Below are 144,179 nucleotides of genomic sequence, written 5' to 3'. Positions count from 1 at the left end.
CAAAGGAATCGCACTCTCAAAACTTCATCCCAAGCCATCTTGGGTTCCCCTTGAAAGGGCACTCTCAAAGTCATTTCAAAGAGCACTCAAAAGAATAAAACAGGAAAGTATCTTCAAAGGACAGAATGCCTTTGTCACCCACAAAGTTGTTCTTCCTGACAAAGCGAACAGCGCTCTCACAACAATAGTCACATTGACCCCACTCCAATCCTGGGAGGCGGGTATGGTTTTGCTGATGGTGAAACTGAAGACAAAGAGGTTAACTGGCTTGCCAGCACTCCCGGTTTACAAGAGGTTAAAGGCCTTTTGTAAACTGGGAACAGGTAATCAGGCAAAGTCATCTTGGCACAAACAAAGCCCTCCAGAGAAGGGGAGGGTAGACCTTGGGGGCTGTTGGCTAGCCACTCTTTCCCCAAAAGTGAAAATATCAGATCAGATTGGTTTAAAGAACTCAGCATAAAGACAGAGTGCAGCCCTTGAGGGCTCTTGAGCCAAATGAGTCATAGAGTCGACAAGAGAAAACTAAGAGTACCGCCTGGGCAATTCCGGACTGTCCTCAAACTCCAGGTTTTAGGAGCCCCATGTACGGCAGGAAATACCATAGACCAAAACTCCACATCAGGCTCCTCTGGCCTCTCTGCCTCTAGTCCACCAAGCACACATCACAGAACAGTCTCCTGTAAGCAAATACTCCTCCTTCATCTCCGTAGAGACCTGCCCTGCTGCCTGCTGCCTGGGGAGCCCTCCAAAGGCTGGAATGTACCCTAAGACCCTCCCCCGGAGCTCTCTGGTCTGCAGAGTAAGTCCAGCAACGCTATGCCTTCCTCCTCCCTTCACCCAAATTCTCTCATCTCTCAGCACCCATGTGGGCACTGTCTCCTCCAAAACTTCCTGATCCTTCCTGCCCAAACTCCACTCCCCCAATTCTAAACACACTCGTTCAATGGCTAAATACTTACCGAGGTCCTCTGTATGCCAGGCACGGTGGTGGGAGGGGCGTGCAGGGACCCCTTATTTATAACCTTCCTGTATACACGGATTTCTGATGTGTATTTGTGGACCAAAGGCCTGCACGTGAATAATAGCATTCCTCTTCTCTGAAAGCCCAGGGTGCTGGAGGCGGGGTCGGGGAGTGGGGGCAACAAGAACCGAAGCAGAAATGGAGTCACAGCTCAGCACTGCCTCATGGTGGACGTGTCCACGGGGAGCGTAAAGCATTCCCTGAGATGTGTGCCTGGACCGTGCCAGCTACAGCCCTCATGGCTGGCTGGCTTCCCCTGGCCTGCTCGTTAGCTCCTGCCTGATTCCTGATAGACTATCAAAAGCAAACGAAAATCACCAGGATTTGACCATTCCGTCAGCTAAACACTGTAATAGAATTCAACCATTAGCTGACCTTGTTATTTGATGGCCCCCAGGCACGCCCCTTCTTCTGGAAGGATGCCATCCGGGAACTCATATCCTCTGGGAAGTATCTTGATTACCAGCATTTGGTCTCAAATCTAAGCTTGCCTTTCTGCAGTCCCTCCTATGTCCTTTAGCACACACCTTCTCAGTTAATTTGCACAACAATGGTCTGCTGGACTATTACTATCTTTAATGGTACAGCCCAGGAAACCAGCCCCAGAGAGTGAGGGACCAGCCCCACGCAGCTGGGTGCCCAGGGTTCAGGCTCACGAGGCAGTCTTTCCCGGCAAAGCCTGGAAGAAGCTGAGCAGGTCTACTTCTTCCGTGTGTGAAGTCGCTGCTTTATTTCAGACTCCTTTTATGTGCCAATAGCTGTAGGATTCAACAGGGGATGCCTTAAAAAACACCTATCCTCTGGCTGGAGGAAGGTCAGATCACGAAGAGCCTCCACGGGCAGCGGGGAAGCAAGAGGACAGATATTTCACGTCCCATCTACTTTTTTTGTCCCTTAGAGAGAGGGATTGGAAGACCCCTGAGTGATGTCCACAGGGGTTTACGGAGCATCCCCCGTGCTTGGTGCAGCACCCATAAAACAGCCTTGGAGTACATTTCTGCTTGGAGTCGGGGGGCAGTGGAGAGTGGGTTGGGGAGGGGAGGAAAAAGATAAACTGGCTTTACCTCTGTCCTATTACTTATTACCTTATTATTTGGCCAAACTAAGTCATCAGCCATGTGCTCATCCCGATACGCATGCACACCACATCTGCCCTCACAAGTGTCCCATATTGTCCCATATCTGTGCCTCTGAATGCACCATTTTGTTTGGAATGCCCTTGACTGCACTTCTCCCATCTAAATCCTTCTCACCCTGCCTGGCCAATCCAAATGCCTGAGCCGGCTTGCTCCAGGAATCTCTCCTGACCTTCCACGGCTAGATGCTGTCTTCCCTCCCTTTATAAAACCCCACAGGATTATTTCTGTCTCCTGTTGGTATTTATGTTCAATCTCGTCTTTGTGCAAAGATACACACACATGCGCACGCACACACACTGGTCTACATATTCTGGGATGTCAGACACTGTATTTCCTGCTTATTAAAAAGAAAATCCCTTCAGCACTTGACAGAGTTGTCGCACGTGGTAACTGTCCAGTTAACGCTGGCTGAATTTCCCTTGTCGGTAAGAGACGAAGAAGGCACTTGAGTAGTGGAGTAAGGTGCAGAGACTCAGTGCTCCACATAGTGCGCGTGGGGATGGCCGAACTTGCCTCACCCACGTTCACGCCTCCTTCCCGGGGCAGTCTGTATCCCACGTCTCAACAGCAGACCCTGCCCGTGGTGGAGACGCCAGACTTCTCTGAAGGGCCAGCCCAGCTCTAGCGCTCTCCACAGCCTTCACTGGGCCTGCATCTCAATTCAGTCTCTCCCTCTGCCCGGTCTTGATTTCATCCCCTCCTTTCCACCGGCATGAATCCCATGAGGTCTCCTAATTAATGTCCTGCAAGAGGAACATGGGACCAAGAGCCAGCCATTGGAACATTCTGAACAAGAGGATAGGACAGCCCATTGCTTTATGCAGTTTGGGCCGCCATGCTTCCACCCTCCTGTCCCACAAACCCCACACCGCCGCCCAGGTCTGCCTTCCCTCCCTCTCCCAGCAGCGTCTCTCTGGGCACAATACTGCTCACAGGGGCGAGTTCTGCATCTAGTCATGGGGCAGGCGGTAGTTATCTCGATGGTGTGGAGCAAAATGGGCCAAAAGGCTCTCTGCCCATGAACGCCTCCCACAGGCCCGCCTGGGGCTGAGACTCCCTCCAGTATAATCAGCTCTCTGGGAGGTGGGAAGACATGCTCTCCAGAGCATGCAGGGGTGGGTAGGGTACACCCACACAGCAAAATGAGAGACACGTTGCAAAGGGGCCTTGGAGGAGATGTGACCCGTGGAAAGGGCATTTTGTGGGGTACCCAGCTGGAGGAGGGCCAAGAATTTAAACTTGTCTCCCTGCTACCATTCAGAGTTTGGGGAGCACTTTTAATTACAGGAGCGTAACAAGCCATGAATGCCCATGGCTGATCATGACTGGATCCATCTTAACATCCTGAGAGGTGGGCATGAATTGATTCACTCGGAGCCAAGCCTTCCCCGTCTTCAGATTTCCCACCCACTGCCAATCGCTTCGGCCAGTCTTGTGGCTTCCAGCTTCCACTGAGGACCTCCTGTGGGCTTACAGGTCCCAAGGTACCTGGCTTGGCCTTGACCTGAGTCACACCAATCCTCAGCACATGTGCCCATTCCCAGGCCAGCATGTGTTCGTGACACACAAGCATCAGGGACCCACTCAGGGACTTCTGCTTCCCTGGAAAAGAAGGGGTTACTATATAGGATGTTTGAATTGTCACTCCAGATCCAAGATTTTACAGCCAGACAGACTTGGATCTGACCCCACTCTCCTTCTCTAAAAGGATTAATCGCAAAGATTGGGAACATGGACGGATATTGTAGAAGCTCACTCTGGGTTGGGGTCCAGTTGCCCAGCCGTGGTTGGTCACAGTATCATAAATGGTGCTGCCACCATTTATGTGAGGCCCAAGGTTTTGTGAAAATCCTGGCTCATGCTTCATGTTCTAAGTAACTGTTCATATATATAATTAGTTCAAAGTCAGAGTTTAAAGTGATCTTCTCTGTACTTTGGGAAGGCAAGAGGATGCCTCATTTACCCCAGGTCACCCAGTTTGGTACAATGATCATTCTTTCCTACAGATCTTGGCTTTGTATTTCCTTAATTGACTCTGGCAGTTGGCATGCAACTTTCAAAAAACCTACTAAAGGGGCTGGCCCCGTGGCCTAGTGGTTAAGTTTGGTGTGCTCTGCTTTGGCAGATCAGGGTTGGGGGTTCAGATCTAGGATGCGGACCTACACCACTTCTCAGCCATGCTGTGGCAGCGACACACATATAAAGTGGAGGAAGACTGCACAGATGTTAGCTCAGGGCCAATCTTCCTCAGCAAAAAAACAACCACCAAAACAAAAAATTTACTGGAATGTCAGCCTTAAAGGAAAAAAAGAGATTATTTGATGAATTTGATCTAAGTGCCAAGCAAAGCACAAATGGTCCCCAAGGACCTGTTAGGACACAGGAGGCTCACGATTGATTGCTTGAGAGTGAGCAAACAATACAGCATAGTATTTACCGGCTAAGCCAGTGGAGTCTAAGAGACACAGCAAGCCTGCGTCCTGCAAACAACCAAAGCCTGGAACTGGTTAAAACGAACGAGTAAATAAAAGCAAAAACCACTGAATTTGTAAGATAAGAATGGTGGTAAGCCAAGAACAGGGATCCCGCCCTTCAGAAACTCAGACCTCAACAAGAACGGGAGGGCACCCCACCTGCACCCGGTGCACAGTTGTGTCGCAGGAAAGAAAAACATTAACCAGAATATGCGGCTGTCAGCGCCCGACTTCAGGTGCCATCTGCATCCATTCCTGGCACTATTAATCTGCAATTAACAAGGCCTTATGTTTTATCCCCTGCAACTCGCTGTCTTGGAGTCTGAGGGAGGGGGCGAGCGGAAGGGAACACACAGGCGGGTGGTGAGCCTTCTTGAAAACAAATAATTCTGCTTTTCGATACTGAATCACTGGGATATAAGCTGCTCTCTCACACGAATCAAAGGTCATTTGTTGAAGCAAAATGGAATGTTTCCATTACATCATCGCGTGAAGCAACTCCTCCAACATGTGGTAGCACATTACAGACACGAGCGTTGTGCGGTGAGGCAGCCTGGCAATCTTCATTTGTATTAGACACAGTCCATTTTGAAAGTCCAATGTGGTGGACAAACTCCTAAACTCTTGAAATGGGCAGAGGAGGGCAACACTGCTGAAAGCCTGTGGGCACCGGAACAGAGCAAAGAGCAAGAGTTCCAGGTTTGGGCATCCCTGGCTTCTGATCCTGGGTCTGCCACTCGCAGCTGTGTGAACTTTGGCAAGTTACTTAACCTCTCTGTGCATCAATTTCCTTATTTATGAATTTAAAAAAGAAAAAAGCTCAGCAGCCAGCCTGGTGGTGTAGCAGTTAAGTTTGCACACACTACTTCGGTGGCCTAGGGTTCACCAGTTCAGATCCCAGGCACAGACCTACCTACCACTCATCAAGCCATGCTATGGCAGGGTCCCATATACAAAATAGAGGAAGACTGACACAGATGTTAGCTCTGAGTCAATCTTCCTCAAGCAAACAGAGGAGGATTGGCAACAGAAGTTAGGTCAGGGCCGATCTTCCTCACGAAAAAATAAAAAGTTCATTATAAGGATTAAATGAGATAACTGTGAAGTTCTGGCACAATAGATGTACTATAAATGTGGGTTACTACACATCAGACACTTTGATAGATCCTTATTTGGTTGTCTTGAAGTTTATTTATAGGTAAAAAAATATTTCAGCCAGTCATTAAGGGGCCACTTTTGGGCAAGGGGAAAAATGTCATTCATGCCCATTTTACTGAAAAAGAGGTAAAAGTCCAAGTGTCTTTCCCACACTGCTACACACTACCCATGGAAAAGTGTGGTTGATCCAAAATGGAGTGAATTTCCTTGGCCAACTCTCTGGGATAAATTTTTTGAGTGAAAAAGGCAGAGGAATTCCCGTGCTCCAAGTACGTTGATCAGAAGGGCTTATGGTCTGACTCGTTCTTGTTCTCAAAGGGAAATATACAACTTCAGGGTAACAAAAACACGTGGTGAATCCAGCTGATGAGCAGGCTACATGTGGCAAATAGATTGAAAGAAATTTATCTTTTCTCATTTGATATTTGGTAATACACGTAGGTAGCAACAGACGTCCGCTGGAGTTGATTGAATCCTGATATAAAGCAAAATAGTTAACAGTAAGCTGGAAAATCATAGCCTCTTCTAAAACAGCAAGTAGAGGTAGTTAATAAAACCAAAACAAGTAACAATACCAACAGTAAGGCATAGGTACTAATCGCAAATTCCCTCACTGGCTTGAACGCAAGTCAGCAGATAGGCAGGAACTCTGAGGGTTTAAATTAAAAGTCTCCATGACACTCAGGAAAATACGCCTTCCTCCAAAGCCGGGAGAGATATGCAGGTGCTTCTGCATCATTCGAAAATTCTGCCACTTACAGAAAGAGCATTTCATGGTCGTTGGAGGCTGGGACACAATTCCCTTCAGCTCCCACTCCCGGCCAAGCCTGAGGGACATGACTCATCCGGAGTGAACAAGGCAATTTTCTGTGGGGAAACGTGTCCCCACCCCAGATGTTCGCCAAATTCTGCTTAATTAAGTAAAGTTCTGTGAGCCTGAACACGTACTAGCAAATGCTTTCGGTTCTCCTTTAAGAACTGTGGGAAAAATATTGATGGACCAGAGGGAGAGACTGCACACGTGCACACCGGCTTGCCCGAAGGCAACCGATAGATTTCAGAGATTAGCCCAAAGATAATTAACTTTATGCAAGGATTCTACACTTGATAAAAAGGTTAATTGAATTCAAGCTGTATTTGTTGGTCATCTACCATGTAGGAGAAGACTCTTAAGATGTTTGGGACTGGCAGGTGGAAAGGTAAGGAGTTGTCATGAAAGGAAGTGGACAAAAACGTCAGTGAGAACATTTCTTCCCTGATAAACTTTCAGTTTTCTGTGAGAATCTGCCATGGCAACCATTACACACGCTGGAATAAATATGAGCTAAAGAAAGGTGGGAGAAACTTTCTATAGACACTGTCGGAACACGGACTGATTCTCACTGGAAAAAGATTGGAGGGGCTTCCCAGAGACCAATTTATAAATAACGCTTCTACTAACACTTTTATGAATGCAAGTTTTTCAGGCACAACTTAACTGTTTAAAATAAAGTATAGGAGGCAGCCCCGGTGGCCAAGTGGTTAAGTTCGGCACACTCCACTTCGGCAGCCCAGGTTTGGTTCCTGGGGATGGACCTATGCCTCTCGTCAGCCATGCTGTGGTGGTGACCCACAAACAAAATAGAGGAAGACTGGCAGGGATGTTAGCTCAGGGCGAATCTTCCTCAAGCAAAAAAAAATTATAATAATAAAATAAAGTATAAGCTTACCAGGTGTTACAGATTGAATAGTATCCCCCTAAAAAAGATATGTGGGAGTCCTAACCCCCAGGAGCTTAGAATGTAACCTTATTTGGAAATAAGGTCTTTATAGAGGTGATCAAGCTAAAGCAAGATTATTAGGATGGGTCCTTGTTTTCTCATCTGCAGGGCAGGTGCTCAGTGCTGTGGACACAAACTGCACTATGTTTCAAAAACCATATTTTTCCATTTCTCCCCATCTGCCTTCCCAACAGCCAGCGCCTAGCAGCCACTGAGCCAAGCCAGGGGCCTTTTGTTGAATAAAAGCCCTATTTCTAGCCAGTCCTTCCTTTTTTGGGCTGGTCTTGCTGCCCATTTGGAAAGACCACTCTCCACCAGCCACCAGTCCAGATCCAGACCCTCATTATACCAACAAGTGGGGGCAAACTCCCTGAGCCGGCCTTCCCTCCACACTTGAAGCCACCATGAACCTCTCTGGACTTATTGGCTGGAACCGAAACTTTAACATTTAATGACAACCCGGCTGAACTCTTACTGAACGTGTCATGTGGATCTAGCCTACCTCAACCACGTCACAATCGTGCTCTTTGTGGTCACGGACAGTGCTGTATATGTCCTGGAACTCCAAAGCGCCCAGCCCCGTGCTAAGCAAAGGTTAACCTTATTCATCAAACTGAGGGCCAGTGGGCATTTCTCTTCAGTAGTGGAAGGAACTCAGACTTCAGTGTCAGACTGAGCAGGATTTGAATTCTCAGTCTAATGTCATGACCCTGAGCAAGTTACTCAACCTTTCTGAGCCTCAGTTTCCTTACCCATAAGATGAGCATAACAGTGTCCCACCCCTCACACCCATGAGGGAATTAGATGAGCTAGAGCATGTGAAACCAGTCCACAGTCACTGCTCAATGAATGTCTAATGTATATTTTTTTAATCTGTCTCTAATTCTGTTCATTATTCTCATTCCATCTCTCTTTCCTGCTAGCCGATAGTCATCTTCTGAACACAGCAATATTTAGAACACTACTGGGTGGTATTATGGAGGAATATTCTATTTAAAAAAAAAGGAATCACAGTTTGAATGTGACTGTGTTCCTTTTCGTGGCTCCCTCCCCCTTGGAGTTACTCAGTTGAACGATGGTACTGCTGTCAGAAACAAAAGATTTGTGTGTCACCCAGCACGATTACAGCATCTTTCTCCATTATGCCTCAAAATTATTGAGGGAGAGTTGGCTCAACTCACATTTGATATTCAGTGATGACTGGGTTCATTTCTATCTTCTTATAGCCTTTCAATCCAGTGGAGTAAATAATAAGTCAGTAATACCCAGAGGACCAATTAAACACTATTTATCCAAGTCAGTGGCAGGGTGGGGGATGATGGTGGGCAGAACAGAAGGCGGAAGAGAAGAAATAGGCACTCTGGTCCCAGCCCTTAAGAAGCCAAGGCCAAATTAATATCTGAATCATCACTTTCCTTCCAGATCAATCAGTTTCCTCAGTTACAAATAGCAGGGCTCCAGTCTCTCTAAGAAAACCAGTGAAAGGTCTACATTCTCATGGGCTTCTCCTGATTGACCCACGATTCCCTGGATGTAGCCCTTAGACCTGAGTTTCAGTTGCAGGGTAGCTGAGCTCTGCTTACAGAAGCTGCAGCATATGAAAGTGGTCTCATTGCCTTGTTCCTCTCTATCTCTAACATCCTGAGAACTGTGACCCAGTGCGTAAGGGCTGGAGGGTGCTGCCCTTCATTTTCAGATCATTATGTCAATATAATCACTTGCTGCCAAATAATTGCAAGCTGGAGTATATTAAATATCCCCTTAAAGAGGCTACATTCATGAGAGTTCCATGAATTTGGCATAAATGGAACCAAATTGTGTTATTTTTCAACAAAGTTTTTGGCCAAATCATTATTTCAGAATATAAGCAAACTTTGAATTAAGTCTGAAAGACATAAATGAAAAGTCTGAGATCAGACAATTGAACAGATAGTGAGCATCTACTATGAGCTAGATTCTAGCAAATCAAAAATATGAATTTGACATAATTGCAAGATTGTTGTAAAGAGTGAGCGGAGTAATAGATGTTCAGGCGCCTAGAATATGGCCACGTGTCAGGCGGTCCTCTTCTCCTTTCCCTGTCCTTCTCCTGGGAAGCGACATGGATACAACTTATCATTCCTTCCTTGTTGGCTGTTCTCTCAAGCTGTGAACTTGGTGCTATGGGGAGACATTAGAGGAAGTGACAGCACTGGGGACAAGAGACTTCAAATAGCTAGCGGAACATAACGGGCTTCAAATAAGGAAAATTTAAAGCTGGGGACACAAACTAAGACAACTGGAACTCCACTTTACTCTCATTTTCACATCTCCCTTGGGGCATGGATGCCTCTGCTCATCTCTGAGCGCCACCAACAGCTCCCACTGATTTTCAAAGCCTGAGTGAGGCTGGGGGCTGGCTGGGGATGAAGAACTCTCCACTTTATCTCAGGGCTCTGTCGAGAATCACAACATTCTAAACATACAGAGCAACCCACTACCCGACCCAGGAGTCTTCAGGAGCAATTCGAACAAATGCCTGATTCAGGAAAGCCAGTCCATAGCACACATACCATGGGCCAGCCCAAGGAAAGGACTCGTGCTGGCCACAGCGTCATTGTGGTTGCCACAACACCCTCCCACCTCCCCCTCTGCACCCCCAGCCTTCGCCCCTATGTCCCGGGAATGTCAATGGAAGAGAAAACAATTGTTCAGGGAAGATTGAAAACACCTCTCTTCCTGCCAGAGCATTTGCATTTCTGGAAGAGATTCTTATTTCTTTTTAAGGCTCAGAGTGAGAAGCTTTTAGAAAAGCTAAAAATATCTGTTAAAGAAGAAGAAAAAAAACTATCCAGCTTTCCCTTCTTTCTGTGCAAAAAGCTCCGCAGCACCCAGAGGTGCAGAGTCAGCTTTTAGACTCTCATCTCTGCACACGGGACGGGGAAGTGTCCCGGGGGCCTGGGTCTTTTAGAAACAAAGGTACAGAGATAAAGATAAAGGATAAAAGAAACTCAAGAGCACACTATGGAATCTGAGCAGTTGAAAGCCAAAAATGGCCTGTAGAGTTAACTTAATATAAACGCTTCATTTTACAAGTAGAAAAACTAAAATGCCAACAGATGAAATGGCTTGCCTGGAGCCACAGAGCCGAGATACAGCAGCCAAGAGGAGAACTGGCCACTGCTCCTCCTCACCCGGGAACCCCTTGGCTGTCCAGGCTGTGCCTTGGACCTCTGTCCACCGTCACACCACTTGTACCTACAACCCCGAAAATGGCTCCTGGGGATCTGGTCCCGCTACTGCCCCGATGTGGGGACACCTCACTCAAGTTCCCTCTAGCGGCCACGGTGAGCTGCTATGACTCTGCGGTCTGGGGGCCCAGCTCCCAGAACTCACGAAACACCAACAGCCTCAAAGGGATTTTTCACCAAGGACCACAATATCAGTAGGAAGGTCAATAACTCACCAAAGACCAGAAGAATTTAATTCTCAGTGGCCTGAGGAGCTCGAAGGGCCACACCTTGCCTTCAAGAGATGGGAAACAGAGGCCAAGAAGGGGCCATGATTTGTCCAGCTTCACCCCAGGTCAGAGCAGGGTAGAGAACTCTGCCTTCGCATCACGGCCATCCTGCCACACCACGCTGCCTCTGTTGAGCTTGTCCTGTGATTTTTCCACTTACTCTCTTAATCAGCACCACTGACTGAGTTCCTACTATGCACCAGGCACCATTCCTGGCATGGAGGATACACACAGAGCAAGACAGATGAGACTCCTACTCTGGGAATGTTACGTCCCGTTGATCCCACATGGCCCATATCTTCCCATGAGATGCACAAATATAAGGAGATGGCCACACCTGGGCTTACACACAAACTCTTACCTTCAGGAGTGAGAGCACAGCCAATGGCTCCCCATGGCCCTTGAGATGAAGCATAGACTCCTCACTGTGGCCCACGGGCTCCATACCCTTGCCTCCGCCAACCTTCCACATGTTTCTTGCTGTCCCCAGAAGCTGTGCTCCAGCCACACAGATCCACACAGATGGACTTGTAATTTCCTACACGAGCCACCTGCTTACAAGACTCTGCCACTGCGTAGCCTACCACCCCACCTGGACACTCTTTCTTGTCCCTTCCCACTTCCACTCTGCAGCCTTTCTTCCCAGCGTAATGCACGGACTGTGGGGCATTCTTACACGTGCCAGACCCTCTGTGAGGTGCTCTGCAGAAGCTGTGTCACCTCGCCCACAGCCACCTAGGAGTGACTCCAGTGGCTCTCAACCTCGCTGCCCCACTGGAGTCACCTAGGGGAGCTTCAAAATGTAACACCCCATGGGTTCCACCCCACCCGAGATCCTGATGGCCCTGTTCTCAGATACTGGGGTGTCGGGAGTTGTAAACGGTCCCCAGGTGACCTAATCAGCAGCCAAGAGTGAGAACGGCTTAGTAAGGTAATATTCTCTCCATTTTACAGATAAAAAACTAGAGGCTCGAAGAAGGGACCCAATGTGCCAATGCTAATTCAGTGATTCATATTTATGTTAAAAAAAAAAAAAGCAAAAGCAGTTCATACTGGAGTGGAATTTCATTCTTGTATGTCTGCCGGCAGCCCACATCTCCAGTGTGGGGTGGCCAGGGTTAGCAAATAAAAACACAGGACACCCAGTCACATTTGAACTCCAGATACACAACAAATAATTTTTCAGTATGAGTATGTCTCAGATATTGCATGGGACATACCTATACTGAAAAATTGTTCGTGGTTTATCTGAAACTGGAATACAACTGAGTGTCCTCTATTTCACCTGGCCACCCTTCTCGAGTGAATCATCGTGCCGGACACTGAAGACTACAATACTTGTATTATGAGGGGCAAATTCCTAGAAAGGGTCTTCACGCTGTTATGTTAAATTTGACTCGTGCTGAATTCACCTTCAAGAGTCACTTCTTTACCAGGACTCACAAACGAACATCCACAGCGCAAAAGATAAAGTAAAGACAGAGGAGCCTTCTAGACCTCCATAGAAGGACTTTTCTTACGCCCCAACAATGAGGCTATCAGCCAAGGCTGATACTGCACTCGAGGCTTTTCACTGCATTTTAGCGTGTATTATCTCCGAGTTCTCATAACCACCATGTGAGAGAAACAGGCTTAGTTACAGGCAGACAAGATAAGCGCTGACAGTGGCAATTACTGAAGGTCACCTGATATGGTCAGGATTGGAAGGCACATAGTTCAGCTTCTAGGTTGACTTTTAGGGGCCCACAGTGCTGCTAGGGGTGGAAGTTGACTCTCAGGTTTCAATCTCTCACTCTAAAGTCTGAAATTTTAAAAATGTCAGTTAGTGTGGCTAGCTGAATAATGAAAATAATCCTGCTTTATAAATCACACCCTCAGGAAAGGCAAGTCGTCAGAAAGCCAAGATCCCGCTCCTCGTTCAGCCAGTCGCACTCGGAGTGGTGAGGACGGAGGTTGGCCTTGGAGCGCCCGGCCGGGATCCCATGGATGTGCTGTGGACTGAAGGTCTGTGTCCCCCAGAAGTCCTGCTGAAGCCTAACCCCAAGGTGATGGCGTTAGGAGGCGGGGCCTTTGGGAGGTGATTAGGTTGTGAGGATGGAGCCGTCATGAATGGGATCAGTATCATTATAAAGAGACCACAGAGAGCAATCTTGCTCTTTCTGCCACCTGAGGACACAGTGAGAAGATGGCCATTTATGAGGCAGGAAGCAGGCCCTCACCAGACACCAAATCTGCTGGCACTTTGATCTTGGACTTCCAGCTTCCGGAACTATGAGAAATAAATATTGTTTAAGCCACTCAGTCTACGGTATTTTGTTTAGCAGCCTGAGCATAAAGACAAACGTCCCCTTGTCCACCCTTCTGCACGAGGCCTCACTCTTTGATTGTTGTCCTTGGAGCCGCTTTCTTCTTGCCCTGTCCTCAGAAACCTGACACGCTGCCCGCCTATCTCCGAGCATAACAGCTCCGTACACATGCATCAAACCATGGTTGAAAGTCCCTCCACCTCACGATCTTTGGAGCATCCCTGTGCAGCATCCGCAAGTTGCCACACCGCCAGCACCAAGCAGAATAAGCAAGAACAACAGAGACGTAAGTAAATTCCCTTCCTGCTCTCCAACCTCCCCATAAGCACTATATCCTTTAAGGTGAGAAAATCTCTTCCATCTGGTTGGAAGGATCATCTCCAGACTTCAGTGACCGTCCCCTCCAACTCGTGAGCCAGCCCCTCCCCCTTCTTGTCCCATGAGGAAAGGTCAGAAGAGACTGACCCTTTGGTTGGTGCTCCCGTTTGAGGGAACAGTATCAGAAACAGCCTCTCAGAGGCCACATCGTAGCACACGATGCCCCTCTGGCCACCGGGTGTATCACACAGGAGCAGCTGGTCGTCACTCCCATTACACCCTCTGACCCCCACTGGTTAGCAGAGTCTTCTTCCCCGCCCACCAAAATGCAGCCCTCAGGTTACACATTTTGAACTGGAACCTCAAGTCTAGGAAGAAAGGAAAGGATAGGCAGGGAAAAAGTAATTGTGTGTATCAAGAATCCATGTATCCATCACTCTGTGTCAGAGCTTATCCTATACAAGTCCTTCATGGCAGACCTGGTCCACGGCCTGTGCACGTGCACACACACAGGGACACACACACAGGGACGCACACACCCAGGCAGGTTCATCTCTGTATCGTTGGCTCTCACTGGCTTCCTAAGAAGCTTACCAAGGCATGTCGTGACTTCAACAATGACCTGCTAATGGTTTTACATTTCTCCCAAGTATTATAAGCCATCCTTGTCACTCTTATCTCCTAATGAAATCAATAAATTCAGGAGACAGCAAAGGGATAGAGCAAAAGCAATGCCAGAGCCAAGGGCACGCAGGATTGTCTGCTAAGCCGTAAATAATCATCTTGAAACGGTAATCAAACCTTGACTTTTGCTTAGAGGAATGAAGTTGCAGATCTCCTGGCAAAAGAAAATTTCTTCCCACTTTACGTAAGAAAGAATAATGCACCCTATATAGTTGTAGTTTTCTTAACACTGAAAACTCTGTCACTGAAAACTGTATTCCTGTGCCTTGCAGGAGCCTGTGACAGCAGCTCAGAGCATTTTATCTTTGTGGCCCTCTCTCACGTGTGTTTATAGCAATAAACACCCCAGGTGCGCGGTTGTTTTACTTGCCCCACAGTTTTGCCTTGATCTTTAAAAGGTTTGTTACGTACTTGGCTTCTGTGTTAATCTTTTCCCTCTACGTTGCAAAAACCACCCTAAATATCAAGTTACTCATTTCTTCCTAATCCTCCGTTGTTCCAAGACAAATCTGACCAGTCACCACTAGCTACCACCTTCTGCTTAAATTACTTCAGCCGCTTCTTATTGCTCTTATGGGAAAAAAAAGTCCTTTCAGATGGTCCCTCCCTACTTCTCCCAGCCCACTGCCTTCCCGCCAACTCCCCTATCTGTCTGGGCTTCAGCCCCGCTGGCCCACTTTCGGCTCCTGCAGCATGCTGCATTGCCTTCTGGCACAGAGCCCTGCATGTGCACTGGCCCCCCCTGGAGCGCCCTCTCCCCGCTGCACTCCTGGTGCCTCTCCTCATCCCTCAGACTCCCATAAGCTGCCACTCTCCCCGGGATCCTTCCTTCCTCGGTCTCCCCCATGGGGTCACTCTTCTTTTTTACCTTTCATAGCCTTCTGCACCCTTCCCTTCATATCTCTTACTGCAGCTATCAGTTTACATTGATTTCGGTGCTCATTCATTAATATCCATCTTCTTCAGGAGAGAGTAAGTTCCAAGGAGCAAAGGCCAGATATGCTTCAGTTCCAGCACAGGAACCAGCAGGTAGTAAACATTCCATAAATACGTCATGAATGAAAAACACAGGGGCCCAGACGAGTGGAAGGGCACGCAGGGTCGGCTGTTATTCTCTCAGCTATCATCCTGCTCCGTCAAAGCACGGACAGCACTCCTGGCGTGGGATCAGTGTGATTCAGCTGCAATCATCCCAAAGGGCCTCTCTGTTCCGAGGTTCAGCTCCGCCAGTGTCTGACTGCCCCAGACAAAAGGGCAGGTCAGTCGAATCAGTCTTGGTCAGAGAAAGAGGGTCACCTAGTCCAAACCCATCCCCGGTGAGCCCAAGAAGCTTCTCCCAAAACAGGGAGAGACGAGCTGAGCAGGATGCCCAAAATTAATCAACTGATTCCTATCATTTAGCTACATAAGAAACACAACACAACACACATACACGTATGCCTTGATTCCTCACAGACAGTGACCCATGAGCTAAACAATAAATGTGACCACGCAGACACACTTGGAATGCGAGGATGCAGAAAAGGAAGAGGAACAAGAACAAATATTTCCCCCTGCAGGCTGGGCTTCTAGAGAGGAGCGTGAGGAGAGATGGGATGCAGAAGGTGACTAGACCATAATGAGGGGACTTAGTCTGGAGGCAAGAGGCTCAGGACATGGGAAGGCTGGCCACCCGGGCCACCACCAGCCTGTGATTCTACGCTTTGTTGGACTTAAGGATTGTACATTCCACTCTCAACTCTGAATGATGCCTAATCACTGTAGGCAATCCCTGGCAAACACTTTAAATTCAACTTCCCCATCGTGACCCTCACTCCAGCCTTCTACTCATACCTCTCCTCATTCTGCCCAGACACCCACGTGTTCCAGGCAGCTCTTCTCAGACTTTCATGAGCACGTGAATCATCTGAGGCTATTCCAGGAATTTGTTTGCACGAAGACTCAGGTTCAGTAGATCTGAGATTCTGCACTTCTAACAAGCTCCCAGATGGTACCTTGCTCTGGCCCAGGGACCACTCTTCTAGTAGCGAGGTTCTAGGATGCAATAGGGTAGTATCTCCATAGCTCTTAACCTACTGACTCAAAATAAGCTGATAACTAGTTGGTACCCAATTACTTTGTTGGGCTGTCTATAGCATGTAAACCACATGCCTTCTGAAGTCATCCTGCCCTTGAAGACTTACATAAAGTGTCTTTCACTTCCTTCTTCCCTCTCTAAGGAAGCTTTCAATCCCTGGTGGCCTACATTCTCGCAGGCAGCTTGTGATGGTTCACTTTATGCGTCAATGTGACTTGCCAAGGGAGCCCTGAGCAGACATTATTCTAGGTGTGTCTGTGAGGGTATTTCCTGACAACATCAGCATTTGAGTCAGTGGATTCAGTAAAGTAGGTCATCTACACCCTGCAGGTGGCCATGTCCAATCCTTTGAGGGCCTGAATAGACCCAAAGGCAGAGGCAGGTGGCATTCAACCCTGCTTTCCTGCCTCACTGCTGGACTCGGACATCTTACCTTCTCCTGCCCTCCGCCTGCCATTCGCAGCATGGGCTCCCCGGTCCTCAGGCCTTCAGACTCAGACGGAATTACACCACCAGGTTTTTGGGTCTTCAGTTTGCAGACGGCAGATCACGGGGACTTCTCAGCCTCTGTAACCGCATGAGCCAATTCCTCATAATAAATCTCTCTCTCTCTCTTTATATATATATATCTCCACCCTATTGGTTCCGTTTTCTGGAGAACCCTAATACACAGCTCTTATCCACCCCTCGCACCTCCAACCTCCCAGGGTTTCTCTTTCCTCTGCCTCTGAACAAACCCACGAACACCACTATGCCAGGTATTTGTACGTATGCCTTTATCCCAAGCAAGAATTTTGCTTAAAAAGAAATCAGCATGTACTCGTAAGAGAATTTCCACTGTGCATTACAATTCAGGTTTAGATTCAAACCTTTTTCTTCCTCTGCTCAACACATGGGTTGTACTGAGAAACACAGACCCACTTATCCTACTAATTTCTGATAAATGACCTGGGAGGAGTCTGTCAGCTCTGCCTCTGTTTCCTCACCTGTAACTGTGGATGGTGACACCTTCCTCACAGGTAGTCGTGACATTTCAAGGCACATTTGGCAGGTCATGACTTTTCTTCCTCATGGTAGGGCCCAGCTTTCCCTGAAATCAACTCATGATCATGTCAACGTTAACCCCTTGTGTGGAAAGATAGAGCAGCAATCCTGATGAATTTAGGGAGAAAAGTACACTGTATTCCAGGCCGTTCGTTAATTTGGATTATCCATGCCACCCCCTCTGTCAGCCTCAAGGATAACTGAAAGTTGAGTGGACCATTACATGAACACCAACTTTAAGCTTTCACTGTCATTGAACCTGAATTACATTATTCTTTAGTGCCAAGGAGTAAATTCCTTAATGACTAATGAGGCAATACATCCAGGTGTCACCTTTTATACCAATAAAACCAGCCCAGGGAGGAGTCACATTAGCCACCCTTTAGAGAAAGAAGGCATCCTATTTTTATTCTGAAAGTCCTGGACCAAAAATCGGAAAGCATCTGAAAAGAAATGCACCATTTGGTTTGCCTCCAAACTCACTTGTAAAGATACACACCCTTCTGTTTCCACGTCTCCCTCTTCAGATTTGTGACGCACACAAACAGCGAGAAGACAAATGTCCCCATTAAAACACATTGACACTATGATGACATTCATCATAATAAAAACAATTGGGAGAAGGCTCACAAGGTAGCAGGTCTTCTGCAGGTCCTGGGTAACCCTCCATCACAGCAGGCTTCTGGGAATATCGATCCAACCATTGGGAAGTAAAAAGCCAGGAGGAAGTGTGGTGAGAAGCCTGGTCTACGTGCATCTGAACAGAGATGGGGACGCCTCTGCCAAGTGGTTCTGGACTCTGTGCCTCATCGTGATTCTCAACGGGAAAGTGAGTTTCTTTTAAATTTTTTCCCTTTGAACAAATAAAACCAGAACATAGGAATTAATAAAATTGAGCCCCTTGATAAGAATCCCAGTTGCCAAATCAGAGCAGGACATTGTCAGAATGACAGGATTCAGGTGCAGGAAGGGTTGGGGCCCCAGGGAAGGAGCTCAAAGGTAGAATGCTGCCATGTGTGCCCGGCAAAGGCACTTTAGAAGAAGAAGAAGAAGAAAAGTAACAGGGGAAAAGGAGAAAGATAATCCTAGGGTCTGGAAACTCATTGTGTCAATTCATAGGATCTGAATGCAACCAGAAGAGCAAGAACAGTCTGACCAGGATCTCAATCTCAGGACCCTTTTAGCAAAATGAAGGAAATCACGTGGCTCAGCCCGCTGCCTGCTCAGGAGCAGAGATTCTGCAGCAGCAGGAGGGCTGCAGAGAGAGGCCAGCCAGCAGGAATGTGGATGGGAAGGAAGCTTTCTGTCGACCTGATTCTTGGACATCAAGCTTCTTGCTTCTCCTCCCACTGACCAGGTCCAAGGTGAAGGCAGCATCTTACATTTGGGGAGAGTTTCAGAGGACTTTTCCGCACGTGCCCAATCTCATCGAATCTCAGCAACATGCCACATGTTGGGCTGGACGGTGGTTGTGGTCACTCTCACTTTCCAGCCAACAGTGCTGAGGGTCTGAGGCTACGCTAGGTTACACACAGTTAGGAGTTACGGCAAAGAGAAGTCTCCAATCTGGGTCTTCTAAATGCATGACTGCAGACCTCCTGGCCCAGTGCCACAGTGACATCTCCAACAAGTGACACACAGCAATGGGTCCCTTCATACTATTACCGCATGGTCAGGAGTGCTTGTAAAATTTCCACAAAGCAAAACAAATGGCAAGAGCACCCTTAGAGTTCTCACATTCTCTGCGACAGAAGTTGGAACTAATTGAACAATTCTTTAAACAGAGGAAAGACCTTCGCCACTTTACTCAACTTTTTGGAGATAAAATACAAAATCAACATAGATTACCCTAAACATTATGCTAATGTTAAACAGAAATAATCAGTGACTTCCTTTCTTATCTTTCTAAACAATGGATAATGATAATTTTGTGCTTTGCACTCACAAAAATACTTGGTCAACAGCTTCTCAAGCACTCTTAAAGGAAAACAAAACTTGGAACTATGTTTCAAAAATCCAAGTTAAATTAAGATATTTAGAGTTATTAATAAATTTATTTCTACTATGATCCATTAGGGTTTATCCTAGGTATACAACAATTGTTCAATATCAGAAAATTTATCAGTGTGATTCACCACATTAACAGATTTAAGGAAAAAAAGTCACAAGATTAGCTCAACGGATGCAGAAACATTATTAAATAAAATTCAAAACTCCTTTAAGATTAAGAAAAAACCTTCATAGCAATATACAAAACTTTCCTTAACTACATAAATGGTATTTAGCCATACTTTCACCAAATGTTAATATCATAGTAAATAGTGCAAACTGAGCCTTATTCCCGTTAATATCAGTAAGAAGGCAAGAGTCCCCACAGTTGCCGCTACTATTAATATGAGAGGGATGGACAGGGCTGACCCTACAGCCAAATTATCAGGGATCCAGCTGCTCTGCTTCTTACCAGTTGTGCCATCTTGGGCAAGTTTGTATTTTCTCTACTTCAATTGCCTACTGACAAAGACTCCCTCCTTAACCAAACTTTAGTCAGGCTTCTCTGAGCCCTCTTCTCAACTCATCCTTGTCCTTGGCCCTGTCTTGGGCCTGCCTGGTCCAGTTGTAGCAAGAATCCTGATAAATCAGTTTAGGGAAAATCCTCCCATCCTCGAGATCTGATCAAGTTCTCCAGCCCCCACCTTTGACGTCTAGGTCCTTGACCGGCCTCCAGCAAGAATCCTATTAAGTCTGTTTAGAAAGACTCCCTGGAGTACTTTTCCATCTACCAACCCCCAGCCTGCTCCTCAGCTGTAAGCCCCCGCTTGTCCTTGTTATGTTCAGAGTTGAGCCTGATCTCTTTCCCTTATGGCAATAGTCTTGACACCTATTGCAATGGTCCTGAAGAAAGTTTTCCTTACCATTTTAACAAGTGTAAGAATAAGTTTTTCTCTAACACGACCAGTAAAATAGGAATGATAATATTACTTACCTTACTTGTTGTCATGAGAGTGGAAACAGTTAATACATGCAAAGTGCTCAGAAGAGTATCTAGCACTTACAAAACACTCTATGATTATTATTAGTGTACAGATATATATTTTTAAAAGAAATAGAATAAGTGGAAAGCAACAGACAAGATGCTACAAAAAATTCTAGAAAACCACAATAAATTATTAGATATGAGGTTGCTGGAATACAAAACCAATTGTAAAAATCAATGCCAGCAATAACCAATACAATTTTTAAAAAGTTGAAAAAAAGTACCGCCTTCTTCAGTAACAACAAGATAAAAGGTGTCTAAAAATAATCTAATAAAAGATGTATACAACATGTATGAGGAACGTCATAGAGCATTATTCAAAGACGTGAAGGCCAAAATAAGTAGAGAAATGTGGCATATTTATGTGTTAAAAGACCTAACAATATATGTCAATTCTCTCAAACCAATCTATAAATTCAGTACATTGCAATCCAAATTCTCATATTGCTTTTCTCAGAACCTGACAAACCAACAAATAGCAGTATGTGCCCCCCAGAGATCAAGATCCCCTTAAAGCTATAATACGTAAATTACTTGTCACTGACATAGGTGCAGTCTAATAAACCAATCACGCAGAATAGAGAGTCCTGAAATAGACTCACACATAAAATAAAATAATAAAAATTTATATATGAGAGCTAATAATCATGGGCCAGGTTATGTGTGAAGGAATAAAACAGCAGTATTGCTCAGTTAATCCTCAAAAGGTATTCACTAATATTATCTCTGTTTTGCAGATAAGGGGAGCTAAGGTGGAGATGCAGAGAGATTATCTAACTTGATGAAGATGACACACCTCTTAAGAAATGGAGCTGGGTTTAGAAACCCACGCAGTACACTTCTGTAACCTCTGCTGTACCATCTCTTTTAGAAACGCGGTATTCTATGAGGTGGTCTTAAATTCAGTAGGTAAAGGCTAGAATATTCATTAAATGGTGATGGAACAATTAGCTAACCATATCAAGCACACACACACACACACACACACACACGCACACATGCACACACGCACACTCCAGAAGGATTGACATCAATTTAAAAGTGAAAATTTTAGAAAAACATCTAAAGAATGTTTTCAGAACATTGGGAAGAGATTTCTTAAGCAAGTTATAAAACACTAACATTTTAGAAAAAGATTGATAAACGTAGCTACTCTAAAAATTTACAATTTCTTATACATGTGCAAAAAGATTTACGCACATAGCTGTTCACTGTTGTAGCATTTCATTGGCAAAATTTTGCCAGTAAATGCCTAACAATAGGAAAATTATTAACTATAGTCTGTGATATTCATGTAATGATACGCATACCTATTCAGTGATTAAAATGAATTAACTAAATATGTGTATATTAACATAGACACAGTTCAAATATAATGCTAAGAATATCAAGTGACAGAAACATAGAATGTAAAACACTTCTGTAAAGTATTATGAGTACATATATATGGTGCAGTAGAAAAGCACTTTAAGCACACACATTTTCAGGATGGTGGTTTCCTCTGGGAAGTGGGATGAGGAAGGATAACGGGATTAAAGAGGTGTAGATAGAAGACTTCACAATCTTGCGATGTTTTATTTCTTAAACAAAGATTATATGAAGAAAATGTTAACACTATTACTCCTGGGTGCTGAATACCTGAGTGTTGACTTTATTGTTCTCTGTACTTTTTGGATTGCTTTAAATACTTTATATTAATAACATTGTCTCTAAAATTCACTCTTGGGTGCAGGGTAGAGTAGAGATGGGATGTGGGTAGGCAAAGAGACTAGAGGAGGCTCTTTGATGACCCCAGGCTGGAGGTAGTGGAGATTTGGAACAGAGTGGTGACAGCGGAAATGTTTTGCTAATAGATTAGATGTGGAAGTTGGGTAAAATAACGAGGAAGAACACAGAATGATTCCTAGGTTTTTGATCTGGGTAACTGATCAATGTTGGAGGCAATGATGGAGCCATTAACTGAAAGAAATTGGGAAGAACAGGCTTGGGGCACAAATCAAGAGTGTTTTGTGGCTATTTTCAGTTTGAGATCATTATTAAATATCCAAGTGAGTTGTTGTATAGACCATGTAGGCAGATTGGATGCAGATACAAGCTTGGAGCTCAGAGGTGAGGTCAAGACCACAGACATGATGAGCTGAAGTCATCAGCTTAAGTATCACATGTGGGACCTCAGTGAGAGTTTCTTCTTAGAGAGCATGGACGGAGATGAGAAGCAGGCCAAGGACTGAGTTTGAGGAGCTTCAAAATTAAGAGGTGAATCTGAGGAGGGAGAGTGTGGTGGGCTGAACAATGGCCCCTCAAAAATGTCCACATCCTAGTCCCCAGAAGTGGTGAATACGTTATCTTACCAGGTAAAAGGGACTTAGCAGATGTGATTAAGTTAAGATTGTTGAGGTAGAGAGATTATCCTGGATTATCCAGGAGTCTTTATAAGGGAGGCGAAAGAGTTAGAGACAGAAAGAGATGTAAGAACAGAAGCAGAGGTCAAAGAGGAGAAAAGAAGCTACGCTGCTAGCATTGAAGGTGGAGGAAGGGGCAGGCAACCTGTGGACTCTGGAAAAGGCCAGGAAAGGAATTCTCCCCTGGAACCTCCAGAAGGAAGGCAGTTCTGCGAACAACTTGATCTTTTTCCAGAGATATTTGTCTTGGACTTCGAACCTGCAGAACTGTAAGATAATAAACCCATGTTGACTTAAGCCACTAAGTTTGTGGTAACTTTTCACAGCAGCAGTAGGAAACTAACACAGGGAGTTGCTAAAGGTGTCCGAAAAACAGCAGCTGAGATCCCAAGAGGGCAGCAGACATGAGGTTATTTGTGTTCCACAAGTCAAATGGTGAGAGTATTTCCAAAAGGAAGGAGTGGAGCTCTGCGTGAAGCATCGCTGAGAGATACTGTCCACGGGGAGAAAGATCTGACTGCTGGATTTGCTAAAATGAAGGTTGTTGGTGACAAAGTCGCTTCCTAGAGAGTAGGCTTCAACCCCACTTGGAGTGGAGTCGGTTAAAGAGCGGGCCAGAGGTGAGGCCGTGCAGGGGGTATAGACAACACCTCAGTGAGGTTCCTGTAAGGAGCCAGAGAGGGACATGGGCCAAACACAGCTTGAGCATCGACTTTAGCTGAGTTTGAATGCAATGGAAACACACCAATAGAAACAGAAGAACTGATCTTGTAGAAGGAAAGCCCTGGACTGCTGGTAGGGGGGAACTCCAGGGCGCTCTCCAAGATGGGAGCCTGGAGAGGAGCCGCTGGAGGGAGGCGGGGAGTGTGGGCAGCACACATATAGGGCGACGTGGGTGAGAAGACAAAGACTTTGAGCACTTCTACCAGCTCAGGAACTTGGGAATTTGGGTGATCAGTTGAGACGGCATGGCGCAGAAGGGAAGGGGAGGGGTCTGGAGGCTGGAGGTAACAAAGAAGCTGTGAAATTGTCATTGGGCAGAGGAAAAACGTGACTAGCACCTAACAGCGCAAGAGAAAGCAGTCATCCAGTTTCTATTGCCCTCCCTCCCTTCCAGTCCCATCCTTCAGCTGGGTGTTTCTTAAGTACAGAATCCCCTTCAAAATGCAAGCAGCGGGGGCTGGCCCTGTGGCGTAGTGGTTAAGTTTTGCGTGTTCCACTTCGGCAGCCCAGGGCTGGGGGCTTCAGATCCTGGGCGCAAACTTATTCACCGCTCATCAAGCCATGCTGAGACAGCATCCCACATACAATATAGAGGAAGATTGGCAGAGATGTTAGCTCAGCAACAGTCTTCCTCACCAACAACAACAACAAAAAAATGGAAGCAGCAATAGGCCAATAAAAGAAAAGATAGGTTTATTTTCCCTAGCAAAAAACTTAAAAATTGTCCTGTCTTACCTTGTGTTTTGGTGAAAAAGAATCTTAAAGGCAAACCGTGTTTCTAGACTTTTGATAGTAGAAAGGACAGTCCCAAACAATTAACAAGCACAACAAACTCAAGATTCTTTGGGGTCAATCTTGAAACATTAAAACTTAGTTTTCAGCTTTTTTAAATTCAACATGAAGCTTTATCACAAGCTACACAAAATCTGTTATCATTTCTTAGCCTTTGGGTATTTTATTTAATTTAAATGTTGAACTATGACTCAATTTTCCTAAGTCTATATCGCTACCATATGTTTCTGGAGAAGGCTGTGTTCACTGCCTCCCTCATTTGATGAACTATTTTATAACCAGGAAAATGTGATTAGTTTATTTATATTTAATCAAAACACACTACGAAAACTTGATAACTTACTCCTGAGAGCTTTGCATCATTGGTGGCAGATTAGAAAAAGTGTTCAGCCACTTCATCTGATTTACCATCATAAATATTCAAATCTTACATATTTGTTCCACAAAACAGTTGTTTAAGTGGCTTTAATTTATTTTTGATTTTATTGTCTCAACTGTATAATGCAAACCAATTGTTGAAATTGGTAACATGCATCCATCCAATAAATATTGAAGAGTCTCTCTCACTCTTTCTCTCTCTCTCCCTCCTACATGAAGTGAATTACAATGAACCTGATGGAAGTGCGGAATCCTATCGTCCATCCTGCCGATTTCAAAGGGGATATTTGCATCACATCAGCTAAGCAAGTACTCTGCATATGCAGGATGAATGGAGGCTGAAATTTCACCATTTTCAAATATTTCTTTCTTTAAAAAATTACCTCTAGGAGTTCTGCTTCCAGTAACATGGCAGGCCAAGTGTTCAAACTAAACACTGAAAACAGCTAAAAATCACGGATTAATTTTTTTTTTAATTCCTAAAAACATCTTTATAACATAATACAGAATTACCAGGCCAACCTCGAAGGGAAAGCTGGAAACAAGAGAAGAAACAGTAGCAATGAAATGACTTCTGCCTTGAGAGCAAATCTGGTGAGCTTTCATCTTCCCGGCCTCGATGAAGAAGCCCAGGTCCCTTACAAAGTGGAGAGTCCGGCAGGAGACCCTCCTTCCGTAGAGCCGGGATCCCAAGGACAGCCCCACCGTAAGGGGTTGGGGAGCAAACGCCACACTCACACCCGCAGGAGACCCCTCAGTGCTGGGAAGCCTGGGCTGGGAGCAGGGGAAGGCTTCAAGAATTCGTAACGAAAAATAAGCTTTCTACCCAAATTAATTCAAGTTAACATTAACTAAAACAAAATTCATAGCTTGAAGACTTTTGGACTTTCCAGGCAAATGTCACCAATAAAACCAGAGTAGCTCGACATCAGGAAAAAAAGTAAATTTTAAAGCAGAAACAACAATAGGGATAAAGAGAGTTACAACATAAAAATAAAAGAAAATGCACTGGGGAACATTTTTCTCTAATTTTATGTTTTGTTTTGTTTTCGTTTGGAAGGGGCTATTGTTACTGTTGCTCATGATTTTTCCCCAAACCTTATATATTCCATGACGCCCTTCTGATATCCTAAAGGCCTGGGCTCTGGAACTCAAAAGCCAGTTTGCGTTCCCTGAAACAAAGTGGGAGACGCAGAACTGCACCGAGAAGGCCGCCTGGGGAGTGTCCTCAGAAGACACGTCTTTAAGGAGCGGAGGAAGGGAGAATCAGGCACAGGGAGGAGATGACTCAACAGGGCTGTGTCTGAGACTTCGGCCTGCCCCTGCTGCGAGCTCTGGAGCTGAGAATGGCCCCTCAGGTGTGTCCCAAGCTAAGGCAGGTGAGGGGGCCAGGCCTTTGTACCCCGTATCAGCCAGTCACTGAACAGGGGCCGTCCTCTGGGAGGTGAGGGAGGCTTGAGTGAGGCGGTTCCTTATGGCTGAGGGCAATTCCCAGATGTGCTGGCCTGAATGGAGATCTGCCTAGAGCTCCACCATGTCACCGCAGTCCATGCTTGCTTCAGATTCACACCTAAGTGTGCCCATCAGGGAACAGCTCCTCCAGGATTTGGGTTGGACTGGTTACCTGGGAAACTTAGAAGAGAAGGTTTCGAGAATAACCAACAGCCCTCACCACTGCAGTTGGTGTCAAGGCTGCAAGTGACATTCCTCAACCCCTCCTCTGCCACCAATTCAAGAGTCCCCACACCGTCAACTTGCAGCTTTGCTGGTCTAGGCAGCTTGCCTGGTGGGGCGACCAAGTCATTATCTCTGAAGAGTCTGAAGCCCTGGTTGTCACTCCCTTCTCAGGCTACGACTTCTGTACTTGTCCATCTGCAGTAAAACCGAGCATAGGAGCATCAAGAGACATCTCGGTTCATCCTCCGAGCACCAGACCCAGTCTTCCCTGGCCTCATTGTGCATCTACAGCCCTACTCTCCTTGAAACTGGGGTCAACCATAACTGCTAGGATGAAACTCCTTTTCTTGTCTGCTGGTCACTTGTCATGAGACACTCTTAAGTGACCAGGTGGTGAGTGTAGATTACAGTTTAATGGGTGTAAATGACACTGTCCTCTGGTGGAAGCATTCTCCCCCTGGAAGCCCCAGGACCTAATATGGCAGGGAGAGAAGCCACAGATTCCCTGAGTGGGTCACTGGGAGTGATGGTAAGGAAGGCCACTCCTGCTACTCTCCTTTGGTTCCCAGACCCAGGTTTTCTATCTACTAGGGACACCGCCTCATCCACATGGCATGTATTCTTGTCCAGGATGATAATGCCCCTCTCTCATAGAGTATTATCTCTAATCCGCAACCTCAGTTAAATTTATAAGAGGCTTTTCCACCTCTCTGTCAGGCTGGCAGCTTCTGGGTGATGTCATGTGTGATGGAAACAGTGGATCCCATGGTCATGTCCCTACTTCAACACCCCCATTGTGATAAAGTGGGTGCCTTGACCTGAAGCGATGTTATATGGAATCCTACATTGGTGCATCATAGTGCTGGCTTAGGCCCTGCAGGCAGGAAAGACATCTATGCCAAGACTAATGATTCCAGTCAAGATTCATCTCTGTCCCATCCATGGTAGACAAGGTCCGGGTAGTCAGCTTTCTACCAAATGGCTGTTTGGTCCCCTTGAGAGACTCTTAATGCGGCTCGGTGTTGCTAGTCTCTGTTGCTGGCAGATTAGACATCTGACAGCAACAGTAATTAGATAGCCCGGGTGAATGGAAGCCTATACTGATGGACTCATGTGTAGCCTTTCCTCTCTGCCACTATGGCATCCATTGTACCTGTGCTAAGGTAGCTGATGACTGGTTGACTAATGTCAACTGGCTGAGTCATTCTGTCCATTTGGTTGTCTACTCCCTCTTCCATGGTGAATATACTTTTCCAGACATCACCATGTGATACACAGATCTTCACACTCTGTGCTCACTCCTATAAGTCCATCCAAGGGACTCTTCCCCAGACTTCCTTGCCTCCCATAGGCCAATCTTTCCCTTTCCAGAACATTCACCCCGTCCATGTGCTTTGCCATAAATGTCACGTGGCACATATTCTTATCTCAGGCCATTTCTCTTTCCCTACAAAGTGGATGACCAGATGGCCTACCCAGATATATGTCCTGTGGAGGATTTCCCCTCACTGCTATCTTTCAAAGCCATCCCTGAGTGGTGTTGCGTGTAGTCTCCTATTGACATGCACCAACGAGTCAAGTCTTCCTGGCTCCATAGAGGACTATCAGTGTGAACTGCGGGAGAAATACGAGGCCTACAGTGGTGTATGATAGTGGGCACAGCCGATTGTTCCTGCAACTTCCTCATTCTCTCTGGCCCTGCTCACGCCCAGTCCTGGATATCCCACTTCCTCTTATAATAAGTCCATCCAATCTTGTAAGGCAGTGAGTCTCACAGAACTCAGCCTGGCCATGTGGTTCCTTGACTTCCCATTGTGACATGTTCCACCTCTGCCAGGATTGAGAAGCTTGCCAGGAGCTGCTTTTCAAATGACTCATACTTCTCTGCTGCTGATGACATAGCCTTTGTCCAGAATGCCAGTAGTTACCTTGTGACTCTCTCAGGCTTGCCATAAGCTCTGCATGGTGTCTTTCCCCATCATACATCTCTCTAGCACCAGAGATATCTGCCATACTATACCATATCTACCAGTGAGTACCATAGGGTCAGCCAGGTTGTACAGCACAAACAACAGGGTCACTTGCACCACCGCCTGACCTTCTGCAGAGTGCTTTCCTGTCTGGGTCCTACTCAAAGATGACACCCTTCCATATCACCTAGAAAATGAAGTGAAGCAGTATTCACAAGGGCAGAACATGCTGCCTCCGAAATCCAAAGAGGCCTGCTAAGCATTGTGCTTCTTTTTAGTGGTATAATGCATAAGATGCAATCATTGCTTACTTTGGAGGGGCGATCCCAGTAAGCCCCAAGTCCTTGGATCCCTACAAATGTCACTGATGTGGCAGGCCTCTGGGTATTCATGGGGTTTATCTCCCAACCTTTGTTGTGCATGTGTCTTACCAAGGCCTCTAGCCTACTTACCACGTCTTGCTCAGCTGGACACATCAATGTAGTAGATAAACGTGATATTCTGTGGAATGTCCAGATAGTTAGGCGATTTCAGACTAACGATGGCAAAGAGTGAACGAGTTAACATGGACCTGGAGCAGAACCATAAGAGTATCCTTTGTTTGTTCTATGTGAATATGAAAGCTACTGATCCTCCTTTTCTCAGAGATCGAAAAGAACACGTTCCCCAAATCAATGGCTTCCTTCCACAGGCCAGAGACTGGGTTGATCTTCTTTAACAAAAAATACCACATCTGGCAGAGCAGCTGCGAGGGGAACCACTACTTGACTCACTTGGTGGAAGTTCCCTGTCTTCTTTCATGGTTCACATGGTTTGTGTAGTGGCCAGAAGGTGAAGTAAGCAGGGCTATGACAAGGACCACAACTCCGTCATTCTCTGTCTTTGAGGGTGGCGCTCACCTCTGGCCTTCCTGCCCCCAAAATGATATGTGATCATGTTTATAACCTACTATCTAATGGGGGGGAGGGTCTTCCCCACTACAACATTTCTTTATTTGAGGCAAAGGAACCAATAGGGAGTTTCTGCCAAAGACCAAATACATCCCTTCCCCATTGTACTCGAGGACCCAAGTGACAGCCAGTGGATCCAGGGGCTGTGAGCTGGACATGAGCCAGGATTCCTTTCGTTACCTGCCTCCTTGGTCTCTACTCTAACAAGGGGGCCATGGTGTCACTCTGTCTCCCCAAGTCTCAATGTCAGTTCAAAATCTCCGGAAAGCTTAGGTATTCCTCTTCCCCCGATGTGCATTTGCCTATAATGTTGTAGGGTCCTCCCTGGGAGGAACTCTGCTTCTCCTTCAGTCCATGGGTTCTGGATGTGAGAATTAGCTCAATTGGGCAAGAGATCCTGACTATTGCTTGGGGTGGTTTTGCTCATCCTCCTGATCTTCCATACTTGATTTCTTTTAATTACATAAATTAAACATTACCCTCATTGGCTGCCAATCTTTCTTATTTCTAGGAGCAACGTGTCTATTGACCATCTCCATAGCTTTCTGCAGGACAGGATACCCCCTGGGTGCTCCACTGACCTTGCCCCTGTTTGTGATCATTGCCTCCACCTTGCTTCTGAAGGTGAACACGCTACCTGGCCTCCATCATCTCAGGACCCTATCATCCTATTGCCCCCAAGAACCCGTCTGTGGTTTCATCACCTATCATCAGCTCTGACCTACAGAGCATGGCCATTCCTGAGCTTCTCAGTGATTCTGGGGCCACTCTCACCAGTTTACATCTTGGTCAGGATCCCTGGGGAGACGATGTTAACCCTTTGTAAATGGGAGGTTCTCTGGGCCGTCTCAGGAACATATCCGCTGTAGCATGCCCATTCTCTGAGCCGTTTGGTCCTTTCCTCCACCATCTGCCTGAGTGTGGGTCCTTGCTTCCTCCCGGGTCTCAAGCACCATCCTAGCAGACTGTCAACGTTGTCTCCCCAGGGATCTTGACCAAGATGTGAAATCCTGTACCAATGTAGAGTGCCCCCCATCACTAAATTCTCCCTTACTCAACTTTATATTCTATATTCTTTGTCCCGATCCCATGAGTACTCTCCTGGGTCCCTCTGGGACACAGTAGGCAGATCCTATAGCTCCTCCACCGTGTACCTCTTTTGCCTTTGTCAGCCTGGCTCAGCCCCAGTTGGGCTATGCTGAAATTTGGCCTTGTCATTCACCTGGGTGCCAGGGAGGAAGATGGGGCTGGATCCTGAGGGGTCAAGCCTTGTTCTATAAGACACTTGCCTCATTTGAGGCCTCTGTAGAATCTTCAAGAAAGGGGAATAGAAAATCTTCTACAAGGGGTGAGGAGTTGGCCACTTCTGCAAGCTCAGAGGATTCAGGGGAATGGAAGGGGCAAGTCCAAGCCTCAACTGTCCAGGTCCCCCACTCCAAGTATTGGGGTCCCACCTCTTCCCTTTTAGGACCCTGACCTTGGAGGGCTGAGAGCTTAACCTTCTCTAAACCACTGTCACTCTTAGCATTAAGACTGGCCCTCCAGCTGACTTGCCTTCCAGCTACAGAACATTGGGATTTTCTTGAATGCTGTCAAGGAGGTACTCCAACTTTCACAGTTTGCCTTAAACTGGCGATGAGTCACTGCAAGCCTGTTGCTCTCTCTTGTCAACAAATCAATAGCACTCAGCCACAGCCGCCCAATCCCACGGAGCTTCCGGTTACCACTTCCCTAATGCCTCTCAAGCGTCATCCATGCTCCACTTACCACCAGTGACAGGGTCCTTGTCAGCCAGCCATGTGCTCCATCTCCAATTTTCCATTGAGAGCCCACTTCTCCCAAGCACTTCCTGTGTCAACTGCTTTAAAGGTTCCCTGGAAACAGAATCTGAGATGGAAAATTTCAAGCAGAAGATTTATTGGGTGGGGTTCTTGGGAGGTTCCCCTGTAAAGAAGTGAGAAAGATAGGATTTTTCAGTAGGAGACGCTGACTCACAATGAGGTTGCAACTGAGGCCACCTGCAGCCAGTCCTGACAGTGCTCTGGAGCTGAAATGCCCCATCCATCAGAGCTGGCCCAAACTGGGCTGAGGGAGCCAAGCCTTTGTATTCCTGCCTCAGCCCATCACTGAGCTCGGTCACCCTGCACGGGCACGTAGCCTTGAGCAAGGCAGTTCCTGGCAGCAGCAGGTGATATCCAGGGAGTGGCTCAACCATGAGCCATCATTCCCAGCAAGGGAGTGTGGTGGATCAGCCCTGAAGTGGGATCTGGGCAGAGCACCCCGGTATCCACGTCAGCCAAAACAGGACTGCTTTTTGTTCTCTTCTTTCTGCTCTCATATGACACCTCCTACCTAAGATAATGCAGAGAAAGGTCCTGTTTGAACAGGAGACACAGAAAGGCAAAGGGAGCAAAGACATCCAGGATGAAAGAGGAAAACTTCAATTAACATTTCAAACCATTACCCTACCGCACCAACTCCACAGTTCGCTAAGACTCCCACTGCCTTTTCTGCACTCCCCAGATACGGTTCCTCCTTTTGTGACACACTCTTTCCCACCACACTGAACTGTCTCAATGGCTGTAATTGTCCTACACATCCCAGCACCTTCAGTGCCTTGCTTGGTAGCACCAAGTGTTGAATGAATAAGTGAAATCATCAAGCGAGTCACTCATGTTCCTCTGGCCAGTTATGCGGTTCTGTGCCAAATGGAAGGGACTGGAGATGTTTGTTGTTGTTGCGTGTTGTCAAGTCAGCTCCAGCTCCCAGTGACCCGAGAATGAGCGAGGTCCGCAGTGTCCTGTCCTCAACAGCCCTACGTGGCTCCCACAGACCATGCCCACGGCTTCCTTTACGGAGTCACTCCATCTCATATTTGGGTCCTCTTTTCCTCCTGCCTTCTACTTTTCCCAGCATTATTGTCATTTCCAGAGAATCCTGCCTTCTCATGATGTGCCCACAGGAGGACAGCCTCTGTTTTATCATTTTTGCCTACAGCGATAGTACAGGCTTACTTTGCTCTGGGACCCACCTGCTCGTCTTCCCGGCAGGCCAGGGTATCTGCAGAGCTCTCCTCCAGGGCCATATTTCAAATGAACCCATTTTTATCCCATCAGCCTTCTTCACTGAAAGGATTTCCACATGTTCCCAAAGCCCACGGCTCTTTCCACAGACATTCAAGGAAAAAGTTCAGATACCAGGCAGTGCAACTAATTTGAAGAAAAGACCTGAAGAGGCCATGCTATTTTCTAAAACAAGAAAAGGAAAAATATAATAAGCCTGTTGTAGTGATGCAAGTGCAGACAGCTGAAGATGGAAACACAGCCAAGTGTGCTCAGTGCAGTCGGTCAGCAGGGACCCCCGGTCACAAGCTGTCAGCAACAATCGTTCCCAGAAAGGGAGGGCAGGTAGATCTGCCCTGGGCAGGGTGATCAGCTGGGCAGAACCCTGGCTTGGAACCAAAAGGTTTGCCGTGGAGACCCAGAGTGAAGAATCAGGAACTAGCCTTGTCGGAGCCAGTCACTCCCCGCTCTGAGGCTCTGTTCCACATCTGCAAAGCGGGATCATAAAAGTGACATGCAATGTCTCACAGGGTCCTCACACAGGTCGAGGGAGAGCTGTGTATAAGTTGTAAGGCAAAGGCTACAGCTGCCACCCACACAAGGACAGTAGTTAACCTCCACTCTCCCCGTGCAAAGAGTTTCCCTGGGGTGCTTCTGTCTGGATGAGCTCCCCATGGGAGAAAGCTGGGGACAGGGACCTGAGCACTCGTCACACACTGGTTCAGTTCTGGCCCTGTTGGTTCCTGGTGGGAGAGCTTCTGCTTAAACTCCTTATCGCTCAGCTTCCCCATTGCTGAAAGGGGTTAGGAACACCAAACTCACGATTTTGTTATAAGGACTAAAACGTATAATGTGTACAGAGCATTGATGTTCATCTGTTATTACAGAATAACAGAAATTATGAAGTTGTTTTAAGATTCTGAGATCCTTCCAAAGAACGCTAGTTGTTAATCTACAGGTCCTTCTCTTTTTTGTTTTGTTTTTTCCCCCAATGTTTAAATCAGTCATTTGCCATAAGCTAAAAGGTCACACTCTTTATCATTAGCTACCAGAAAGGCTTGACTTTTGCTGGTATTTTGATTTTGCTTTAAAGGAAGAAAATCTAAAAACTGTAGATGGCGGTAACGTTGGGCTGAAATCAGCTGTCTCCCCTGCTTTGCGTGCACCCTCCCCGACCAGCCAGGCCCTGGGCTACGAGTGGAGGCTTCTCCAGAACAGCCTTGGGAACTGTGTGCCTGACCGAGGAGCCCCAAGGTCAGGGCTAAGGGGCAAGAACGCTGATACCCGCACAACCCTGACAACGAAGGCCACGTCGTGAGATTCATCCTTTCAAGAGACCCAGCCTCTCTGTAAGGCTGGGCACCTCCCGCCACCACTCGCCCTGTGTCCCACTGTCACCACCAGAGCAGGGCCAGGTCCACCCCTTGACCTTCCCACGCAGTGAGCAGACCCTAGGGCTTGCTCCAGGACAGCCCAAACCCTGGGCACATTCGCCGCTGAGCCAACATGGGTCAGACCCACCCAAAGGGCAGCCACATGTGACCCATGGAGAAACCAGTTCAAACCCCACTCCTTACGGCGAGTGACAGGAAACCAAGAAGACGCCCAGGCAGTTCTGAGGTTAACAGGGAGGGTCCTACTGTGCCCAGATCTCTGGTTTCTGTTCCTCTCAGTGTTTGGTCCCCTCCCACCCATTAGTCAGGAATCAAAGTGAATGCAAGATGCAGACGCGAGGTCAGGGCTGGGTCATGTTCACCTCCACTTCTCCAGGGCCTGGCACACAGGACACACCGCCTCTGTGAAGTCACCTCCCCTTTCCACCAAACCACTCTTGATTCCTCTCAGAGAGGGGCCCTCTAGCCCAAAGGGCAGGTGGGCCTACGGGTAAGACAGGGACTGCATCCAAGGAGTAATGAAGGCCGCTCACACCCCGTCAACCAAAAGCATTTGGGTGACAGAGTACAAACCAAGATATTGACCACAGTTTTACTTGTGTTCTTAACAGTCCAAAGAAGGAAAGAAAAACATCTCTGTGCTGAGCCCTGAGCCCCCGTGCCTTGAAGGAGGAGGCGCTCGGATGAAAGTAGGCGAGGAGTCAGTGAACTTGGCATGACAAAATCTGACTTGAACGACTATGAACCCAAAAGGAAAAGAAGAAAAAGGATCTTAAATTGTTATTTTATTTAGAAATAAAATGCAAATTATTACAAAGAATAATAGTCCATTGCTACAAAGTGATTCATAGATTGCTGTAAAAGCCCTCTGGTCCAAGGGCTTAACGCCCTACCGACAGGGGATGCCAGAGGAGCAGGCAGTAAATAGGAGGGAATCTAGAAGCTGTAAGTCAGACCCTGTCCTGCCTGGGATGGACCCACCCACCGGGGGCACCGCAGGCCCCAGGAATCCAGGCTGAGTGTTGATTGGCTCACGTTTCTGCCCAGTGGAAATAAAAGCCCTTGACACATCCTGCTCCCTGAGACAGGAAAGTCAGAGAAGTCTGGGTGTGCTCTAGGGGAAAGCAGAACAGACAGACAGACGGAGAAGGGCCGTGGGAGTCTGGTAGAGCATGCTCTTCACAAACTCTCGCTTTGGAATTCCAGCCCGGCCACTCACTAATTACATATTTGGGCGAGTTTTTAACCTCCCAGACTTGTTTCCTGATCTGTAAAATGACAGTGATAACGAGACTACCTACCTCATAATATTGTTTAAAGATTAAATAGGACAATTCTTGTGGAGTGCTTAGCACACTGCCCTCCATGCTGCCATTGTTATTGTTGTTATTGAGTCAATTTTGCAGGGTTTTTGAGAATTGCAGTACCGAGAGGATGATTAACGTGTATGCCCCGGGTGCTCACTCTGTGATGCCACCTAACGCAGGCCGATGTCACTAGACATCACCACACAAGGGCAAGACCCCGAGCTTGGGGCTTTCATCTCTGCCTGCGCTGAGCCGGTCACTTCTCTGTGGCTCTCAGTGTCATTCACTGGCAAAATACAGGTTTCACACTCCATGTTCTCTGAGCTATCTTCCGGTCTAACAATTTTTGAGCCTGTGCTTCCCTTAAACACAGCGTCTGATGGAGCAGAGATGGCTGTGTGTGTGGCTAGTCTCTCCTGAGGTCCACTACACCTCTCCCAATCCACCTGGTCACGTCCTCCCCATGCGGAAGGCTCCCTCAGGGAGTGTCTTTGTCCCTGGCTGTGATGATAGCTCATTAGTGAATGCCCAGTGTGTCTGAGTTTCACCAGGCTTGCATCCCCTAGCAGAAAGCAAGGTAGAGTTGGCTCTCTCGTTTCTAACGCACCCATCCAGACTGAAGAAGATGTTCCCTAAACAGACACAGTCTTAAAAAACCTCCAGGAAGCCAAGTGTTAAACAAAAGTGGAACTTGAGACATTTTCTCTTGATTCCCTATTATGGGCATTTGCTGTTTGCTTTGCAATTGCACTAGCTTGTGCACACCCACACACATGTGTACTACAAGGGCACACACACACACAGTGGAGCGCTGCCCCAAGTGTGAGGATCCCTAATGGCTAAAAGAACTGCACTGAGTATTCGCGGGGGTGGGGGGTTTAACAGTGTGAACGGGATTTCCTAGACAGGCCTGTGGGATAAGATACCTGCCAGCGGCCAGAGTAAATGATCAAAAAAGGCAAATGAGGAAAACAGTCCATTCAAAATCCATCTAATGTCCTAACTGCCTACGCACAGAGATCACCACGCCTCCTGGAACCAAGGAAGGCGCTTAGACGTACAGATTAAAGGAAATCAAATTTCCGCTCCCAGACTCCTGTGCTGTTTTGTCACTATCTTGTTGCATTTGGTCTGGGAAAAATAATTACGTCTCTCTAGGCCTCAGTTTCCCCATCTGTGAAGTGAGAGTTTCTATTAAGTGGCATCTCAGATGCTGTCTAGTTTCCAAAACATGGCAACTCTCTCTACGACAGGTTTTCACCCCTTGGGGCCATGGGTCACTATATGTATCTGACGAGCATGTGGACCTTCTCTCTAGAAACATATGCAAAGGCTCATAAACACAGAGAGTTTATGCACAGAGTGTGAGCGAGGATCAAGAGAACCCTTTCTGCCTGGCGTGAGGGATGGGCTTAAAACTCTCAGCTCCAGGAAGAGATCTCTCCAGAATAGTTTCTCTGAAAGAGAAGCAAAAAATACAGCAGCTGGGGAAGTTTGGAAATCTGAAGTTCTAGTTTAGAAATAAACACAGCTATCTCATTCTGAGCTTTAAAAACTTGAGTCATAATTCTGTATAATACCTCAAAAAAATAAAAGATGGAAGATATTAAAGCAAGATTCATTCTCGTGATAGGCATATAAGCTATCTCTGAGGCCAACTGGACATGTGGAGTCAGATGCTGACAGATCAGGTATTATGCAGATGTCCATGGCTGGGGCTAATGAGTTGAGTGTTTTCCCCAGATGTTCCACCGGTGTCCAGAGCAAGAGGGAAGCTGGCTACAGACCAAATCAAGTTTTTATCTCCCTGTAAGATAGTGCCAGGCACTCAGGTTTCATCAGTCCCATATTGGAGACATCAAGGCGCCACATCATGGTTGGGTAACCCTACATTCAATCCATTTTACTGAAGACAGAACAAATGAACTAGAATCAGAGAACTCAATGACTCATGTCAGAGGTACAAATTGAAAGTCAACACTTGTCCTGTGTATAATCCAGCTGAGGAAGAGCTTACAACACAGAATGCTCCTTGTTGACTGTTGCTGCTACTTCCTGAAAGGAAAGCTCACAGAGAGTGTGTGTGAGTGTGTATGTGAGTGTGTGTGCATGCTCACAGCTTTAAACAACACTGCCCATTCCAGGAAAATGGAAAAGAAGAAGAAAACAGAGCCCAAAACTTCTGTTTGGTTTAGAAATAAAATACAAGAACAGCTGTTAAAATTATAGTTGAAATAGTGATTTTATAAGAATTCTTTATTTCCAAGTGCATTTTCAGGGCTGGCATTGTGAGGAGCTCTCTGCCACCTCTTCCCCCCTCTGTCAGCATGGTGTGTAGGTCCTGGTCCAAGTACTTTTTGCAAAGAAACCCTTCGGAGTGTGTAGCCCCTTGTACCTCTCTACTTAGCAATGATGTCATTCGGCCTTGAATGTGAGTTTAAAGGAGCTTTTGTCCCCACTAGCCTATAATGTATCTAAGGACCTAGGCTCTGCATCCTTTAGTGGTGTCATCCTACTGACACCCGGTACAATGCTTGTCACGTAGATGACCATACTGTTTGAACAACTGAATTCAAAGTTACTGTGCTGAGGCCCATGGATGAAATGTGGTGACAAGCACTCTGGCTGAGGGCAAGGCCCCGGGCTCCAGGCTGTCACTCACACACGGTTGCTTTGACTCAGGAGCTTCTTTGAACTTCTCCTGACCTCAATTTCCTTATCTACGAGATCAGGACTTTGAACCAAGTGTGAGATCCAGGTTTGGCTTTTATGCTTCTATGTGAGCTTGTTCCCAAGAACCCAGCACCAGAAGGAGCTCCCCCTAAATCTGCCCATCCCAGACTCTGCTTTTAATCCACTGGGATGGAAAGAAATGGACAATTCTTCAGGAGTGTGGTGGGTACCGGCTCTGCGTGCCGGCAGTGGGCTTCGCTATTTCTGAACGGCTTCTGATTTACATGGAGCTGAAACACACTCGGAGACCCACAGCACTTTAAAGCCGCTTGAAATCTTCTCTCTGAGGATTGCATGTCAAAGCTGCAGTAAAGGGCCACTCTTCTTCAGGAAGAACAGGCGATTATGGAGGTCCACCGGGTAGTGAAGGACGTCTGCAACCAGCAGCGTTCTGAGCGTGTCCCAGTAATTGGACCATGGACTCCAGGGATGAGGGTGGAGATTGCGGGCTGACTTTCCGGAGCCCCCTTGAAAGCTGCCGACAAAGGAAAGAAAGGTAGGAAGAAGGGGAGAGAGTCAGGTGGCCAGACACAGGAGCTCTGTTCTTGCCCAAGTGTCACCGCAGAAGCCAGAGCAAGAAGCTTTGGGGGAAAACTAGTGCTGGGAGAGGCAACGTCCGTCCTGAAAAGATGGCTCACCATGGACCTTGGGGAGTAAACTGCAGCAAACCCGGGGGCACCCTGCTGTCTGGTTCTCCTGCCTCAGGGCGACTTCTTGGCCTCCCTCCTCCTAGGAGGTCTTCCCTGATCCCTCCTGCGCCCTCACATGTCCTACCCTTCCCTTCCCCCAGGTCCAGCTCTCCTCAATGCTGTTCATGTCACCATTGCTGCACTCACTTCTTTGCAAAGTGATTCTCTGCATATATCTCCCCCCACCTCACCCCCGTTGGGATGAGGTTCTTTGAGGCAGGGTGTGTGTCCACTTGGTCTCTGCACTTTCAGACTCAGTACAGTGCCTAGCGCATGGTCAGCACGCAGTAAAAGTTGAATGAAAGACTAATTGAACGAATGAATGAACAAACCTGAAAAGGAATGCATTCATTCAATAAGCTTTACTGAGAGCCAAGTCTGTTGCTGGACCAAAGGGACAGTGGGACACCCAGAGTGGAGGGGGAGGGGAACAGGGACATTCCAGCCTGCGCCCCCATTGAAAGGCTGGCCAGCCCTCTAGGCACTCACTGGAGTATTCTACCATCATTAGTTCTGTGCCTATCTTGTCCCCCTGGCTAAACCAGTGAGCGTGCAAGTGAGCACAGCAAGTGCTCATGTGAGGGCCTCTGGCCCCGGGAGATGCTTTGAAATGTTTAGCACGGAAATGATACGCTTCCCCAGGGAAAGGGCCAGAAGCTGATGGAGACTGGTTGGGATCCATGTGAGACCAGGCCACTTAGGTGGCCAAAGAGCTGTATTCCTGAGTGCCCAATGTACAGAAGGGACAGAATGAAGGTTGAGAGGCAGAAAAAGCAAGCAGAGGAACAGAGGAAAACAGCAGCAGTAACCCGGAATAAGAGAGACTGTGTCACAGCCGCAGGCCAGGGCCAGGGACGTCCGTGCCTGATTCACTTTGTCTATTCTCAGCCTCCTGGGACGAGCTACCGGTCTGAAGTCCGTCTTGTGACAATACGATGGGGCTGGGTCTGCAGTTGGCTTGTCAGAATCTTGACAACCCTTCACAGCACCCTGACATACAGCATCCACGTGGTCTTGTGTATCAAGCGTGGCACAGCCATGCCTGGGGCAGGTAAATTTGGAAACTAGGCTGCTTGGGTTCAAATCCTGACTGTCACATACCGACTATAAGACCTTGGGCAAATTACCTACCCTCTCTGTACCTCAGTTTCCTCATTTGAAAATGGGAATAATAATAATACCTACCTAACAGAGTTGTGGGAATTAAATGAGGTAATGTATGCAAATCACTGAGAATGATCTGGCACATAGTCAGCGCTATGCATGTTGTTGTGATTATTATTATGGTGAGGATGATTCGTATAGTAAGAGAGGACATATAACAAGGAGGACATATGCAAAATCTAATTTTATACTGTATTAAATGATGAGAGAGAACACAGACCGAGTTAACATGGCTATGTTAAAAGAGCATTTATTTCTACTCATCCTAAAACCAAGTGGCAGAGGGTGTGGGTCGGGGGCATCTGCATTCTCTGGATGGAAATTTATAGCGAAACGGGTGGCGATTGTTTTATATTATTAGACTGCTTACTTGCCAAGGGGCTGATAAGTTAAGAGTTGAGACAGGCTGCCCAGAGTAGGATGTTTTCTAAGGAGCATAGGGCCTCACTCCCAGGTCCACCCATAAAGGCCTTGGGTGGGACCTTGTCAAGTCACTTCACATCTCTGGGCCTTAGGTTCCTCGTGCAAACGAGAGGGGACTAAGACACTAGTAATGGCATTGAGAAGGCCAGGAAGAGCAGGTCCCAGCTCTGTGGAGCCTGTGATGAGTTATGTCTTCAGACCTCCCAGCAGCTCTGACAGGTGGGCAAGCTGACCGAATGACTTCATCCTACAGATCGGGGGCAAAGCCTCAGAAATGATCTGCCCAGGCTCCCAGGCGAGGCTGTGGAGCTAGCCCATGGGCTGAGGTGTCCTGACTGCTGTGATCTAGAAAAATTGCCAAAGCAAGCCTGGGGTGCGGGAGCCCGAGAGAAGGGGGCACAGAGGACTGAGGGAGGAGTGGGGGGGCTCTTTCCAACCCCCTCATATCGATGTTCTGAGCACTTGCCTTCAAATGGTTCACGAGGTGACAAGCAAGGCACACAGGGCTGGAAGGATCTTTGATGTACAAAGTCCTATTTGGCGGGGAGCGTGTGTGGGGGGAGGAAGTGGCACTCTGGTGGCTTCGTGCAACTATTTTCCGAGACTAACAGGATGCTGTTTTCTTCAAACAAATCTGATGTCCTTGTGCCCTATCACCCTTGACTCAGATCGGTTACAAAGACAACTTCCCCCAAGGTGATCGGGCGCTGGACTGTCCTTTCAAATCGTCCTTCAGAATGCCTTTGATGTGCGGTCCTAGCTCCCTGGGTACATTTTCCTTGGCTCAGTTGACTTTCAAGTAGTTTTCAAAGTAGTTTCTTTCAAAAGCAGCCTTTTTCAAGTAGTTTCTCGGGAGACATCTCAGCATCAAGCTGTACACACGTTTATGTAAAATGTCACTTTAGTCACTGGGCTGCTTCTGAGGCCAAAAGCAGTTCAGAGTTATCGTGATCTTAGTGTTCTTCCCATTAGCGAGGAAGGTCTCGTCCCAAAGGCCAAGTGGACACAAGTGTGGAAGAAAGGCCACTTTTACTCACTCGTTTATGTGTTCATTCATTTCACAAGTGCAGAATGAGCCCCAACTTTGTGCTAAGGTCTGTTCCACAGAAGACTCAAGATGCTTGCAGAATGGAAGGAAAAGCAGATACAAGTAACAGTTATAAGAGATGAGTGCTATAAGGAATGTGTGCAGAGCATGCCAGGAGGCTCCAGAGGAGAGAGAGGCTGGAGAAGGCTTCCGGGTGGAGCCTGGAAGGATAAATAGTGTCATTTTATGTTCTTTATCTCAGAGGTGTACAGAAAAGAAAAAACTTGACTTGTAATGCTTGCCAACTTCCTTGGTGTAATTGCTCCCACTGTATAATAACAAATTTCAAGCTACCGGTGTGACATCACTGAGTGCAGAGTTGGGAAGACATACACAGTAGCACACCATGTGTCCACCATACAGACGCAGTGGCCGTAAATACCCACAAGAGAATAGACGGTAGTAAAATAATAAGTGATAAACTCAAGTATTTATTATCTTTGTTTTTACTACAATTTAATTGTAGATTTTTATAATTTAATTTTTAATAACGGCTATGTTTAATAACCAGCTCCCAGATTTCCTGAAAATTTAATGATAAGCTCTCCTGTACACCACTGGGTTATCTCTTCCTTTACCTCTACAACCCTGGTCAAGCTGCCATCATATCTCTGCAAGGAATTACGCCGTCCTTCTCACCAGTCCCCCTGCCTCAACAGTGGTGGCCACTCCTCCCACTTCGCCCACCCGTTCTCCACAATGTAGCCATGGTAATCTTTCTAAAATGCAGTATGATCACGTCATCACTCTGATTAAACTCTTTGATGATTGTCTGTGGTTTTCAGTTCCCACCATGATACAGACCCACTGCCTCGCCACCTGGTCCTTGCCATCCCCACCTCCTGCATTCTATGCTCTCGGCACGCCTCAGGGCTCCTCCTGCCCCCACTGCCTGCAACACCCCCTCTCGTTCTTTACACTTGGTTAGCTCCTGCCATCCAGATCTCTGCTTGGATATGACTTTTTGGGAGACTTTCCCTGACCTGCCAGACCCGAGAGGGTCCCCCCTGTCGTGCTCCCACAGGGTCCTGGTCTTAAGCCATGGAAGTACCTCTCAGCTGGGTTTAATGACCTGGTTTTACAGCAGAGCTGAGGAGGGGTCCTGGTACAGACTACCCGGCCCTGACTCCTAGCTCTGCCACTTACAAGCTGCGTGTGCTTAGAGAAGCCACTTCAGCTTCTGAGCCTCTTTCTTTCCCTGTGAAGTAGGGCAGTACCAGCCTCTGCCTTGTAGGGTTACTGTGGGCCTCAAATGATTTAATGCGCGCTGAGTGCTGACTACAGCACCTAGCCCACAGTAAGTGCTACTAAGCGGCAACTAATACTGGCCTTGTGGCCTCTATTTGCCCCTTTTTCTGGTCCCCACAGGAACTGGGGCTGTTGTTGGAGATGTGAGTGTAGCACAGTGTTGGGACTTCCCAGGTGCTCAGTGACTCTGTTGAAATGAACAATCCAAAGAATGCATCAACAAGAGGAGGAAAAGCCAGGCATTCACTGCAGAGAGCACGTCAGGTGGGGAGGTGTGGGGCGGAGCATGCTCCCAGTGGGTGGGAACAGGAGCATCCGTGTTGGACGACAGCTAAAGTGGCAGCCACAGGAAGGCTCCCGGGAGGGCCGCTGCCAGGATCTGGCTTTGACACTCTTTCTGAGGCACCAGCTCTGTTCCACCAGCCTATATTGGTCTTCTTGTGTTTCTGTAACGAAATACCACAAACGGGCCAGCTTAAACGACAGACATTTGTTTTCTCACAGTTCTGGAGACTGGAAGTCTGAGACCGCGGTGTGGCGGGATCGATTTCTGGTGAGGGCTCTTTTCCTGGCTTGTAAACAGCCACCTTCTCACTGTCCTCACGTGACCTTTCCCAGGTGTGTGCACAGACAGCTCTGCTGTCTCCTCCTCTTCTTACAAAGACACTAATCCTTTTGGATCATGGCCCCAGCCTATGACCTCGTTTAACCTTAGTTACTTCCTTAGAGGCCCCATCACCAAACGCAGTTACACTGGGGTTAGGGCTTCAACATACGCATTTGGAGGGCCAGTGAGGGGACACACAAACATTCAGTTCATGGCACGTCCTTCCCCAGCCCAGACACGCCCCCTCCCTGTTCACACACAGGAGAACAACCCTGTCTGCCCTAGCCTCCTCTGTTCTCCATCTGTGGAGTGGTGAAGCGGGAAAAGCATTTCATCATCTCTCCAGGTAGGCCAGCTGCTCCCAGCACCTCTGCTGGAGTGTGTGTCTCCAGTGTGTCTGCAGCCGAGAAGCCGTTCTTTCGACTAGAGACCTTATTAGTTGCTAATTGCTGAGAGAAGTAGGAGCTGGGCCTTTCAGCAAAAATCCCCCTTCAAGGGCCTGCTTCTGAACTCGCTTCTGCGTATTCAGAATTTTCCAGCCAGTTCCATTCTTTTAAGTAATTATTTACAAATTCGATTCCCAGGGATTTCATCATCAGAGTGCTAGCATTACGCATGTAAATAACAACTAATTATTTTTTCAATAAAAGGCAAACCATTCTTCAAATAACCAATGTCATTAGGAAACTTAGAGACCTGTCACCCATTCTACCCACAACTGAGGGCGTTTCTCAGCACTTTGTCTCTGGTTGGAGCTGGGGAGGTACACCGTGAAGGGAACAGAAAGCCATGATGGATGCTCTCTCGTCTTAGGCTATCATTAAACAAACTCTTTTCAAACCATTTTCTCAATTCAAAATACTTGGCACTCAGTAAAAATAGGAAGCATTTATTTGTGGTTTCATCAGAGGTATAATAACCGCTTGTTCTAAAGCATCCACTTTTTCAGGAGTCAGTTAGGTCTCATGACATAGCCCTCAGGCTACTGTCGAATAGCCAGTCCCCCACCCTCCCCATAACAGAACTTCAATGTTATTTGTGTCCAGCAGAAAAGACAATGTTTGCCAGCCCCTCTGCAGCTAGGGGTGGCCCTCTGAGCTCTGCCCAAGGATGTGCAAGATGAAATGCGTGTAAGTGGGGCAAGAGCAGGCTTCCAGGACAGCTGCTTAATAAAAGCAGAAGGGAAGGGAGGGCTGCTCTTTTCTCCTCTTCCTCTTTTCTGCTCTCTGAAATATGGATGTGATATCTCAAACGCTGACAAATTTCTTGACCATGAAGTAATGATGAGAATTAAGCAAACCATGCGGTGGGGAGGTGGAGCAGGAAGACAGGAGGAGCCTGAGTCCCTGACGACTGTGGAGCAGCCACCCTAGGCCTCGGTTGCCTGCACCAGACTTCTTTAGTACGAGAGAGAGCTAGCCTTTATCTCGTCTGAGCCACTGCTCCTTCATTTGGCTGTGATTGGCTGTTCTGTGATATGCAGCCAAACCTAACCCCAACCAATGCCATGCTTCCCACAGTCTATACGGCCAGAGAGGCCCAGACAGCTGAAACACAGAGCTTCTTTACAGACAGCACGCTTGTTACTCTTTTCTCGATCCATTCAGGAATTATTTGCTGAGGTTCTGTTCACCAACCCCCCCACCAAAGGCAACTCTGTCCCCTAAGGTTCCCAATGCAATCTAGGATGTCAAATCAGTCCTGACTTTATTAAAATATTAGGCAACAGGTCCCAAGGAGAACGACTCTTCCATGCCTGATCTTTGTCACTGTCAAAACATAAGAACTGGATACTGTTTGATCTTTCCCTCTTTTTGAAGGCCTTAGGATAGAAATTTGGAAGAGATGTGACAGAGAAGGAAGTGTGTGTGTGTGTGTGTGCAGCGGGGTGTGTGTGTGTGAAGATGTGTGTGTGCACAGAAGCTCTCATACATGTGAGGATGTTGGGGGAGAGGAAGAGAGAGACGGAAACAGAAATAAAGTGTGACACTGCAGAAAAATGCAACTGAATTAACATTTCCTATCAAAAGCACCATGATTCTCAGTAACATTTATATTCAAGCACTAACTCATCTGCACTTAAGGGTTGTTAAAACTCTAACCACCCTAGCAAAAAATTTAGTATAACAGCTCAAATCCATATAATTTTATTATTTTCAATAAAAATGAAATGTTAAGTATATAACTAAAAGTGATTGAGTTTTTATGTTTATGTAAGACTCTTCACATAATTAGACTCACCCATCTATAAACTTCATTTTCAATACAGCCCCAAGTTTTGGTGTAAATAGAGTCATCACCATAATCTCAAGACACATCTATCCAATTCTGGGAAACACCCAAATAACTATGAATCTCCCAGAAAAAAAAGAAGTCATTTTTATATTCTTTTGATGATATTTATTACTAAGCTCACACATCTCAAACAAAAACCATATAAAAATTGCAATATATAGCATGAATAAGACCCACTAACATGTGAAGGTAGCTCAGAGTTAGTAATCAACTAGATCACGTCCTTTACACTGAAATCCCACGGTATATTTCAAGGGTGTGCTAATGGCCTCTGCCTGCGAGAGTGTGAAGCTCATGTTCTTTTTTCCAAAAACCAAAATGACAATAATTAAACTAGGCAGCTGCTGCCCCCAGTAATATGACAACCTCTCCCGCTCCCTGGAATTTGCTGGAATCACCCTGCTTGAGCTCATCTCATTTGAATTAGCTGTTCCCTCACTGTGCCCCCAGCAATCTGGGTGAGTTTCCCATCTATTAGCTGAATTATTCAGATGTTTTCCCACAATGGCACTAGCAGTGCTCATAGAACTAGTTTCTAAATCAACAGCGAATTACATTATTGACAGTCTGAGCAGATTAATTAAGAAATCTGTCAGGAATGACGCTAGGAGAGCTGGCTCCTTTTCAAGTCAGATCCCCAGTCTTCGAGACAGAATCGTACCTGAGGAGATTTCAGAAGCGGAAGGACGAGCTGTGACACCGAATCTGGGGATGGAGAGAGTCCCTCTGAGCTGAAAGGTAGAGCCGGGGTGGGCTGGGGACAGAAAGCCATGTGCCACGCACACACACAGACACACACACACAGAGAGTTGCTGGCTGGCTTACATCAACCAATGTGCAGGGCTGCAAAAAATATTCTGTACGGAGTAAAGTACTTTTTCAACATATATGTATTGCTTTTACTCCCATGCACAGATTCCAGTGACAGGAAACATCATTAACTTGTCAGAAGAGTCTACTTCATCTTTTGGGCTTTTGAATGCCTATGTTACAGCGTTCAGGGTCTCAAGCTCCCAGAAAATAAGCAGCCTAGGAAACCCCCTTTGGTGCCTCACTATGAGAAAGCAACTTGTCTATCTATCTATTTTTTCTTCCTTTATAATAAAAGTCTTGTTGATTTCTCCAGGTAGTCTTACAACTAAATCTCAGCATAAATGCAAAGAAATAAATTAAGTAAGTAAAAGATTTGAATATCATAGTATTGTGCTGTTTGATTCCATTGATTTAATTCAAGGAAGTTTGAGAGCCCACTACATCAGCCAGTAATACTTTCGCAAATTGGCACTGGATAACACATTGGATCTAAAGTCTTAAGTCCTGGATTCAAGTCTGATCTCAGTTCCTTAAGTAACTGGGTGGCCCTGAGCCTGTCATTTCTCCCCCAAAGCTCAGTGTTTTCCCCTGTAGCGATCCCTGCCTCGAGTCTGCAGTGAGGACCAAGTGGGGAAAGGTGTTTGAAGGAGGCAATGGCGGACATTCCAAGCATGCCTACTATATAACACAAAACTGCAATATCTCATCTCATTTCAAGTGCAAAACAATCTTCCAAAAAGCATTATCTCTGGTTTAAGAATAGGAACACTGAGGCTTACAGAGGTGAAGTAAATATTCCAAAAGCACAGAGTTCTAAGAGTGGAGGCTGGGCCCTTACCCTCAGCCCAGTCGCTGGGCTCCCGTGCTGAGGTCGGGGTGCCCCGGGGCAAAGGGGTTGGAGCTGAGTCCCTGTAGGTGAGTTGGAGTTCTCAGGGAGGGCAGGAGAGGGTGTGGTGTGGGCGATGGGTTGGGAAGGAGGGTGTTCCAGGAGCCTATCTAGGGAGGAAAGTGCAGGAACCAGGGGGAGACATGCAGGTGTGTGGTGTGTCTGGGGACCAGTGAGTACTCGTGAACCCATTCCAAGCCAAGGAGCTAGGCAGAGGGTGCAGGAGTGATTGTGATAATAATACTAACCATGAGGACAACAATCACAATAATGAACACTATTGAGGATGACCGGGTTGGGTACTGTTCTAGGTGCTTTCTATGTATTAGTTAATCTAGTACTCATATCATCTCATGATAGACAAAGAAACTAAGGCAAAGAGGGGCTGAGTGACCTGAGATTGGTTGTGAAGTGGACTTTGAGAGTCTGAGGAATAAGTAGGGAATGTTCACCCTTTTTGGAACTCTCCATGAAGCCCTCCCCACGCAGAGTGTAGCCACAGAACAGCCTGAGATGACCATCAGCGGGACAGTCAGTGCATTCGCAGTAGGCTTCGCGTCACCTGAGGCTCACCAACAGAAGCTGGAAGACCATTTTCCTGGGATATTGCAAAGGCAATTCCTACATTTTGTCTCTTTTACCTCCAGATTCTGTGATTCCATGAGGCTCAGGACTGGGGTCAGTTTTATGACCTGATATTCTGCAATGTCCTCATTGGTCACATCCAACCATCTGACAGAACCCAGGACAAAGAAGAGTGGAGTTTTTTCACATGTACACATGTATACACTGAAAAGAGTTATGTGTTATTTCTGCATGATTGGATTGCAGAAATGAGTGGTTATTATTTTTTCCTTATATTCTTCTATATTTTCAAATTTTCTACAATGACAACTTGTTATTTTGATAATCAGAAAAAAATAATCATTTCAAACAGAAATGATATGTAACTCCAAATGGCTAACAGAAAGCTGTGGCTGGACTGGCCCCGTGAACGAGTGGTTAAGTTCACACACTCCGCTTTGGTGGCCCAGGATTTTGCCAGTTCAGATCCTGGGCATGGACATGGCACCACTCATCAAGCCATGCTGAGGTGGCGTCCCACATAGCACAACCAGAGGCACTCACAACTAGGATGCACGACTATGTACTGGGGGGCTTTGGGGAGAAGAAGAAGGAAAAAAAATATTGGCAACAGATGTTAGCCCATGGCCAATCTTTAAAAAAAAAAGAAAAGGAAAGGAAAGGAAAAGAAAGCTGTGGCTTCTGGAGACAGAAAAGCCGTGACGCATAATGGAAAAAGCACAGAATTAACAAGTCACAGTCTTGCCACATCCTGACTGTCATACTTGGGGCAAGTCATTTAACCTCTCCAGACCTCATTTCATCATTGACAAAATGGAGTTACAATATTACTCAGTAATTTCACTGGATTTCTGAAAGAGTCAAACTGATGATGTATGTTAAGGTGCCTTGTATAAAGTAGAGGCATCCATGTTGCCGTTACTCTTGTTGATGGTGTAGTATTCATATTCGTGTTAGTATTATTGATGTAGACGTAACCTGGACACTCAAGAACAAAACATATTTACAATTTTTCTTTATATGAAAATGTTAACACAGATGGTATCCATTTTTTAGGACTGTTATATAGGAAATGAAAATAAACTGGGCCCCTTCTATGTGTTTGAGTTTTATTGGCATTCATTAGCCTATCCAACTGCCTTAAAACCAATCAGTTACACTAAAAGCTTACCCAGGGGTATGGAGAGAAAGAAAATAGTCTCCCCAGATCATTCTTCCCAGTTTTAAGATGAAAAACTACAGATCCTTCAGGCCAGACGGGAGAGTCCTTCTGCAGGAATACACTGGCTGTTGAGAACTACCATCCCCACGGCAGCTGTCCTTGGTCCTGACATTTTCTTTGATCTGTCCAACAAAAACTACTCACCCTTCGCAAGTGTAACCCTTTTTCAGAAAACCACAAAACAGTCATTTCAAGTAATTATGATCTTATTATATTAAATATTATTTATACATAGACCTGAAGTATAAATTACTTTATAACCCTACACTCCAAATTAAAATAAAACATATTGTGAAGACTCTTTTTAATTTATGACCCAAAAAAGTGTAGTTAGGAGTAGAGTCTTCCCATTTCATAAACGATTTCATAAATGAAAATAAGAGATTTGTCATTAAGCGGTATTGATGATACCCACAGTGTTCATATGTTTTTCAATTTCATTAACCTTTCAAATTAGGTATTCATAACGTGTTAATGACAGCATAACACATCATTACATTATTCAATGTAATTTCAAGGACATTATGTATAGTTGATCATGTTAGAATCTCTTGTCTTTACAGCTGTTAGAAAACATTATACTTTCCAAGATCATTAGGGATGTGTGAATACCAAACAGCTAAATCTATGACTCCAATAATAGTCCCTGCTTGACCTTGAATTTTGATCAGGGTATGACTAGGCAGTTTCTACTAGTGAAGGGTTAAGCTCCCTTGAGTGTTTTATACATGAACTGGAGAAACACAAAGCTGACGGAGAGCTTGAGAATTTGTTTAATTAAATTCCTTGCTTTCAGATTGTCAATGATAAATTGAATTATGTTTTAGCAATAGTCACTCCCCCTCCACCTTGGAGTGGAGCATACATTCCTGCCCCACTGACTATGGGATTAGCCAGCTGCTTGTTCTGCCAAAGGGATGTGAGCAAACATGATGGAAGCAGAGGTTTTAAATGTGTGTGCATGATTGGCTTGTTCTTTTGTGCTCCTGTGCTCCAGCACGAGAAGAATGTGGCCCAGGCAGCCACTTCCCCTCTAATGTGGGCCCCAGAATGAGACTCATGGAGCAAACCTGAGCCTGCCCTGAGCCTGGGACCAAGCCTGGCCAAGATATGAGATCAGCAGAACCTGAGCCAACCCGCAGACCCATGTCTGCAACAGATAAATGTTTGTTACAAGCCACTGAGATTTTTAAGTTTTTTGTTATACAGCATGATTAGGGCATTAAAGGACTAATACCATGGCAGGGCTCTTGAAGTGCTCTGTTTAACTGCTCATTGCTGCAACAGGATCCTGGGACATTCTGAGGTTTGATTTCGGAAGAACACAACATTTTTGTCTCTTTCATTAAAATCTTGGCACTGATACCAAATGATATTGGATACATCACTTAATTTTGTGTGTGTGCTTCAGTTTCTCATTCATTCGTTCAGTAAGTCAGCCAGTCACACGATCACATTTTTTTAAGTTCTTTCCACGTTCTGGAAACTGTGCTAACCATGAAGACAAAATGGGGAATGAAATAGACGAGGTTTTTTTAACTCAAGGGACTGACATTCTATAAAATGGGTATAACTCCTGGTCTACCACCCTCATGAGATTGGAAGAATGAAATAAGATCATGTATGCGAAAGTGCTATGAAAGAGTTGAAAGCCTTGAGCACACACGAGGGAATCTTACTTTGAAATTCAGCATTTTTGTTAGTTAAAAACGTAGCACAAACTTTAAAAGATCTACAAACTTTCTTATGGTAATATTTATCTACAACTCTGAAACAGACATTCTCATCTTCAGCTTACAAGAAAACAGAAATCTTTTTTATGCATCATATACTGTCTGTCTTTGGAATTAACTGGCTTCTGAACCTTGCACAAGAAAACTAGGCATCCCTAATTATTAGAGAAAAGATGAAAGAATTTTTCCCTTCCAATTTCTCCTGATTTATTTATATTTTTCAAATTTATGTGTATTGATTCTAATTTTCTTCACTTCGGCAATTACTTAGTAATGAGGTTTAGGATGGATGCGTTTTGATGGCAGGACTTTGTAACTGGGTGTCAGTGAAAGGGAAGATGGTCCTAAGATCAAAGACAGTAGAATCCTAGAGCACGAAGGCACCAAGGCATCGCTCAGTCCAAACCTTCACCCACATGTGAGGAAATGTACACCCAGGGGCTGAAGTGATGCATTTGGGAAGAGCAAGAACTCGCAGCCCCCTGCTCTTGCTTTCGGAGAAGTTTCAGAAAGCTCAACGATCGGCTTAAGAAAACTTAACAAGCAGGTATCTGTCATCTGTGATGCCCTGTTCCGGGTTGGAAGCTATCCAGAAAGTGTTTCCAGAGTCTCTAGGGGATCAAATCCGCTCAGACATGCAGCCCCTGCCGCGGAGGCACAGTCTCCTTTGGAAGTTATCAGATGCTCCTTCCCTTTGAACCGAGACTCAGCAGTCAGTGCAGGCCCTGCAAGGCTCTTATCTTGTTTCTCGCCATTGGGGTGGTTTGATTCATCACTGACAGGTGCTGCCCGTATCTGCTCCTTCGCTCTGCCTTCTGTGGGAGAAATACAGCAGCAGCAAGCGGCGATGGAGCTCCCTCTGTACTTTCACTATCTAGCGACTTTGCTTTCACTCTCTGCTGGCCTGCCAGCCATTCTGGCTCAGTAAAATTAAACTAACAGAAACTACTCTCTTGCCTCTTTCCACGAATATTACTGCTGATCTTTACAGCCCTTTGCGGCATCTATTATTATTCCCCTTTCATAGAGGAGGAAATCGAAGCTCAGAAATTCACTTGCCTGGGGTCCCACCATCACTAAAAGTCTGAACCAAAATTCGCATCCAGATCTATCTTCAAAACATTTCTCCTTTGCACCAAAGCACACTTTTTTTTGTTTTCAATGAAAAAAAAAGCACACTTCTTAACAGCAGCAGCAGATCAGCAATTACAAGAAGGAGTTTTCTGGAGATGAACCCAGCTGATCCTACTTCTAAAATTCACAAATACCAAAGGGAAGTTGAAAAATTACAACTGGGAATTTCATGTGCATTTCACTCGGCTCTATAGTATTACCTATACTGATAAAGACCTTCACATTTCCTCTAAAAAGCAAATCAAAAGGCCCTTTGTAATACCTGAAAATCACCCAAGATTGTGTCATCTCATCTCCCAGCCCTTACAGCTGCATCCACAGCTGCCTAGAATTAAACTGTGGTTATCACAGTTTAGCAAAAGGGATAAATCTCAGTAAGCTACTGAAAGAGTGAGTTAGGCAATCAACTCCAGTAAAGTTAAGAAAAAAAGGATAGGTAAAACCCCAGATGTTATTGTAGGTGCCAGTGAAAGCATGTTCCTTGAGGCTGAGAGTGGAGGTGGGGTAGCGAGCCACGCTGCATTTGAAGACCATGGCCAAGCTCAGCCTGGGCCATAATTAGGGGCGGGCGTTTAGTTCACGACTGCAAAGTGCTTTGAAGGTGAACGAGCCTCATAACCCCAACAGCCTCCTGGAGTGCCCTGATGTTCCCCTTGGTGGCTGCCACCTCTGAGCAGTGGAAGGAGCTGACCAAAGGAGCCACCCATGATGGCCACAACCTCACCCGGCCCTTGCGCCTCACTCAAGATGACCACACATCCAAGGTGGTAAAAGAAGTCCTTTTCCACATCAACTTAAAAAGAAAAGATACTAACAACAGTTGTGCTTCCACTGCTTAATGACAGGACAGCTTCTCCCCGTGGGGAGTGAGTGGCGGGGCTCAACCACACCGGTCAGCAGATGTCAGCGGGACTCTCTCACGGCCACCTTCCTCACAGCTGCTCACACTTGCCAGGGAGCAAACCACCACATTAGGACATGGGCTCACAAGAGGGGAGACATGTCTGTGGCTTCCAGAAAGGCACCACAGACAGGCTGACTGGACTGTCCACGTGCAGGACTTCAGCCACCCTCCAACTTGGGTGCTACCACAGCACTTCCCGCATCATGGGAGCCAGCACCCTTGCACCTCGGGTGGATGGAAATGTCTCTCGGAGCTGGGCTGTTCTCTTTGCACCTTCATATGAAGCCAAACCTATTTGTCAGTTTTCACTTCTCCTTTGGCCCATTAGGAAAGGCTGGTTGTGAGCGGTGACACCAGCCATAAGCTTGCTTCTTGCTGCTTCCAGCCCGGAACCTTCCCCTCCTGGTAGAACCCATTCACTGTGGCTTCACATCTGTCCTTTCCTCTTGGCACTTCAAAGGTCAGCTGTGGAAGCTTCATGGTGAAAAGAAGGTGCAGGTGCTCCTGGAAGAAAGAAAAGAGTGGAATGCCCTTCAGTGCCGCACAGTGAAAAGAATATGGGCTTTGGCATCGGGCAGACCTGGGTACAACTTCCAGCTCAAGACGTTCGTCCTCTGGCTCACCTCGAGCCTCGGTGTTCTCACTGTAGAATGCCAAGGAGTTCAATCAAAGAGCTTGGGCAGAGTTCCGAGTGTCTGGAAGACACTCAATAAATGGTAACCACTGTTGGCTATTTTAAGAGCTGTCAAGTCGGAGAGGGTAGACTTGTTTTGAGTAGCTCAAGATGATAGCCAACATTTATTGAGTGCTTATTATGGCCCTAGCCTTGACTTTATTTCATTTAATCTACTCAACAATCCTATGGGGTAAATGTTGTCATTATCTCGATTTTCCAGAAGATGATGCTAAGGTCCAGAAAGGTTGAGTAACTTCCCCAAGATCACACAGTAAGTGCTGTGACGCACGTGAAGACAGTCTGACTGTTGAGGCCACCGTCCTGAGCACTGTGACACACTGACTCCTCCAACAAAGCTGGTGAGTCAGTGTTTCCATCCGAGACTCTATCACCCTGTGGTTCGTTTTTGTTTTGTTTTTCACCAGGGACGCTGGAGTGGAAGAAATTGTACAAAGGATCGCGAATGCTGGAGTAGAAGCCCAGAAGCAGCAGTCAGAGAGGGGCCATCTCTGCAGACTGTGAGAGCCCAGCAACAGCCACCGTGGGGCTTGAGGCAACTCAGATTCTCTGGAGGGCAGAGATGGAGGCAAGGCTTGGACGCTCCTGCTTTCCTGGACCACTGTGAGGGCAGAGGGGAGCAAGAGGGGCAAGGAAGGGAAGCAGACACAAGGTGCTGACTTGCCAAGCAGTCCTGCTCTACCGGCCACCAAGAGGCACTAAGGGTCCCCATGCCACGTGGGACATCTAGAAACAGCTGCACAGAACAACCCAGCCCAGGACTGGCCCACCCAAGGGAGCAATGTCGGGGGGTTGTTGCCCCTCCAGTCCTCAGGAGTCACAACCACACCACAAGCAGTGAACACCTACACTTCCCAGGGCGTCACCTGGCTTCTCCAGGTAGCCTCAGAGCCTGGCCTAGGAGAGGCGGAGGTCAGAGCCCCATGCCTGTGCAGCCCCAGCCCCACCCCAGTGGGGATGAGGGGGTGCAGGGAGGGCAGCAGCTGCCTCGCTGATTCCTGAGTAAGAGCCCAGGGGTCCAGGAGACAAGTGAGGCCTAGAGAACTCAAAAGGTGCTTAAGATCGTGTCTACCTCAGGTCCCTGGGGCCCTGAGAACACAGGGCAGGCAGGGAGGCTGGGCCACGCTGTCGCCTGGGGCTAATTTGCAAGTTTGGAGAGGGGCTCAGTCCGACATGTCCAGAGTCACCTGCGCCCCCAAGGCTGTGGAGCTAGACCATCGGAGCAGCACAGGCTGTTCATGCTCTTGAGACCAAGAAGACCCAGCGCCCAGGGCTGAGCTGGCACCATCCTGACCACCGGCTGCGGAAGGCCACTCTTGGGAGATTTGGTGCAAGGAAGGGGGCTCTGGCCTCGTACCTGTCCCTGCCTCTGCTTGGCTGCATGCCCCTGGCTGAGGCCTTGAACTTCCATGCAAAAACAGTCCTTGTCAGGCTCTGCCAGCCTCTGGAGACTCAGTCTCCTCCCCTGTAAAGTGGGATGAGGACTCAGCGGGTCCACTGGGGCTACTGTGAGGACCGTGGGAGGGGGATGTCAGACAAGCTGCTTTGCAGACTGAAGCTTTGCCCCCTGCAGGATTATTCTTAGTGCGCAGGACAGGCAACCGTTCCCTGAGGCCTGAGAACAGGGAAAAGTCTCCACCGCAATGGCCTCAGTCCTTGCCCAACACTTCATGTCTGAGGGAAACAGAGGCCAGCCCTTCCACAGGCTTCTTCCTCTCCCAGTCCTACCACTTATTGCACTTTGGGAGGGGGCATTCCCTGAACCCACACAGCCCTTCAATGGGTCCTGGTCACATCCTTAGGAGGCCCCATTTGACTGTGCCCCCCTGCTGCACCTCTCTCCATGGGGGCAGAAGTTGATGGGGCCAGGAATATGCGCCCACCTCAAGGGGACATGACCCCACCGACACCATGTTCTGGGTGCCCAGGACCCGAAGATTCCTGGCCTAGATGTCACCAAGCCCACTTCAGGGCCTATGTTGCCCCTCCCCAAAGTCTTCTGTCCTCCTCCAGGAAATCCGCTGTGTCGTGTCCACCCGTGAGTCCAGGGAGGCCAAGGCCCCCATTGTGGGTGGTGACAGTGGAGCTGGGATGCATGGGCGGGGGCACCCACACGCAGCAGGAGGCCCCTGGGAGGGCAGTGAGCTCCAGGGAGGGGCCGCGAGAGGGCGGGGTGTGGAGAGGAAAAGGCTGGGGAGAGGCTGGAAGCCAGCTCTCCCTCTGCGGGCATGTGCTGGCACTGAGCCTCAAGGAGTCTGAATTCCAGATTTGAAGCTGGTCCTTGAGGTCAAGGCAGGAGGAGAGAAACTACTTCACTCAACAATTATTAAGCTAAATGTGTCGTTTTAAATACTAAGATCTTTAATATTTGGGCCTCCATTTGAACTCCTGCCCTGGATGCCTGCAAATTTTCGGGGCCATGTTCTCCTCTTACTGAACGTCTTTCAGCACCTTCTGTTGCCCTGTGCTGCAACATATGCCCAATGCCTCATTTATCCTCAGGGGCAGGAAAAATGGAGAGGCAGGCAGGAGAGGGTGGGCAGGCACAAAATTCTCCTAGACTTTGGGTATTTCCTTTTCCTCCACTGTGTGTTTGTCCTAAGGCATTCCCTTTGCCTGGCTGATGAAAATAACTGTTTCTGGAAGGTGGCTGTTCCAAAACAGACCCTGGTATTCACTTGTTCACTCATTCATTCATTTATTCAACAAATATTTGTTGAGTGTCTGCCCTGCGTTGGGCACCCGACTCTGTAGGTACAGCAATGAAGACAACGGGCGGGAGACACTGCCCTCACAGAGCTTGCATTCTATTGGTGGAAAACACACAAGACGGTACTAAACTGAGTGGCAGGAAGGGTGCCCACCACCAGCAGTGATGAGCGCCCACCGTGTGGCACGCTGCTCATTTCACAGTGTGGCTTCCTGAGGCTCACGGGAGTTAGCAAGGTGCCCACCTGCAGCCGCTGAACTCCTAAGGACCAAGCTGAGCTGATGCCGAAGCCCACGTGCTGTCCATCACCAGGTCCCTCGTGTGTCAACGATTCGTATCCATCCTAATAATAATATTAATTCACTAATCTTGGCTTGAAGATATAACGGCCACTTCCTTTGGAACAATATTAGGAACACGCAGCAGATGAAAAAGAAAATGAATCAAACACCACCCACAAAGATAAGCTGGCACCGTGATCGACAACGGCGGAATTTTTTTTTTCAACCCTGATAAACAGGAAAAGAGTTTTGGTTTCGAAAATCAACCGATTTCCTTGCTGTAGCGTATCTAGGTTGTGTATCGAAGAAAACAAAAATAATTCTGGGCACAGAAGGGAGATGGAATATTTCCGCACTCCACACTGGGCCAGGCTGGCTTATTCCCAGACATAAAGAATTCTAGTGTCCCTTTCTCAATAAAAATAAATAAAATAAAGCAGTTCAACCCCGATGGTGAGTGCCAACAAATGTTACAGAGCAGTGGGGAGCGGGTGGGTGGTGTGAAAATGTTTCGCAATTGCTAACAGCAGCCCTGTTGTGAAGCAAACAGCTGGGAGGCCAACGCAGGTGTGTTAACACAGCCCGGCCGTTCCCACCACCCCTCCCACTGCCCCGGGTGCTGGCCAGGATCTCGGGGCCACAGCTGACCACAGAGAGACTCGGTCCAGGAAGGCAGGCGTAGGGGACAGATGCTGCTCGGCAAACGTCCCTGCAGGAGTCACAGTCCTGCTGCCGCCAGGCAAACCCCTGGGCCTCCCAGCCCAGCAGCTCCTGTTCCACCCACGCCCAGCACCCAGACCAGAGCGGGGGTCAGAGGCTCTGCTACGTGACTGCTTCCTGTTGCAGAAAGGTTGACAAACAGCTTGATTTGGTTAAAAATACCAAATACAGGATGAGGCCAGACAGGCTTTGTCAGGAGTCTCAGAATTCCCTTGTCCCAGCCCTGGCCTGACTCTGTGGCCTGGGGCAAGTCAGCCCCTCTGAGCCCCACATCCTCTTCCTAGCTGTGAAGAATCTAGATAATGCACGTAAATGCCTCGGAGCAGCAGCAGGAAGGGTGATGGTGGTGTTCTATGACCATTTCACAGGGGTCCCAGGCAGGTTTAGGGAAGAACTTGAAGAAATTCAATAAGATGTACACCTCTCCCGTGATCTTCAGAGGGAAGTGAGTGAGGGAGCGAGTCCCCCCCTCGCTTAGTCATCTCTCCCCCAACAAGCGACCTTGGACGACATTTCAAGTTCTTTATGTTTGAAGGGTACAGAATTTTTTTCCAGGTAAACTTTAGTTCGGTCAAAGGGATGAAAAGAGTTGATACACAGAAAGCACTTGGCATTCTTGTGATCATTTTTTCATGCTAAAGACTGTAAGTTCATCAAATGATGCAAATTTTAAAAGGACAACGAATGGACAGTCTGGATGCTTTCGCTGTTGTTCATTTCGCAGGGCTTACAGGTGACGGCCCCTTTTCTTCTCTCTAATGCAAAGTTTCTAAAGCCAGACCAGTCCAGGGGGTCCTGGGGGCTCTTGAAATCGTGTGTGCCCGCTCTCCTCTCCTCGTGAGGGATGCATCGCTCTCACTAGCATCTCAAAAAGGTTATTGACATGGGCCACCCCTCCAGCACCAAAGGGAATTAAACACCTGTTTTTTGAAGACCGACTAGACACCGTCCTTCAGTTCATCTTCCAGGAACCCCCCAGTGAGGACTGACTGTCTTCCCATATCCACGTTCCCGACTCTCCCTCTGCCATCCCTTTGCCTATTTCGAATGCATCATTTTCTCAAGGGATCCTTTCTCTGAGAATAGGTGCTGGGACTGAACCCAGGACGTGGAGGTGGGTGAGGGAGTCATCAGAACCAAAGGAGCAGAGTGCGCCTGATGGCCGGAGGCAGCGTCCTCCCTGTCTGCCCTCCCGCCAGGGACCCCTCCCCAACCGCCTTGACGCTGCAGAGGACTTTGCTGGGGCTGGGAGAGAAGCCAGCAGCCAGTATCACTTTTCATTAACTTGTTCAGCGAAGGAGTATTTTCTGGGCACCTACTCCAGGCCCTGGGACGAGGCACAGCCGAGGCAACCACGGGAGGCGCTGGCCAGCCCCCGCCCCTTCCCACACAGGCCAGAGCAAGGATTCCTCTCGCCCTCCCGTGGGGCCTTCACGTGCTGAGCCCGCTGTGGGCTGAGCGTCAGACACAGTGATGCTCACGCTGCTGAGAGAAAACCCAAGAGCTGCTAGCTGGAGAGGTGAACTGCACGCATTCCAGTTTGACTTCAATCCCTGTTTGCAAGTTCTCTGTGCTCCTTTGGATGCACGAGCATCCCAGCCTACTCAGGGAAGTCCCAAGTTCACTGGGCCTTGCTCTGGTCTCCAGCCACAGGAAGTGGCCATGGGAGCACCCATGAAAGGACCTAGATGGTGACCAGTGCCACTGCCAGTTCTGGACTTACAAGAATCCTCACTTTGTCACTTAACTACTAGCAGTGTGACCATATCTCAGTTACTTTACTTACCCTCTCTTGACCTTGATTTCCTCACCTGTAAAAATCAGGATAGTTCTATATTCCTCTGAGGGTTGTCGTGAGGATTAAATAAAATAGTTAGGTAAAGCGCACCCGGCATATAACAGGTATTCCATGCACAGTACGCAGTGTGATTTCGATGGCACCCTTGTCTTAGCATCCTAGCATCAGGATGGGAAGCATCCAGGTGTTGCCACTCTGCACTTGACCGAAGGTCCCTGATACGAAAGAAGAGAGTGCAATAGTGCTGGGTAAACCAATAGGAGAGTGAGCACACACGTTGCAAGCGCTCTAGGCAACAGTGCAAAGCCGGCTTGGTTGTGGCTACACAGTTGTCAGAAATGCCCCAGACAGCTGAGGCTCTTGGCTAGGAGACAGGCGGGCTGTGATGTGCCCTGGAATCAGGCTAGTCCATAAATGATGCATCAAAAGCAGAGCAAGCTACAAACTATGGAGCTTCAGGCCACAGAACATCTGTGCAGATGGAGGGACCTCACCAGGCAAGGCAGCCCCAGCTGTGCAGCTCCCTACTCACGAGGGCCGTCCAATGGTGCGCCCCATACAAGCCTGCTCCATGGACGCAGCTCTCTGGGTTACACAGAAAAACACACTTATTGTGACCTTTAAATATTTAGTGTTTTATAGAATAAAAAAGGCACACGATTCCCCAATGGCAGTACTTTCTTCAGTCTATTATTAGGGGATGTGAGGAAGGAAAGGAAAATCCTACCTCCAACTCCTAAAGGTGAGCCCTGTGGGAAAGGTCACTGCCTGGTGGTCAGAGCAGGTGCCAGGGCCTGGCACTTGGGGTCCACACTGAGCTCTCCAGGGCCAATGTTCTCACAGAATCACTGTTCTCTCCATTCAGAGGATGCCATGCGGTGGATGTGGGTGATGCTGTGCCCAGCATTCCTTCCCGGGAACCTTTCCTCTTCTTATCTCCATCCAGTCCATCATGCAATGTTTCAGCAATTTCAGTCTCAGAAATGAGCAGGGGAGGAGCCTAGTACATGGGAGCGGGGCAAGGATCCTGAAAATAAGTAAATATCCTGGTCTGTATAATGTGGACACCCAGCAAACATTTAACCCTCTGCATCCAGACCCTGCCTGAGGGATGCTATGCAGACGCTCCATGATCCACTAGGTGCTTGGTGATCACTAGGTGAGCTGTGATCACTAAGTGATCTGTGATCCTCTAGGTGATTCAAAATGTGCTAGGCACTCAGTGATCCACCTGGTGCTCAGCGATCACTAGGTGAGCTTTGATCCACTAATTGATCTGTGACCCTCTAGGAGATTGGAAATATGCTAGGCACTCAGTGATCCACTTGGTGCTCAGTGATCCACTCAGTGCTCTGTGATCTGATAGGTGATACTTGATCCACAAGATGATCCTTCAAAGAGCTTTATGGTTACAATTGTGGGCCTGGGATGTAGGCAGCAAAATGGAATCTTGCTCCACCACAGCGCTAGCTATGTAAACTGGGCAAGACATTTAACCTGTCATGGCTCAATTTTCTTACCTGTAAAATGGGGGAGAAGGAACCGTACCTCCCAGGGTCACGAGGAGGACTGAATGAGTCACTGTCAGTGAAGTGCTCAAACAAGGCTGGCACCGGGGAGGCACTGTGTGGTTTGCTGTATTTTTGGTACTGCTTTCAAGGTAAAATGAAACGAAAAGACTTAAGTGCAAACTGCTAAACCCTTAATGCAAACTATTATCGTTATTACTATTATTATTTTATTGAGAATGGGAAGAGAGGTGTACATTGTTACAATATAATATTGTATTTATCAGACCACACTCCCCCCCGAGACAGGATCCTGAATAGTAAGGAAGGCAAAAACTAGTCCAAACTCCATGCCTGTTTCTGTGCTCAGTCCTCTCCTATGACTACTTTCCATAAAATGATGTCACTCATCAAATAGGGAGGCGCCTATCAAAATTCTGGAAGTCATTTAGAAAATCCAGTGTAAACTGACACAAGACGAAATTTCCCAGCGGCTGAACCAGCGGGGAGTCTCCCCCGGTCCTGAATTTCCTCACATTATTGAAAATGCTCCTTTGTTCCTATTCCCCTTTGCTACCCATTGAAAGGAAAGCAAACTGGGTCATGCATTCAACCGGAGAGAGAGAGGCTGCCAACAGGCCGAGGGGAGAGAGTAGTTCTCTGGCTACAGAGATGGCCTCTCGAACCGCAAGTGGTAAAAGAAGCAGAAAACTCCGCCTCAGGGGCAGCTGTTTTGAGGGCCGTCCTGCAAGCGCTTGTTTCAAAGAGGAGCAGAGTGCAGAAAAGCAGTTACCAACCTAAGACCGCAGAACCCAAACTGCGTTCAGAGCCCTGTTGACAATTTTAGTTCCAGGCAGAGCGGGGGATGGAGATGGTTATCTGTTGGCAGTGTGGTCAGTGGTCAGCGTCACACGGGTGCACCCCTCGGCCTTCTGTGCAAGGGACTGCTAACCTAGGGCTACCACGAAGGAGCCCAGAACACTCGGGCTGACCCACAAGCAGATAAAGCAGAAATAGCAGTTGCTCACGTGTGTGTCACCAGTGTCGCCGTCTCAACTGTCATGCACACTCCCCGGAAAGACAAGTGCTCATCCACCAGCTTTGCGGCCTGAAAATCATGCTGCAAAGTGGGCAACAGTGTTAGTAATCAACCTCCTAACAGACAGAGGGCCATTTCCCTCCATCCACACAGACTCGCAGTCAGCTTCCTGAAGGAGGGAGCAATGGATCACCCATTGCTCTGGCCCCCCCAAAATAGTCAAATACTTTACACAAAGTAGATGCCCGGTTAGGTTTGTTAAATAACTCAACAAGTGAACAAGAAAGAATCCCCAGCTGAGCTAAAACCCCATCAAACAGATCAACAGTTCTCAGATTTTTTGGTCTCAGGACTTCTTTGCACTCTTAAAATCTGGGATTCCTGGGCCGTCCCCAATGGCCTAGCAGTTAAGTTTAGCGTACTCCACTTCGGTGTCCCGGGTTCGGTTCCCAGGCACGGACCTACGCTGCTCTGTTAGCCATCACGCTGTGCTGGGGGCCCATGTACTAAAAATAGAGGAAGGTTGGCACACATGTCAGCTCAGGGCAAATCTTCCTCAGCAAAATTTTATAACGTGTGAACGCAGAGTGGTTACTCACTGTTTTGAAATCAGAAACCATATTTTAAAAATTTCAGAAAGCTGATGAAGTGATAGAGACAATTCCTGGTCAATACACATTCTCAACCACAGGGGACATCCCCTGGGGCAGGCATCACTGCCTACTGGTGCACACATCCTGGCATACACACAGTCGACGTGTGTTTGTTGAATTGCCTGTTTAGTATAGGTATTACATATATGGTATATACTTATATAGACACATAGATTGGCTTTGATTTAAACGCATTTTTTCTAAATTACAGTAGATCCATTCTGAAGGAAAACTATAATAATCACTATGTCTTGTAGAGCCATGAGAAGGTAATAAGGGTTCTGGTAAGTTTTCTTTCTCTTTAGCTAGTTTAGCTATACTCACTGTTATTATCAATAGGTATCATACAGTGAGCCGTTCGGTATGCCGGGCTCATTTTTAACGTGTTGATGACTGCATGTACTGCTTGCTGGTTTACAGCATCCTGATAAATTAGCAACAAACTCACGACTTCAGGCTAAGTATAGGAAAGTAGTTTAGACAGAGAAGGAAAAAAGACACTCACACAATTCTAAAATACAAAAAAATATTATCATTTCACCAAAACTTCTAAGGCGGTTTTCCTGAAGAATGTTCTTCTGGAACACCAGCAAGTTTCCACAGAACTCTAAGATCCACCAACACATTGTCAGATAAATTCCTAGGTACCAGAGGCTGCCAAGGCAGAAGGCGAGAGGGAGCAGAGGTGATGGAGAAGGCCAGAGGGACTTTTACCAAAGAGGAGAGAAGAGACAGGACAAAATGGAAGAGTCTTGTCATATTGTAAATAAGCCATTTATTCACAATTCTGAGTTCATGTGAATCGACGCTAGGTATGAGGAATAAGAAGAAAGAGAAAATTGGGACTCCCAAATAAACACTGACAGGCATTTCTTGAACGCTCCCAAACCTAGAAAGAAAATTAATTAGACCTTTTAAAAAAAATTCTCAGATTGAAAAAAACATCAAAAAAAGTCAGCCTCCATCTCTTAACATCGAGCACTCAGGCCCCTCGCTGCTATCAGCCTTCTTATTTCAATGTCATCATTCTTTCCTTTGTCTTTCTCTTTGATTCAGAGATTAGCCGAGCATATTAATACGTATGTTTCCCACTTCCTGCCCACAAGCTTTTATCTCAATTTCTTTAAGGTCTCACAACGAGACACCAGCAACTTCTCTAAAAACCGATACAATTTTCCTACCCAGCTGTCTGGTAGTCACCGCTTCTTGTCGCCTCTGGATGCCACAGTGCCTGCGTTCCTTCAACAGCCGTTGACCGAGCTTTGTTCTAGGCACCGAGGATTCCGGCTGGAACAAGGCAGACCAGGACCTTGTGGACCTTGTCTTCTGGTTGAAAGAGACAGACAATAAACAAGGAGACAACATTAAGATACTTTAGAGTGTGATGAGTGCCCTAAAGAGAATAATGCAGGGTAATGGGCTAGATTAGAAGCATCTTAGGTAGGACAATCAGAACCAGAATAGTGAGAAGGAATAGGCTATGTGATGACTTAGGGTAAGAACATTCTAGAAGGAATTGAAAATACAAAGACTTTACAGGAGGAACAAGCTTCGCACGTTCAAAGAAAGTAAAAGGGGGCTAAAATAGCTGAAATACAACAACACTGAGAGGAGGGAGAAAAAACAGGTGGAGACCGGATTGCAGACAGCTTTGTAGGTTGTAACAAAGAAAACGAAATTTACGCTAGGGCAGTGGAAGATCTTGGGAGTAGCTTAAGCAAAACTGTGATAAAGTGTGACATGCTTTAGAAAGTTTTGCCTAATGCTCTTATGAAATTCACAACCTGGGCCCAAATTCTGCCTTAAACAGCACTATTGCCATGCAGAACACATGCAGACAGAGAAGAGACTGTTAGAACACCTATTAGAAATTCTATTTTTAATAGATTTCTGATTCTATCTCCCCAAAAAAATACCTCTAGGTTCATACTTGGCTTGGTGTATATTAAAAATCTGTTTGGAAGCAAACTGTTTTTAAAGTACCTTTGGTTTTAATTAGTTTAGCATTTTAATGTTAAGAAAGGATGAGAAACCTTAATAAGAAGCATTTTCCATTTGGGTGTTTAAATCTGTACCATAATGTTACATTAAAATCATTTCTGGTGTGTTAATTAATAAATCTTAGGAATATTGCAAATGTGAAAGGCCATTGTGACTCACCAAGCTTCACAGTAGCTCATTCCGTTTTAAAATTCTATTAATCCTTGTTACAAATGACAAGATCGTTTAATTTCTTAAATGGGACATTTTTATTACACATAGAGTCCTTCATCTAAGTGAATTTATTGGCTGTGACAGTCCTTAAAACTCGTTTTTGTTTTTCAAAATGCATTTTGTCAAATATTTTGCCTATGTTTAATTTCATCCATGTTTAGACCACAAATAAATCTGACCATCCTTCTCCAAGGCTCCACCCGGGGAGCTACGCCGAGCTCCAAGGCAACGAGCAGGAGCGAGCAGGGTCAAGCCCAGGGTGGGCGCGAGAGTCTGCCCTCACCCCCCGCCCCGAGGGGCCGCATGGAGACGCACTTTCATGCACAGAGAAGGTCTTTGCTGTTTTCGCTTGGACAGCTGCAGTGCGACGGGCAGAATAAAATCACCTGAAAGGTTAAGGAGATAAATACGTTGATATTTATAGCAATTTAGGATCCACTGAGGGGCTTGAGTGGGGCTAAAGAAAATCAGTGTTCTCCAAGCCTGATTTTAAAATATTACAATATTTACAGTATTATTCCTGAAGGGACTCCTTGGCGAAAGGCGCTAAGAGTTGCATTCGCTTTTGTATTTATCCCAGTCAGAGACCAGGCGTGTTCAGTACAAAAAGGAGCCAAAAGTTCATGGATGCAAAGCCCTCAGAGCAAAGGCAAGTCATTGAGCAGTTTGCTCGGCTCACGAATTTCCTGGTCGCTGAAGTTCAATCCTCCCATTTTATAGCTCTTCTACCATCGCAGGGGCTGCTGCTATTGATGCAGAACGTGTTCTGTTTTCTGGTAATTTGTCTTATATTCATTTGTCACCTTGTTTAATCCTTACTGCAACCCACTGTATTATGGTGATAAACATGTAACACGTGGGGGAAACCGAGGCTCAGAGAGAACGAGGCACTTGCCTCAGGTAACACAGGATTCACACACAGGTCTATCTGGATCCTTCCGCTATGTGCCATGTTGCCTGCTGTGCCAAGGTCGGTGGGATTTGAGGTGAATGGTGGCACCGAGCACCTCAGCTCATTCAGGAAGGCCATGGAGAGCATCGGCACTGGCAGTCCCTACATCAAAACGGACCAAAGCCCAGACTGCAGTGTCGGTGGTGAATTGAAGAAGGCCACACACTCCTTGACACTTCCCTCACGGAGAGGTGGGTCCTCTGCCCTCCCCCTTGGGTCTGGGCTGGCAGGTGGCTCCTTTGACAAATAGATGATAGTGAAAGTGATTCCAGGCAACAGTTGTCAGAAAAAATGCAGGTCGCCCAGTTCAATTTGAATTTCAGAAACATAACTCTTTTTGTGTGAGTACGCCCCATGCAACACTTGAGACATACTTATACTAATAATTATTGTCATTTATCTGAAATTCAGATTGAACTGGGCATTCTGTAGTTTTATTTTCTAAATCTGGCAACCTTATTCCAGTTCCAAGACTAGCCTTTGAGAGAACTGGAAGCTTCTGCCTTGACCCCTTGGAGCCTTGAGTAGTCACATAACACACCTGAACTAACCTGCTGCATGGATAAGCCTGAAAGGACATGGCAGGGAGGGCCCATTGGACCCATCCATGCAGCCCACCCCGCCAAGGGGCCAAGGATGTGAGTGAAGCTGCCTGAGATGGTCCAGACCAGACCAGCACCTGACAAACACGACTGAGCCATCCTAGTCTACACTAAAGGATGCAGAAGAATCATCAGGGAGCTCTGCCCGAAATCCCAACCCACACAATCATAATCCATAATAACGGTCATTGTCTTCAGCCTCTGTAGCAGAGTTCACCATGCAGCAATAGAGAACCGGAAAAGAACTGAGAAAGACAGAAGGGAGAAAACCGAAGTAGTGGCCAAAACCCACCATTTTGAAGAGTGATGAAGATCTCAAACGTGTTTCAGACATTGGAAAATATGCAACTGTTTATTTCACGTCAATTTTTAAATTAAAGTGTTTAGTTTATTGTAGCTCAACCTTTGCTGTAGCTTATTGAGTGCAAGTTGGTGGCTCACAAACACCATTTTTAAAATACACCCTGAAATGTAGAAATAATTCTAAGGAATATTTCTCAATCTTCACCTCTGTGGCGCTTCCCTTTAACTACATGGTACTTTTTAAAAAATAAATTAGAATAGCTTGTTTATGAGATATCAACAGCTGTTGATTCACTTGCTAATTAATGATTCAGACAAAAATCAGTATGTAAGATCCAGTGACAACCAGTTTGTAATTATGAGTTCTTTCCTTGTCACAAGTCTTATAAATTATAGACAATTTTAGAATTTTTGCTTATCACTGGTTACTGAATAGACTCTTTGAATGATTCCGGTCATTATTTCATCAATTACACCCAAGCAAGAAACGTGGGCCCCTCTTTGGTTCCTCCTTCATTATCTCCCAGGACCAGTCAATGACCACCACTTGTGGATCCTGGCCCCCAAACGGTGTTCAAATCCATGCCTTTCTCCTTCAAATCCATATACCCCATCACAACTGTCTGAGCTTAGGACCGTGGCCACGATCTTTTTACTGGTCGTCTTATCATTCTTGCACCCTGTGGTCATTTGAACAATGGCCCACAAAGATCTCTATGTCCTAATCCATTGACCCTGTGAGCATGTTACCCTACATGACAAAAGGGACTTTGCAGCAGTGATTAAGTGAAGGACTTTGAGATGGGGAGGTCACCTGGGATTGTCTGGTGAGCCCATGTGATCCCAAGGGTTCATATAGAGGGAGCAGTAGGATTAGTCAGAGAGACAGGTGGTGATGTGAGGCCAGAACAAGAGGTGGGAGTGAGGCACCCTGAAGATGGAGGAAGAGGCTGAGAGCCTAGGAATGCAGGTGGCCTCTAGAAGCTGGAAAGGCAAGGACAGAGCTTCTCCCCGGAAGCTCCTCCAGGAGGAACACGGCCCTTCAGACACTGAGATTTTTGACCTCTGACCTCCAGGCTGTAACACAGTAACGTGTACTGGTTTAAGCCACTAAATTGGTGGTAATTTGTAACAACAGCAAGAGGGAACTAACACATCCCCTCAATTCTTTCTCCACATTAACAAGGTCTCTTTAACTTATAAATTTGTCCGTGTCCCTCCTCGGCATAAAACTCTTTATAAAGGTTTCCATTTGATATTAAAATAAAATCCAAATTCCTTAAAATAGCTGCAGGCCCTGTTCCAGCCTTCCCTTTGTCCTCACGTCTTTCCACTCTCCCCACCACACTCTAAGCTCTGTTCCCCAAACAGTCCAAGCTCTTCCTGCCTCGAGGCCTGGGACAGAGAGCAGAATGAGTCACCAAGTCCTGTCTTTTTTCTCCGTAGTCCCACAGAGAGGTTACGTTTAGAAACTCCCTTGCAGTCAGCTCAGAGTCTGTGCCCACAGAACGGGTAAAGCCTGGTATTTGACCCTTCTAGCCGCTGCCCCTGCGATCATCCACACTCTCTCTCTGTTCCCATCTGACAGCGGAAGGCACAAGACGCTGAGCCACTGAAGGCCGTGGCATCGCATCACCGGTGTGACTGGGTGGAGCAGTGTCCCCCCACACGCTAGGTTTTAAAGTGAGAAAGAAAAACACTAACCGTGTTGAGCCACTGAGATTTGGGGTTGTTTGCTGCAACAGTTGGCTTACTGCAAAACCTGTGCATCAGCTGTTACCCCGCCTAGAACATTCTCACTCGAGATATTTCCATTGCAGCCTCCCCAAGTCTCAGCTCAAATGCCTTTTACCCACAGAGGGCTTTCTCACTACCCTATCTAAAGAACACCCTCCACCCACAGGACCTTGCTACACTCTTCATAACAGTTGTCGTTATCCCCAAAATTTTAGTTTTTTCTTTGCTTGTTCATCATTGCATCCTCTATGCCTAGTATAGTACCTAGCACAGAGTAAGCATCCGGTAAGTATTTGTTGGATGTATGGGTGGACGGGTGGATGGGTGGATGGATGGATGGGTGGATGGATGGATGGGTGGAAGGAAGGGATAGTATGAACACACAGGTTGACAAATGCAGGACTTTTAAGAACTTGGGAATAGGCTAACATAGCTGGAGAGAGGTGTAAAGATAAGCAGGACAAGACCATGGATGTTTGGATGTTTTGTATATTATTCTAAAAATCCTGATCTTTATTTTATAGGAATTGGGAAGCCATTAGGGTTTTTTAATCAGAGTGAGTCTTCCAGAATTTTAGTGTGGCAGTAGCGTAAACAGCGGTTGATTGGGACAGAAAAATTGGAGGTAAGTTGACCAATTAGGAAACCACTGGTAATAATAATGATAAAGAATATACATTATTACCATTTATTGGATCATAAGTATACATGAAGCATTGCACTAAAAATGTAATTGCATCAGAGCTCATTTAATATTCACAACAACCGCAGGAGTAAGAAAACATTATTATGCCTAAGAGACATGAAAACCGAAGCACAGACAGGTAAAGTAACTTTCCAAGATCACACAGCCAGTGAGCAGTGGAGTCACAAGCTGAACCCAAGCAGCCTGACGTCAAGCCCAGTGCTCCCAGCTACTGTTTGCTGCTGTGATCTCAGTATATGATCATCCCGGCTCTTTTTAGTATTTAACTTCGTCTCACAGAATCTCCTGAATCGCAGTTTCCCTTTTTGGTTAGAAACCAAGCCTCAGGGTATTTTGACTTCGTTCGTGTAACACACCTGCTGTCACTGTAGCCTCAGACATGTGCTTGCTGCTTCTGCTAGTTCACCGACATCTCTCTCGCTAAACAAGGGGAGGCCAAAAGAAGACACAGAGAAACAGGCAGAAATGCCCACGGATGGCAAAGATGCTGAAAGAGTCTCTCGGAAAGTCTGAATAAATACTTGGAATTACTCTCAAGCAATTTTTACTTTCCTGGGTGTGCCTCACTTTGGTCTTTCCAGTTCTGATCTTGCTGGTGGGTATTACAAACGTCGACCACTGCGAGGTGCCCCTGGTTAGAGGTGACATGGCTAGAAGTTCTTTCGCTCATCCTGGACTCCTGGAGATCTCTCTGCTTTAGCACCTCTATTGATTGGACACAAGCCCTTCTCTCCCTCAAACAGCAGGTCCAGGCATGTATGCAGGCTTGCTTCAATTAGGGGCCAGCACTGTGGCAATTGTCATTTTTCCTTTGGTATGCATGAGTGTTCCTATGGGAACATAATTTAGCTGGACATATTAAATCATGTCATCGGCAGTCACCAGCCAAATGAATTATTGATCAATGGCTGTGAAATCAAAGTGCATCTGCAGAATGACGCTTGGAAGCAGGGGTTCATTTACAGTCAGCTTTCTTCTGAAAGGTCTCCATCTTCCCGAGCACCGCCTGGAATGAGTTTTCCAGGGCTTTGCTTCTCATACTCTTAAATATCTGTATGATGTCTTTGAAAGGGCCTTGTAAGCTCTCAAGCAAATACAGATGCTGTGATGACTATCATTTCAGGTGACTGTCTTGTTTTTATGAGCAGAAATACACGAATGGATTTTCCAGCTTATATATTACCTAAACGTACTGCCTCCGCTCCTACCCAAAATGACATGGCCACCACCACCACCAACACTCCTTAGCGACCCTGTGGGTGGCACCGGCATGAGGCACTGGCTGCCCCACTATATTCCCTTACCTCCATATTCTTCCTTATTCTTCCTCACTCATCCTTCCCACGTATATCCACCTGGCTTGTTCCCTCGCTTCTTCTGCATCATGTGGTTTAATCATCCCAGCCTGACAGGCAGCACCATTACCATCCCCACTGGACAAACAGGGAAACAGAGATGGTGAGAAATGCACCCTGAGTTGCACAGGTAGTGAGGGGAGAGGCAAGATTGGAACCCAGGCAACTGGAATCCAGAATGGATGTGCTTCCCCCATTCTCTGCCCACAGGAGGCAGAGGGAAGAAGAAGTGTGGAGCTGCTGTGTGAGGAGCCTGCCTTGCTAGTTTACAAACACACCATGTCAGGGTGGGGCGTAGTCCCGTCTTTACCCAACGCCGCCTCCCCCTCTCCAGTCAGTGCTCCGCAGACTCGCATGCAGATGACCCGGATCTTCTTAAAGTACAGGCTCTGACTCCATCAGAATGGGGAACCGGAGATTCTGCACTTCTAACAAACTCCCAGGTCCTGCCAATGCTGCTGGCCTGTGGACGGCATCGGGGTGGGGAGGTTCCTGTGGTCAGCTCAGGATGAAGGAGGGTTAGTGAACAGGCTGGCACATCAGTCAGGTCCTGGCAGGAAAGAGATGGCACATTCAAGTGGTTGGCAGTGAACTTAACGAAGAGACTGTTCTCAGAACGGTGGGCAAGTTAAGGCAATCGCCAGGTATGTAAAGACCAGGAACTAGCTGTGACAGGAGGCCATTGCCTAGGTCTGAGGGGGATGAGGAGGGAGCTCCTGCCATGAGAGAGGGCACACCTGGAAGGCATTGTGGCTTCAGGGGAGGGACACAGCCACTGTCATGCACAGCCCAGGAAGGAGGGGCCTGGGAAGTAAATACCTCTAACTCTCTCTCCTGGTCAAACCCAGCCCTAATCACTAGCCTGAGGCACAGGTCAGGCCCAAGAAAGGCAGATGATGCTTCTGGAGATGCAAAAGGAGAGCAACTAACACTGGGTACTGTCTCCCTTAACTAACTGCCTGACATTGGAGGGAGGATCAGGCCAGCTCATTCATTCATTCATCCAAGAGATATTCATCGAGCACCTGCCGCCACTGTACACTCTTCTAGGCAGTGGAGATAGAGGGGGAACCAAACAAAGCCACTCTTCTCTTGACCCTACATGCCCGGTGTCTGGATAGGGGACCAGATGAACGGCTAGTGTACTGCTGGGCAGTTGTCAGGTATATAGACAAATAAAGCAGGACAAGGGAACTCAGAGGAACAGGAGGCGCTTTTATAGATAAAGTGCCCAAGGAAGGTGTCTCGGAGGAGACTTGTCAGCAGCAGCCTAAATGAAGACAGAAGACCAATGGTGGACACAGATGGAGAGGCCGTCCAAGGAAAGAAGGACAGCCAGGGGTCAGCATGGCTGGACACAGTGGTTACAAATGCGGCAGATGAGGAGGTCGCCAGCTTGCTGCGTGCACCCTCTGCTAAACGGTTGGTCTCTGTCATTTCCTCGGGATGGTATTCAGCTCCACCCTCGCCTCCCAAGTAAGGGAAATCACACCTTCTCTGGGGGCCCCAACCACTAGTCCCAGCATCCTGTGCCTTCAATAACTTCCAGGGTCCTCCCTACGGAACCACAAGAACCCTAGTGTCCTCTCTTCTATGCCTGCTGACGGCCTTGGGAAGCTGGAATAGGTGGTGGTCAGCCCCGTATTTCTCCAAGGCCCATAACACTATAGTCCAGCTTGCCTTCTGCCTTCAGAAATCTCTGCAACCGAAACAGGCAATAGTCAATACGATCAAACACATCTTCAAATGCAGAGAGCCTGTGTCGAGAACTCAGACCTCTCCCCATATCCACTTTGACAGCAGCACCAGAATGGGCCCAGGGGCTTATGGAGCTCAGCAAGCATCAGGAGAGGGACGAGCTGCCGGGCTCCTGGTTCTGCAGACACTTCCATCGACTCGGAGGATTTCTTTGGAGACTTGCCCTCGACTTCAAGGACGGAGACACCATCCTCCACCATGGCAGGGAGGAAAGGGCCCCACAACCACCACCTCAGACTCTGTGCTCCCCAGAAGCCCAGCCCCCAGGCTTGCCCTCCTCTCCCCATTCCTCTTCTCATACAGCCTGGGGATGTGTGTGGCAGGGTGGTGGGTGGTGTTAGTAGGGCCTGTGGAGGTGTCTGACCCCAACTTCTAGCACTCTCTTTAGAATATGAGAGCACTTAACAAGTTTTGTTTTCTACCCATGGGTCCTAGTTGCACAAGAAAGGCCCCACGCATCATCTTACTACAAATGAAACTAACACATGTCCATAGATGGACTTGTTAACAACTTTGGTACAAATGTGGTTTGGGAGAGGCGGCTGCACATTCTCATAGAAATGAGCTTTGGCTTCGGATTTTATTATAATTCTCCCCTTACTGCAACAGTGACCAAGTCGCATTACGAACCCCGTGCTTTTACTCTTCCCAAAGGCCTTGTGTGTGAGGAATATTCAATTGTTTTTTGATGACTGTAATGCAATCCCGCATTTGGCAGACAGGTTGTGGGCATGTGATTAGAGGTAGTAGCTGAGGCCAGAGGTCCTTCCTCTTCCACCTGAAGCAGCATTGATTCAGAGAGTGCACGAAGTTTGGGAAGGTGGACATAAAGTAACAGGAAGAATGGGAGCCTACATAGTCGGCTACATTAACCAAATAAACATAGGCCATGGAAGGGGTGACAGATGTTGCTGTCAAAATACGTCATCGTGATCTGACAGTGTATATATTAATAAGATTGACACGTGAGGTTCAAGTCATAAAATTTGGGAGGTTTTGTATAAAATGATCAAAATATATGCAGTTTCTGCCAGGATCCCATCTCTCCATGTATGGTTGGAGGGCATCTGATTCAGGTTATCCTGACAACTCTGAGCGGGCTTTGCTTAAAGCAGATTTTACAGCCTTCAGACTCCAAGAAGCATGAATGTCCAATTTGTAAATCATCCCATACTTGGTTATACACGTTCCCAGGCACTGCCCCCTATGGCTCAGGAGGCAGCCGGCGGTTAGGGAAGGCCCAGTGTGACATAAACAGAGCTCTGCTGAGCATCCCATTTGAGGAGGAGGACCCATGTGAGTCTGGGTTCTAGTGGAATTATAATAGTGATTACAATACCTAACATCAATTGTGTGCTTACTGTATGCCAGGCACTCTTTTAAACACTTTATGCATGCTATTTCACTTAACCTTCCAAACATCCCATGATACAGGGGCAGAGGCGGAAACTGAGGCACAGAGCTGGATAGGATTCAGTGGCAGGGTCAACAACTGAGACAGTGGGAGGAAGAGCGGGAGGCTTGCTGTGTCTGCTTAACTCCTATTCCAAATTTCTATGGATGTTCCTTTATTTTTTCCTTGCTGTTGATGAGTAGGAGACAATGACATTATACTTGCAATGCGAATTTCTCAGGTGTTCACACACGGTTCAGTTTCACTCTGTGCATCTAACTTTAAGACTTCTTTAGGGACCTCTACTCAATGGCAGAAACCACACAGTGACACAAAATAAACAAGCCACATTTGCAATCGCCAAAAATTGCTTCACACAGTAAAGTGAGACGTTAACAAACAAAGCGTTGTACTTGCGTGATTTACAATGCATTTTCTAATACACCGTCTCTAGAGCTGATAACCTGGTGAAATTTGTAAAGTCTTATCTTCATCAGAGAAGTGATTTCCCTTTCTGCAAATGATCTCTAAATAAGAAGAGGCATTTGTGTCAATTATTTGACACTGGAGACATAGTGTTGACCTACAAAATGAATTTCAGAAGGGGGAGGGGCAGGAAGCCAGAGCAAAACAAAGATCTTAAGTAAGTTGCAGGCAGAGACTGCCAGAGGAGTATCTTGGCCACGGCAAGAAGAGAGTGGCCGGTCATTGCTCCAGGGCAGTCACAGCTCATGTTCAGTTCCCACCGCCCACTCATTTGATTTTGTTTAACACCATGTCCCATCGTATCTTATTTGCCTATTGCGATGAAGCCTGTAAGGGTGGAAATGAACACGGAGGTGTTACTTCGAAAAAGCCACATCATTTGAACAGCTGTAGACTGTGTGTTATTTATCAGGACATTCGACCAAGCCAGAGGAAAGGGCAGCTGGCTGGCACAGAAGGAGAAGCCTTGCCCGGGCCGGCTGTGACGTGAATGGAGGGACAAAGTGAGGAGGGAGAATGGCAGAAGAGAGGACAACATCCTCCAGAGTCACCTGAGTGGAAGAGAGAACTTCCCTACCCTTTCAAAAGCAGAAGTGGTGTGCTTTCCAAGCTAATCTCAATATGATGGAAATCACACTGCAATCGGTTTGACTAAAGAGAAGATACTGGTAATTATGAGAACCCATTAATGGTGGTTTTCAGGCCGGTTTGGGCCTTTTGAGTCACTTGTTTTCACTTATTCTGCACCAGCCCATGCATATTACATCTCCTACCTGAAAAAATACCTCGATTCTGAGCTCACTCATCAGTAAATCTATTCTTGCTGGGACAAGACACAGACAAAGCAGTCACAGGATGCGGGGAGGCCCAGGGGCCTGAAACGGGCCTCGACCTGGCCTCCTCCCTCCTCCACCAGCCAAGGGACCTTCAATCTCGCACTGAAGCCCCCTAGGCCTTGTTTCCGTATTAAAAAACAGTGATTTTTTTTTGCAGGACGGAGGAGACGAGACCAGAAGTCAAGCTCATGGACTGAAGCTGGCACTTAGAGAGGCCTGCCAGGGAAGAGCAGAAGAGGTAACACTCCATGTGGAATAACGATGAATTGTACCTGCCCAGCATCACCCCAGTCTACCTTGGGGCTGGGACACAGTGTCCAGGAGGACCTCGTTCAAAGAAAAACCCTTGCTCCCAAGTCATCCAAGTCCATGCCCATTGGCAAAGCTTCCTTCCATTCCTATCAGAAGGCAGGCCCCCTGGGGATGGGCAGGAGAAAGACGTGACAGCGCGTGAAGGCCTCCACCAAATCCTCAACTATTCTAACGATTCTTATATAAGATTTCCTCTTCCTGATATTTCGTTGGTTCTAACAGAATTCTCATGAAATGGGTATGTTCATTCAGATCTATCAATAGTTACATACACATCTATCTAGCATCGGGTCTGAGCTGGTTTGTCTAGGGCCATGGGGCCTAATGGGGTGGAACCTCCCTGGGTTCATACCTGAGAAGGGATATAGTTGCTGGGCAGAAAGGGGCAGGCCTGAGCAGGAAGGAGAGCCACCAGTGCAGTGGGCAGGACCCCCTGCAGCACCTCAGGGGCAGTCCAGTCTGGGACGCAGCACATATCCTGGGCATACAGTAGGTGGGCAGCGAGGTGACCATGTTGAAGGGTGATGGGTCCTAAGAAGGGAGTCCTGCAGAGGGTCTGTCAGCAGTAGCAGGACCCCAGCAACCACAGCTGAGGGTGAGGCCGCAGCTAACGCCAGGGAAGGCCAACAAAGACAAGATAGCAAGGGAAGAGCCAGGATGCTGGAGGTCGCAAGGTGAGGCCTCAAGGACAAGAATCAGAAAAAAACAAGGACCAGTGCTGGACTCAGGAACAAGGCAGAATTCCAGATAGGCAGATGGGGCAGGCCCCTGGAGTTCCAGAACATGAAGCTCCAGAACATGCAGCTCAGGTACCCCTGAGTCTGGCCCTGGCACAGGAACAGACAGGACTGGGCCAGCAGTGGCAGAAAGCAGTCCCCAATAAGGTAAAGCATGGGACTTCAGGGCCTCAGAAAGACACCCAGTCCTGACGGATAGAACCAACAGCTTCGGGGTTGTTTTCGTCTTTAAAATAAAATAACAAAGACATGTTGTTACAAAAATCGGATAATACAGAAAACACAAAGAAGAAAGTTAACCCATGTTCCTTCCCATAAAAGAAATCCATCATTAACACCATGGTATATAAACGTCTCTGTTTTTCTTATGCGCATATACACATGTGTTTGTGGGGTTTACGTATGTACAAATATAAATTTTACCCCCAAAAATGTATTTATACTAACAGACCCTTTTATGAACAGCTTTTTTCACCTAACAATATGTGATGCATATTTTCTATGTGAATAAATATAAATCAATATCATCTTAAATGATTAGTATAGTACTTATTTTACACACCTGCCATAACGTGCTTTACAATTGCAAGACATTAAAGTTTTTCCATTTTCTTGGATTTATAAATGGTGCTCCAGTAAACATCCTTGTACGTTATTTCCTTAACCCAAGCTCCTAAAAGTGAAATCAGCAGATCTAAGCCCATTTTTAGTTGTTAGTTTTAGTCTTATCTGTTGCCAAACTGAACCTGAGGCAGCAGCTCTCCCCCTCGTGAATATTCATGCGAGAGGTCCTGTCTCTCAACAGCTCTTTGACCTCGTGAGTGTCTGTCACTTGGAATTTCGCTTGTCTAGACCATCCATAAGGGGTCTCAGGCCGCTCATTGCTTCTGCCCTTCACCCCTCGGTAAAATCTCAGTAAGAAAGACTTACAAATTGCCGGAGCACAGAATTCAGGAAACATGCAAACAATATCTTGAGAAAATTTTTGTGTATTTATTCAGAGTTGTTCTCTTCTGATTCTTACTTCTATATTTAAATTTTTTCTTGGTATTTGTGAATACTCCTTTTGAATGTGGCTTCTGTTTCTCACAATTCATATCAATGGACCACCAAAAAAATCTAATAACATACAAAAAAAATTGCTTGACAGAGAACATTGATATGACCCCCATTGTCTGATTGAATTTAAGGAGAATTAACAGTCCCAGCCTTGTGCAAACACAGGCACTGAATCACGGTTATAAAATGAGAAGCCACGTGGCTGCATTGGGATTAGATCAGAGCCACTGTGTGCATCACGCACAGACATAACGTGTAATCAAGAGTGGTCACCCAGCACAATCACGGGGGGCGCGGTGCATTTTTCTTAGAGCAGGATCCAACAAATTAGGGTTTCAGAGAAGAGAGAACAGCACTTGAGGAAAAGGAAACGCAACAAATTTACCTAGACTTTCAAAAAAGATTTTCATCAAGTTCCAAAGGTTGTGTATTACCAACAAGAATGTTCCTGTTACAAAAGGGACAATGAGTAAGAACTGGGAAAGACAAGACTGGAAGAACGCGGACTGAAGAAGGACACACGCCCTGAAGGCTTTGAGCTCCTTTCATTCCTGTGGCGCCTCCATCTTCGGAAAGCCTTCACAAGCCCACTTAAAACAGAAATAAATGAGATAAGTCTAAGATACTACTTTCAGGAGAAAAAATCTAAACCAGGACCTCTCAGGGGCCAGTGACATAATAATAGGAAGGTATTCTGTGGGGAGAGGGTTCTTTGGTTAAATAATTTAGGGAAACAGGTCATTCAATATCTCCCCCACCTTGAATATTCGCAAGGCACATTATCATTTTTAAAGCCAATAAGAAGTTCTTTGACTTAAAAAACCATCTTTAATTGTTCAAAAACTCTTATCTGAGTGAGCGCCTATCACAGTCTCATAGAATACCAATGTTTCCTGAACCGTAGGCTGATCTCAGTTGTACATATGAGCCCATGGGAATCAAAATGATCCATCATAACTAAAGACGCAACAGCAAACTGGCTCTCCATTAAAATAAAATTTTTTTAAAAACCCCAATTTGTAGTGTTTGCCAATGTTCATGGTGTAAATACTTCCACTGTGGCCAACTTGAAGGGAGGCTTTGTTTAACAATCAAGAGTGATTTCAAACTATTAACGTAGGCTATTCCTTGAAAGTTCAAAGTGCTTCTGTCCATGATCATGAACGTAAACAAAAAACGTCTGTCAACATCGACACGGTTGATGACGCATAGCTCTTGGGAATAAACTAGATCAGATTAAAGAAGAGAACCGATTGAGGCCTAGGGACACATTAAAGCAGACACAGAGAGGGAGAACATTAAAATGTAGACATATACACAGCCTGCAGGGAAGGTGACAAATCTAGCTGTGGGATTTTTTAGGAAGGAGTAGGAGTTTTCAGAGAGGAGGATTTGAGACTGAGAGAGCCCACAAAAATCCCAGGTTCGTGTTTATTTAAAAAAACAAAACACCTCTTCATATTAAATTGCTCCCATGACAGATTTGAACTCACAGCCTTCGGTGAGCCACCAGGGGCTGAATGAATAACAAAGTGTGTACCACCCACCCCTCCTGAGGGCAGAGACCACACCGCAAACAATAGGAACTCTGCATGTCCATCCAAAGAGCTCCGAAGTCCAAGAGTGCCTCCCGGGAGGGACAGGCGACACAAGGAGCACTAAGAGGAAAGGAAGATGGACCATCGGCCAAACTACAAACAGAAGGCATTGAACGGTTCTGCAGAAAGTACTCCAAACTGAAATCAGTCCCCTGTGCCACTCTGAGGCAGGAACTCAGCATCTCGAGGCAGGTTGTCATTCTTAGTCCCCTCCTTCCCCTCCCTTTGCCTGCAGTGCCGGGGAGGTGACACTGAGCAGACAGAGGCCAACCTTTCCATTGACAAGGGGCACAATTGAGAGCAAGCACACCTTGGATGTTCTTGAAAAGACCTGCTGGCGAGGATCATCAACATCTTGTCAACTTGTCAGGCCTGAGAAACTCCTACTCCTGCTTATGAGGAAGTTAAAAATTGCCGTTCCTTCTTTCAGCCCTGACTTGCCAGTTTCAAACTTTGTGGTCCTGTACTCAGGAAAAGTGAACTTCTATAAACGCATCATATTGCGGATTTTTTTTCCTGACAGATGTGTAAGCATGATGCAATTTGGGAGCAAACAGTATGGCCTTCCTATTAAAAGGACAAAAAAATTCTGGACATGCACTATTTTCAGTGAGGAATGGGGGATCCAAGTTGTGGGGACCTGCCCAACGAGATTCTCATATTGACACTGTTTCACGGGTCACACGGCGCTGAGCTTCGTGGAGCCTCCAGGGACACGGCCACTTACTACACAAGATGTTCATGCACCACAATTAGAATTAAATGAGCATATGGCAGAAGAAATCTGCTCACAGGAAAAGAAAATGAAAACTAATATCACAGGGAAAACCTTAGACCCATCTGAGAGTCTATGGGCAGAGTGATGCCAACCTGAGGAACAGGAGCTGGGAGCTGGTCGCACGGTGGGCGGGCCCCAGGGACGAGCGCTGCGTGCTGGACATTCAGATCACCCTTGGCTTCTGCCTGCAACTTAAAATCCTACTATCCTGTCCCTGCTGATGTTTGCGTCTCTTGCAACGATTTAGCAAACAAGGCTCCTCGCTATGAAGACTTAGTCCTTTTAAGGTTTGAAAGATACTTCACAGAAAAGGAATTAGCAGCCAGTTTAATTTTTCACCTTAACTTGCATTTCAGTTGCTCTGGCCTCAGAGAGGATTTCTTTGAATGCCTTCCCATCATGACGCCGGGGTCATGGAATCAGACGGCCTGCAGGTTCTCCCCGGAAGGAGGCCGAACAGTCGCGCTACCAGGGCCTCCTTTGTTAAAGGCAGGCTTAATAGCTTTATCAATAAGCTCTTTATTCCTTGAGTCACCTTGTAGCAATCAAACCAGCTAGAAAAGTGTTTCTGATCTTGGGTACTTGTAAACTTTGGCCCCAGTTGGTCTGTCTAGGGGGGCTCCGGACTGTGACATCTCCATGCAGTCATCCTGGCTCTGGCCAAGGGGACCTAATTATTAAATTGAATGCTCTCTTGGCCCCGTTTTCTCATGAAAAGAAAATGTATTTCGTGGTGCCAGTTGCTCGTTCGGGTTCTTGACAATGATCTCTCCGGATCCCCTCACTAGCCACAAGGAGGGTGGGACTCAATGCGAAGCCAGTATTGCCCCCTGAAATATCCTTGTGGTGACTACCCTCTAATTAAAAACACCTTGCAACATTCACGCCCTTCCGAAGCCCTCACCCTTTGACTCGTGGCTGGCCTGGTACAGCCAACCAAATGTGAGAGAAGCATTGCCGCATGCTTCTGAGGCTGGGGTGCAAGTTTCTGCCTTTGTCTCTTGAAAGGCTTGTTCTGGAGAAAGCCAAGCCCTGTGCAAGAAGTCTGAACACCCTCGACCACCACGCTGTGAGGAAGCCCAAGCCAGCACATGGAAAAGCAGCATGGAGAGGCAGAGCCAGGCGACTGCAGCTGTGCCAGCTGTCCGAGCTGGGTGCCAGATGCCTGAGTGAAGAAGCTGAGTGGGACCCCCCACCCAGGAAAGCTTTCAGATGAGTTCCAGTTCCAGTCATGACCTGACCGTAAGTGTGTGAGACCCCAAGAGAGGACTGTCCATGAACTCAAGCAAGCCACAGAGCTCTGAGACATAACAATATATTATTGTTCTAAACCTCTAAGTTATGCAGCAAGAGACAGCAGGACCCATGCTCCGCTCATGTTTCAACCGAGGTTTGAAACACTACTTGGATCCCAGAGACGAGTATACTTGCCCACTGAACAGAGACCGTCCTTCATAACGGAGGAGGGTGTAGAGGCAGGAGGTAGTGTCATGCCGTGAAGGACAGGAGGATGCCGGGAAAAGGTACCACACGGGCTGCCATGGTTGCCTGAGTGACTGGACAAAACTCATCCTTGAGCATGGTTCTCCTGCATCCTCCTCAGTTTGCACATGTTTTCTACTTTGCCCCAGGGAACGGGCAAATGTCTCTAAATGTCTGCCTGAAACTCCTTACTTGCCGCCTCCTCCAAGAAGCCTTCCTGGCCCTTTCAGACGGCCTTCCCTAAACTCTCACTCTCTACGGAACTTCATTAGAGTGCCTGTCACTGTCTCATGATTGCTCTTTGCATCTTTATCTCCCTTCCAGTGGCGCCCTTGAGGGCAAGGATGGGCTCTGTATTCGTTTCCTGGGGCTGATATGCCAAAGTATCACAAACAACAGAAATTTATTTTCTCACAATTCTGGAGGCCAAAAGTCCAAGATCGGGATGTCGGCAGGGTTTGTTCCTTCTGAAGGCTCTCTCCTTGGCTTACAGATGGCTGTCTCCTTCCTGAGTTTCACATTGTCATCTTCCCTCCCTCTGGGTAAGTCTCTGTCCAGATGTTCTCTTAGAAGGACACAGCCAGATTGGACTAGGGCCCAACCTAATGACCTTGCTTTAACTCGATTACCTCTTTAAAGACCCTCTCTCCAAACTGGTCAAATTCTGATATATTAGGGGTTAGGACTTCAACATATAAATTGGGGAGGCAGGCCACAATTCTACATCTAAGAGCATCTTATCCTTCCTGGTGTTTCCAGCTCTCAGCAAGCAGATGCTCTAGAAAGGGAGAGAAGGAGGGAGGGAAGGTGAGAGACAGGGCCAAGAGATAGATGTAACTGTCATAGACCAATTCAAACTGGCCCTATTGTATCAGTTTGTATCAATAACAAAATATCACAGTTATCTTGCAGGGGCAAAACCTGCAAGTGGTGTAGCTGGAGCATGCTCAGAAGATGGCAACCGTGTCCTCAGATGATCTCAAGCCACCTAGGAACCAAAAGTTCCTTAACTATGGAACTTAATGTGATGAGAAAGTGGCAAGGGAAACATAATAAAAAGTAAGGGGTCCCTTGATTTGTAGCATACCAGACTTATACTGTTATACTCCCACCATCCAATCAGATTCTGCCAAGTTAGCATTTTGCATAACCACTCCTACTCTGAGCTCCTTAAAAGTCTGTCCCCTCTCAGCTCCTGGAGACAGATTTGAGCTTTGCCTCCTGTCTCCTTGCTGGTCAGCTATGCAATAAATCTCTTTCTTCTCTCAAAAGCTGGTACCATAGTATTGGCTTCTATGCACATCGGACAGTGGGCCCTTGCCCAGTAACAGAGACAGAGTGACAGAAAGTTTGGACAGAAGGAAAACATCGTGGGGCTAACTATGGCTAAGTAGTGAGGTAACCACCCATCAGAGTTTCCTACTACTTTGAAAAGGTGAATCCTACTATTCTTCAAATCTGGAGGAATAAGAAAGAATAAGATAACAAATGGTATAGAGAAGCCCAATGGTCAAGTGCAGGGGAGATGTAGGCAGGATATGAAAAGTGGTTTAAAGACTGAAGTGTGAGTAGAAGAAAAGAGAGGAAGCAGAGAAGATATGCTGGAATGTGAACTGAAAGATGACATTTCTAGTAACTCTGACTGCAAGCATCACTTAAAATGCTGGCAGAGAAAGAGACGAAATCAGCGCCTCCTACTTTGATTACCAGGCTCCAAAGCTAGTAGAAGAAATGGACAACAGGAAATGGAAAGAAGATAAGCGGATGAGCATCTGAATCAAAAGAACAGAATTTTATATGAGCATCAAAATGGAAACATATCTGCACAAACACGCACAATTACATGCAAGTGGATCCATGTGATCACGGCACAGGTGCACGGTGATGTTCATAGGTTTGCTGCATTTAATTGAAAATAATACCAAAAAATAGTCTAAGATGACTCTGCTTAACTATTCATAAAGAATTCAAATATTTAAAAACCTGATGAATAAGACAGGAAAAATCTAGCTTCACTTCTGGCTTTAATTCTATTAGAGAAAAAAATCATTTTATATCTAACAATTACTACATTAAAAAAAGACATTTTATAAACTTAGCACCAAATAAGTGTCTTGATGTCTAAATTTTCTTTCTAACAGTATTTACGTTGTTAAAAAAAAGTTAGGAAAATATTCCCACACAAAGATACAATTTATTACCACTTCTGTAAAGGGCATCAGATCGCCATAGGTGTTCAAGCAAATATGGACGCAGCTGTTTCTAAGTCAGTCCGTCACATGTGGCATGCCTTCTTTGTAAATAATATATTTTTTAATGAAACTCTGCAGTCCACTTAGCAAAAATAATTCTACACCCAGCAGCAGCATATGTATAGAGCATTTGAAAGTTTTCAATACTAAAATGAGAATCGACTCCTCCAGCCAGCCCAGAGCTAGGTGTCAGGCACTTAGTAGAATTCAGCGTGCATGTAGAATATTCTTCCAGTTAAACATGGGCCAGAAGTCAAGGGAGGTGGGGAGTGGGGAGAAGACAGTCAATGTGCTTAGAAATTCCCAGTTGCTCTTCACTAAAGCGTTGTCTGTTCACCTGCTCTGTCCAGATCCAACTGCCCCGGTTAGCACCAGCCCTGTAAACCAGGACTATGTGAGCAGTGGGCAGCTGGAACCCCTCAGCATCCTCTCTTGTCAGGGATGAATCAATCATCTCGAAAGATGTCAGCATCTGCCCAAACCATTTTATATTAGAATAAATGGCAGATGGTGGTGTTTTTATATTTAATCAGTTCCACCAAATGCAGTTTCATCTCTTATAAGACGAAACCATCTGTAGTGTGTAGGTGTACAGACCTCACGAAATGCCCGCTCTCGAACCTTCCTCTGAAGGCTCCAGCTGTACACATGAACGTTGGTTGACATTAAGTACAATAAGCCCAGAAATCCTCTAAAATAAAGCCTCATGTTTTTAATAAATACTTGCATTTAATCATGCTAAATATTCATGGTGGACGTGCCCTTCACATGAGGGTCGCGACGGAGGTTTACATTTCATACCCAACACAGCTTTCAACCATGTCTGGAGGCTTCTCGTTCTAAACTCCCTGAAAATTCTCTTATGACGAAAACCGTCCTTCTCTTTGCCTGTGAATCATCTTTGCAAGCATTTTATCTTTACCTTGACAGGAGTCCTTTCAGAGTAGGTTGGCTATGACTGCCAGAGTAGTCAGTTTGATGCACACATACACACAAAAACACTCACGCGCTCACACACGCATACTCACACACTCACACACACTCTCACACAGTCCCACTCACATGCTCACACTCAACACTCACGCACACCCACAATACGAATATAAAATATCATTAACATGTGCATTTGTGCATCACCGCCTGGGTGGGGCCGACCAGATGTAAAAATGGAGGACTTATTTCGAAATGCTGGCAGATGGAACCCCCACTATTTTGGCCACAGAAAACAATGAGCAATCTTACCACCAACGGTAGTTTTGACGCTTTATTCCTTCTAGAATTGGAAGCGAGGGTGAGCATAACAGGGGTCCAAAGAGCAAGCAATCATGTCCCCAGGATGAAGGTGACTGCAGGGGCAGACAGTTCTGGAACCTTTGGTCCCACTGGGACAAAGGAGAGCAGTGTGAATTTCTTCCCAGACACCAGGTTTCTGTGGAATCAGCAGGTAAGATATTGTTCAACCTGATGGTGTCGTTCCGTTATTATCTTAAACTTTGACCAGCTCCAACATCTCAAGTCCAAATTCCTTAGGTCGGCACCCATGGCTCTTCCAGCCTGGCTCCAGCCTGCTCCGCACTCCTCTCTTCACGAACTTCCCATTCTTCAAGGAGGACCTCAAAGACACTTCGCTGAGAAGCCTTCCAGCGTCCCCCAGAGTGGCTCCTCCATGGGTGGCCTGTGAGTGTCGTGATTGTGTGTTTCCCACTCCGCCTCCTCTACCTCACTCCAAATTCTCTTTGCTTCCTTTTGTCTCTACTTTCTTCGACTTCTTATGTTAGCCAAGTACAGAGTCTGTTGACTGAATGAACGAGCGAATGAATGCATTGCAAGCATTTGCTGTATTAAAATACCATAGCTGAGAGCAGTGGAAAGGGACAGGGTTTATTATTTTCCCTCCAAATCAACAGAAAGGAAACAAACTAAATGAAAGAAAGGGATGAAAGAATCAGAAGGGTAATGAAGTCACGAGGGAAGCAGCATTTAGTTGCCTAGAATCCAATAAAATTAAGACCTCCGTAAAAGGAGAATACGGTGTATTCCAAGATCTTTAAAAGATGCGCTCGTAATTAAGCAGCTTCCCATTAGTTATAACCAACTTGGATGCCCAATAGGCATCTCAAATGTGACGTGGTCAAGAAAAATCTAATAAGTGGCCCTCCCTCCTGCCTGTTCCCTTCCCTATAAACCCATCACCACCAAACCAGCTCCTGCCTTTGCCTTTTCTCCCCCAGGAAACAGCCCCACCATCAACCAGCAGTTTAGGCAGAAACAGGAGCAGCGGGTCCGGTGAGCAGGAGCTCCAGAATGGATCAGCAGTCCTGCCACCGCTCACCGAACTCTGCTCCGCCATGCTTCTCCTCTCGGCCATTGGCCATTGTCACTAGCCTGAGCGGCTGCACTGCTTCCATCCAGTCTCCCCACTTCCTCTCACCTCACTGTTGCTGTTCTGCACCCAGCACCCACAGTAATCTGTGTAAAGCCTATGTCAGATCTTGTCACTCCCAGCTCAAAACTTTCCAGTGATTTCCTGACACATTCAGAACAAAATCCAAACCAGCGGGCCCACCAGGCCCTGCGTAATTCAGCTCTTCCTGCTCCTCGAGCTCTCCTTCACTTTTCCTCCTGCTCTCTGACTGCCGGCCACACTGGCCTTCCTTCTGTCCCGCACAGACCAACCTCATTCCAGCTCCAGGATTTGCATGTCGCTCCCTGTACTAAGAACTCTCTCCTGCTTCTTCACATGGCCGTCTTTCCTCCTCATTCAAGTCTCAGTTCCAAAGCCATCTCCTCCCAGAGCCAGCCAGGACTCTCACACCAGAGCTGCCTCCTTCCTCACCTGTGGCCCCCAGTGTCCTCGCCTCTACATTTTCTTTAGACTATTTATCACGGCCTGAAATGACATTACCTGTCTGATCATGTGTCCCTCATTAGAAATGGGGGATTTGCCTTCTGATCCTTGATGGGTCCCCAACACCTAGAATTGTGCCAACCTATCGTAAGCAGTCAATCAATACCATCCAATGACCAATGGATTCTTCCAACATCACCAATGTTTTAGCTCTTGGTAGCCAAATGGCTCAAACAAAAATATACTGAGTCTTTTGGAAAGTTCCTACTTCTGATTCCCTGGCAGACAGATTTTTATCCATCCCACCCCATGTGCATTAAAAACGGTATCTACTTCAAGATCCTATGGTAGCTCACCTGAAATTTGCCTAAGTAGTGTCTCTTATTCTCTTATTCTATTGTCTAAAGACCTTCAGACTTTATCTGTTCATTAGACAAATAATAGCTGAGGAACTGGGCTATGCCAGGCCCCTTGAGAGCCGTATTGCAGACAGGCTGGGCTCTCAAAGGGCTGAGTGTGCTGAGTGTACAGGAAGACAAACGTGTGGAAGCTGCACCTGCTAGGATGGGGAGAAATCCAAGAACCTCCCCAGAAGTGGCATTTGAAGGATGTCAAGGGCATCAGGGCATTTCAGAAAGGAAGCGAGGCACATGGCCACAGGGGAGATGTGCAATCGCCCAGATGGATGTGCCTGGAACCAAGCAATCACGGACACGTGTAACTGTATCCTGGTTTCTGAAACAAGGGCCCCTCAAACCCCCCAAGTGAATTCTATGTCTGGACCTGGTCAGGCTGACCAGAAGTCCTCAATGTCGTGACTTCCTGTCATGTTTCCTATCAAAAGGCGTGGCTAGAACCTGCCACGAGCAGCCTGTTTCTATAGTTGAGAAAATAGTCCCTTGTGCCATCCATAGATATTTATAGAAATTCAGACATGAAATCTCCTTTAGCGTATAGTGCTAGAAAAGATGGCTATACCAATGCCTACCTCAGGGGGACAATCCTTATTGCCCCTGAGGAACTGGTACACTCTCTAAGGTCACCAAATGTCTCTCTTTGTCCTGGCCGCCGAGAACCGCCCCCAGCTGAAAGTGATGTCACACCACCGTTAGTTACTATTATCACCCTTATGTTTCACCCAGCCTTCTTCTTTATTCCCTTAAATTTCTATTTCTATCTCATCTTTGTTAAATTGGCTGAGTTGTTCTTGTTGTGTTGGTTGGTTGATTGGTTGGTTTGCCATTTGTGTGCGTGTGTGAGTTGTATGTATGAGTGTGAGTGTTTAGGGGTAAGTAGCTTCAGATTCTTTTGAAAATAGAATTATACAATAAAAGTTAATATTTTAAAGTTGGTCTTTTTCCCGCTGTGTACACGTTAACAAGGTGGGGAGAGAGGAGCCAAGTTCACTCTGTTGAGGCAGGGGCCTCCTGCACACACTGGGAGCGGTCCCAACTGCTGGGCAGATGCCCGTGACCTACGGGGTCATCTTCTGCACCCGCTCAGGGGAAGAGAAGCCAGTCAGCTAGCGAACGAATCTCCAGCAGAAGAAATGCTGAACAGGGAGATTAAACTCCCTCCTACTCCAAAAACAATTTTGTTCACGCTGAAGAGGAAAGAAAATAACGGGGAAAGTTTTTGTTGGGAGAAATTAGTAAATATTTAGCTGTCAAAACAGGCAAACGTATTTTGCCTTCTTTTGGAATTCACAATGATTATTCTCTCTTTGGCAGACTTCAACTGCTATTGTCGGCCCAGCATCCCTACTCCCTACCTTCTTCTGATAAAAATCAGCCATAGAATCCCATCCTCTTGGCCACAGTCCCATGAGTAAAACTGTGACCCAGGACAGGCCATCCAGGTCCTTCCTGGGGATTTTAGGTCTAGGTACTCGGAGAGGACAGCCCTCTCTTCTCTGGGGCCCTAAACTGGGACAGGTAAGCCTACAGGTGCTGACCGCTAAGTCTCTCACCGCTCTAGGAAGGCCTTCTGCAGGCCAAGATAAAGACAGAAGCTTAAGCCCAGATTACCTGGGTTTCTCTCATTTGCAACTGAAAGAATCCCCAGGAGCATGGTCTCATTTTACAAGACGGGAGAGAGAAGTCAGACAGGTGAAACAGCTGCCCACGGCCACCACAAGGAGGCCCCAGGACTCCCGACACCCACTCGGGGCCCTCCTGCTGCACCAGGCCACCTGCAGCTCACCTGTGTGGACTGAGGGGTGACCAAGGTCCTGTGCTCAGAATTCGCCACCTGGAAGATGAAAGACTGAAATCCCCTCTCGGTTCCCTCCAGTCCTTCACCTGACACTCCTTGCCCTATAGTCACAGTGACGGGAAAGACTACATCGCTGCTGGAAGTCTGTTAAAAATTACCCACACGGAGCATCCAGCCATTATGCTGAGCCCTGCTTCGGGTTTGCGCTAATTAACACATTTCTGCTCCTTTACTAAGAACTTAAGGGATGGGATCCTGCACGTCTTTAAACAGTGTTTCGTGTTTGCCTCGGTCCCTCTCTTGCAGAAGACTCCCAATTGCTTTCCAAATATCCCTCCTGTCACAAAGAAGGCGACAATGGAGGGAGAAGGAAGCAGAGGTCTTCTTCCCGGGCCCTCTGAGCTGGGCAGAGCAGTGGTGTCCTGATTCACACTGTGGTGAAGGGGCTTTGGGTTCAACTCTTGACCTAAGCACCAATGAACTACTCTGACATGGAGTAGGTTACTCCCTGTCCCAAACCTCTGCTCCTTCACCCTTAAAATGCAGATAATAGCAATGCATGTTCCAGAACACAACTGTGCGGGTTCAGCAAAATCACGTCTTCAGAGCACCTAACCCAGGTCTTCGTGCCTCGCAGCTCCCCCGTCAATGTTAAGGTTAATGTTAATTTCCTCCTCCTTTCTGTCTCAGCTGATCAGGAAAAGAATGTTTCCCATGGTACACTAGCCTACCTGCTCCCCGGCTAAGTTACATAGAATTATCATATCTTCTCATACATAAATATACATAAGAGGAATGGTGTAACATTATTAGCATAATGAATATTCTAATTATGGCTCTAACATTAAAGCTGGCACCAAACATTAATCCTTAGGGAATACCGATTGCCAAGGATATAATTACCAGCTTGTGATGCGGTGTACTGAAAAAATTGAACTTGTGAAATCAAGGAGCCATCAGATTTCTCAAAACACAAGAGGAAATCTGTTACAATAGAGCACTAACACATACACACACGCACATGCACACACAGTGTCCCTTTCCTACCACGCCCCTCTGGTACCATTTCTTTTTGCCTATAATGTTGCAGCAGTGACGGCTCAGGAGAGTGCCGTGAGCTGACCAGTACCACCGGTAAGGATTTACACCAGGCTGGATGCTGGCTGGGACATTTCCCCACGTTTCTCGAACAGCAGCACTACAAGGGTTTTTGGTAGCACAGTCCCATCTTGTGCTTGGGGATCTGAGGTGTTTAGAAGTTAAGTAATAATAACTGTAACCACAACAAGAGCTAACACTTGTGCGTGTTTTTTATGGGCTGCATTTCTGGAGCCATTTGCACGGGTTATTACCCCACTGTGCACGATGACACTAACACTTAGCAAAAATCTTGCCGCCGAACATTGGTGGAGCCAGGACCTAAACCCAGGTCATCGCTCCCAGAGGGAAGACTTTGGAATGCTGGGAAACACTCCCTACTTGTCGAGGCTCACACAGGTCCATGTCGGGAAGCTGTGATTCAAACCCAGCTCCGTCAGACACCTACCTATACTCTAGACGCGGGATTTCTGGAGTTGAGCAATTAATTTGACATAATTGCTTATGATTTTCTTGAAAAGAAAAGAAATATAGGTTCAGCTGGCTGCAGACTGAGCCCTGTGAGTGCGATTAAGGGATTTCTGTTAAGCCAGAGCAAAGTCTGAACTTAGGCACAGAGGACTGTCCCCAGCATAGCTGGCATCCAGATTTTGGTCAATAACTCGGATGAGCACAAACAAGGTCACACCTTACATTTATGGAAGACATAAAGACAGGCAGAAGAACATGCAACCAATGGGAAGTTGGGCTGAATGGAAACTGGCATTGACATTGAACTCCAACTCTGCCAGGTACTGTGACACCTGTTGCCAGTTTAGGTTGATAAGATAAAACGGAGGGTGCCAAAGTTAAGAGAGCCAAACACAGACCTTTCCGGGCAGGTTAGAGAAATCAGGATGAGAAGAGAGTGGCCGGCCTCATCTTGGCTCCTGGGGGAAAGCCTGGGGAGACATTCACTGCAAAGGTGGGCAGTTAGGAGCAAAAATTCTCCTGCCTCCCCTGGAAGCCGCAGGCGTCAGGCAGCCTCTGATTCTGTGATGCCCTAAACCTGGGAGCTTTAGAAGGAGGAACTCCAGAAGATCCAAAGATCAGGTGATCCTAGTGGCCCTCTGCCAGAAGGCCAATCGCTTTCCTCTCAAAGGATCCAGTTCTAGGGAGCAGGGGAGAGCCAAGACCACAGAGGGAGGCAGAGATGAGTTCCTGGGGGCTGCACAGGTCCCCTAAGGTTAGGAAAAGCCAGCAACGGTGTTAGGTGCATGGGGTTTCAGTAGGATCACTCTGGCCCAAGCCTGGAAAAGGAATTGGAGGAAAGCAGAACTGAAGGCAGAGGGACAAGTTAGGTGATTTGGATAAGAAATCCAAACAAGAAGCAATTCCAGAGGTCTGAAGGATGTGAGAGTGATTAGACTTGGTGATTGATTGGTACGGAGCATGAGGGGAAGACAGGTGTAAGGGTAACTCCCGGTATTGACTTGGGAAGATAACTAATAAAAATTTTTTAAAGATCAATCTGAAAAGTTGACACACAGTTATAGGAGTCTCCTTATAAGACTTCGTCTCTGCCATTGACAACAATATGACGTATAGAGTATTCGCACTTTGATTCAGCATCTCTGCTAATTTACGTACATAACGTCGTACTTCCATTCAAAGTCCTTCCAGAAGAAAGTATCGTGGAGCCGGGAGATGGAGAGAAGGGTGCGTTTATGTGATCAACCCCTGGAATAGGGGTAGTTGTGCAAGTTCTCTCTGAGCAGGACAAGGCCGTCTGCCAAGGAAGTGGACCCTGCCACCTCAGCTGGAGCAGTGTGCGGAAGAGGGCAGGGTCGCAGCGCTTGCAGAGTGCAGCTTACATTCTGAGCCCCAGATGTTAAGAGTCAGATGTAAATGGTAAGGGCCAGGTGTCAAGGGTGACTTACTGTGCACCAGAGACAAGGGACCCACCAGTAAAGGGCCTGGGAACACTTTAAAGCAGCACACAATTTTTGTGTGTGTGTGAGGAAGATTGGCCCTGAACTAACATCTCTGCCAATCCTCCTCTGTTTTATGTGGGATGCCGCCCCAGCATGGCTTGTTGAGTGCTGCCAGTTCTGCACCCGGGATCCAAACCCAGGGACCTTGGGCCTCCAAAGTGGAGCAGGCAACTCAATCACTAAGCCACAGGGCCAGCACCACAGCATACATTTTTGAAGTCTTCATTGTGCATCCTCCCAACCTGTAAGTTCCAGTGGATGAAGAGCCTGAGATGCTAACCCCTGGGAGGGCACGCCCGTCAGAACCATCTCATCAGGGACACCGACGAGGCTTCGTCTCCCCTCCCTCTCTGTCTCATGCAATCCAAGCATCTAAATTAAGAATGTGTTGAATGCCCTCAACTCTGGGGTCATCACTTAGGGCAAGAGCCATTTATCCTTTTCTGTCTCCTCCACTGGACCTCGCATGGTGCTCCTGGAGAACCCACTCAGTAAACTCGGACTCCCAGGATGAACCACCCAGATCATGACATTGCAGGGTAATTCACAGGCTGCTCACCAAGCAGGATCCACAACCCTGCTCAAGATGGGGTATCAACAACGGGGCCTGGAGAGCCCTGGCTTTTGCTGGTCCTCAGCCTTGTGAGTTCTCCCAAGCATGAGCAGTTTCTGGGAAACTAATAGGTTCAGATAAGACTCACAGGAGAATGATTAAAGCAGATGGTAATTTACTAATAACCGTAATAACTGCCAGTCATTGAACAGTTACCATGAGACAGAAACTAAGCTCCACATTTACCCATCTCATCTCTGTTGCCATATGATAGGCTCAGGAAAGAAAAAATCCCTCATCCGTCTTCACCTTCAGGGAGGGTCATGAAAGCCAAGGATGGCTTTCTAAGCAGATGTCATCTGCTTGTGCAACGTAAGCTTCAGGGCCCCTCATTTGCATGGGCCCCTTCCAAGGCCCTGCATGTTCTCCTTCCAGATGTGGGGATGAAGCAGCACCTCCAGCCCCACCCTGGAAGCAGGCAGCTCAGCCTTGCGTGGGGGTCTCTCTCTCTGCCCTGTTGATGGTCATGAGGATGGGCAGAAGCTACAGGCTGCAGCCCTGTGGCCACAGTGGCCAACCCACTGCCACAAGCTGGCGCCAACTATGCATCCACGCCCTGTGTCTGACGATCGAGAAGGGTCTGAACAGAAGCTGTCTGTCCTGCTGGCACTGCTCCATGCTTGGGGCTGTCACAGCCCAGTCGTAAGGGCCAGCTTACCACCAAGAATGCTCGGGCTTGGGGACCAGGGAGGTGCAGGGACCTGGCTGAGCAGGACCAGCTGCTAAGGCAGTCATGCACCAGCCCCTCCCTGGGGAGAGGCAAAAGCTGCAATTCTCCAAGGCCAACCCTGAGAGGCAGCTCTGCAGAGGCGGTCCCACACTGTCATCACCAGCAGAGCCTCAGCGCTGAAGGAGACTTCCCTAAACTGCCGATGATCCAAAACAAGAATCCATCACCCGCACTGGGAGAAAGACTGAATTCTCTTTCTACTCACTCAAAAGAAAGTAACACCACAAAATTGTTGTCAGATGAAGAGGCAATCAAAGAACACCGGGCCAAAAACCCTGGGGAAAAAAGATATTATGGAGGTGTGTTAGGCAGTTAACTAATAATAATATACTATTATTCTGGATTTTTGTCACGATTGTGGTATTTGTCCATTTTTTAGATTCAAATTTGTTGTGATTTCCCCCATCCTAAACAAATTTTGTCTTCATCCCTAATTTTATATTCATTATTTAGTATTCTCTTTGTTAAAGAGGGTACCAAACACTATATAAGCTTTAGACCCCACGGCAACTGGATCCGCTTGTGGCTTTGAGACATTGCAGCCCTATCAAAAGAAATCTCATTTCCTATCATGATGTACATTCCTGATTTATCAGTGGAGATGCATCCCTTAGTTTTCAACCCTAGAATGGGGAATTATGCATGACTAATTTGGAGAACACTTATCAGGGTTTAGTCTAACAAGATTACGAAGGCATGAATGCCAGTTCCCTAACTGGAACATTCCCCTGGAGCTGCAAGAGACTGAGATGCTCTTAGGAGCTGATGGCGCCCCCACAAAATTCATTTGTTGAAGTCTCAACCCCTAGCACCTCAGAAGGCAACCCTCTTTGGAGACAAGGCCTGTAAAGAGGTGATTAAATTTAAATAAGGTCCTCAGGGTGGGCCTGAATCCAATATAATGGGCATCCTTAAAAGGAGAGAAAGAGACACCAGGGGCCTGTGAGTACAGAAGGGTGACCACGGAACAAGCAGCGAGAGGGCGGCCATCTGCAAGCAAAGGAGAGAGGCCTGAGAGGAAGTCGACCATGCTGGCACCTTGATCTCGGACTTGCAGCCTCCAGAACTGTGAGAAAACAAATATCTGTTGTTGAAGCCACGCAGTCTGTGCTATATTGCTATGGCAGCCTGAGCGAACTAACATAGACACCGTGACAGATGCCCGGGGTTCAGAGCGGGGAGTGGAATTGCCCAAAGAAAAGTTTAATCTATTCCAAGCTTATAAAGGACCAGTGCTGAGGGCTATACCCATCTTCCAGCCATGGCCCACTCCTGGATTGTCCAGGGAACTCCTGGTCTCCACAGAACAAAACCTACGGAGTGGTGGGCATTTCCAAACCCCCCTCGCAGCCCCACCCCCACTCTGCCTGTCACCCAGGCCATTGGCCTGGCCTTGCTGCTCCTCCAGCCGACTCTGTTCCAGCCTCTGTGTTCCCACTGCCTCCTCTCACCCACGGCTAAGCTCTCAAACTGAAACTACCTTAATCTTTCCGGCTTTCAAGTTTAATTCCACTGATCCTCTCCAGACTACCCTAAGCCGGCTCCCAGTGTCTTCATTTGAGTTTCCAAGTCTGGCCTTCTGCTCGTAAATCCCTCCCAGGCTGCTCAGGGGCGCTCTGCATCCCTTCTTCCAAGTTGCCGCCCTCATTGACCTCAGGGGCCATCCAGTCCCTCCCTTGCAGGCAAGCTGGAGACCTTGCCAGCTCCCCTCTCTCCCTCCACTATGGTTCATCTCCAGCCACTAGTCACCATGTAAAATCTGAGTGCTGCTCAATCCCTTCATTTCCTCCTTAAAATGTAGTGCCCAGAACAGGGACTGATGCCAAAAAGCCGAGGGTGCAGAAACACTCCAGAGAAGTTGGTAGAACTAAAATAACTAATGAATGAAATGTCTCCCGTAGGGAGAATTGGTTAAAAGGCATGAGTTTTATTTTAATGCTGATCTCCACATGCGTGTCATACGGTGGCCTGCACATGACGACTGTCCTTTGGGAAAGGGCCAGCCTCAGGATCCGTTCAGATGCTCTCTAGCTGCGTGATAAACTCATCTTGGCTAGGCTGCCCAGCAGATCCACCTGTTGGAAAAGCTCCTCGTGAAAGCACACAGGCGAGTGGAGCCTTGGGCTCAAGCAGACGGCAGCTGCCAAGACTGTGATTTCAGGGGCACCTGGAGGCCACTGAGCTTGAACATCTCCCCACCGTGACAGCCCAGCACTCAGGCCCGGAATAAAACCCCTATCGTGCGAGCCGCAGGTGCCCGGTCTCCCCAGGAATGAATAGGAGGGAGAAGCTATCTCCCCTGTGTTTACCACCTGGCCCGCAGAGTCCTCAGGGCCCAAATGCAGGGGGGTGAAACGGGTATTTACTGCGGGAGAGGCTGGGGCAACACTTGTCTGGCCTCTGTGTCAAGGGCACATCAGCGAGACACAGTCTGCGGGTGATGGGTGGGTCCTTTAGGAAGGCGCAGGGAGCACAGGTTGAGACCAAGCACCCAGGGAGTCAGAAGAGGAGGGAAGGGGACAAGAGGCACAGGGGCTGTGCCACAGAGGGTGGCCCAGGGAGTGCCCTGGAGAAGATATGAAAACTGAGATGGAAAGGGGGTTAATTTGCAAGTCTCCAGGCCATCCTTTCTGTATATGAGCCACCCATGTGTAAGAAGCAACACTGACGACCCCCTTTTTATGCCCACACTCTCCCCTAAACCGGCTCCCCTCCGGCTCAGCTAGCCACTCACCGTACTTGCAGTTTACACGTCCAGCTCTCAGCTGCCTCCCACGATGAGATGAGGCTGTGAACACTTTAACGACTTAAAAGACACTTACTAAAAATGAGATCATGGAGAATCACCAAATATTTGCGTTCCTAGTTATAGTTTTTGAAATGTAAGAAGTGAACATTTATTTTTTAAGGAGAAAATCTGTTAAAAGGATACAGCATGGAGCAAACGCACGCACTCCTCAGGGACTTGGAAATCAGTAAGAAGGACCTCTCTCTCTGCTTCCCCCTTTCTAAAGAAATTTAGTAATTATGTTGCTGCTACATGCAAACTCTTCAATACACTGTCTGGCCTCTGAAATTCAATCAAGAGACACTAAATGTCACCTGCTGCCCTTTGAAGATCTGTCACATTTCTACCTCTGTGATGAGCAGAAGTGTAAATGTAAGAGAAAGAATGTGCTGAGGTTGTGGCCTGTGAAGCTCCTCGTCCAGGTTCTGCAGCTAAGCAGACTGTAGAGAGCGTTTTTCATCCAAGGGTTGAGATTAATGCAATAAACTCAAATCAGATATGACACGGAGAAATCAGATAGGCTGATGTTAGCTCAACAAACTAAGCAAACTTTAACTTACCAAAGAACAAGAGGAAAATAGTCTTGAAGGAAGGTTACCTTCCTCTGTTAAACGTGGGAACAGGGACTCAAAGAGTACTTTACAAAGGCCATCGATGCTATTGCAAAGGATGTTATTCATACTGAGACAGTAAAAATGTTGTTGATACTCAATATATCTCTACAGCTTATGTAACTATATTAAACTGTTATACTTTGTAATCATGCTATTTTTATGTAATTTTGCTGAAATAATCATGTCAATCTACCCAAAGACCTCAACTTCATTAGCTATATGTAGATAATATTTCTGAAAATTTTAACACTAAGAATATGACATATTTAGCACCACCTGATGGTACAAAAGAGAGATGAGAATGGGCCTTAATATTTGAATCATGCAAAGGGAAATTATAATTTTTTTATATGAATATATATATTTTGCAACATAAAACATTTTGAAGATTTTAGCATGTGACATCAATTTTCTTAGAAATTGAAATTTTTAAAAAGAGTTTCCTGTAAAATCTACTAAAATTGTATCTGTATAGGAAAATATAACCACCTAAATATAAGAACTCACAAATCACATCATTATTTCTTCATACATAAAATATTTTATTTAACAATAAAGTTAAATATATAAGCCATACGAGATTACGCATTTAACAAAAATTTTTGAATTGCTAAGAAATATACGCCAAGAGAGAATACGAAAAGATTACACGTATTGCAGTGCAAAATCTTTTCCCAAATTTGAATTTCTCTATATTTAAAATACAAATATTTTTAAAACACGACAGAGACCTCCAGTTAATACAGAAGAGTAAAGATATTTCAACCCTCGTGCAAAACCCACCCACAAGTTTTGACAAAACTCAGAGGCATAGGCAACCCCAAACCATAATATACAAGAAGTGGAAGTGAAATGTAGTGACTGGTCAAGCAGGAGGGGGACTCCATGGCCACAGACTTTAGACAAGGGTGAGAGGGTCAAGGTCCCAGAGAAAGTGGCAACCCTAGGGGGCAATCCCACCTCCCTTCTCTGGGACAGCAGGCAGAGGTGGGGAGAGAGCAGCTCCCATGGACTGAGTCTGGCGCAAAAGGAAATCAGGATGTGCTGGGTTGGATGGGAAATCAATCAGGCCCACCATATATTCAGGAAGCAGCAAAGAAATTCAGCATTATGGGCAGAGTTGCCTCTGAACATTTCGGATGACTTTGAAAGCAAGACCCTGTGTCTCATAAAGAATCCCTGCTAACATGCCCGCAGCCTGCCCTCCTCAGTGTTACTTTGCAGTTAGGTGGACCAGCTCTGAGGAGTAAAGAAACTGCTGAAAACCGAGGAAAAGATATAGCCATCACAAGACGGAGAAGCACAATCAAAATAAAATTAAAATAAGCAAAGAATTAAAAAGGACTAGATAGAAAATGAAAGATAAGGAAGACAAACCAAGAGATGCCACATCTGCCTAGTTGGTATCCCTAAGATGGAACAGAGTTAAATACGTATATTTAAACAGATATGTTAAGAAATTTTTTCATGATAAAAGATTTTAATCTGCAGAATCAAAAGACATGTCCCAGAAAAAAGTGACAGGGTCAATAGATATTTTGAAGAAATAGAGGAGTAAGTATATTCCATACAGTAATATAAAGCAACATTAGAACAAATATACAAACCTTGGGAAATATTGAAAGAAATATACCTATATCAAAATATTAGGCCACAAAGAAAACCTCAAGTAATTCCCAAAAGTAGAAATAATGAGACAAAATGCCCTAAGCATAAGGAACAAACTCGAAATTAATAATGAAACTAAAACACAAAAACAAACAGATAAATCTCTATACTTGGAAACTTAAAGACTCTTTCTCAATTCATAGTCAAAGAAGGAACCAAAACTGGAATTCCATTATAAATAGAAAACAGCAGAAATAATGAAAAGGATGCATAGCAGAACCTATGGGTTACGTCTACAGCAGAGCTCAGAGAAAATGCATAGCCTGGTATATATATTAACAACCAAAGAAAAACGAAAATACATATATAGATCATCCAATGAACGATGATAGAAAATAGATAAGAAGATGCAGCCAAGAATAACAGAAGGAAGGAATTTATTAGTAAGAATCAAATGTGAAATTAATTAATTAGAAAACTGAAAATGATAGCAATGATAAATCCAAGAATTTACGTAAAGTCAACTTTAGCCTAATTTTGACAAATAAGAAAACACAAATAAACACTATAGGAAATGATAAGGGGAGACATTTTAGGAATCATACTACACCACTTTTCTGAACTCTATATGGTTCTAAGAATCTGAGTTAAAGAGATTATTTTCTGGAAAATATAAATTACCAAAACTTACATAAAAAAATTAGGAATTCAAGTAGATCAATTATTCTAGAGGAAATAGAGAAAATTGTTAAAGTGCTAAAATCTCTCCCAAAGCAGTGAGTTTAGGTGATTTGGCAAGAGAATTCTACCAAACCTTTAAGAAACAGATACCTCCAGTGTTCTTTCAAACTATTCTAGATCACGGAAAAATAACAAAGACCCTCAATTGTTTTTTTAAGCTAGCATAGTATTGATTAACAACAACAAAAAGAACATGACAAAAACCTCTCATTTATGAATATCAATGAAAAATCCTTAGCAAAATAGTAAAAGAACAATATACAATGACCGAGTAACAGTAATCTCAAAATACAAAAATGATTAAAAATTTATTGAGTCTATTAACATAAATCATCATAGGAATATATCAAAAGAAAAAAATCAGAGGCCAGCCCCATGGCCAAGTGGTTAAGTTTGCACACTCTGCTTTGACGGCCCAGGGTTTCACTGGTTTGGATCCTGGGCGCAGACATGGCACACTCATGAGACCATGCTGAGGAAGCATCCCGCATGCCACAACTAGAAGGACACACAACTAAAAAACACACAACTATGTACCGGGGGGCTTTGGGAGAAAAAGGGGGGAAAATCAAATGATCATCTCCATGTAAGATGAAGAGGCATTTTACATAAGTTACCAACCTTTTTTTTTTTTAAAGATTGGCACCTGAACTAACAACTGTTACCAATCTTCTTCTTTTTTTCCCCCCTGCTTTTTCTCCCCCAAACTCCACAGTACATAGCTGTATATTTTCAGTTGTGCGTTCTTCTAGTTGTGCTATGTGGGACGCCGCCTCAGCATGGCCTGATGAGTGGTGCCATGTCCACTCCCAGGATCCGAACTAGTGAAACCCTGGGCCACTGAAGGCAGAGCGCGTGAACTTAACCACTCGGCCACGGGGCCAGCCCCAGCAATTTTTAATAAATATTCTTAAACAGGAAAAGGTGGACAATTGCTTAATATAATGTAAAGATACAACATCTACAAAAAATTTCAATTAAGAATGTGTATATGTATAGTTAGTTTTTGTGTGTGTGTGTCAACCCAAACGTTAGCATCATGCTTACTAGAGAAAAACCAGTAGCTTCCAATCCAGTCAAGAAAAAAATAAAAATGCCCATTGTCACAATTAGGGACATGGTTCTAGCAGTAACAGCCCATCCAATCTGATGAAAATCACATATGAAGCATAAAAATTAGAAAGAGGAATTCAGCTTAAAGGACCTCTAATTTGGAAAAGACAAGGAAGTCATTGAAAAACTATTACAAAAAAGAAGATAATTTAGTAAGATGGCTGGATACAAATTTTATAAAGAGAAATCAATGCTTTTATAAATAATGACTTTGATGAGATTCAATATGCACCAAGCTCGTATTGAACTTCGGTACAAATCGCAAAGCAATGAAGTCTTTAGACATAGTAAGTTATCATTTGTGCCCTACTCTCCCCAAAAATAAACTATGTAGAGACATAAGCTCTTATCTGCATAGATACCTCTAGAAGATTATACAAGAAACAGCTGATTCTCATCACCTCCATCAGAAATGGAGGAGAGGCTCACTTTTCACTGTATTCTCTTGGTAGTTTTGTATATTGTATCCTATTCATGTAAGAACTATCCAAAATATAAGTAAAATCTATTTTAATCAATATGAAGGGAATATATGCTTACTGGCAGCGTTTCTCATTTCATGGTTAGTTCTTAAGGATTCTTATCTTTGGAGCCTTAAAATGCTCATAACAATTCTGGGTCTCAAAACTCATATCTCAGCTACTGTTGAAAAAAAGTAAGAACTGTTCTAATTGTTATTCTCTTATAAAAACATTTAAAGTTGTTTTAAACCAGAAGAACATACTGTCATATATCTATATATTTCCATGTTGGTTTTTTTTTTTGCTGAGGAAGATTTGCCCTGCGCTAACATCCCCTGCCAATCTTCCTCTTTTTTTGCATGTGAGCCATTGCAACAGCATGGCCACTGACGGATGAGTGGTGTAGGTCCATGCCTGGGAACTGAACCCGGGCTGCCAAAGCAGAATGCACCAAACTTAACTGATGGCCACTGGGGCTGGCCCGCTCTATTGTTTTTAACCACAAAACATATTAGCATCATTATGTTGTGATTGTCCCCTGCATTTTATAGCACTTCGCCTTGTCAGAACAGAGGTAGGGTAGTCTGCACATTCACCCTGCACAGACAGTCTGCCAGGACTCAAAGTCTCGCTCTGGTATTTACCACCTGGTGACCTCGAGTGAATTTTTAACCTCCTCATGCCTCAGACTCCCCATCTGTAAAATGAAGATGATCATGGTTTCCTCCCCGTAAGTCTGTTGTGAGGACTAAATGAGTTAATTCTTGTAGAGCACCGGAAGAGCGCCTAGCCCATGGTAAGTGGAACACAAGCGGAGCTCCGATTATTTTCAGACTTGGGGGCTCGGTTCAGTTCTTCTGAAAGGCGAGGGTCCCCTTCGGCTGCCTGCTGAGGGAATCAGCCCACAGCGTGCGTGCGTGCGTCGCCTGACTCCTTTGGTCCTAATTCCCTGTTTGTGGTTTCTGTGTGTGAGAAGGTAAGAAGATTGAAAAGCCAGACACCTGTGCTCCACTTCTGAGTTTGGCACAAAGGGAACCCACAGCTTATGGACTTCTCGTATTTTAAAATTTTCACTCTCGAAAATAAAAACCACCACAGTAGATCACTTAGCAAAATGATTTGTCACCTTAGAAGAATCGTACTGATGTATGTAGAGAAAATTAGTATGTAAACAGAGTAAACTTTCTTAAAGACTAAAAATCTCAACTTTATCTCGAAGGGAGCTATTAAATTGTAAGCTACAGCTACATTGTCTTCCACCGCTGCTCACGGCTCAGAGTTAAAAGAAGGAGACGAAGAAATAAAAATCTAAGAGGTTCACTGGTTCTTCCCAAACACAGACTGAGCCCCTAGTCTGTGCCAGGGACAGTGTTCACTGTTGGGTACACAAAAAGGGGTGCCAGAGGTCACGCTTTTGAGCAATTCACAGTGTAGCACCTCCTCCAACATGCCCATAATCAATGTCTTAAGATTAAAGAGGGTTTGATCTTATGTCATATTTGGTTTTTTTGCCAGCACACCTCACACAAATATTTTCTTTCCAAATCCTGGCATCCAGCTGCACAGCTGGAAGACCCTTCCCCATTCTCTGCTTGGAGAACACTCACTCAAAAGCGAATCAAATCTCCCGTCCCAACAAGCTGCCTTCCTCCAGCACCTCCCTCCCGTGGCCCCTCCCTACCTGTCCCCACCACTCTGGGGGATCCTTTCCAAACCCCTGAACACAGCTGTTATCACTGCCCCTCTGCCCCAAAGGCCTGGAATCCTTGAGGGCACAGACTGCATGGTCCTCAGTCACCATATTCTCAGCACACTCAGTCAGTGGTTGATGAAAGAAGGAATGAGCAATTCTAGAAACTTCCTGGCTTTCCCTTTACCCAGGTCAGGCTCATATTGTCCCCTCGAGGGTTTGTACAGCACTATCTCAGCCTTAGCTGAAATCCACTGTGGCCACCCACAGGTACTATGGCCTGGTCCTCCCCACCAGCAATTAAGACAATCTAGAAAATATTGATAATTTGTTGGTCATCTTTAGGCCATACCACCCTCTAACAGGTGCATATAATGCTTAATAAATTTATTAGAAACAGAAAATTTGTATTCAAAAAAAAGATTTTCTTTTAGAGCAAAAGGAATAAAAATCTCCAAGAACACTCAAATCTACAGCCAAGGCATGCAGATGAAGCTCTCTGTCATGAATTTTACTGTCAGTGAACGATTAGGAATTCCCTTCTGTCCTTGAAAGAATGAACTTCAAAGTCAGCCTGAAACCCTAACATGGAAACATATGCAAATGCATAAAAATGAGCTCTCCCCACTGACCAGGAAAGCCAAAAGGAGCCTCTGTCGTCTTGTCGACTTTGAGACTTGATAGTTTCTCAAGAAATAGGCAGGTGCTTAGACTGGGTTGGTCCCAGTCATTCTAGGGCCATCCTTCTGTTTGTGGTTCTCTGAGCCTTTTGCATCTCTTCCTTTCTGCGTTTTTCTGGCCGCTTTTTCACTCTCTTGATCATTTCAATACCAGCAGGAGGGCAAAAGGAGCAGAAAGAGATGATATCATGATCCTTTTTTTTTTTTTCTAGCGGTATTTATGATAAAAGGCTTGAGGGGAAAGAGAGCAAATTTCACAGCTGAAATGAGGGCTTTGAATAACTCCAGGGTTTTGATTATTCATGCAATGGCTCTTCCCAGTCTCCACAGATATTTGATCCAAGCCAACAAGTACATCCCAGAATCTATTATTTCCCAAACAAAGCACTAGGCGTTTTGAGAAATACGAGAGGACCACAGGTTTGAGCCCTGCTCTCGGGGAGTTTTTCATCTCTTGAGAGATACCAGGTCTACACATGCGAAATAATTATGAACGTTAAGACAGTAAATGGTATCAAGTGTTCCAATAAGTAGAACAACATATTATAGAAATTCTGAGTGCTGGCTGCGTGTCCTCCAGTCGGAGCTTCTCTCTCATCACCAGCTACATGGGAGCCGAGGAGAACCAGCCTCGAGTCCTGTCTTTCCCTCCTGCATGATGTAGTTAGCACCAGGAGCAGCAATATGGCAAGGTGCGAAAACGGTGGGGAAAACGATGACAGCCCGAGATTTCTTACTAAGCAAAATGCTCTGCGAGCCCTGGGCGGCAGGGGACCCAGCTTCAGCAGGGATGAAGGCCTGGGTTTCCGGCTCGGAAGACCCTCCTGCTGGAGCCCATCAAGGTGTCCTCCCTGTGACCTGGAGAACCCCCAACAGTCACTGTCTGTTCACTGCCCCCCAAAGAACTCCATGCAAGGGCACCTTGTCAAAGAGCGGAAAACTTCATTCCAGCTTGAAATCTAATTCTATGTTATCCATAGATTATAAGATAGCACAATTTTTCCTCATTCTCTTTGCATGTAAATTGACCCACTGCACTGTAACCACTACTTACAACAAGGGAGTTTGATTTATAGCCGGTCTCTTCCTCATAAATCACACCTGCGGTGTGGCGCTCAGCCCTCCAGGCACTGCGCACTTACCTTTTATAAATGACTTGCCGTGACCTCCCATCGAGAGCCGCCTGATGGGTCCCCTGTCCCCTCCTGCATTCTCTCTTCCTTTGCTCCTATTCCCACAGGGACTTCAGACCCAGTTTTTGCAAGCATGCCAGTTGTGTTCTGTTTGTTTTTATTTTTTAAATTAAGGAAGGTCAAAGTTACAAAATTAAAATCTATGGCTTTGCCCCCTGTACTTGGCTGGCTGTAGAAATACAGCTGTGCCACTTGTCCCATCACTTGTAGGCACAGTTCCTTTAAGTTTCTTTCCTGGGGCATGGATGGGGGCAGAAGTCTGGCCTTTGCAATAGCCCGGAGCCCTGGGGGCGCACGGCCCTCTCATTTCGTAGAGGAAGCCGGTTGATACCCACAAAAGTTTCCTGCGAAAGGTCCTGTGGGGAGTTAGGTAAGAAATGCTCAAAGTAGGTCAATTCCTGTGCCTCCTGCTTCTGTCCAGCGTCTGTGGAGTCTCTGGGAAGCCAGGCAGAAGTGTGTCAAGGAACTAAGGATGCAAGATCGCAGCTGCCAGCCTGGGAGAGCTAAGACGCAGGCAGCCCTCGCCAGACTCTCCTGCTGGAGGACACGGCATCAGGAGAGAAAAGGGTGACAACATGCTCTTGTAGCCCAGGGCGGTGACAGCAGGTCCCTGAGCCCAGGTCTAAAAACTTATTTATGGTTTAGAAGGGCTAAAGATGCTCAACGACACAGCAAGCTGGTGTTCTGAGTGCCCAGGACGCACCCCTGTTTCCACTGCCTCTGTTGCTGATGTCTGATGCTATGATGGTGAGCGTGTCACGGCCCCAGGAGTGGGCCACGGAGGCTTCTCCTCCCTGGTGAAGGAGATGGGGAGCCCACCCCATTGCCACCTCTGAGCCATGTCGCCTCTGGGACTCACTTTATTTTCTAGTACAATGAGGCATAGAGGTTATGTTTGAATTTCCTCTAACTCTGAAGTTACATCCTTCTAAGACTTATGCAGTCAGGGAAGATGGATGTTTATGAGAGCAGCGCTTCCCAGAGAACGCTCCAGAGAGCCACTTAAGGGTTTCACAACCAGAAACATTTGGGAAGTGCTACGTTTCCTTATGACGGGACTTCTCAGAATCTTTTTCAGGTCTCCTTATTTAACTACGTTTTATTATTTTATAGGATTCTTTAACTTACAAAAATGACACGATCCTTGTAAACAAACAATATAGAGGTTTACAAAATAAATATTGATAATCTCACCTTCTCCACTCCAATCTCACCCCCTAGAGGCAACCAGCACAAGTTCGGTAGGTCTGTGTATCCTCCTAAAACCTTTACGGATCCTGACTCCCTAGGAGGGGCATGAAGCAAGAACATGCCCCCAGTTGTTTGACCCCGGCACCTTTTTTTCACAGAGCACCTCCCAGGTCCGTGTCTTGTGAGAGTACTGTTCTGTTCTAAGGGAACATACTAAAGGAACATACTCGGGGAAATCTTGAACTGGAGCTCAGGATGCTTTTGATCAAATGACACTCTTTTACTAAATCTATAGGTTGTCCACACAGGTGAGAGGCAGACAAAGGCAATACCGTTCCGCATGCAGATCACAGGATCCCTCCCCTCTTAATGAGATTTTGGAGAATCTCTTGCTTCTCTGGAGGAGCCTCTCAGAACCAGCACTGGGGGTTCCTGCCCACTTGGGCTGTAGCCTCACCTGTGTCCTTGGGGTCTCGGTGCATTAGGGATGGTGAAGAAGGTGTGACACCAACCACCCCTGCCCCCCACCGGCATAGGCTGGCATAGGATGCTACTCTTATCTTTATATTCCCAGCTCCTGGAGCAGCCCTGGTTCGTTGCATATCCTTGGTAGGTCCAGCTGGACTTGGGGATGAATAAATATAAAAGGCAACACTGAAGTAATGAAAGACGCAACACCCAAGTCAGGTCATGGTCCGATCTTACGTGCCAGATATGTCCTCACGTACACTATTTTATTTAATCCACGGAAAAACCACTCTGTGAATTCAATGGTATTCTCCCCACTTTGCTAAGGGTTCAAGTTTGCACAACTAGAAGGGCAAATCTTGGTTCTGTAACCTTCTGATTGCAAGCAAAGTGGTCTTCTCACTACACCACAACTGTCACTACACTTCTTCCTTCAAGTCCCACTTTCCAGCCCTCAGGGATTGAGGGAGTGAGCATGACGAGTCCAAGGACGGCTGGCTACAGTCGGCAGCCTGAGCTCTCGTCCAGACTTCAGAGGAACTGTGTGGTTTGCGGCCTAAATAACCTCTAATGGTTTTCACTCGGCCCCTTCTCTTCTTGACGTTGTCTATTTGGTCCTACCTTCCATCCTACCTTCAGTCTATTCTCAAATGAAAGTACCTTCACTATGGTGCTGATTTTGGACATTTTCCAAACATAAATAGCAACATTAACGTATTATAACCCAAAACACAGGGAAATTAGAACAGTACTGTGTCTTCTCAGATCACAGACTAAACTTGATTTGGTACTTAAATACGAAATCTCCATTTTGGCCTCTAAGCCGTACAGCACTGAGATGCACTGTCATTTATTCAGTGAACGTTCACCAGGAGTTTTATCTGTGCCAGATCCTGAGCAAGGCACCAAACTGCTCTCTTGTGAACAAGACTGATGCCCTGGGCTCCAAGAGGACACAGGCTGGTGAGGAGGCCAAACTCGCATTCCCAACCAACGCAGTCGAGTGAGCAGGTACGAACAGAAGAGTGAAACACAGGTGGAGACAGAAAACAAAAACAAAATCTTAAAACAACAGTAACAACAAAAAACCCTCCAATAAAATCCAGGAAAAAAAATATTTTTAAAATGGCCCCTAGAACTGTATTTTAAGCCATAAAACTCCTGCTCTGGCTCATTCTTCTTTGACTCACAATTTTACGTCATCCACACACAGATTTGCAAGAGACACGTGACTTCTGAGATTCAAATGGCTTTCCAAAGGCACCCAACTCCTCATAGTGAAACAAAGACTCTTCCGGTGAAGCGCATGTGGAGAAAATTCCCGAAATCCAAGGTTAAACTGACGGATAGAATGTTTGTGTCAGAGCAGCACAAAGGGCTCCATTCCAGAATAACACAAACTCTGCATTACGGTATATTGTCTAGGCAGTGTAAACCAAGCTGAATTATACAGCAAGACCATTTATAAACTTCAACTGAATTAAAGCCGTGTTCACACTTCACAATACTCTGCAGGGCAGACCCCACGGGAAAGGCTTACACATCTCACCATGCTACAGGGAGCAGCCCACGGACACTTCAGACAAGACCACGTTTTATAAACTTTACACAATGACTTTTCCCAGTAGCAATATGTTCACCTTTCTTTACTGTTCATTTCCACGTTTAATTGTTTGTTTTGATTCAGCCAGTATCGCCAAAGAAAGATTTTAAGTATAAAGTTCTTCTAAAGTCAAGCCACTCTACAAATTTTTTAATGACTTCTAAATTTATCTCACCTCGTTTCTCTAATTATTTTAAGGATCCTAAAATGGACGTGCATCATGAGAAGACTTTTTATTTTCCTAGGGGAGAAAAAAAGTAATAATTGTGTAAAAGAGAGCCTGTCAGTGCAGCAATCAGCAAAAGAAAATAGGCCAAGTTCAAGAACATACGAAGGTAAGTTAGAGCTTGTTTTGAAAGAACACCTTTTATTCCATTTTTCCACTCATAATAGAAATTTGCTGCTCTAGAGTTTCTTATTTTAAGTATGGGAACTAAAGTCTATGTATAGAATATCAATGAAGAGTCTTTTTGCTGTAGTTATTTTTCCATTAAGAGCCATTGACTTACAGAAACATGCATTGAGAGCTATAGCATGTTAAAATCAATTTATGTAAGTTGGGTGTGCACAGCTTTTTAGATACAAGTTAGTTTGAATAATTTTACTCATTGCCTTTAAAGTTAAGAATGAGTCATATAAAATTATTTCAGTAAAAGCCACAAACAATAGGCAAGCACAGTGGTGTGCTATGTATAGTTTATAAATAAGAGGATGGAAGCAAAGGGAGGAAGTAGATGAAAAACCAACGGGAAAAGGAGAGGAGGGAAGGGTTAGCAAAAGGAGGATGAAATGTAAAGTCAGAGAGCCAGACAAAAGCAATAATAAATCCTACAAGGTGGTGAAGGAAGGCCTCTTTGACAAGGTGACATCTGATCTGAGACCTGAATCTTGAGAAGGAATGTTCTCAGCAGAGGACACAGCAAATGAGAGGTCCTTGCAGCAGGAATGCGCATGGCCTAGTCAAGAACAGGAAAACTTGGGTGACTGGAGCCAGGAAGCCGAAGGAAGATGAAGGAAACGGTCAGAGAGTCAGACTTAGGCCTTTAAGACATGCAGGGTGGGGGAGGGATGACCTGGATTTTTATGATAAATGCAATACAAATCCATTGGAAGATTTTAAGCAGAAGGGTGATATGCTCTGCCATACACTTTTTAAAAGGTCATCTGGCTGCTTTGGGGGAAAGGAATTTAGGTAGGAAAGACTGGATGTAGAAAGACCAACTCAAGACTAAGAGACAATAACTGAATCCAGAAAAGAACTGGTGATGGCTTGGTCCAGGGTGATAACATTGAAAATTATGGGAAGTGGTTAGATTAGAAGGATCATTTGGGAGTAAAGCTAATAAGACTTGGTGTTAGAGTTGATGTGAAACAGACAATCAAAGATGTATCCTGGGTATCTGGACTAAGCAACTGGGTGGATGGTGGCACCATTAATTGAAATAAATAAGACTAGAAGACAAGTTTTGCGGAGTGGAAGTGGGAATCAAGAGTTAAGTTTTGGCCTTGTTAATTCTGAGATGACTATAACACATCCAAGCGCAGCTGTAGAAAGACAACTGGACATGTGGTCTGACACTTGTTGGCAAGATCTGAGGGAGGCGCACCTTTGTACTTATCACCATACATCATCTCATTTAATCTGGTAACCAACAAATGTGGTGAGGTACACAGAGTAAATATTATCCCCATTTTCCAGAGGAAACACTGAGCCTCAGATAGGTTGAGTTTACTAGAGCTGCAGCCACAAGTAAATCACTGAGAATGGAACCCCTCCTCCAAATCTGGTACCCTTGCCACCATGCTGTACAGAAACTGAGGAACACATAGACTGCAACACGAGAGTGGCTAAGAATAATCCAAAATTAGCATATCAGAAATTTACTATTTTGATTACACAGTTATTGATTTAAAATTTGGGTACCAAAGTCAACTATCGCCATCATTAAGATACTCTATGATCTATTCATTATCCCTTTTCCGAACTTAGAATGAGGCAAGTGTTTATAAAAATTGTGTAAGACTTTGAAATGGACCAAAAAAAAAAAGATGACTGTGTGGCTTGTCTAGTTCATCTTTTAGGTTATCTCCACCTTTTACTGTCCTTGAGCTATTTTACAATAGTTGCACAAACAGAAATAGTTGTAGAAAACTGATAGTAACACAAATGATCCTTTCCATAGAAATGCAAATTGTGTTTGGTGGCGACGCAATCGATTATTGCTCTGCAGATTTTGGCCACTGTTGCATCTATTTGTAAGTTCACTTCAGGGTTTCTCGTGGCCTCTGGATGTGTTCTGAATGCTCTTTTGAACTGGTTGTTCACAGCTTTTTTGTTCCTTCGTTAATTAATTTGTTAACTAAAATCTTTGACAGGCATTCACTTCTATTTGTCTTAGGGTGACGATTTTAACCCTTTTTAAAAATTATCCTTTAACATAGGTCTACTTTTTAATATTAGAAATTCAGAAGTCCTTTTTAAAGAAACATTCCACCCCCTCCCCCCCACCAATTTTAAAGGATTTGTTCTTGTGAAAAGGAAGTACTGACATTTTAGAAACCAATTTTGGAACTTTAGAAATATGAGTCAATTTACCAGCAAATAACTAGTGAGGCTTTTCTGATATTGAGCAGAGTTTGTAAAGACATTATGTCTTCCATAGCAGTATTCAAACAATTATCTATGTGGTTTTGAATCTTCTGCAACTGAATGTCAAAACTGTTTGCTACCCAACCAACCCACTACCCTTCACCACTGACACACGCATCCTTCTTTGTCAGGGTGAAAACATCAGTCTACTTCAGAACACATCGTCTTTGTTCAATGAAGAGTCGCTTGAGTGTCCCCTTTAGGAACTAATGAACATTTTGCATTCCCACAAAAGCCAACATCTCCTCCCTCCTTGGCATTAGGAACTGGCCACTGAAGATGGAGTTGAAAGATCTGTAAAAGAAGCCCAAATCCCATTGGGGAGAAAAGGCAGAGCCAGAAATTCAAAATTAAAGACCTGTTGGGAAGAACAGGGGTGGGCCTGATCCAAGGTCTCTAAGAAAAGACATCAAGGGTCCCAAAGAGGAATTCAGCAGGAAGTCACTGAGAATCTGTTTATTGCCTTGGGCTCAATACATGGCCTGAGGCTTGTTGGTGAAGGCTGGGTCTGGCACAGCTTGTGCTAGTAACTCCTAAGAGCATGGCCACCTACGGTGGGCTGCTCCAGGAAAACCCTGGCTAAACCTATCTGTGTGAACTAAGAGAATTGTACCCTGGGAGGCCATTCATGGACCATCACCGCAGCCTGTGCAGGGATGGAGAACATGAAGGCATCAACACATAATGGACAAGCATCCACAGGACTGTGCAGGACCAATCTTCAACAGTGACACCATGTGGTAGTAAGGGACAACTGCAATAATGGAGATGGAGCCAATTTCTGGTTCTCTCTATGGCTGACATTTGGAAGCAGAATTGACTGAACCTCTTTGGAGTAAGTAACCCCTCCTCCTCAAGTTTACATACATTTTAGAGGATCCCCTCAAGACTCAGGTATATAGGGGTGTATGTACGTGCAATGAATTAATTGGGAATATGAAAGTGATATTACCACAGTTGTATCTGAAGTGGCTGAACCAGGCTGCACAAGTTACACCATTTCTTCTCAAATAAAATTCCATATTATGTTCCAACTGAACCAGAAGGGAAAATCAAAACATCATAATTGAAAAACAGGAGTTAAATACTTTTTACAGCTTTTCAGCTGCTTCAAGTTGAGTTTCTGCCCCTTCCAAAGGATGGGAGAGTGAAGACAGCAGTAATTATTGTCTATGTTTCAGATTGCCTCTCTCTTGATACAGGTAGGATATAAGCCAGGGGCCCAGCCCCACCAAATCAGACATTCCTCATCCCAGGTCTTCAGACTCAGGCTGCATTCTGGCAATAAGACCAGGACTCAGTGCAGGTGGGCCAATGACCACAGAACTTGGGGCAAAATGCAAGTTATGGAAAACTGTAGTTGAAGACAGCTTTGCTTTTAATGCTGATAGATCTTCTGAGGATAAACAAGATTAGGCTACAAACAGAAGCTTTTGAGGTCTATAAAGAAAGGTCCTAAATAAGTCCACTTTTGAGCCAGCCCTTCAGCTAGGTGAAAGGAGTCCCAAGTCAGAAACCTCAAAATAGACACAGGGGGCTGCCACTGCGGTTTTCACTTCCACAGGACCGAGAGTTGCACTTCCATGCAGATCTCGTGGTTATAGAAAGGGACCCAAGGTGGGAGGGCTGCTGGTCAAGGCTCTCCCCCAGCTCTGCCCACCTGCAGACATAGTCAGGTTGACAGAGGAACTTCAAGGACAGACATTATCCAGAATGAAACTGGCTTAAAGCAAGAAATTCTTAGCAACACCATCACCTGTTCACGCAGACTCAGGGGCCAGCCCAAGATCCGAGTCCCTTTTGTTTTCTTGTGTGTCTTCCAATGGCCTGCTGTCCTCAATCTCTAGAAAACAGAAAGGATGAAGTAGGTACTTCACTCCAGCTTCTCATGTTTTCTTTAATTCCAAGAAGATCTAGATTTTCAGAGAACTCTAGAACTCAAAGCTAGATAAATTTGTAATAATTGAAACAAGTCAAATGCCAATAGTTAAAAATCTTTCTTGACTTTCTGTCTAGAGTAAAGGGAAACCAGGCTATCCTTAGGATTTTTAACTGCCCTAAATCTATCCAAATGGATATGCTGGGGAGCAGCAGATACAAGCACTTAATCACCAAAAATGTCCTCGACAAAGAAAGATCATAATAGGAACTGAACAGGAAAAGAGAGCAGAAGAGAGAGGGAGGGACTGAGGCAGGATGGCAGAGAGAACGAATTCCTCTCCAGGACAATCATTTAAATTGCACCTTGGCTGGTAGTGAAGGAAAGTCAGGCAGTGCTGCAAATAGGAGCTGAGCAGTCAGAAAGCACATCCTTTGATCCCTTTGCGGATTCCAACCCAGGGTCCACATCCAGAACCTTCATCCCAACGTTCAGAGAAAAAACTAATATGAAATTTATTCTTCTAGATGAATCTGAGACAGCTTCAGTTGTAAGTTCCCTAAAATTAAACAAAATAAAGTGTTGCACAGTGGAGGAACATCAACCCTAACTGGAAAAGAAGAGGCTAGCTGGGTGTAGCAATCACTTTGTAGATCTCGGGTCAAGCATCATGAACGCGGTCCCATTCATTTATTCCCTCCCTCTTTCCTTCCTCCTGCTCTGAGTAGCTGACGCTTTTGTGAGAAACATCTAGTTCAAACAGCTAGATGGAAATGCAGACAGTAAAGCAGCCACAGAGCGAGCCTGAGAAAGCAGCCCCACCCCCGGCTCCCTCAACAAGGGTGGACACTGTTGAAGCAGTTGAGAAGCTATAAATAGTATTTAACCCCTGTTTTTTTCTAATTCAATTTTTTATTATCTCTCCTGAAGCCCAGGTAGAACATAAATCTAGAGTCTGGTTGGGGGCATGAGAAAAGGCTTGAGGACATGGCCAGGACCTTGGTCACTGGGCTGAATTCTCGCCTGGTGGAGAGGACAGATGCTGCCAATGAGGACAAGAAAAGAGCAGCTCCTATAGGTACTACGTGCCTGCCATTCACCTGCCTGCAAGAGTGGGATCACCTTGGAAAGCCCCCTTTTAGAGGTGAGAACACTGAGGCTGAGAGAGGTTAACAGCCGCCCACGGACACACATCTAGTTGGTGGTGGGTGTGCACACTGGAGGCAGGTCTCTCGGCCATGAGACAATCTGCTTACATGAAGATGTCTAATAAATGAGGAGGGGACGAGGTCGGATGGCACGGGCTGAACCAAAGGGAGTTCCAGAAGAAGGGGATGGGGTATGCAGAGTGCACAGCTGGTTCAGGAAACGGGAGTCCCAGGGACGTCTGGACATGGGGGGTGACGAGGAGGTTAGGGGCCCTTGATGCTCAGTAGCTTGCATGCCTCAATCATTCTTTCTTTCCTCCAGGTACCTAGAAGAGGTGAAGTACAAGGACAAGGTTGGCTTTTTTCTCTTGAGAATGTAGCTCAGGTTTGAATTTGTCTTCAAGGCTTACAAACAGCAGGATAAGATTCCAGTTCCCTCGTAGATTCCAGTTCCCTCGTAGTGTCGACGGTGGGGGTGCCTCAGAGGTCCCCTGACACCTGCCATCAGTGAAGTCCCTGAGGCTCGAAAGTCGGGGCGGAGCCAGGAAGAGGCAGCTTGGACCTAAACACAGCAGCTGCTCTCAGGTCAGCCTCTCAACCAGGAGAACTTGGTCCCGCCCCAAAGGATCAAGAAATGGCAAACCTTCTCTGGGCCCTCAAACTTGAAAAAATGTCACATCTGGCTAAAACAATCAAGAAAGCCCTTCTATGCAACAGACAGAATGTTCCAGAGGGAGAGGATTCCTCCTGCGCTACCCACCTGGAGGTCCTCTGCCACTTTCAAGAGAGACGAGTGCCCAGGTCAGATGGGACTTCAGATCTCATTGCATCTCCTTTGACATCAGCCCTGCTCCTCAGGCCTGTGGCCATCACTCCCAGGACAGTCCTCGCTCCCCCTCCTGGGAGGGGGCCGAAGCCGTGTGGACCCTTTATGGGCAGACAGGCATCTGAGGAGTTTGTGAACTGGCCTCCATCGTAAGGCGAGCTAACGTGGGGGTCCCGGTGGGGTCACCACCTGCACAGGAAACTACTTAGGGACATTTTAATGCCCTGGACAGTCGGAATCCACTTACCTTAGGCAAACTCCTTATAAGGAAACCCCTTTTTAGAATCAAAGAATCACAGGATTTTAGAGATGAAAAGTGCTTGGTGTTTGTCTTGTGTAGTGCCCACCTCAAAGCACGCTCCGAGGAATCAAGTGCTCCTGAAAGATACTGCCCGGCAGGGGGCTAGGCAGATTCTCTGGGTGAAAGGACTCCTTTGAACACCGTCCACCAGGCAGAGCAAGGCGCACTCGATGGGAACACACAGACGGTGTATTTCCCTGGGCACAAGCTAGCCTCCGAATGCCAACTAACACTGCAGGCCCCGGGGAGGCCCGAGGGAGGGTCTCCTTGCAGCCTGTCCCTGAGCAGAAGTCCCCCACAAGGGTATTGAAAGGGGAGAGGCAAATGACCTGTGCAGATCCGAAGTTCCAGAACTGCGTACTCCCTGCTAAGGAAGTGTGGGATGCCCAGAACTCAATTATAGTCAATCCAATTATTTCAGGCCCAAGCTCCAGTGCCAGGTCAGGGGGCAGATACAGAGATTTCCTGTCCAGGAGGCCCCAGAGACCCCAGTGTGCAGGAAGGGAGGGCCCCAGCAACAGGCCACAACTGCTGAGACCACGCTGGGGCTCTAGGAAGAGCCCACCCTGCCTGGCTCTCCTCAGGGTCCTTGGCCCCACGGCATCCACTCTACTCACTCCCACTGGCCTTGGCTGTCTTCTGGGTGTCCTTCTGTTGGTCCCTCCCCTCATCCACTTTATTCCTGCACCCTCCCCTCTCTTTGGCAAGCCTAGTGAAAGGCCAGGGAAGGTGTCCGCCGGGCGCTGGTTCTGGGGAGGGAAAGCCCAAGAGAGAGACTGGAGGGGTGAAAATTCAGCAACTGCTTGATGCGCAGTGCAAGGGGCAGGCGTCAAACAGTGTCCAGGTCTCCAGCCTGGGTCGCACAGGACACAGCGATGCCCTCAACAAAGATGTGGGGGAGCAGGCAGGAGGAGACATTTATGAAGGATATAAAAAGTTAGCACGACAGTCCCAGAACAGCTTGGATCCGAGGCACCTATCTCCCACTTCTGAGCAGAACTGACTCCTTCCCTAAGGGCCATCCTGTCCTTGTCACTGCACCTTCGTGCCCCAGGGCCAAACTACTTCAGAATGCTTCCGGAGCAAGGACATCAAAATAGGTTATAAAGTATATTTTGGGAAGAAAAAAAGGTTAATTCTTCTTTTAGTACTTACAGGGGAAAGCACTGTCTTGATCTGAAGGAAAAAAAAGAAAGATGTTCTAGCCAAAATTGAGTGCAACCGTGAAGGCGCCTGAAGCTTGTTTCTCTCTTGACACTGACTTGGCCATCAGTAATGAAATGGGGCATTTTGTAACCTGAAAACTGAAGTGATTATTTAAACACTTTCCCGGGCTGCTGATTTATCTGCCAAGACAGAAATTCAGGGTGGAGGAAGGTAATGAAGCAGACCTGTGTCTGCCGCAGGATGCACGTGAGCAGGACTCGCAATCTTGGCCCTCACCTCCCTCGTGTGTGACATAGGAATATAAGTCCCTATCCTGCAGGGTCTTTGTGAGGCTTACGAAGGCAATGGTGACCATAACAGCTGGCTTTGACTGGGCTGGCCAGGCAGTGGGAGCTATTCCAGAAGCTTTACATGCGTGAACTCAGTCATCGCACACAGCGGCCTCAGCGGTGAGTCCAGAGTCCCCATTTCACAGGTCCTGGGAGCCTCCTGAGGAGGGTGGGAGTCGGTCTCCTGGAAAGCTCCGCACAAGACTATTTTGAGGATACAACAGTCTGAAATTATAAGGTGGAACCCAATATTGAGCAAACAAGAAATGAAGTGGAAGCCACGTTCACTGTGCAGGCACAGCGGAAGGATTCCTCTCTGTGCTCATCCCTCTAGGGTAGTTTGAAGACCCAGCATCCCGGACAGACACCACTCGCCTCGGAAACCACAGCGCTTGCAACCTCTGGCCCTCTGACCGCTCTGGGAAATCATGTTTACTGAAATCATGGCTACTTTACTGTCACTTGACTTGTCCCGGCCTCATCCTCACTTTTCTTCTGGATGAGAAGCCCCCGGAAGGCAGCACCGTGTCCCACACGCCTTTGAATCTCCATAATAGGTACCCTGTATTAGATGCTCAATAAATACTTGCTGATTTAAAAAAATGTATTTGAACATATTGAAAAGATTCGGAATGAAAGGAACTAACAAATTGGAAGCTCCTTTGCGAAAAATTCACATTTGCAGTGCAAAGGTTAAACGTCCTAAATGGGGTGAGGCAAAGCTAATGCTCTCTTTGGAAAATCATTGCATATGTTGCAAACATCTTCCTGTGCATTTGCTCCAGCTGCTAAACTCAGGCAAAAGCAGGCCTGGCGATCTTCTTCTTCCTGGATAACTTGCTCAGGACTGACGCAGAGGAGCCTTCTCTTTGAAAGGGAACCGAATGCAATTAGCAGGATCTTTTGCAGAAGCTCTCAATGGGAGCCGTCTTTCTGAACAGGAAACGGCATGGCTCCCTTCCCCCTCTGCAGGCTGAGAGCTCCCGCCGCAGGCTTCCCGCAGGTTTCTAGCTTGCCGGGTAGGTTTGGGGGAAGTCGTGAGGTCAGCACAGGGAAGGAGGAAGTGGAGAGCAGCAAGGAAGTTGAGGTCGAGAGATGCAAAAGGGCCTCCTTGGTTTTCAGACTCAGACCTGCCCTTCACCAGCACCCTGCAGTCTCTCCACAGAGAACCTCACCTCAGGGCTTCACAGGTGGCTCAGCTTTGACTCAAATCAATGCCAGAATCCAGTGAGAAGAAAGGCTCCACATGCAAATGTCCCTGGGAGACGTAACTAACCTAATTTCTAAGACGTGAATGGCTGATGTCTCTAAGACAAAGATGGGGGGAAAAGGAGAGAAAGGGCGTGGGTGGCTCCACTGGGCACAAAGAAGGCAACATTATCACCTCACAGTTGGGTCACAGGCCACAAGGGAGTGCCAACCACATGTCCACAAGTGAAACATGTGGACCCTCCCAGGCCGTGGTGGTCCCACAGCTCCTTTGCCATTTTGCCATTTGTCTTTTTGGGGTACCATGCCAAACTATCAACCCAAGGCGTTACTGCAATGACGACACTGCTTAGGATTCAAAAGACCAGAGTCCTGGTCTCCCTCTGTCCCACGTAGTGTGTGAATTGGGGTAACTCACATCATCTCTCTGAGCCTCAGTTTCCCTATCCGTCCCACGAGCTAGGTGCATTTGAAGCTCAATAAGGCTCTTTTCAACAACAGTACCCTTTATTCTGTGATAGAAATCCTGGCATCGTTAGAATCAGCTTTCCCAAAAGACCCATCATGCTGGCTGATTTTTGGTATCAGTTTGACTGGATCACAGGGTGCCCAGAAATTTGACTAAACATTATTCATGAGGGTGTCTTTGAGACTGTTTCCAGATGAGATGAGCAGTGGAATTGTGGACTCAGTAAAGTAGATCACCCCCTCAATGCGGGGGCATCATCCAATCCCTTGAGGGCCTGAGTAGAACAAAAAGATGGAGGAAGGAAGAACTTGGCTCTTTCTGCCTGACTCATGGGCTGGGACATTGGTCTTCTCCTGCCCTTGGGGCATCTGCTTCTCAGGCCTTCAGACCAAGACTGGAATGCACAAAATCTGTTCCCCTGGTTCCCAGGCCTTCGGACTCAGACTGAACTATACCACCAGCTTCCCTGTGTGTCCAGCTCGCAAAGGCAGATCGTGGGTCTGCTCAACCTCAAGAACCGCATGAGCCAATTCCCTATAATAAATACCTTCCTATATATTTATATGTATCCTGTTGGTTCTGTTCCTCTGGAGAACTCTGACTAACACACCCACCAAGAGATTCATGGTCCAGATGACTCCACGAGGGGGTTTCAATTGTCTTCATGAGAGTGAGGAAAACTTCTTGCATGCCACTCTAGCGACGCTGGAAGAACTCTGCCCTTGTGAGCCATGGCTGCAAAGTGGAGGCTTGAAAAAACTAACCCTTCCTCCTTCTCTCCCTTCCTTCCTTCCCTCCCTTCACATTTCCTTAGGAATTCTGGATTATAATCCTACAGCAGATTCTCCATCATTTCCATGCAGAATGCTCAGTATTTGTAACCTAATGAGGCTGAATCAACCCAGAAATTGAGCTAGGAGGTAGGATCTCAAGTCCACACCTCTTGGCACAAAAAGAGACAGGCTTCTTCAGACTAGTTGAGAGAAGGAGAAAGGCAAGGCGAAGTCTTGACGCCCCATCCCAGGGCTCAGGAGACTTATTGCGTGAGCCACCCGCCCTGAACAGTCTAAAGCACCTGTTCTGGTGTGAACCAACGGCTTCTCCAGGAAAAGAAAAAGAATTCCATCTCATCCTGTTGGAAGGTGTGCTCCCTTCCTCACAGCGTCCTATCCGAGTCTATCCGTGAATTCCTGTTATAGCTCCTTTAGGGTAAAAAAATCATACAGCAGGAAGTTGAAACGCCCTTTGTTCCAACCCAGAGGACACTGGTGAAGGGAGCGCTGGCTTCTAAAGGCCCAGCCCAGCCCAGCCGTCCCAGCTGCCGCTCAGGTTGGTGTTAGGCGTTAATGTTCTACAGCGATATATAGTACATGAGCAAATACAGGACTTTTATTGTCTGCCTCCCTAAATCTGTCCTGCTATAACTTAAAAAAGAAGTTACAGCATCTCTATAAAACTATTTGGTTTTAACTAGGTTGTTAAATTTGTTTGCTGAGGTCAGCTGTAAGGCGTTAAGAATTTCAATAGCACAGGGTGTCAAAGATAAACACTCCAGTCAGTGTGTGGCAGTGGATGAGATTTATTTTGCAAACTTGGCCAACTCCAGAAAGGGGATTATACGTTTTAGGAGATAGGGCGCCGTCCTGTTACTGATGTTCATTTAGATTTTTTTTTTTTTTTTTTTGAGACGGAAGGGCATTAAGCCGCTTCATAAATGTTAACAAAAGTTTGTTGCAAAGCATAAGCCCCAAAGTAGGGAGGAGGGGGTCAATTGGCAGATTGTGCCCCCAGGTGTGGCCTGTGCCTACCCGTGGAGAGCAGGCTCCTTTATGACATACACTGTCTGCTTTCATGCTTCCTAAAGAATCAGGAAACATTTAGAATCGGCCCATTCATACTTTTAATTTTGTTTCTCACAGTAGCTGAGTACTTGGTGGCGGCTAAGATATTCGGATGCTAAGTCAATGATTTTTTGCTCCTCCTTTGACTTATATTTGTGACATCGTAGCCATTGCAAGGATGCCAAACCCTTAGAGCTGTTTCTTTATAAAAGTAAGAACTATGCACATATCAAATTCATTTCTAAAAATTATTTTATTTAAACCAGTGGTTCTCAACCAGGGCCAATTTTGCCCTCTGCCCCCAGGAGACATTTAACAATGTCACTTTCGGTTGTCGCTCCTGGAGAAGGGGAGATATACTGGCATCTAATGCGTAGAGGCGGGGATGCTGCTAGACATGCTACAAGGGACAGGACAGCCCCACAACCAGGAATCATCTGCACAGACTGTCCAGGCCTGAGGGCAAGAAACTCTGATACGCCAATCACGACCTCTCCTCATAGAGGATAAGAGGTACCAGTTCTCTGTACCTGAGTGCTCTGAACACACCGGCACCGGCTGAGCTTATCTCGTTTAATCCTGCCTCTGTCAGAAATGCTCTCTTCTGATATGACCTGAAAGTTAGGGTTCTACAAAATCCTAGTATGATCAAAAATTGTCAACGACCTCAGTGTCCCCAAATCCAATCAAAGATGTTTCGCCCTCATCTCACTTAACTCCTGGGCAGCACTCAGCCCTGCCTGCCACATTCCCACCTGGGAAACCCTCTCTGACTCCATTCACCTGCCACCTCTCTCGTGTCACCTCCTCTGCCATCTCCACAGAACCTCCCCAAACCAGTCACCACAGGGGTCCTCAAGGCCCAAGGCCAGCTCCTCTCTCCTCCACTGCTGGGCTCTTTGCTGTGAAAGCTTGGCCACACCTCAGCCTCAACCACTTCCCAGCATGGACAACTCAGAATGCAGGATTCCAGCCCAAAGCTCTCTGTATTCCACACCCCTCTGACTGCCTGGCTGTCCTCTCCTTAGGACATCTCGAAGGCAACTCAGACCAGGGCCTGAAACGTACCCTGAGTCCGTAATCTCCCTCCTAGACCTGTCCTATTCCAGCGCTCGCTGGCTGGCTCGGGAATGACCCCCATTTACCCTGCTGTGGGTGGAGCCTGCAGGTCATTCTTTACCCTTTAGGTCTTCCCAACGGGCTGTAACCAAACCGCCACCCAACCCTGTGGTTAACTTCCAAAATACTCTCAAATCCGTCCACTTCTCCTCAATCCCTATACCACGCCCTTGCACAGATTGCCACTCTCTCTACCCTGGACCACTGCGGTAGACGCTCAGCAGACGTCCCATACCCACTCGGCTCTCTCTGACCTGTGGCCACAGGGATCCCACCAAATGCACGTGGAGTCATGATGGCACGCTCACCTCAGCCTGCCTGCATACTCACGCACGTGCACACACAGGAACGCATACCGCTTGCAGCCCGTCACCAGCTTTCCAGCGCTCTTAAGGTAAAACACAACTTCTGAACTTGGCGTACAAGACCCTCTGTGTTCTGGTCCCTCTCATTCACCCTCTGCCCTCCAAGCACACAGGCCTTGCAGTCCCTCACTGTTGCCTCACTCTCTCTGACCACAGGGCCTTTACCTGAGCTGCTTTCCTCCCCACACCCCCCTCGGCTGTTCCCCGTCGTCCTTCAGATCTCAGCTCCGCATCCCCTCTCCTGGAAGCTTTCTCGCTCCCCGCACCTGTAACATCCTCTTAGAGCACCTGCTCCAGCCTCTCTAAGCACTGCTCAGTTGCGATTTTACAGGCTTTACTTGTGTCATTGTTTGGTTCTTTTATCTCCATTGACTACAAGCAACTTGAGGGCAGAAGAACTGAGACCTTAGAGATGCGAAATAACCTGACCAGGGCCCGCAAGGAAGGCAGGTGCCATCTGACCCCAAAGGCTGCTGTGCTCTTAACGGCTGACTGTTCCACGCATGGAATTGCAGTTAAATATCCAAACTCTGGTTTTATCTAAGTATCACCTAAACAACCATTAGGCAAATATTTCAAATACAACGAATGAATGAATGAACGACTCATCCTCCCCTTTTACCCTCTTCAGATATCTGATCACCTTTTATGGTTTTTGAAATTTAAGCTCTGGCTCCCGGTGGAGACACACCCCACTTTCAGGATCTTCCTTCTCCTGCAGCCCTGAGCCCCCCTTGCAGCACGGGATGTTGAGCGGATGTTATCCTTCACTCTGCGGTCAGTCACCGGAAGGGCTGTTTCTGAGTCTGGCTTTTTGGGGCTCTCAGCGTTTGTTTGGAAGTAAGGAAGCCGCTCGGCCTCAGGGCAGGCCGCCCCTCCTCTAGCACTGGACTGACCATCATGAAGGCCTTTCTGTGTGTCAGTTTTACAAGGAGAAATGCTTTTAAAATAAGCCTTCCAGTGTCCCTCAATGAGAGTAACCAGCAGCCAGTACTCACGCTACACCTGAGAACATGGACAGGCTCACCGTGAGAGCGTGTTGTTTCCATCGTGGAAAAGTGTAAAACCTCGGAAATAGACACTTAGTAAAGGAATAGGAGGAAAAGGAAACACAGCTCCTAAAATGGAGCACACAGTCGTCACCCCTTATTTGTGGGGGAGACGTTCCAAGACCCCCAGTGGATGCCTGAAACCGCGGATAGTACTGAACTCTGCATGTACTAGGTTTCTTCCTATATATACACAGCTATAATAAAGTGTAACTTATAAATTAGGCACAGTAAGAGATTAACGATAACCAATAATAAAATAGAACAATTATAACAATATACCATAATAAAAGTTACCGCGAATCTTAGCAACCTCAGTATACCATTTTTGTTTTCTTTCCTTAAATTGAGAACTTTCACTTTTTCACTTAAAGGACTCACTTTAGGGCTTCTCTTTGGCATATCCAAATTGCCGGCATCACTCGTCCTGCACTTTGGGGCCACTATGGAGTGAAATAAGGGTGACTTGAACCCAAGCACTGGGATACCTCGGCAGTCGATCTGATAACCCGGACGGCTACTAAGTGACTAACGGGCAGGGAGCATACGCAGTGTGGATCCGCTGGACAAAGGGGTGATTCCCATCCTGGGCAGGACAGAGCTGGACCGTGAGAGATTTCATCAACTACTCAGGATAGTGCGCAACTTAAAACTTATGAATTGTTTATTTCTGGAATTTTCCATTTAATATTTTTGGATGGCAGTTGACTGCGGGTAACTGAAACCGTGGATAATGGGGGACTATTGTACAAGAAAGTTAATCAAAGGCAGGATACTCAAGAAAATGTTAATTCTACGGTTTCAATGGGAAACATAATGTGTGTCAACCATCCAGAGACCAACCCAAAATACAGCCCTTCATTGCAGTGGTGAGGTAATAAATAGGAAGCTTTGTTCTAATTTTTCATCTCTAAATTTAGGTTCATTGCACTACAGAGCTCAACATCTTAAAATGCATGCCAAGGCGGCTTTATGAAATTTTAAGCAGACTTTATTCATTTTGTTCTGTACTTAAAAATATGAGATATATTCTGCATAGTGCGTAAATTACATTACCTGTTTGGTAGGAAATCAGTCTTAAATTATTTGTTTCTGGGACCACAGTTCAATCCTGTTTAATTGCTTTGAAAGCAACGCAGAAAGCAGAGCTGGGCTGTGCGCTCTGTTCCGTGAACCAGACGGAACTGCAGGAGATACGGGGTCTGACGGGTCTCAGTTTTAGGACTTGTGTGACATTCCCAGGCTCTGCAGAATGGGAATTAGCAGACCCTCTGAAAATAGACAAGCCACTTAGGCCCTAAGTCATATTGCCTACCCACAGATCTTTCTCCTCTCACCTCTTTTCCCTGCTTTCCCCCTCAGCACACAGGAGGAAGCTGCTGGCAGAATCTTTCTTTCAAACAGAGTCACCCAGACCCCGGGTGGAAGCTCAGCTCTGCCTCTGGGCAGTGGAAGGATCAGTTCACTTTCTAGAGAGCCATTTCTGCAACAGGAAGTTGGGATCATGACAGTGGCCTCGCCAGGCCGTTGGTAGGACTTAATGAGAGGACCCAAATGCAGCTCTTAGCGCAGTGCCTGTCAGGTCCACCAGCCACCACCTTTGGTCACTTCTCTCAACTCCAAATTCACCTCAAGTCTGTCCAACAATAATTTGCTGAACCGTCACCTCCCTAGACCAAAGCTCTCCTCTTATCCCTCTCTCCCTGGGTTCTCCTACAATCTCATGTCTAGTGGCCAACAGGCCCATGAAAAGATGTTCAACATCACTAACTATCAGGGAAACACAAATCAAAACTACAATGAGATGTCACCTCACTCCTGTCAGAATGGCCATAATTAACAAGACAGGAAATAACAAGCATTGGAGAGGATGTGGAGAGAAGGGAACCCTCATACACTGCTGGTGGGAGTGCAAACTGGTACAGCCACTATGGAAAACAGTATGGAGATTCCTCAAAAAATTAAGACTAGGGGGGCCAGCCGCATGGCCGAGTGGTTAAGTTCGCGTGCTCGGGCCTCGGCAGCCCAGGATTTTGCTGGTTCATATCCTGGGCGAGGACATGGCACCGCTCATCAGGCCATGCTGAGGCAGCATCCCACATGCCACAACTAGAAGGACCCACAACTGAAAATATACAACTATGTACTGGGGCTGAGCAGGGGGGAGCTTTGTGGAGAAGGAAAAAAAAAACCAAGATTGGCAACAGATGTTGGTTCAGGTGCCAATCTTTTAAGAGAAAAAAAAAAAATTAAGACTAGGACTACCATATGATCCAGCTATTCCACTGCTGGGTATTTATCCAAAGAACATGAAAGCATGAATGCGTAAAGATACATGCACTGCTATGTTTATTATGGCATTATTCACAATAGCCAAGACTTGGAAGCAACATAGGTACCCATCAAGGGACAAACAGATAAAGAAGATGTGGTATTTATACACAATGCAATACTACTCAGCCATTAAAAAGGATGAAGTCTGGCCATTTGTGACAACATGGACGGACCTTGAGGGTATTATGCTAAGCAAAATAAGTCAGAGGGAGAAAGTCAAATATCCTACAATCTCACTCATAAGCAGAAGGTAAAAACAACAACAAACAACGACAAAGAGACAAGGATTGGATTCGTGGTTACCAGAGGGAAGAGGGGAGGCAGGAGGATGAAAGGGGGGATTAGGCACACGTGTGTGGTGATGGATTGCAATTAGTCTTTGGGTGGTGAACATGTTGTAATCTACACAGAAATCAAAATATAATGATGCACACCTGAAATTTGTATAATGTTATAAACCAATATTACTGCAATAAAATAAAATAAAATTTTTTTTAAAATCTCATGTCTAAGGACTCTTCTTGCCTTCTACATACTTCGGGGTACAGGACCAGAATCACAGTGAGCGCTCCTAGATGGTAAAGATGCCGAAGTCGCCAGAATCAGCTCCTCACATGTCAGGAAGCAGCTCTTCTCTCCAAGAAAATAAGGTTCATCAGAAAATAATATCCACAGTGATGGTCCCCAAATGCCACTTGGGTGTATATTCTCATACAAGGTTCTGCACCCAAATTATGGTTTTTCAAAAAGGCAATGTTGGGGCCCGCCCAGTGGCATAGTGATTAAGTTCATGCATTCCACTTCAGCAGTCTGGGGTTCACAGGTTCTGATCCCAGGCGCGGACCTACACACTGCTCATCAAGCCGTGCTGTGGCAGTGTGCCACGTACAAAACAAAGGAAGATTGCCACAGACGTTAGCTCAGGGACAATCTTCCTCACCAAAAAATAGGGGGAGCCAAGTTTCTGCTACTAGATAATGCAATATCTTAGGCAGTCACAGAAAAGATCTGGGCAAACATGTCCTATGGAAGCTCCCTCCCTATTCCTGCAGATGGAGCCAGGGAGGAAGGGGAATGGGGTGCATGCGCACTCTCCTTAAGAGCCCCATTGTACAGCCTGGATTCCCAGATGCACAAATGGAAGGGGGAAAGGCTGGGACGGGAAGAGTGGGGAAAGAAGCAAGGACTCACATCTACCATGAGGGAGGGAAGGAGGGTGGGAGGAAACCCACCAAAAGACACCGCCAGATCCCAGGTTTATCGTGCAGCTGCCCTGAGCCCGCCCTTCCAACCCCACAGACTCCACAGCCCTTTCTAGCAGTGACGACTGACACTGCGAGTGGCCTGACTAGGTCTGAGGACACACCCAGACACCTTGATTTTTCCTCTTCCCTTGACTCGAAATCTAATTTTTCCTTTCCTTTTAGAACTTTGAATGATGCTATCACTGAAACTTCTAACGATAGGCACCTCCCAGTTCACAGACTCTGTCCGGATGACCTGAGGGAATCACGGCCCATTCATTCAGGAGCATGTCATTCACTGGCTGTGAGTGACGGTTGCCAGGACTCCCCAACGACATCAAGCCAGCTTAGAATTCAAAACTAAGTGAAAAAGCAATATACGAGATTCTATCAGCACCAAGATTGCAAAGATGTAAAGTCTTGATGGATGGGGGGAAACCCAGCTATGAGGCGGAACAGTAGAGGCCTTAGGAGGGAGGGAGAGCGTGTTTCTCCTTGTTGAATTTTACATTGCACTTGTAATACTTTCTCGGGTCAAAGTTAACTGTGAAAATTCTAAGTGGTCCAAAAAGACCCTGTTCTAAAAGTGCATTTGTTTGTTGATATTTTTCATTTCAGACTGTAATGTCCCATGGAGAAATTAGAAGACATGGTTCATCTTCCAGGCTACCTCACAAATGTCCTCTTACTCTGACTATATTGATTTAACAGTATTATGGATCAGCCTGGAAACAAACCACAGGATGGGTTTTTCACCTTGATTTCTTAGGAATGTCATTCTCCAACTGTGAGCTCCACCTCCCGCAACTGCAGACAGGGCAGACACACACAGTTTGGGGGAAGCCGAGCTGGCTGGTTTCTTGGGGCCTTGGCTGAAAGAGGGGGTATCTGCAACCCACCGGGAGCAGGGCTGGAAGGCAGAGTGCAACCAGAAGTTCTGTGCACTGGAGAGGACTTATTGAGGACAGGAAAGTGCACGGAAACCAGAGCACCCAGTACGGGGCCTGATGCAGACTTGGGTTTGAAAGAAGCCAAGCAGAGAGGAGAGGAGGGGGCTGCCTGAGAACAAGGAGCGGGGCTGGTGAATGATAGCCGCTCTGGACTCTGCCTGAAAGTGAAGCCCTCTTGCCTGCCCTTCTAGCAAAACCTCAGCAGGTGCATCTGTGCATTTGGACCCCAAAGATCCTGGAGCACCCCTCCCTGTGTCTGGGCCCCTGCCCTCTCCCTGCAGTGAGGACAGAGGCAGGGCTGCCCCATTCCTGAACTGGGGATCCAAATGCAGCACCCACTGGATGCCCACAGACAAGAATACAGGACGATGCTACAACCAGGACTTTCTTTCATCTTCATGCATGGCCTGTCCACAGAGGGACTCGGGGGCTCTGGGCCTGCAGCCACCCACCCACAGAGTTCAGTCATTTCTTGGAAGCGAATGTGCGGCCAAGTATGCACACGAGGGAAGAGGCTATTGTCTTTCACATCCACAGCCGTCACCACTCTCAGCGACAGGACCCCTGGGCGAGCTGGCCAGGCGGGGCCGTTGCTCCAGGTGGGGAGGCCGCACCCCTGAAGCTGTGGCACTCCCTGGAGAGAGAGGTGACCTCGGCCCCAACCGCGGTGCTGGAGAAGGTCTCCCTTCAATGACTGCAGACTCACTTTAACCACAAGCTTCTCCCTTCCTCCACGACTCTCACAAGCTTGTTTCAGTATGTTGTTCAGACACCGTTTAGAGAAAGCTTAAACTCATTAAAGCAAATCTCCTCCCACCTGCCCCTCCACCCAGGTTCCCGGTTGTGTGCCAACTGGCAACTGTAAATCATAATTTCGCCCAGAGTCTTTCATCACTTGTCCTAGAAGTAAGTGGCCCTGTTGCCTGTAGGTCCCTTGGTGATCAGCACATTCTTGAATGGGCAGCCTCTCTGAGTCAGCTCATAACAAAATTCCCAAAGAGGGCAGAGACATCCAGGGTCTCTGCTCAGCGTCTGCTGGTTGGAAACTTGATCTCAGTCTCCCTTTCTAACGTATATTCTGCTCTGTCGTTTGGCTCAGACGTCATCTACTTGGAGTAGATGGAGAGGAATAAAACAGCCAATGACTGTTGACCCGACACTGGGCATCTGGTGTGAAACCCGTGTGCTCTTCCCACTGAGACTAGCCCTGGATCCATCACTTTGGAAGCAACCCAAACTCAGTTACTCACTTAACCCCAATACCCAGCATGCCTGATGATGGAAATCAGAAGGGAAAAGGAAAATCTTAGGGGAGTACCCAAGAGGGAGACTAATTATAGCCCTAAAAGTTCAAAAAGAAATTGGCCCAGGCTTCTCTTTTCAGTGAAACAACAACGTTTGCAGTGCTGGAGAGCGGCTTCACAGCACCAGTGTGTCTGGGCTCCCCGTCAATTAAATCACAGTTTGACCAACAATGTCAGAAACCAGGCCTACGAGAAGAAGTAAAAGGAGATCCTCTCCCTGGCAGCAGATTCTCACACTGGAACTCCATTAAGCATTCCTTCCACTCCTTGCCCATTGTGCTAAGGCCACATCCATTCTTCCAGCCTGATTGTGCTGGTTTGACCATCTCCTCTTACTTCTCCCCCTTCTGTTTCTTTTCTGAGCATGCCCGTCCTTTGCTGTCAATTCCAGCCCTTTTCCCCTCTCCAGGATGAGTAGCATCAGTGGGCGAGGCAGTAAGGATGGGTAAGCACCTTTCCCCTCGGGGCTCACAAAAATGTCGTCTTTGATTAGGGATGAATTATTTTAAACTTGTGTTTGAGCCGAAGTCTTTGCTATAAGTGGCCCCAGTTTCTGAAGCTAGCCTGCGAGGCTGGCCATCCACTGCCTTTCCACCTCATGAGCTTTCCCAGGCCCTGTCCCTCACTGGCCCCTCCCTCTGGCCCTGCCATGCCATCCACCTCCCTCTCTCTGTCCCCAGCCCAAGCTCATGTCCAGAGGCTCTAGGCTGCTGGTCTGGCCACATTCCAGGACTTCCTATGGCCAGCCTCATGCTGCCACTCCTCTGTCGTCCACTTCACTTGTATTCATATTCTCTATCTCCTCCGTCTGACACCCACCGTCTTGTCCACGGCAGTGAGCAGTCTGCTCACACAAGCTTATGTTCAAAGTCATCACTCCCACTTTCAGTTTTCCCCGTAATCAACAATTCACTAAAAGTAATTCCTGGGCCTCACAATAGGAACTTTTTCTATGAGCTGCAGATTTTGCCACCTCCCAATTTAACCGAAGTGAACTTCCCAACCCTTAATTGTCAAAAGAAAGCGGAATTTGATTTATACAGTTATGTTAAATAAGATTCCAGTGACAAGGCCAATTCAGGTGATTGGAAAAAGGTAAAATTGAGTCAAAGTTCTACAGGCGCAACACTACAAATTAGGAAAATTCACAGTGGAAAGTCATTCTCAGGCTGCTCTTTAATCCTATCGTCTCCTTACTGTACTGGGGACGCGTACTTAGACTATAAAGCCAACGAGACTCCTTGTTTCTGTCCTTACAAGGATGCCCATTTACCTTCGAAAAGCCATACTAATCAGTTAATGTGACTATGGCGGGAGCCTTTTATATAGACTTTTGATGTGTGTAAACTGAATTGCCAATGAATCCCAGGATGGACTCAAGAAGTCAGCAGGATCTCTCTCTGCCGGATGTCATCGTAACAGAAAGTCACCTAAAAAAAATCTCCAGCATGTAAATTACTTTAAAATCAAGCAGGGCTGTTTTACATTTTGAAGATAATAAGATTAACCAGAAGGAACTGAGAGAGAAAACCATTGTCAAGCCCAAGTGAAAAACGCTCAAAAACTATAACCATGAGAGAGCTGAGTCATCTTTGACAGAATTTCAAGGCCCCATGGAAGTCCCCAGCACCATCATAAGAGGGGGTCGCATAATTCTCTTCTTCCATGAGCCAATCAATTACACCCAGCCCTCAGTGACAGGCGTCATCAGGCCGAGTTGAAAACACCGTCACGCAGAGTAGGAGACACCACCCTTCTTTGATTTTGGGGGCGTGCTTTATCACAGCTGCATTAAACTAACCAGAAATCACATCAGACAAGGGGGAGACACATTGGATGGCTTCTGACATGGGGTACAGAGACGAGTGGGGAGATTTCAAATAAAAATGTTACAAAGATAGATGAGTTTCATCTTCAAGATCATCTTTCTGTTCTGAAAACCCAAACATCAATGTCCTAGGCCCAGAAAGTAAAACTGACAACGAATAGGATGTGAAACCAGCCCGACTACTTGTATTTCGCCATGATGCTAAAAGAAAGTGCAGGAAGTTAGGCAGCTCGATGATGTTTAAGGTCTCTCAGACGAGATCGCCAAGTTCTAACGATCATACTCAAATGTTGTTAGCAACAATAGAAAGCACAATCTAAACATGTGATTTAGGAAATTTTTTTAAAATGCATTTGGGGTTCTTTTGAGAGTCCTGAAATTTCCATAGCAGCTGCATACTTCAGTCCTGGTGGCATTTGGGGAAACACTTGTCAAATCCATATTTGGAGCCAAAACTGCCTGTGTGAAAACAATTTTTTTCCCTATTGTTGAGTGAAAATTCCATGAGCAAAAAATTCTTGCATTGTGTCCAGCAGAAGTACGTGTTTCCACTGAAAATATTACCCTAATGAGCTTGCTTGTAATGTTTACATTGGAAATAAGCAACAGGAATACACTCGCTCTCTCCCTTTCTTTTTCTCTTCTCCTACCTCATCCTCCACTCCTAGTGAGCAAGTGCAAGCAAACTGGCAGACAGTCAACAATGACAAATGCAATTGCTCTCCTCTGGGTCACAGGGAGGCCTCTAGATATCACCCTACATCTGCAACACACCCCTTAGCTCCCCCATCGTGTGTCCTCTTTAAGGAAGAGCTCAGAAGGTTCTGACTTGTAATTGTGGCAAAAGCTTTTGGCACCGCCTGTTTGCAGACTCCAGCCCAACTGGCTGAAGTAGTCTTTGCTCATTTACCAGCCAGTTCAGGTCTCAGCTGCAGTTTTCAGCTTTGATCAAAGCTGAAGCTCATATCATCACAACATCATGTGTGAGCCTGGGTCTGGAAGACCAGGAAGCAGCAGAGAGGGGACATGGAGCAAGGCTGGGCCACCTGCTCCCCATTAGGTTGAGATGAAAGGGTGCAGCTGGCTGGCCCAGGGAGAATAGGGTGTGCACGGGGGTGGGCAAGAGAAGATTGGCGAGGGGTTTCCAGGGCCTGGAACCCCACCCCTCCTTGCTGCCACTTACGTGCTTCCACTGAGCGCCAGGTACCGGACTTGGCACTTAGCGGAGAATAAGAACCCAGCCCTCAACCCAGCCTCACAGTCAGGGCATCCCAGACACACAGAGACACAGCTAATTCTAACCGATGTCAGGCGGAGGAAGGCCCAAACGGGGAAGCAGTAAAGACCTCTGGGAATAGAGAGAGAGCGAACAAAGAAATATCAGAAGGCAGCCTGCAAGGATAGCGGTGTTGCAAAATCATCCAGAAAGGGGAAAGTGAAGGGAGAAAGCAAAGGCTTCCAGGACCTTTTCTCCCTTCATTCAAATCCATCTATAGAATACCTACTAATACATTTATTTATTAACCACCTACTACATGCAAGACACACAAATAAATAAAGTATCGGTTCTGCCCTCCAAGATATCAAGACAAAAACACAAATGACTGTGGAAAAGAGTTGGTGATAAGTTATTCGATCCCACAAAGCCCCAGGGGAGCGTAGGGAGAAGCTGCCTTTGCAATGAGCCTCCAAGGCAAGCGGGATTTCAGTAGCCAAGATGGAAGGTCAGTTTGGGCAGAACTGTTGGGTCTTAAGAGAGAATAAAGGCAGGTACAGAGCTTGCTTCCATGGACTGCAGGTTTGAAGGAGGAAATCTCATGGCCTGAGGGCAGCACTCCCCTGAGCAGCATTCTGTGCTCTCTTAAGACGAGGGGTATCTGGAGCTGTGGCCTCTGTCCTGCAAAGAGGGCATCAGCATTCAGCATTTCCTGGGGCAGCAACCAGACCAGGAACCCGGGGGAGTGCCACGCAAGAGAGATGGGCTCTACCCCACGGGCTTGCACAATTGCCTCTCAGCTTTCATCAGGGCACTTCCTTTTCACAGTCCTGCGGGGCACCTCTGTCCTTCTACTCTTCTCTGAATGCCTCAAACTCCAAGCCCAGCCGCCCACCTTTCTAACATGCTGCGCAGCCCTGGGCAAGCTATTTAACTTCTCCTTGTCTCAAATGCCCCCTTTGTAAAATGGGAACGATTAAGAACAGTATTTCTCATAGGGTCCCACTGAAGATAAAACAGGCGCGTGCCTCATAGGACACTGAGCACAGCTGAGTCCTCACAAACTTTAGTTATTATTACTTATGTTTCATTACTAAGCGAGTTCGTCCACACCCATGGCTCCATCATAATTTATAAGCGGATAAGCTTTCAGTCTATATCTGCAGCTCATCTCTCTTTCCTCGTGACCAGCCCTGAAAATCCAACAGTCTGTGGACATCACCCGGTAACTCCCACAATTCCGACAGGCACCTCAAATATTTCAGACCCGTCTAAAACGGAATTCAACGACTTCCCTCAACCTTTCCTCTTTTCTCCCTGATCTGGGTGAATAACATCCAGCAGTTACCCAAAAGAGAATTCGGACGGTCATCCTAGACTTGCCTCATTTTCCATCCAATAAAAAGATCTGATCTACTCAAAACTTCTTGGTGGGTGACCTCCTCTCCACTCCGGCTCCCATGGCCTTATCATTTTTCATCTGTCCTTCCCCTCTGCCTCCAGGCTGCTTCCCCTCTGATGGTCTCCCGACAGCCAGCTCACAAGTGTAATCCCATCACCCTGCTGGGTAAACCCTCCCAGGGCTCTCATGGCCCTCCAGAACATCTATACTCCTTCCATCAGCATCTAAGGCCTTTCATGATCTCTCCTGCTATCCAGCCTCATCTTCATGAATGTGTGCTTCACACACTTAGCCCAGAGCAGGCTCTCAATAAACACCTGTGGAATGAATGAATGAATGAATGAATGAATCCTCCATAGGTTTCCCGTAAGAACCTTTCCTCTGGCCACTCTGAACTTTTTCTGATTCCCGAGGCATGTCATCCTGGAAGACAGGCGTTGGCCGGCCCTCACCTCCTGCAGCTGGCTGCCTGCTTGATCCTCTGCTTCCCAGGACCTCCCCAGCTGAGACGGGGGTCCCTCTGTGCCTTCAGGACCCCCAAGTCTGTTCCCCTTCAGAGACTATTCCCTGGGGGTCAGTTCACTGCTGGTCATCCCCACTCATCTCAGAGCTCCCTGAAGTTCAGAGTCATTCATAATTATCTAGAAGTCTCTGGAATAATGCCTAGGACTGCCTGGTCTAAAGTAGGCATTGCATTAATGATTTATTATCCCACAAATGAATGGATCAAATGCCAACCATGTAGAATAAACAATACTCGCAAAGAGAGAAGTCAATGTGGCATCTCTTTTTTTCCTTTTGGCTTTATTTCTGTAGAACTTTACAGTATATGTCACCTACTGTCTCACAAGAATAGAATAGACCTTAGTTTCCCCTCCTTTTTTCTGCCAGACTTACCTCCTGCTGCTGCATTGACAGCATTTTGGAAGGTCTACCTTTCCCTCAAATTTCTCATGGTGATTAAGGACTGTAATTGCCGCTGAATGGTCCAGTTTAGCGCAGAGAAAGCCAACCAACATTCACCAGTGGACTTTAAAGGCTGACGGGTGAAACAGCCAAGAAAAGTTCATTCAGCGCGGAGCCATAAAAGCGTGGGGGAAACTCCCTCAGGCCCTGCAAGAGCAGGCCTTTGTGATGCAATGTTCCTCACGGAATCTGCGGAAATTGCATCCTAAAACTGCAACAGACTGCGGGATAGAATAACAAGCTCTGTTATCACATCCCAGCGACACACAAACGTTGCTCATGCAAGGAAGAGCTCTGGAGAGCCACTTGTCAGGCAGGCTGCCCGGACACACCCCAACATCCGGACATTCTCAACCCCCCTCAATACTGCTTCAAAGATCCTGCACAGCATAGGCGTTCAAGGGCACGAGAAACAGGCGAAACACACCTCCCTGTTCTAAGTTTACAGTTGAAGCCTGGTCAAGAGACACCAAGACTTTTTGACATTTTGGTTTTTTCTAAAGGATCAAGGGGTAACAAATGTGGTCACTATACCATGCATGACTTTGAAATGAATGGGATTATTTTCCCACACAGGACCAGCTGTAAAGATGCATCTTGGAAAATGCAGAGTAAACGCAATGTGTAGAGACTGGAGAAACTCTGAGTGTTTCCAAATATCTGTGAGCCCATATAATATAATATGATATGATATGATATGATATGATATCTAAGCCAGGACATTTTTCAGAGCAAAGCGAAAAATTATTACAAATGACACCGGGCCAACTAGATGTTAACCAGTTCCACCCAGGCAAATGAGCGAGCATGGTCACCTAACTGAGTCACCTGCTCTGTGAATTAAATCCTCAAGTGCAGAGGACAAAGGGCACCTTGCTTATCAAGGCCAAACGTATTGTTTACAGAAGCTCTCTCTGGACTCCACTCTTCCACTCTTCCCTGATGCAGTTTCAACCCAAATTACATAGGCATTTTTTATCAGCAAAAGCAGGCAATAAAATATGGGAAGAACTATAAGAGAACTGGGCCAGCGCTCTTGTGAAATTCTTTCAACACACCAGCATGCTTCCACAAACAGGAAAACATTTAGCAAGAGGTGTGCAAGCTGGCTAGAGATGCAACCAGATGATTCAAAGGTGACTGTCATCTGGCACACATCAGCGCTTCTCCCCTTTAAAAATAAGCCCATAAAAGTAAAGCTTTGCTCCACATGTCCAAGTGTCTCTGCATCGCAAAAATAATTTGTATTCCAATCAGGTGATTTTGAAAGAGAGGTGAGAAACGGATACATAACATATGCGCTGGCAACTTCAAAGCTTCCTTAGGAACTTCAGAACTGGCTGATTCCACAGCACTGCTCTTGTCTGTTACTTCAAGGACAGGTAATGTGAGCCGGGCTTTCTTCCAACCCAGCCCCTACCCCAAGTAAATCACCCTAAAAAATCTGAAGTCAGAGAGACCATGATTTTAAAAGTAAAATCAAGAGGGTTATCTTGCAGCATTTTCTTCTATTCACCAACCAATTTTTTACTCCTGGATCCTTCATAAAAAATAGACCCAAGTCCTCTTGACCCATCGCCAAATGCAAACCTAAAGGAATAAAGGAGCTTCCCACCATCCCACTTCTCTGCCCTAATACAGTCACCTGGTATGATGCTACTGGTGGCGGAGATTAAAGAGGAAGGCATTGTGGAGATGTTCACGGTAGGAAGAAGGAGCTGCTCCTCTGCCCTGCAGCGAGGCCATTGCCAAGCTGTGAGCCAGGACCCCCGGCTTCCAGGCAGCCTGCACAGGGCACACAGCACTGGTGGGCAGGCCTTCTGGGCTCAGCACATCTACAGATCCTGAGCAAGTCCTTTGTTCCCTTGAAACAAGGCCAGGACTCTGCTACTCCTTAGAGGAGACACAGTGGAAAAAGCAGGCAGCTGTGTGCTCCGATGCTGCACGAGCACACTAATGTTTGATTCATGGATGCTGCGGGTGTGCCCTGTGGAGGAAACCAAAGCTCCCTGAGTTCTGTTTTCCATTGACTGGCTGCATCCAATCTATTAATGCTCCAAAGTGTTGCCTCCACTGCTTCTCCTTCCCCGAGCACATTTCACACTGTGACAGAGCAAAACCTATTAATGGGAGCTAAGGTAACATTTCATTAACTCGGAATTCGCTGATCTGATATCATTCATACTAGGCTGAAGTTTAAGTTTGCCCAGTAATCCTTTTCTTCTTTCATATGGCAATTTAAATTTATAAACAGTATTTGGGGGGAAGTGTCAAAACACATCAGAGAATACATTGTTTCACACATCCAAAGCGCTCACTGCAAATAATTGTTACAGGAAATAAGACATTGTTAAATATTCACTATCGCAGCTCCCTGAAGACTCCTAAAAGGCAACGTTTCTATCTTAGATGTGTTACTGTGACTCTTTAAAATAGTCTAAAATTGGCACTGGTTGTTCCCTGAATTACTGCAAATGAGTGTCATCTCATTCAATCTGAAAGGAAGAGCGCTATGTCTAATGAACACCAACAACTGCATTTTACAGTGTTCCATATCAGTCCCCAATAAGAAGCTGATATTGACAGAGCTGCTTTTTATTTTTGAAAGTGCAGATCCACACGTTTCCAACTGCTCTGCCACTGAGCACATTGGGATTTGTGTCCAATCCCATGCTCTGTGCCCTATAGGAGATGTGAATCTAATTGGGAAGGCAAGACTAGAACTTAGGAGAATAATCGGATCCCGTGTCTGTGGCACTGAATCCAAGCAAAATAGAAAATCTCAGAAAGGCAAGAGCTTGAGCAGAATACATCCCTGAGTCAGGAGGCTGTTTCAAACCTCCAGGACATTGCACATGCCAGGCAAATCCTTCGCCACCCCCTCCAGGTACCTGTGCACTCTGGGAGACTCAGCTCAATGACTCCTACATGGGGTCCCCCTTGAGGCCCTGGTCCCCTTATTCTAATTATAGCATCAGTATGTCTGCCACTTGCCTGCATATTGTGCAAGCCCCTGCCATTGCAGGTGACACTTCACATCATAGTGTGTCTAGTTGTCTTTCTCCACGACTAGCTGTGGACCAAGCCTGTGTCACTGGGAGTTGTCAGCATCTTTCCAGGAACCAGGAACAAATTAAACTCTCAATAGTGCTTTGCTGAATGAATGAATGAATGAATGTACCTTTTCCCATGTTCTGTTTTTCGTGGAAACTTCCCGGCTTTCAGAAATTAAGTAGCAAATCAGGGCTGCCACATTTTTGCCCAGCAGCCCACCTGCATCACAGTTTTTGCAGCCCTGTGGAATCTAGACATCATTTTAAAATGTCAGCTATACTAGGCAGTTGCAAAGGTGCTATCAGTCCCCCAGAGTGGAAAGTCCCTCAGCTGAATGGACAAGTGAGCTTCCGGTTCCCGTGACCCACATCTGCGATTTCTCAGGCATTTTTACATCGTGCAAGGCTGTGCCCCACATTCAGGTGGCCTCTCTCAACTGCCACCTCATCTTCAAACATCTGTAATCACCTCCACGGCAACGACATTTCTTACATGACACTACCTGTTCATGACAATAAGTCCGTCTTCCGGCAAGAGGAAATCCAGCATCACACACAATCCCTGCAGGAGAACCAAGAACAGATGCTCTCAAGGTGGGCTAGCGTGGAGACCCCCTGGAATACAGCGGGAAGATTTCGTGCATGACCACAGCACGAAAGGATTTCTAGCTGCCTTCTTTTCATACAGAGTTTATGTTTCCACTTAGCTGAACGAAGCTGTCAGCTGGCCTTAATTCCTTTCTGACTCAGGTTTTCTATTGTCACCCTCCCCGAGACATCTGTTGCCAAAGAACCTGTATTCCGACTCCAAATCTTATTTTAACTGAAAACTAATCAGTCTTTAACCTTTCATAACTTCATGTGGTTGATTCATTCTGTTTCCAAAGTGTGAACCACTCCTCTACCCTGACCAGGTTCTAACCCTCCACATTCAGATTAAACTGGATTCTGAACTGTGCTTCGATTGTTAAGAAAGTCCTCTGAAACTCCCACCCTGCCAGCGCGTGGGTGTGTTTAATAAGTGGAGTGGGGAGTTGAGGATCTGTGCCTGGCTCTGCCTCTGCCACGCCAGGACCTCCCCGTGGTGCTGCCACCAGGGAGAAGGGGCCTGTCTGCGCTCTCCCACTTCCCCGCGCTTCCTCTTGGCCCTGTGTGGGCAAGACACCCAGAAAGCCGGCTTCCTTGGCCCCAGAAACACAGATTCCAATGGCCCCCAAATTTCTATAATGTTGGCCACCTCTCCAACAGTATCTTCCTCAGTCAATTGGTCAACGACATCCTGGGCTATCTACAGAGATGAGCAAGCTAAACGGGAGGTACAAATGACACAGTGCTAACATGGCACATGGGGAGAGCCATTGACTTCACAGTCAGCAAATCTGGCTTTGAATCCTGGCTTTCCTGCTTATGCACTGCTTATGCCTTCACAGGTTTCGCTACCTTTCTGTGCCTCAGTTACTCAGGTGTAAAAGCAATAGTCATCATACCTGCCCCACGGGAGGGTCGTGAAGATTCATGGCGATGATGTAGTTAAGGCATCAGCGCCTGGCGCACTACATAAACACTCAACCAAATGAGCACTTTATCTCTCTTCCTCTTTATCTGTCTCTACATGTCTATATTTATCTATATCTTCCTCCTTTAATTGAGTGTCAGCTTCTTGGGAGCAGATACCATTCCTGATTCACCTTTAACCCGTCAGAGAAGGTAATCACTAACTGGTAATTGATTTAATTTGTTAGATTCACACTGTAACCCAACGTTCTGTCATTTAAAAAATATTTTAGTTACTACAAGACATTGCTGAACACAAATATGGCTTCTCGTTTCTCTTTCCATAGCAGGCTTCCAGGATTTTCTAAACCTCTGTGCACAATCCTGCTTCTTGTGAGAACGCCTTCCACCCAAGGCAGCAAGAAGCTTGGGGACAAGCCTGGCAGAGAGGTACCACATAACACATGTAATGGAATGTGCATGGATGCCATCAGAACACACACACATGCACACATCCAGTCACACACACGTGCACAGGCATGCACACAGGCACACAGGGGAGGGACAGCCAAAGGGAAGTATTGAATTATAGTTAGATACACATCTTGTTTTGTGAATTCTTCACGCAGTGTCACACACAGACTACACTGTACCTGGAAAGACCAATGATCTGTTTATTTGGGCAATGTGGGGAGGGTGGTTATCCATATGCTTCAAGTCAAAAATAAATTTTGTCGTAAGACACAGAGACAGTTGAAGTCAAGGTGAATTTCTTGGTTTGAAAGAGCTGGGTAATTGAAGCATCTGCTTTCCACCATATATGAAAGATCCACTTTAGAGGAGTCTTCAGCTTTGAAGGCATTTTCAGCAAGGTGTCTATGAGTGCTGACTATGTGCTAGGTGCTGCAGAAGGTGTGGGTGGCAAAAAGATGTCCCTGTCTTGTCGGCGGGGCCACCACACGACAAGGACAGCAAAGCGAATTGGACGTGTTGGTGCTCCGAGGGAAGCTGGTACAGTGGGGCCCACAGGGCAGGGGGTGGTCAGTCTGAGTTTGCAAATGAACTCTACAAATGGGGCCCACTTTAAAAAGTAGATCCAAAAAATTCGAGTGAATTCAAAACCACACTCGGAATGGGGTCCAAATGTTCCCAACCAAGAGAATTCATGAAAACGCCTGAGAAAATGTGCCCAAATCATGCCCTTTTCATTTCTATAACTGTCGGCTGGGGTGGCAGCCCCACAGGCAGAGGTCCTGCCTGGAAAGTGACATGCTTTTCTCTCACCTGTTTGTCACAAGAGGGTTGAATTTACTGGTGGCAGAAAGACTCTTACAGCAGGAAATTTCCCAAACCAGAGGCGAATTCCTCCAGCGCCACCGAGGGAGAAATAAGAGCTTCTCCTCTCTTACATCCCAATGCCCATTCCAGTCTGCCAAGGGAAGTTTTTCCATTCAGTCAGCAAACACTCATGGGGGCACCATGTGCAAAGCATCAGGCTTCACCTGGAGACAGCAGAGTGAACAGACCCCACCCCCGTGATGCAATCACTTGAGTCTTGATGTTGAGGTCAAGTAACAAATTACTCAAAGGTAGCCCAACTCTGGGGATAAAGATGAAACTGGCAAAGCCAGAGATTGGGCTCTTCTTCTCATTCTGCCCCTTCTCCTGGACCAATGAGGTTTTTTCTGGAGCTCTCTGGCAGTCACGGCATCATGGGTCTCTGTGCCTGAGCTATAGGTCCCTCTGCCTCCACTCAGGAAGCACATCCTTCCCCAGCGTCCAACCCCAGACAGCCCTTCAACAAGGCTCCCCGCTCAAGCGTGCAGCCAGGTCAACTTCCAGGCCTTTCTGCTCTTCCAAGCCCCACCAGAGCCCTTGATTAAGCCTTCTGATGCCTGGTTAGAACTCCTCCTCACACTTATTCCTGGTATCTGCTTTGAGTACCTTCAGCCACCTCGGCCAGCCGCTCACTCATCCCCTGTAAGTTGCCAGCTTCTGTCTCTGAGCCAAGTGTCTTCCACCCTGTTATTGTTTTGCCTCCTGTCAATCAATTTATGGCTCATCATAAAATTAGCATCCCCACAGTTGCCACAACCTACAGAAGACTGTTTTTGTCTAAAGCTTCTTAAAAAGCAGATTCATCAGGAGCTATTCTAGATAATCATATGTCACCCTTGCATATACCCAAGATTTCTGAAGAGCGTTATGCATTTTACCATTTGATAAAAGGTGCCATTCTCCCACCACTCAGCAATGCTCATCAGCCCCCAGCCCAACTAAGTCTATTCTGGCACCTCAAATTCTGTTCCCACCTTTGGGTTAAATCTTACAGGATCTTTGAGAAACTGAATATACATCAGCTATACGTTCACCTGCTGGAGACTTTAGTGATCAGCTCAGTTGTCAACAACTGGTGATGGGCAGGACCCAGCTGGAAGGAGGGACAAAGGAGGCCAGAGGGACCCCAGGGCCAGGCAGTGCCACAGAGTCCAAGAGGAAGTGCAACTGAACAAGCAGCCTGAGGAGCCCAGCCTCACTACCTTCATCCCAGCACCTGGTGTGGCCAAGAAGTAGGCGAAATACGACATCCCTCCCTCCGACACACTCGATCCACTTGGAAAGCACCCTCATTGAAAATCGCAGCTCATAACTTCTGTCTCTGCCACGCCCTTTCCTCCAATTTTACAAAAGTTACTGTGTGCCATTTCGTCAACAAACTTTAAATGGATAGGGGTAGGTTTTTAAGAATTTCTTGCAACAAAGCTGTATTTTGGCCATATTTAGTGATGACATCAGAGAAGCCCACCTTGGCCCCTTTCTTGAGTGTTTACCCTGCTGAAACCACATCTTTTCCCAATCCAGAGCTTTGTGATGCAATCCCAGAAGCAGGAGGCCCCGCTGGAGACCAAGCAGAGTCTGCAGTTGTGACCAACATGCCTGGGCAGGTCTGGCTGACAGGTGGGGTGGACTTTCCACAGCTCTTCTACATCAGGAACCAAAGGGCCTCCAGGGTGCTCACCCAAAGCTTAGAGAAGACCGGGACCCCGGGCTCCATCTGAGCGCTCAAGTGGTCTTGTCTCCTGGTCACCCTCCAGAGGTTCTTGGGTGCACCTGGATTACAGGAGTTGGTGGTGAACCAGAGAGGAAGGCTTTTGGCTGAAAGTGACAGAAAGTCTAACCACAGTGGCTTAAACAAATAAGGGACGTATTTTTCTGGTTCAGTGGCCCCATTCTGAGACTGCTGTGGCCTTTCCCTCATGGTCTCCGGTTGGTGAGAACGGCCCCACCTACCACACCTGCGTTCGCTCCATCAGAAAGAGGAGGAAGTCAACCCTGTAGCAGTTTTCAGGAACTCTAAGCAAACTTTGTTTCCTCTTGTCTCTTTGGCCAGTATTGTGCCACATGGCCACTCCTAGCTGTAGGTAGCAAAGATAACAGGGATTGGAAAAGGAGGCTGGGACCACCGGCCAGTAGTATGTGCCCCAAGGCGGGTCCTGGAACACAGGACTCGGTTTTAGAGTAAGCAGCGTACCCACATTCCCAAACCAGGCAAGTGGCTTCCTCCTACGTCTGCAAAGAACACAGAGTGACTTGAACACACTGAGGACCACCTCACGTGGTGACAGGTTTTCCCTCCTCCCCCAGCACTGGGGTGCCCCACAGAGCCACTCTTGAAGCCTGAAAGAAGCTTTGTGCACGCAAAGGAGCCTGAGCAGGAAAGGAGGATAAAGGGAGATGCCACAGGGAGAAGAGAAGGGAGGGCCACGAACCATAAGGATCTGGGAGTTCTTGCAGGAATAGCTGAGATCTCTGCCTGTGCTGGAGGTCCTGCTGTAGTGGGAGATTGTGCTGTAATCTCAGGGCTTGCGATCTTGGGGAAACACAGTGACCTCCAGCAACTAGAATCGACTAACCGTGTGATACAACAAATGAAAGACCAAAGCACCATTTGTTGGAGCACTGAATTGAAAATTCATTTGTGAACACGGTCTTTTTAGATGAAGAGGGGAACTAGAAATTTGTAGAGTCTAATGTATGCAGGATTCTTTGCCTAAATCGTTTTATTTAATCCTTACAACAACAACCCTATAAATAGGCATTATTTTCATTTACTGATAAGAAAATGGACATTCAATCATCTTGAATAACTCATCTAAGATCCGTCAACTAAAAAGTGGAAGAGCCAAATTAAAATCCAAACACTACCTACATCCAAAGTCTGTCTTCAATATCACGCATGTTCAGATGGCTCAAATTTTATGTGAAGAATTATTTTTATTATTTATAATACCCCAGTTATATCTAAGAAGATTTCAAAATAGCCCCCTCTAAAAAACCCTGTCACCAGCTACCCAGCTGAATGACCTGCCCCTCAGTTTCAAAAGTAATGAAGATGTTGGGATTTTTCCCAACTGTATAAGAAGGTGGGAGGTCCAGGGCAGATCCAGAATCCCAAATTCCTCTTGCAATACTCTGTCTAAACCAGGGTTCTCATCCTTGCCACAAAATCAACAAAGTCACTCATTCAGCAGCTTGGGACCACGACTGGGGTGAGGCCAGTGAGACACCACGGAAGGAGGGGCCAGAAATCTCAGTCCTCAAGATAAATGATTTTTAATGCAACATTTTTTTTAACATGAAGCTTATCTTTTTAACCTTTTTTTTTTTTTTATGATTGGCCCTGAGCTAACATTTGTTGCCAATCTTTCCTCCTTTTTTTTTTTTTTCTCTCCAAAGCCCCAGTGCATAGTTGTGCATGTTAGTTGTAGGTCATTCTAGTTCTTCTATGTGGGACACCTCCACAGCACAGCTTGCTGAGCGGTGCATTGGTCCATGACGCAGATCCAAACAGATGAACTCTGAGCTGCTGAAGCGGAGCATGGGAACTTAGCCACTCGGCCACAGGGCCAGCTCCTTTCAATGCAATATTCAAGAAAGAAATAATGCAAAAAAATCCACGGTGAGCAAATATCAAAAATTTTAAATAAAGACAGGTGGTTGGTTGGTTGGTTGGTTGGTTCACCATTGGGAGGTTTCTGAAATGGGAGTTTCCAACCAGCCATAGATCTTGGCCCCCTTGGCCTTTGCACCCCCTCCAGACAGTCCCATGAGGGTTGACAGTGGGGTGCAGACAGATTGGGCAATGCGGCGCTTTGTATAGAGCTGTGGTTTGTGATGACAGAGCTTCCATTCACTTTTTCTGCTGGGTTACAAATACTGGAACACGTTTTGCTAAGTACACGGCTGCGGGCGGCGTGCAGGATTCAGGCCCCACTTTGGCCACTTGCTCAAACAGCTCAGGGTTTAGTCCACAATAGAAAGCAGAGAGGAGATGGAACAAGGAAGAAGACCACCGATGGCCTTAGCGAGTTCACAGCCTCCTGTGGGCCGATGCCACCTGTGCAGATTCCACATGCAGTTGTCACTGCAGCACCTTTCAAATGTCCCTCTCTCTGGGAGAGACTGTAACTTTAAAAGGACCCTAAGAGTGTTAGAACCATCTTGTTCCCCTAGAAAGACACCTGGTGCGTCATGGCGAGCAGATGTGAAACATGTTACTCGTTAACGGGCTCACCACTAATTGCTTTGACAATAATAGAAAGGCTAGAAGGTATTACACTGGGTACATGACAATGCAAACAGGACTAGATTAATTTGCATTAAAAAGGTTGCAAGAGCAATTAGTACGGCATCAATATCATATAAATGCTAATTTATACAGCTCCCAAGTGACCCCCAAATTCCTTTCGCCAAACTAGTCTAAGTGTGGTTTCAGAAAACATGCGCACTCCTGCCTGCATAGCTCCTTTGAAGGAGCCGGACCACGGCTGCACTCTGTGTCCCCTCCACATAGACCACCCACTGCCACGTCCCAGATGAAGGGTCACCTGGGGAACTCCATGCAGCCCACAGAGTGCTCTGTGTTCAGAGGGGCGCCAGTGATCGACTTCCAAACTGCTGCACACAGCACAGCGCCAGGAGGCAAAGGTGGCCCTCAAGGGCAGGGTTACACCGCATCATGGGAGGAGAGGGGCCTCTCCGAGAACAGCTGAAGTTTTCCACTGTCGACCAGCAGCTCCTAATGATCAAAGCGATTGCCTTAAATAATTGATTTATTTATACTAGCATAAAACAACCCTGGAGCATTGCAAATAGTCTGAGATGAAATCACACCACTTGGGAATGAAAGATGCTCAGAAGTCCCCGTGTCTGGCAACCCTGAGGGTGTGATTAGGGTGTCCCACATCAAAGGAGGGGGCGAGGAGCTCACCCAGGAAGTCGTTTCACACAATTCACTTTAAATGCCAGTGCCGATGAGAACGGTTCCTCCAGAGCATCCTATCGCCCATTTATTCATCGCTAATCCCGCAGGAGGAAGCGGGAGACAGCACGGGGAAGGAAAAGGGGGGAGCTGGGGAGGGGCACCTCCCTGGGTGAGAAGAATGTCCCACTGTCATCCTCACCTCTACTTGCAGGTACGCTGACCTCCGGGATACGGTTACACGTGCGCACACATTCACAGGCATATCACACTCACTGGCACACACAGCTTGTGCCAGATCTGCCCCTTTCAAGAATCTTCCTGAGTCTTCTTCACGATGTCAGTGTTGCAAAGTTTTATGAAACCTAGCCTAGGGACACGATGGCGGCAACTCCTGTTCCCACAACAGCCTTTCACCACTTCCACGATTGACTCACAATGCAGAAGAGAGACCCACAAATCCAGCTGAATTCCAAAGGTGTACTGAGCACCTGGTGTGTGCAGACACTCTGCCAGGGACTGTGGGGTGCAGAGGGGATTCAGAGCAAGTCACCAGGAGGATATAACAGAGAGCGGGGGACAGATCACATGCCGCCGCTCATGGTCAGTGTCATGATAGGAAAGAACAAGTCAAGGGCTGTGAGTGCTTCCTGGAAGAAGGCGAATCTGAGCTGGCCTCCCTGAAAGCTAAGAAAATTTCGACGGTGATAATGGGACAGGAGCATCCCAGGATGGAGGGAAGGGTGTGAGCAGAGGCACAAAACAGCTGACCCAAGATTGGTGGTCAGCACTGGGTCTGGGGCCACAGTCCTTCAAGCCAAAACCCGAGAGGTATCGCGTAGCAAACAGACAGACATGGAAGCAGAATGTTTGAAATGGGAATCGACCTGGAAAACGTGAGATATAGTCACTGGATTGGAATTTCCCAGAGTCACATACCTGGATGTATTCTCCACAGTCTGTGACTTTTCTTTGAACAAGTTAAAATGTTCGGTTTTCATTGTGATCATCATCTTAAAAGAAGACACTAATATTTGTGTATTCTGCACCACCTGGCAAATTTCCTAATGACCAGGCTGTCTCGTCACCTAGGTCACCCCTGTGTTTATGAGGCTGGTGCTAATAGCTGTGCTGTAATGGATGCAGGCTAACAAGAAAAGAATAGAGGCCAACTTGATACACGATTAATGAAGTTGGGCAGAGCAAAAGGTCAGACGACATCACAGACCGCTGTATGAATCAAAGTGTCACAGCAGTTCAAATAGAAGATCCAGTGGGAGAGCTGAGTCACCCAAGACGGGGCAGTAAGCAACGGCCACACTCGCCAGGGCCTGGCCCCGCTGCCAGCACCACGACCGTTCACGTCAGCGCAACATCATCACACGAGCTTGAACTTCAGTGGGTTTCGGTTTGGTTCACAACTAATCAGAAAAATTGTTTTGATTTCTACAAGTGTGGGAGCCAAAAGCAGAAAAAGGTCGACTCCTAGCTGT

General features: G+C 46.6%; 1 long non-coding RNA gene across 3 annotated transcripts; it reads right to left on the bottom strand.

Annotated features, from left to right (window-relative positions):
• Positions 1 to 49,109: 49,109 nt before the first annotated feature.
• On the bottom strand, positions 49,110 to 132,136 carry LOC103549348 (uncharacterized). Of its 3 annotated transcripts, XR_011526767.1 has the most exons (8): positions 131,809 to 132,136; positions 110,688 to 110,774; positions 63,277 to 63,421; positions 61,432 to 61,523; positions 60,416 to 60,544; positions 59,623 to 59,922; positions 59,428 to 59,480; positions 49,110 to 59,110 (listed from the first exon to the last, which is right to left on the bottom strand). It is a non-coding gene; the product is annotated as an uncharacterized lncRNA (long non-coding RNA). The 3 variants fall into 3 exon arrangements; XR_011526766.1 differs by having other exon boundaries at positions 59,623 to 60,544; XR_011526768.1 differs by lacking the exon at positions 60,416 to 60,544.
• Between the last annotated feature and the right edge of the window lie 12,043 nt (positions 132,137 to 144,179).

The sequence above is a fragment of the Equus przewalskii genome, chromosome 14 (assembly GCF_037783145.1).
Source record: "Equus przewalskii isolate Varuska chromosome 14, EquPr2, whole genome shotgun sequence".
Classification (NCBI taxonomy): domain Eukaryota; kingdom Metazoa; phylum Chordata; class Mammalia; order Perissodactyla; family Equidae; genus Equus; species Equus przewalskii.
Note: the sequence above shows the minus strand (reverse complement) of the source record. Positions and strands in the feature narration are given on the sequence as shown.